This window comes from Hemiscyllium ocellatum, chromosome 11, assembly GCF_020745735.1.
Source record: "Hemiscyllium ocellatum isolate sHemOce1 chromosome 11, sHemOce1.pat.X.cur, whole genome shotgun sequence".
NCBI lineage: Eukaryota > Metazoa > Chordata > Chondrichthyes > Orectolobiformes > Hemiscylliidae > Hemiscyllium > Hemiscyllium ocellatum.
Genome location: NC_083411.1, coordinates 17,895,207 through 18,039,385, shown reverse-complemented (window position 1 = coordinate 18,039,385; position 144,179 = coordinate 17,895,207). Strand labels below are relative to the sequence as shown.

At 40.7% G+C, this 144,179-nt stretch overlaps 2 protein-coding genes across 4 annotated transcripts in view; one reads left to right on the top strand and one right to left on the bottom strand.

The window, feature by feature from the left end:
• The window catches only part of LOC132820373 (transcription factor Dp-1-like), a 58,146-nt gene extending 280 nt beyond the window's left edge, over positions 1-57,866 (top strand). Inside the window, exons 1-12 of one of the 3 annotated variants that reach the window (XM_060832438.1) lie at positions 1-265; positions 1,736-1,827; positions 13,227-13,293; positions 14,585-14,685; positions 18,628-18,749; positions 35,220-35,385; positions 42,390-42,533; positions 43,130-43,198; positions 43,619-43,770; positions 47,198-47,364; positions 53,930-54,014; positions 56,778-57,866. The exon at positions 1-265 is cut by the window's left edge and continues 279 nt beyond it. In XM_060832438.1, the coding sequence (XP_060688421.1) occupies positions 1,816-1,827; positions 13,227-13,293; positions 14,585-14,685; positions 18,628-18,749; positions 35,220-35,385; positions 42,390-42,533; positions 43,130-43,198; positions 43,619-43,770; positions 47,198-47,364; positions 53,930-54,014; positions 56,778-56,952 (1,260 nt within the window). In that variant the 5' untranslated portion in view covers positions 1-265; positions 1,736-1,815 and the 3' untranslated portion in view covers positions 56,953-57,866. Of the gene's footprint in view, positions 266-712; positions 810-1,735; positions 1,828-13,226; positions 13,294-14,584; positions 14,686-18,627; positions 18,750-35,219; positions 35,386-42,389; positions 42,534-43,129; positions 43,199-43,618; positions 43,771-47,197; positions 47,365-53,929; positions 54,015-56,777 lie in introns of those variants that run through there. The other 2 variants (XM_060832439.1, XM_060832440.1) reach the window with 2 other exon arrangements.
• Positions 57,867-73,546: 15,680 nt separating this feature from the next.
• Positions 73,547-138,912, bottom strand: LOC132820121 (protein ATP1B4-like). Its single transcript, XM_060832051.1, has 9 exons — positions 138,849-138,912; positions 138,591-138,658; positions 110,320-110,488; positions 102,392-102,520; positions 101,034-101,138; positions 94,073-94,269; positions 87,664-87,720; positions 82,079-82,171; positions 73,547-74,150 (listed from the first exon to the last, which is right to left on the bottom strand). The coding sequence occupies exons 2-9, from the start codon at positions 138,651-138,653 to the stop codon at positions 73,989-73,991; spliced, it is 975 nt and encodes a 324-aa protein (XP_060688034.1). The 5' UTR covers positions 138,654-138,658; positions 138,849-138,912; the 3' UTR covers positions 73,547-73,988.
• Between the last annotated feature and the right edge of the window lie 5,267 nt (positions 138,913-144,179).

The following is a 144,179-nucleotide window of genomic DNA, read 5'->3' as shown; positions in this document are numbered from 1 at the left end:
TGAGTTTTATTTTAATTTTAAATCCATTCCCCTGATGTGTCTGAGGTGCTGGGCGAGAAGCGGCGATTTGCTTCATTTCCCTCACTCACCCCCTTCCCCCTCCACCCCCTTCTTCACTTGATAAATCGCTGTTATATTTATTTTAAATTTCTCTTCATTCACCCCGGTCCCCCCCCCCCCTCCCCTCTCACCCTCCTGGAAAGACAGGAAAAAAATTTGAGAAAGCGCCGCCTGTGGAGTCGACAGATTGATATGTGTTGAAAAGGTATCATCGCTTCATATCGCTCTTGTTTTTTCCTTAAGAAAATAGGAAAAGGGATATGTGATCGGCCTGATTTTGGCCTCAAACTAAGCTTTTCTTAAGTTTTTGGTCTCGATTTTATCTCGGTGATCTTCCTGGAAATGAGTTAAAATGACTGAAATGTTTTTATTGTTGTTGCTTCATTTTCTTTTTGACACGAATTAAGGAAGGAGGCCTGGTCTGGTGGGGAGGGGGTGGTTGAGGGAAATGTGGTTTTTTTCCCCCCCCCCCCAGCTATAACCTTTCAGTACTGGTGTGAGTCCCATCTGCTGTTGGTTTGGCTTCAGGTTGTTTATAGTAAGAGAGCCCCTGGCTTCAAGGCCTACAGGCTCCAGATGAGGAGGAGGAGGAGGGGAGGGGAGAGTGCCGAGGTTGGAGGTGTCCCAAGTTGAAGGGGAGTGGGGGTAAGGGGAACTGTAAATGCAACCCGAATTGTTTAAAATGTATGAATTTCGCTAGGTTTTCAATTTTAAAAGGGAATTGAAGCGCCTCCAAATACAATACCAGAGTAAGTATGCAAGGCATCAGCACGAAAGACAAAAGCAATTGCAGGCTAATTTATCTAAAACTTTTTTTATCGTCCAAACTTCTTGACGTTGTAAATGTGCATAGGTTTTGTATCTGTATGTATAATCTTGAAGGAGCCACATCTTGGGAGCAATGAATATTCTGATGAAAGGGATAAGCTCTCTCAGAAGGTTTGTTTCGAGCATGCTTGTAAAGTAAAAAGTGTAATCTTTTAAATGTTCTGATCGTTAACAAGACGGCGAGTATAAGGTGTGGAAAGTACCGAATTAGTGCCGAATTAAAAAAAACAGCGATTATTAAATGTATTTGTTTTTCATATTCGTGTGTATGTGGTGGATAGGCCATGAGGCCTGGCGGGGCCTTAATGCTAACTGGTCTGCAGGAAACTGGTTGTTAACGTTTTGTCTTGATGTATTCTCGTATTATTTTAACATTTGACCTTAGTTCGTTAAAGTAATAACGTTGATCAGGTTTTGCTGTAGGTTTTTGACTAATGTAAACTGCAGATTGTGCAAACCTGATCTAACAATTTGCCTAGTTGCTTCTGGAAGACTAGGCCCCAACAATCATTTTCAGTAATTTCCAAATTAAGTTTTATTTGTATACAATTACCAAGTTTCTTCAGTTTTTCATTTCTATATTATTTTCACTTTGTAATATTTGTACAAACATTGAAAATGAACTAGAAAGTGCACAATATAATGAGCAATTGACTGCATAAATAAAGAAAATTGCAGTGTTTTGCTATGTAATGTAGCATTAAATGTAGCAAGCCAAATGAGCATTGAAGTTTTAAAAAGTTGAGTTAAATGAAGGCATAAGTTCACTGACTTTGTTATATTTTGTAACTTGTGAATAAAATAAGTTTACTGAAAAAATTGTTCAGTTTCAATCTTTTATTTTTAGGTGCTGTTACAGTGGAATCCTGCATGTTTTAATTTTGGCAACCGAGTTATCCAAAATTCAGCAATAAAAGAACCATTAACATGGCCAAAGATGTAAGTCTTATGTTTTTGCGAAAAAAAAACAGCCTTAATTGTGAACTTTTATCCAACAAAACTCAGTGACATTAGCTGACATTCGTGAATTAATCCAAAGGTATCCTTGGCCTTATTTGCTTTTATAGTATGGAAGAAAATTTTCACTTTCTATAGTATATCTCTTATTGCAATTCATTAGGATTTTGTTAAAATACTTTGCATCCAATTATTTGCATTTATGTCAGCAAACAAGGTGGCCAAGATCCGCAAAGATCATGAGGTGAACAATTGTTGGGTCTTATTGCAGTGTGAGGTGAATATGGTTTATTAGCCAGTATAAAAAGAAGGCTTCTTCAAATAGTGTCATTGTGTTTCAGTTGTTCTTCTTGTACATCTGTCTCAATCCAACAGCTGGCAGAAGCCATGGAATCTCAATATCCAATTGAACCGATAAATGGGTTAATGTCACATCAAAAAAACAGCAGTTCCAGTAATGCAATGCAAACTTCTATACAATATGTTGAAAGATCTGTCCACACTACGTGAGGGCATATCTGACTTGAGCTTAAGTGCAACATGCATACACTTATAAAATCAAATACATTGTAATTTTTAACCCTCAGTTTACTCTTTACTCTTGTGATCGTAAGCCTTGAAAATTCTATTTTGATGCAAACTCCTCTGTAATTCCTGCTGTTTTTGCAATCACAACATTTCTCTGTGTGGTTCATGGTCCTTCGCCATCTTTTAGCCTTTTAAGTCCTGTAGACTGATAGTTCTATGTCATTATATCCAAATGATTTGCTGTATCATTGTGTCAGAAATTATAATTGCTCAATAACCTTGAAGTTGTGTTGACCAATAAATATCAGTAGTTTACTTTATTAACCTTCCAAAGAGAGGTTGGGAGTGATAAATATCTTCTCTATACCCATAGGAGAAAAGTCCAACTAGTTTATTAGCTAGTTGCTGATTTTGTACTTCAATTATTTCATTAAATGAATTTTACCACGTAGCTAATTTTTTTCTCAAAAATGTTCTTACTCTTTCTTTTCAAAATGCAGCAGCTATCTGTTGGATTATTGCCCCATTAGCAACTGGGGTAAACCTGCAGTAAATCAACAGAGATTCACAAGTTAGGCCAACGTACATACGAATATACAAATTAGGGGCAGAAGCAGGCCATTCAAGCCTGCTCGCCCATTCAGTAAGATCATGGCTGATTTGTTTAGAATTCCACATTCCCATCTATCTCTCACTTTTGATTCCTTTCTTGACAAGCAAGTGACCTCTATTCTAAAAATATTCAATGACTCTGTCGCCTCAGCTTTCTGAGGCAGTTAGTTCCAAAGTCCCACAGTCCTCAGTAGAAACTTGCCCACAGCTCTGTCCTGAAAGGTGGGCCCCTAATTTTTAAAATAGTGTCCCCTAGTTCTGAATAGACCAGAAGAGGAAACATTTGTCCCATGTCCATCTTATCATAATTTTAAGAATATATAAATGAAATTGCCCATTACACTTTTAACCCCTGTGAAAGCAAGCCCAACCTGTCCTTGTGATAAACCACTCATGTTGACTATCAATTTATAAATCACTCCCGAACAGTCTCTAACATGCTTACATCCTTCCTCAAGTAGGGAGACCAAAACTGTACATCATGTTAGAGATGTGGTCTGACAAATACTGTAATTGTATCATAAAATCCTTAGTTTTATGTTCTGTTCCTCTTCTAACAATAGATAGCATTGCATTAGCTTTAATTATTTCCTTACTTGTATGCTAAGTTTTTGTAACTTATGAACTAGAATATGTAAATCACTCTAGTTCACAATTCTGCTTTTTCTATTCTTGCAAAAGTGAGCAGCTTCACATTTTCCCATATTGTACCCCATCTGACTTTTATCTTATTTGTTCGTGGAATATGAGCCCGTTCTGAATGCTCAACCACATTGCCGTGGGTCTGCAGTCATACGTAGGCCAAATCAGGTAAAGATGGCAGGATTTCTTTCCCAAAAGGACTTTAGTGAACCTGATTGCCATATAAAGCTCAATCAACAATTTTTTTTTATTGTATTCAAATCTCACCACCTGTCACATTGAATTGCAACCCATTTCCCATTGACATTAGCCTGGGGTTGTGGATTACTAATCCAGTAACACTTTGCCCACTCAATTAATCTCTATATCAGCCTGTGACATGAAGGCATCTTCCTACCCAGCTTCATGCCATCTGAAAATTTAACCACCATGCCTTCAATCCCCTCATCTAAGTAATTGATTTAAATTGTACAAAGTTGATATCCCATCCACAGACCCCTATAGAACCTCACTTATCATGGCCTACCAATCTGGAAAAGACCCATTTATGTGTACTCTCTTTTCTGCGAGTCAATCAATTTTCTATCCACACTAGTATGATACTCCCTAAACTGAGTTCTTGCTTTGCACAAATCTTTTATGTGGTACCCCATCAAATCTGGAATCCAAGTACAACACAAATGGACACCTCCTTTATCCACAGCATGTTACGACTTAAATTGTATTTAACCAGTTTATTTGAATTCTATCTTCCATAAAACCATGCTGACTCTTCCCAGTTATCTTGAATGTTTCCAAGTCCAAAGTTATAACCATCTTAATTGTTGATGCTAATTTCCCCACATCAGACATCAAGATCTGATTGCACAAATATAGGTAGGAAAATGTTCCAGAATTTCCTGTTTCCTGCTCCTCCTTCCCTTCTTGAGCACGGACTTGATTACACTGTAGGTACCAATCTCAGACTGTTTTCTAGGATCCGCAATCCCAAATTACATTTGTAGTTTTTCTTTGTTTCTGTCTACTTTGAATATAATATATACTGGGAACTTTACTGAGTAGTTGCATCACATCTATAAAGTACTAAATTATATACCTAAGAGTAGGTCATCATTGCATTTCAATAGGACAGATGGGATGTGTTGACTTCAAAGATATGTAAGCTTAGCATAGAATTCACAAAAATCATAGTGCAGGATGAACGCACATGGCTCATCTCTGCTGACTGCTTGTTTGAAAAATCTATCCAACACCCTGTTTTTCTCTCCCCTCCATATCTTTGTAAATTTAGAGTCATAGAGATGTATAGCATGGAAACTGACCCTTCGGTCCAACTCGTCCATACCAGCCAAATTTTCTAAATTTCAAAGTTTGGGAGAAGATTTCTAGTTCGGGTGCTCGTTGTTGTGGTTCTGTTCACCGAGCTGGGAATTTGTGTTGCAAACGTTTCGTCCCCTGTCTAGGTGACATCCTCAGTGCTTGGGAGCCTCCTGTCAAGCGCTTCGCAGGAGGCTCCCAAGCACTGAGGATGTCACCTAGACAGGGGACGAAATGTTTGCAACACAAATTCCCAGCTCGGCGAACAGAACCACAACATTTTCTAAATTTATCTATTCACATTTGCCAGTGTTAAACCTGTATCCCTCTATACCCTTCCTATTCATTCACCCATCCAGATGCCTTTTCAATGTTGTAATTATACCTGCCTCCTCCGCTTCCTCTGGCAGTTCATTCCATACACGCACCACGCTTTGTGTGAAAACGTTGCCCCTTAGGTCCCTTTTAAATCTTTCCCTTCTCATCTTAAACCTATGCCCTCTAGCTTTGGACTCCCCTATCCTGGGGAAGATACCTTGACTATTCACCCTATCCGTGCCTCTCATGGTTTTATAAACTTCTATAAGGTCACCTCTCAGCCTCCGATGCTCCCAGGAAAATAACCCAGCCTATTCGGCCTCTCCTGAGAGCTCAAGCCTTCCATCACTGGCATCTTTAATATTGAATTTGTCCTTTCCAACCTTTTGGGGTAGCCCATTTCATATCATAATAAGGCTATATTATTTTTAACAATGATTTAATTGTATTAAATTGCTATTTGCTTAACGTTTGAGACCTGTAGAAGTTGAGTTCTTGACTCTGATATGCTGTTGTGGTTCTATTATATTTGTATGCTATGTAATGACTATAAATTCTTGGTTTACCCTTATTTTACAAATGTGATTATTTGTATTTGTATAGTGACTCTAACATTACAACATGTACCATGATGGTTCACTCCAGGTTACAAGATATGCAGGGGAAGCAGGCAAATTTGCCCTCAAGCTCCAAAAACAAATCCTGAAAAACCAGTGAGAAAAATCACCAGGGTATGTGAGAAAGATTAAAATCCATGAGGAGCAGCTCCTCCAATCTCTCACTGGTCCTTTGTTTTAAAAAACAAGGATTTACACCCCCAATTGAGGTGATAATGAGTTTAACTATTTAGTTTAAAGAGACAGATTTTAAGTTTTATCCAAAAAGGAAAGTGATGTGAAGAGGATTAGAGTATGAATTCTAGAAAAGGCCTTGCTGCTGAAAGCAGAGTCACCAATGGTATCGTACTTGAAATCCACAGCGTCCTTAATGGGCTTTGCACATAAACTATTCAGTTGAAATTGGGTGGGCCGGTGGTTCAGTGGTTAGCACTGCTACATCACAGTGCCAGGGTTTTGGGTTCAATTCCAGCCTCCAGGTAACTGTCTGTGTGGAGTTTGCACATTCTCCCTGTGATTGCGTGGGTTTCCTCCGGGTGCTCTGGTTTCCTCCCACAGTCCAAAGATGTGCAGGTCAGGTGAATTGGCCATGCTAAATTGCCCATAGTGTTAGGTCCGTTAGTCAGAGGGAAATGGGTCTGGGTGGCTTACTCTTCGGAGGGTCGGTGTGGACTTGTTGGGCCGAAAGGTCTGTTGGGAATCTAATCTAAATTGCCCATAGTGTTCGGTACATTCGTCAGGGGTAAATATAGGGTTGGGGAATGGGTCTGGGTGGGTTACTCTTGGGGTCGGTGTGGACTTGTTGGCCTATTTCCATCTGGAAGCATGGGTGATTTTCTGGATGATGTAGGTTAATAGATTTTTTTTTAGAAAACAAAGGTTAAAAATGGCCAGAATTAGGAATGTAGATATATTTTTGTGGGGCTGCTAAAGATTAGAGATGAGAGAGGCAATGGACGGTTGTGAAAATGAGAAAAATTGAGGCAATGTTGGGCAGTAATAATGAGTAATTGATGTATGGGATTTGGAGCAATGAACATGGGCAGCAGAGCTTTGGATGACCCTAAGTTTATGCAAGTTGAGATGTGGGAGGTTGTCCAGGGGTCTGTTGAAATGTAGAAAGGTATGCTAAATGCAGTATCAGATACATCTAAAAATATGCTGTCGACCTTGTGAAGCCTTTTTTCCAACTTGCTCTTGGGATATGAGCATCACTGGCTGGTCAGTATTTATTGCCCATTCTTAGTTGTCCTTTGAGCAGGTGATGGTGAGCTATGTTCTTGAATTGAATTGAATTTATTGTCACGTACCGAGGCACAGTGAAAAGCTTTGTCTTGGGAGCAATGCAGGCAGGTCACATAGTTAACTAGCATAGATAAGAAAAAAAATAAATAATTTTTAAAATGTGGCAAAAATTAAAACACAGGTGCAGGCGAATGTTAAGAGTGTAACCCATTCAGTATTCTAACAGTAGGGTAGAAGCTGTTACAAAATTGGCTGGTGCGTGTGTTCAGGCTTCTGTACTTTCTTCCCAGTGGTAGAGGTTGTAGTAAAGCATTGCCAGGGTGAGATGGATCTTTGAGAATACTGGCAGTCTTTCCTTGACAGCGGGCCTGGTAGATGGAATCGAGAGATGGGAGGTTGGCCTTTGTGATCATCTGGGCCGAGTTCACCACTCTGTATCTGTCTCCGATTGTGAATGGTGCAGTTGCCAGATCAGGTAGTGATACATTCAGACAGAATTCTCTCAATGGCACACCTGTAAACGTTGGCAAGGGTATTCACCATCGTGCCAAATTTTGTCAGCTGCCTGAGCAAGAGGAGATGTTTTTGGCAGTTGTAACCAGTGTGTCCACGTGAAGAGTCCAAGGAATGTTGATAACCACTCCCAGGAGTTTGACACACTCAACTTGTTCCACCTCTGTGCTATTAATGTGTAGGGGGCATGAGTAAAATCCTGCTGAAAGTCAATAATGAGATCCTTGGTTTTGCTGGCATTGAGAGCTAGGTTGTTCTCAGTGCACCATTTTTCCAGGTCTTCCACCTCCTGTCTGTGGTCTGTTTCGTCGCCATCTGAGATTTGACTGACTATGGTGGTCTCATCAACGAACTTGTAAATGGTATTAGTCAGGTATTTAGCAACGCAGTCATGGGTATACAGTGAGTACAGTAGGGATCTGGGGTGGTGTTAGTGAGGATGAAATATTTTCCCCAATCTTCAGAGAATGTTGCTGTAGGTAGAACTACAATACCCTTGGGAAAGGTTTTCCAGAATTTTAACTCGGCAACATTGAGGGACTGGAGATCCATTTCCAAGTCCATATGGTGAGTCGCTTGGAGCAAAAACTACATATGATGGTGTTCTCATGTATCTCCTGCCGTTCTTCTAGATGGAAGTAGTTGTGGATTTGAAGGTGCTGTCTGATATTCTTCAGTGAATTTCTACGATATTTTGTAGATAGTACACACTGCTGCTGCTCCTGAAGTGGTGAAAGAACCTAGTGTATGTGGTTCCAATCAAATGTGCTGCTTTGTCCTGGATGGTATCCTGCTTCTTGCAAATTGTTGCAGCTGCACTCATCCAGGGAAGTGGGGAGCATTCCATCACATTCCTGACTTGTGCCTTGTAGATGATGAATAGGGTTTGGAGAGTCAAGAGGTACGTTCCTAGCCTCTGTTCTATTCATGTAGCCACCGAATGTGTATGGCAAGTGCAGTTGAGTTTCTGGTCAATGGTAACCTCCTAGGATGTTGTCAGTGGGGGATTCAGTGATGGTAACACCATTGAATATCAAGGGATGTTGGTTAGATTATCTCTTATTGGAGATGACCATTGCCTCGCAAATGTGTGGCACGCCTGTTACTTGCCTCCTGTCAACCCAAACCTGGATATTGTTCAGATCTTGTTGCATTTGAAAATAGACTCCCTCGTGGGTTTCCTCCGGGTGCTCCGGTTTCCTCCCACAGTCCAAAGATGTGCAGGTCAGATGAATTGAACATGCTAAATTGTCCGTAGTGTTAGGTAAAGGGATAAATGTAGGGGAATGAGTGGGTTGCGCTTCGGCGGGTCAGTGTGGACTTGTTGGGCCGAAGGGCTGTTTCCACACTGTAAGTAATCTAAATATCTGAAGAACTGAATGGCCTTGGTAGAATCCAAACTCTGCATAAGTGAACAGGTTGTTGCTGACCAGGTGCTGCTTTAGCTCTGTTGATGACACCATCCATCATTTTACTGATTATCAAGAGTAAATTGATGGGTGGGTTGGATTTGGGCATCTCTTTTGCATATAGGACATACCTGGGCAGTTTTTCCACATTGTCAAGTAGATGCTAATATTGCACCTTGGCTAAGGGAGTGAAACATTCTGGAGCCCAAGACTTTAATATTACTGGGCTGGAGATCAGAGCTGAAAATGTGTTGCTGGAAAAGTGCAGCAGGTCAGGCAGCATCCAAGGAGCAGGAGAATCCTTCAGGAATGAGGAAAGTGCGTCCAGCAGGCTAAGATAAGGCCACATCGGGCGCAGCGGATGCAGTAAATGATGTGTGTGGAGGTGCAGGTGAATTTGTGGCGGATATGGAAGGATCCCCTGGGGCCTTAGAGGGAAGTAAGGGGGCAGGTGTGGGCGCAAGTTTTGCATTGCTTGCGGTTGCAGGGGAAGGTGCCAGGAGTGGAGGTTGGTGGGGGGTGTGGACCTGATGAGGGAGTCACGGAGGGAGTGGTCTTTTTGGAACGCTGATAGGGGAGGGGAGGGAAATATATCTCCCCAGTTTGGAGGTGGCGGAAATGACGACGGATGATACGATGTATCTGGAGGTTGGTGGGGTGGTAGGTGAGGACCAGTGGGGTTCTGTCCTCTTGGCAATTGGAGAGGCGGGGCTCAAGGGTGGAGGAGCGGGAAATGGAGGAGATGCGGTGGAGGGCATCGTCGATCACATCTGGGGGGAAATTGCAGTCTTTGAAGAAGGAGGCCATCTGGGTTGTACGGTATTGGAACTGATCCTCCTGGGAGCAGATGCGGCGGAGACAAAGGAATTGGGAGTATGGGATGGCGTTTTTACAGGGGGCAGGGAGGGAGGAGGTGTAGTCTAGGTAGCTGTTGGAGTTGGTCAGTTTATAGTAAATGTCTGTGTTGATTCGGTTGCCTGAGATAAAAATGGAGAGCTCTAGGAAGGGGAGGGAGGAATCTGAGACGGTCCAGGTAAATTTGAGGTCAGTGGAAGGTATTGGTAAAGTGGATGAACTGTTCAACCTCCTTGTGGGAGCATGAGGCAGTGCCGATAGTCATCGATGTAGCGGAGGAAAAGGTAGGGGTTGGTGCCAGTGTAACTGCGGAAGATGGACTGTTCCACATATCCTACGAAGAGGCAGGCATAGCTGGGACCCATGCAGGTGCCCATGGCTACTCCTTTGGTTTGGAGGAAGTGGGAGGATTGGAAAGAGAAGTTGTTCAGGGTGAGGACCAGTTCAGTCAGTTGAAGGAGGGTGTCAATGGAAGGGTACTGGTTGGGGTACGGTGGGAAAGGAAGAAGCCGAGGGCTTTGAGTCCTTCGTGATGGGGGATGGAGGTGTACAGGGTCTGGATGTCCATGGTGAAGATAAGGCGTTGGGGACCGGGGAAGCGAAAATCATGGAGGAGGTGAAGGGCGTGGGTGGTGTCCCGAACATAGGTGGGGAGTTCTTGGGCTAAGGGGGACAGGACCGTGTCGACTTATACAGAGATGAGTTCGGTGGGGTAGGAGCAGGCTGAGACAATGGGTTGGCCGGGGCAGTCATGTTTGTGGATTTTGGGCAGGAGGTAGAAACGGGCGGTGCGGGGTTGTGGGACTGTGAGGTTGGAGGCAGTGGATGTGAAATCCCCTGAGGTGATGAGGTTATGGATGGTCTGGGAGATTGTTGTTAGAGCCCACAGCTTTTGCAGTATCCAGTGTCTACAGTGTTTTTGATATCATATTGAATGAATCAAATTGGCTGAAGACCGGCATCTGTGATGCTGGGACCACAGGAGGGAGGCCAAGATGGATCGTCCACTTGGCACTTCTGGCTTAAGTTTGTGTGAATGCTTCAGCTGCAAAAGGCAACTTGCAAGATAAACAGTGGAAGCAGCAAGCATTAGTTAGAGCTTAAAGAAGTTACATCAGTTGATCAGACCTGAAAGACTTGCTACATTGAATTGAGTGGTGGCAGATAACTGAACAGTGAAGAAGATGCAAAGACTCTCTAATATCCCCTTCCTTAGTGATTGGGGGAATCTAGCACATCAGTATGAAATCAATTAGTTTTCAACTATAAATGTTGGTTAATGATAATTTTGGTCTCCTGTTGAGGTCACAAATGCAACCTTCAACCAATTTCTATTTACGGTATATCAACATACAACTGAACGCACTGGATACTGTAAAGGCTATAAGCCTGACAGCATTCCAACATTTGTATTGAAGATGTGCCTCTGCAGTAGCTATAGGGTACATCCAAATTGTTCCAGTACAGCTACAATACTGGCATTTAGCCAAGAATATGAAAAATTACTAAGTATGTTGTGTCCTCAAAGCTGAGAAAGTCTGACATGGCCAATTGGCACCCTACTGGTCTCCTCTTGAGCCCCAGAAAAATGATGGAATATATTATAAACAAAATTATTAAGCAGCATGTATTCAGCACCAATCTGCTTATTGACACGCCATTCAGGTTCAGTCGTGCACACTCCGCTCATGATCTAATAACAATCCTGATCCAAGCATCAACAAAAGAACTGAACTCCAGAGATGAAGCCAAAATAATTGTCTTTTACATCAAGGTAACATTTGACAGAATATGACACCAAGGAGCCAGAGAAAAATTGGACTCAATGGAAATGGAGCGAGGGGTTGAGTGTGCTGTCCACTGGTGGAGTCATACTTCACAAATTAAGATGGTTGTTGTAGTTGTAGGTCAGTGAAGGACATAACTGTAATAGGTCCTCAGGATACAGTCCTAAGCCCAACCACTTTTTAGCTGTTTAATAACTGACTGCCTACTATCATAAAGTCAGACTGGGGGTATTTGCTGTGAGTTGCGTTGTTTTGTTCCATTCATGAATCCTCAGCTCCATACTGAAGCAGCCTGTGTTGACATTCAACCAGACCTTCAGGCTGAGGCTGAAAAGTAGCAACTAACATTTGTCTCCACTACTAAGCGATGACCATCTCTAATAAGCAAGAGTGTTAACTGTCTTCCCGTGGCAGTCAATAGAATTGCCACCGCTGAATCCACCATTATGAACATTCTGACCAGAAACTAAAGAGGCCAGCCATGTAAATACTGTAGCTATGAGAGCAGATCATTGGCTGGAATTACTGCAGTGTTATTTGTCTCCTTCTGCCACCAGTATCAAGGCATCAGTCAGGCATGTGATGGGATACTGTCCAGTTGCTTCAACAGCACTTCAACATCCAGGGCAAAGCAGCCAACTTAAATGGCATGCATTTTAGCATCTTCAAATTTACTATTTCCATCACTAGTGCAAGTTGGCAATCATGTATACCAGGTGCTAGATGCAACGACACTAACTTGCGTTCAATAGTGCTTTCCAAACCTGACATCCCTGCCACCTAAAAGGGTGAGGATAGCAGGTTCATACAAACCCAGAATCTATGTTAACCTCCAAGTTGCAAACCATCTTAACTTGGAACTTTTGCCTCTTTGTCACTGTCACTCAAATTCCTCGAACGCTTTCCTAATGGCATTTGTGAACCTATGCCATATAGAATGAAACTGCAAGAAGGCTCACTGTCACCCTCTGAGGTGCAGTTATGGATAAACAGTAAGGTTGTCATAGTCGGTGATATCTAAATCCTATGTCAGAATATACAAAAAAATCAATAAGGAAATGTTTATCTAAAATGCCACAAGCATAATTGTTGTTAAGATATCTATCTGCAGCTTGTTAGTGTGTTAGTCTCTGTTTCATATTCTCGTGGGCTTCATAGAAATATTTATTTCTTACATGATATCTAACAAACATACTGAGATTCTGGAGCAATTTCGTGGCATGACTTCAGTTTGCACTGACAGTTCCACATAAATTAACTTCTCCATTAATGCTACGTGACTAAGGAAAATAGTCTTCAAAACTGGAAGGGAAAAAAAATTACTAATGCCTGCCTTCAAAATAATAATATAGCACTGTAGTGTAGGCCTCTGAGCAAATTGTATATTTCCTGAGATTTTTTTTTTTGGAAATTGATACCTAAAGGAATGAAGGGAAATAACAAAATGTTGTAAAATAAATTGTTCAAACTTCACTAGTATTCGCTAAACCGTACTAAAGTAAAATTGCTATTTGTAATATTCATGTTCTTTTTCATAGATTGGGATCCTAGAAAGTAATGGCGAAATCAAAGTTTTCACAGATCAGAATGTTAGTCCAGCAAAAAGTAAGTATTGATGTGGTTTTCAATAACTTGACATTTAATATGTATTTCACTTGGTAAAATGAATCGGTTTGGGGGGAAGCACATTCCATTCCTTTCAGTTGGAAGGTTCAAATTTAATGAGTTCTGCAAGCTTAATTTGGCTTTGAAAAAATTGGTAGCTACAATGAGGTTCACTACCTAACTGGTTCTGCCTTTTTAATTAATGAAAGTCAGATGGTAGTATAAAGAAAATGAACTATTGACCAAACTGATATGCAAGGACTGGCTGCATTTTCTCCATTGCTCTTCAATGAATTGATAACCTGCACCCAGACCTCAGCTAATTGTGCTCCAAATCTAATTGAAAGATTATGTGCAAGAATGGCAGAGTGTGGTTCTCTTCCACCTCCACCACACGCATGCATACATACACATACAAACACTTCTCAATACATATTTTGTGCACATCCCAAGCAGAGGCATTGTAACTGTCCATCAAATTGTACAGTCATTTGGCACCATAATGCATCATTCTGCCTGAATTACTTAACACTGAACTGAATCCACTATTGACTTAGTATCCTGATGGTCTAATACAATAATTGCTGAAGACTGCTCAATGAATGAACGGAACAGATTGATTTTTCAGTCAGTCTTTTATCTAGACAGGCAGATGGATAGAGTTGTTTCTGATCTGTTATGGCTCTAGAGGATATCAGTGGTGTCCTCTACAGAGATAATTCACCCATTTTATGGTCTAATTCTGAGGAAAATGAAAATTAAGAAAAAGCATGACTATAATGCCACACCTAGTTATTTGGCTTGTTCACATTTTGTGGTAAATCTTCTGAAATTTGCCGTGTTTCCCAGGGATGATAGTCTCTGCTCTAAATGCTGAGTAGTATCTTTTGACTGGAGCATGAGATTTTGCATTAAAACTAAAAACGAGGTTAACCTGTGCAATATGTGTAGTACTTTTGTTGCATCCAACTATTGGTATCTGCCAATAAACCATGTGATCCAAGACTAAAATTTTGTAAGTAATTTATTAGTTGTTTTGGAAATTGTTGGCATCCATAGACTTCATTAATTAAAAGAAAACACATCTGCACAGCAAGTTATGTTTGTTGTTACAAAATTATGAACCTTGTTTGCCTCCATCTTGTAGTATCTCACAGGCTTCTTTTTTTATTTCTTGTAATTGACAAGTATACAGATGCTAGAGCATCTTGAACTACCAAATGTTTCCATTGGTAATGTGAATACCAGAAGATGATGCTGGTGCTTGCAACCTCTCTCTTTCTCTTTACAGTTGCATTAGTGACAGTAGCATCTTCGCATCTCACCACCCCAGGGAAACAAATTTTGCCAAAAACACTGGGGCTATCAAATGTTAGTAACGCTCCTCAGATGGTAAGGATGCTGCTTTCAAACGACAAATGTTGACTGTTGCAGTATGATGGCATATCTTTCCCATTATCTCACCTGTTCTGAAGGTTCAATGAGTGTTGGTAGCTCTCTTGATAACCTTACCAAGTAGGTAATCTTGATAGTGATGTGATTATACGACCAGTAATGATAAAAATATTGTAACTGAGCTCAAGCCCTCACTCTAATACGAAAGGGAGAGGAGATGATTAGATGCCCATCTGTCCTCCATGAAGCTTCTGCAGAAGATTACCTAGATTAGCAAATGTGGAACATTTGCAAGATGAGTAAGAATGCGAAAAGACATTCTATCTATTTTGACTTACCTGCTTTACAGCCACCTATCTCCTAATGCGCTTGCATATTTTTATTCTTCACTTCTATAGTTTGCAAGTCCATTCCAAAACGCACTACCTAACAAATCCTCGACTCTACTGTTGCTTTCAAGGCAGGAGATTGGTGTGTGTTTTTTTTTGAAGAGTGCAGGAGGACATGCCAAGAATAGCACTCAGCATGCCAAAAAAAGGTTGACAGCTTGATGAAGCTGGATACAGTATTGACTAGAATGCCAAAGATTAGAAACAGCATGCAGTGTATGGAGCTAAGTGATTCTACTGCCAGTGGATCAGATCTGTCTAAGGTCTGCAGTCCTTTCACGTCCAGCCATGAATGATGGTGGACAATCAATCATGGAATTCGAGGACGAAGTCTCACAAATGTCCCCATCCCCAATAACTGGTGAGCCCAGTATATCAGCAATAAGGATGAGGTGAAGTATTTACAACCTCTTCAGCGAGTAGCATCATGTAGTTAATCCACCTCTGAATTGTCCTAAAATCCCCAACATCACAAATTCCAGATTTCAACCAATCCACTTCAATTCTTATAATTTGAAAGTACTGAAGACACAGGTTGCTGCAAAGACTGTAGGCCATCACAACATTCTGTCAGCAGTACTGAACGTGTTCCAGAATTAATGTGCCCTTAGCCAAACTATTCCAGCACAATTACAACACTGGCAACTACTTATTTTCTTATCAACCTGTTCAGAGATGTGTGACCTACCTCTGGAGTAGGTGGAGCTAGAACCTGGTTCTCCTGGCCTAGAATTAGGGGCACAACCACAACACCAAAGGAACCCCAACACTGGCTTCTAGATATTTTTAGGATAACCTATTCAGATGTGTTATGTCACATCTCTGGAGTATGAGGGACTTGAACTGGAAATGCCTGACTCAGAGGTAGGGACGCAACCACTATACAACAAAAGGCCCACATTGGCATCGACCTGGTAATGTGAAAATTTGCCCAGTTGTCTTGTTTACTAAAATCAAGTTAATTGTTGTTGATTCAAGCAATAGCAACTCAATGGAAGGAGTCTGTAACGGAGCTAATATTTGGCATCTAAACAGCAATAATTTTCTCAGTGAAATTCAGTTTGCATTCCAGCAGGAGCAATTAGCTCTTGACCCCATTCACAGCCTTGGTCAAAATATAAGCCAAGGAACTGAACTCTAGAAATGATATGAGAAAATGGCACTTGATATCATGGAAGCATTAAACAGAGAATGGTATGAAGGACCTTCACTAAAATTAATGCCATAGAAAATCAGGAGGGAAATCTACACTGCTTGCATAATGTTCAGCACAAATTGAGGAGGTTGGGACTGTTAGAGATCAATCATCTCAGCACAAGACTTTATTGCAGGAATCCTTGAGTGTTGACGTGTCTAACCATCTTCAGCTGCTTTCTCAATGATCTTCCTTCTTCACAGAGATATTTGCTGAATATTGCACATTTCTTAGTACCATTCACAGATATTCCTACAAAAGCAGTTTGTCCACATGCAGCAAGACCTGGGCAATATTCGGAACTGGTTGATGGGTCAAGTGACATTGTCTGGCACTTGTGAGACAACTACCACCTTCAACATGCGAGAATCTCCCTTTGACAGTCAGTGGAAATAGCATTGCTAAAATCCAATATCAAGAGTCTTCAGGTTACTATTGACCAGAAACTGAGCTGGTAAAAACAATGACTGCAGATGCTGGAAACCAGATTCTGGATTAGTGGTGCTGGAAGAGCACAGCAGTTCAGACAGCATCCAAAGTGCAGCAAAATCGACGTTTCGGGCAAAAGCCCTATTCCTGATGAAGGGCTTTTGCCCAAAACGTCGATTTTGCTGCACTTTGGATGCTGCCTGAACTGCTGTGCTCTTCTAGCACCACTAATCCAGAAACTGAGCTGGACTAGCTATATAAATACTGTAGCTTTGAGAGCAGGTCATGGGCTGGATAATACTCTAGCAATACTTACTTGGCTCAGACTTCCAAAATCCTGTCTGTTAACCACAATGCAGTTAAGTTAGAAGTGCAATAGAGTATTCTCCACTTGTCTGGATGAGTGTAGCTCCATCTTCACTCAAAATAGCGTGAATCCCTCCAGGGTAAAAATGTCTGTCACGTAAAACACTCACTCACCCCACCAGCAAGGCCCAATTGTAGTAATGTGTATAATATAAAGGTTGCACTGTGGCTCCTTATTTTATCTCTTCCAACAGCACCTTCTAAATCTACCATTCAGAAGAACGAAGGCAGCAGATGTATGGAAACATCACCTGCAATGTTACTCATGAGTGGAATGTTTCTCATGATCTTAGTAAATAAAACAGGATGCAATACTGCGCTTGTGATCTTATCAAACCTGATAGTTTTCATTTTTAATATGGCATTCTTTAATGTGTTTACCATGTAATATTCTCCTACTTTATAAACAGGGGTCAGTGTTATGCTTGTTGCTGCATAGTGACTGGGCATGTTACACTATGACTCCCTGAGATTTTATTCAACATAACACTTCCTGAATGCATTAAGCTTGACTATCAGCTCTCTCCCCTATACACTATTTATCCACCATTTCTTATGCTGGCTCTCACATACACCTAGGTGGTTAGGCTACCAGCACTCATTATCTTCATTTATGTCTGTTGATGATTTTTGATATTAATGATATTTTATTTCTACAGGGAATGTTATAAGGGGTAAAAATATAATTGGGGATAGGGTTAAAATTGTTGGAAAAAGAGGATTGAAATTGCTTGGTTTAGTACTTTTTAATTTGAGCCAATTATCACACTTTTTTTATAAAAAACTTTTGAGCTATTAACTTCCGGGCTCCTTCCAGAGAGTTGCCTAAACTGTTTTTTTGTTCTTCCAGTAATTGGCTTCTGATCAGCTTTGACAAAGACCAGAAAAGAAGTCCCTTTTTGTTTTGTTCCTGGGGTTGTGTTTATTACAAGAAAACCTAGTTAAGGATAGCTCAGAAAAGGATAAGGCATAGCAATTTGCAAATAAAAGGATGTTGCTTGCTAAGTCAATTGAAGCAAATCCTAACTTTCCAACTATGGCCATTTTTTCCTCCCACAGTTCAAATATTTATCCAATTTTACCTTGCATTGAAACGATTTCTACCTTAAACATTCCATGCTCTAACATTCTTCTGTTCAACGAAGTTAGTCCTAATCGACCATTGATGGAGAAATCAAAGACCAGGCCTTTTCCTTTCTGTGTGAAACATCATGTGATGCTTTCAGTGTACCATACAATAATATATCTGTATACTCTCATACACTGTAAGACTAGGAGTTCATTTGAAAAAAAAAAGTTATACCATACATCTTCGCAAATTGTTCTGCACAAGAGAACCCCTCTACTCATTGCTCTTGAAATGCCATGCATCGCCATGTTGTTTTCTGGCTTTTCTACATAGAATATACAATTTACTATGTATTTAATCTTTAAGCTAATATGATCTCATTGAGAATCAATTTCAATTTGAGAAGTTCAAGATGGTGCTGTTATCTTTAAACTGTCTTGTTTGTTTAAACAATTTTTAATCCCTTTCTATTTCTTCCATTTCCTATTTAGATAATTAGTACACCTCAACGGACACCGACAACACCTACTGTTCTAGTGGGAAGCCCCCATGGTCCTAATATACACATGTTAACTCAGGGTGAGGCATCAGACTCTTCTCCATGGAGTACAGGGTAAAGAAAACAAACTTGTTCGTATTGCACTTTAAGGAATATAGATTTTTCTTTGCATCAAGTTTGTAAAATTGAACTATTTTCTAAGTCATGTGCTCATTGTTTTGTTGAAATTAATTTCTTTTTTGAGCTTGTGAAGCTCTGTCTGAGTGGAATAGTTTCTATGGACCACAAAGCTTTACAGCAATTGTACTGAAAGATTAATCCAATTTTTCGATAAAATGTTGGATTTTTATATTGTTCCAAATCCATTAGACTTTAATCCTTTTTTAACTGTTGAAGACAAAGCATTTAACCAGCAGGAAAAAGTTAATTGTTAAATAGATTAGCAATTCTTCACAAGATCTGACTAAATCTCATAAAGCATTATCACACAATGGGTTCCATCACTCAAAAACTGTCTGCTATTCTAAGATATCCAGGAAGACAGTGGTAATGGGGAGCTTCTCTTCACTGTCCCGCTTCTCTTAGAAGCCTTAACTCCAACAATAAATGCAGTGAGTTCATGGATTTTTCTTTTTGTATTACAAAAATCAAGACTGTTTGTTCTTCTGCTTTCCTCTCTTCCCACCCCCTCTCCTCCACCCTGTCTGCCACCAACCCACCACTTCCTCTAAGGTTTCCACTTGATTAACCATTAAATCAATTCTGCCTCCTTGTTCTCCTCTTCCAAACTCTCCTGTCCAAACTCTCCTTATCAGTGAGCCCACCTTCCTGCTCCCTACTCATTCCTAATAACTGCTGACTACACAGATTCTCCATCTTTGTGTATAAATGTCACATCGCTTTCCCTCCCACCAAAACCCAGGCGGCCTTCCTTTGAATCTGTTATCATGTTTCTCCTCAAGAACAAAACTCTTAAGCCCCTCTACCTTAGAAATGACTATACACATTAAACCTCTTTTACCTGTTAAGCCACCTTTCTTGGGATTCCATTGGCAGCATCTTCTGGTCCTGACTAATGACTAATTTAAGGGCATATTCCCATCAGACCTGCAATTAGCTTTGCCCCATGCAGGGAAAAATAGAGACCATGCATCCAACCAATCAGAGTGCTGGCAGGCTCTTGTTTGAGGAAAGGAAATCCCTCGATCTGCAGTAATTTGCTCATGAATAAGGAACTGGCCTTGGGGAAATGGGGTGCCAGCTTGAAATTGACCAATAGTCCAGTTTCATCAGTACTGCTGGTAACTTGCCATGGGACATGAAGGAATTAAGCTAGAACGCTCAAGGCAACTTGCTGAATTTCTTTGAAGCCTGCATTTGCAGTGTAATGAAAAGTATAATAATTTTCTGGAAATATTTAGATTTGGGGATAGTGGAAAGATGAGATGAATAATAAATAAAGTTGATTTCTTTAATCTACTCCATGAAGGAAGTATCATTTTTTCTCCAAGATGAGTTAAAAATTATTCAACACTGGGCAGTGTTGCTGAACAAAAAGATGTTGGAGTGTAGGTTCATAGTTCCTTGAAAGTGGAGTCTCAGGTAGACAGGATAATGAAGAGAGTGTTTGATATGCTTTCTGTTTATTGGTCAGAACATTGAGTATAGGAGTAGGGAGGTCATGTTGCATGTGTACAGGACATTGGTTTGGCCACTTCCAGAATATCATGTGCTATTCTGATCTCCCTCCTATAGGAACAATGTTTTAAAACTTGAAAGGGTTCAAAAGATTTACAAGGACTAGTGAGTTTTGAGAAGATTTGTAGCTCACGTTAAGGTTTTGGATGTAGGTTTACTTGCTGAGCTGGAAGGTTCATTTCCAGACGTTTCGTTACCCGCCTAGGTGTAATCTTCAGTGGGCCTCAGGTGAAGCAATGTTGAAAATTCCTGCTTTCTATTTGTGTGGGTACTGAAATACTGAAGATGTTACCTAGTAAGGTAACTAAACATCTGGAAATGAACCTTCCTTCCAGCTCAGCAAGCAAACCTACATCCAAAAAGTTACAAGAATGTTGCCAGAATTGAAGAGTTTGAGCCACAGGGAGAGGCTGAGTAGGCTGGGACTGTCTATCATACTGATATTGTAGCTTGCAAGTCATAGAGATATTTTAAGGAGTAAAGGGCAACGCAGTGCCTCTGTGGTTAGCACTGCTGCCTCACAGCACCATGGACCTGGGTTCAATTCCCGCCTTGGTCTGTGTGGAGTTTGAACATTCTCCCTGTGTCTGCATGGGTTTCCTCCAACAATCCAAAGATGTGCAGGTCAGGTGAATTGGTCATGCTAAATTGCCCATAGTGGTAGTTGCAGTAGTCAGAGGTAAAGATAGGGTAGGTGAATGGGTCTGGGTGGGTTCCTCTGGATAGTTGGTATGGGCATGTTGGGCCAAATGGCCTGTAGGGAAACTAATCTAAGTTTCTCATACTGAGTTAGCAAAATACACCTGTCATTAAGATCACAAGTTCAGAAATGGCAAGTTACTTGTGAATCATACATTGACCAAAAATTGTAGTACCTTCAACTCAGGCTTCCTGGCTGAGAAGTAGCACAAGAGCCCAACATTCCTCATAATAGATATTTTCTAATCAATTCAAAAATGTTATTGCTTAGCTCTGGAGCAGATGGGACTTGAAACAGGTCCTCCTGGCTCTGATATAGGGACATTGCCACTATGGTATAACTGCCAAGTTCCTCTTAATATCATCTTCAGTTCAACTGTCTTCAACTCTGACTGTCAATTATCTTTCCTCCGTCAGAAGTAGATGATGATGTCAAGGTTGGAGGATTTGAGCTATAAGGAGAGGCTGAATAGGCTGGGACTGTTTTCTGGAGGCAGTGGGGTGACCTTGAAATTTATAAAATCATGAGGGGCATGGATAGGATAAATAGATGGTCTTTTCCCTGAGGTGGGGGTGTGCAGAACTAGAGGGCATAGGTTTAGGGTGATAGGGGAAAGATATAAAAGAGACCTAAGGGGCAACCTTTTCACACAGAGGGTGGTAAATAAATGGAATGAGCTGCCAGATGAAATGGTGGAGACTGGTTCAATTACAGCATTTAAAAGGCATCTGGATGGGTATATGAATAGGAAGGGTTTGGAGGGAAATGGGCCAAGTACTGGCAAATGGGACTAGATTAGGTTAGGGTATCTCTGGCATGGACAAGTTGGACCAAACGGTCTGTTTCCATGCTGTACATTTGACTCTAAGTAGGGGAGTGCTTAATTCTAATCACTACTTCTTAGTTAATGAATTAATCCATGCCTGCATGCAGCTAATGTGATACTATCTGATAGTAATACTGGTCAAAGTGAAAACTGACTTGACCATAGGTTCTATTTTTGCTATTTTTTTTAGCTTGGTGAGCATTCACTGAATATATTTCCAAGAAATAACCAAGGTACTTTGGGGGAAAAAAAAGTAATCAAAGTTTATCACAAAAAAGAAAAGCAACAAACTATTGTTCTCTATGTACGAATTATTCAAAACCATCTAGCCACAGTTATCACAAGTAAAGATTCAACCCTTTTACCTTCAGCATAACCCTGCTTATACAAAGCCCCAGTGAGGGATCATCTTTCATTCACTTTAAATCAGCTTATTCAGTTGATACATTTGAAATTTGTTTCTGGAGTTCTCTTTCTTACTGAATTCTAGATACTTTCAGAGCAAATACTTGAATTTTCCATACCCTCAGCTTCTGGAGTTTTTGTTCTGTACTACTTGCTACTTTTTTTTTGTATTCTACTTTTTGCTCTGAATCAACTTGCACATACTGCCTGACCACCTGGATGATTCTGCCTTTGAGACTGTGGGCTGCTGGAGCTAGGCAATAGTGTTTTTTTAAATTTTCTCTTCTACTCTTGTTCCTAAGGGACTGAACTATTTGCCTTAAGGGTTTTAAAGATGCATATAATGCAAACTTCAGACAACGTGTCACCATGCTCAGAATATGAATGAAATTAAAATTACTTCCTTCACTCTTCAGCACAATAAAAATTACTAATCAAGTTTAAAGCAGTATGTTGTTCTGTGTATTTTAGGACCCAAGTTTCCTAATATATCATGTGCCTTCATCACACCAGCAAGGTCTGGACAACATTTGAGCTTGGGCAGAAAAGTATCATTTTATGCTGCACCAGTTGCAGACAGTTAATCCCGTTCTGAGGAAGGGTGACTTGATCTGAAACGTGAACTGATTTCTCTCCACAGATGCTGCCAGACCTACTGAGCTTTTCCAGCAATTTCTGTTTTTGTTTTTGACTTATAGTATCCGCAGTTCATTTATTTTTTTTAGAAATTAATCCAATTTGTGGGAATCTTAACCATCTCGCTGATATCCACTGGTCTTACCACTGCTGAAACCCTTATCATCTGATCCTAAGGGTTGCGATTGATCAAACTTTAAGTGGCCCAGCTGCATAAATAGAATGGCTACAAGAACACAGGGCAGAGTCTGAATTTTGCCTTGAGTAATTCCCTTCCAAACTTTATAAACTTTAACAACATTTAAACAACATATGTCAAGAATGTTTGAATATTCTGCACTTGCCTAGATGAGTAACAGTCAAAAAGATAGTCAATTCAATTACAATACAGTATCTTGTGCACCAAATTACACACTCTCAGCAGTGACAGCAGTGTCTATCATCAAGAGACAATGGCACAACTAGTCAAACCTTCTTTGACAGCATCTTGCAAACCTGTACTCTATCAGATAGAAGAACAAGACAGCAGAAACTTGAAAACACCACAACTTGCTAGTTTCATGCCATTCTCATTTAGATTAGGTTACCTACAGTATGGAAACAGGCCCTTCAGCCCAACGAGTCCACACCGACCCTCCAAAGAGTAACCCACCCAGTCCCATTTCCCTCTGACTAATGCACATAAGACTAAGGGCAATTTAGCATGGCCAATTTACCTAACCTGCACATCTTTGGATTGTGGGAGGAAACCGGAGCACCCAGAGGAAACCCACACAGACACTAGGAGAATGTGCAAACTCTACACAGTCGCCAAGGCTGGAATCTAACCTGGGACCCTGGTGTTGTGAGGCAGCAGTGCTAACCACTGTGCCACCTGAAAAAATTTAAAAAGCATAGTGTTACTTTCTCATTGTCACTGGGTTGAACTCCTTTTCTAACAGGACTTGTGGATAAACCTACATTCTATTTGCTTCAGAAATAGTCATCGAGTCATGTATCTTGGAAACAGACCCTTCGGTCCAACTAGTCCATACCGACCATGTTCTCAATAAACTAGTCCCACGTGTCTGCATTTAGCCCACATCTCTCCAAACCATTCCCATTTGTGTCTTTATCCAAATGTCTATTCAATTTTGTAACTGTACCTGCATCCACCATTTCCTGTGCCAGTTCATTCTGCCCATGAGCCATTCCCTGTGTGTTTTTTTTAAAAGAAAATGGTGCCCTTCATTTTTTATTAAATTTTTCTCCCCGCACTTTAAATATACGCCCCCAGTTTTGAATGCTCCCACCTTAGGCAAAAGACCTTTGCTATTCACCTTACCCATGCCCCTCATGACCCTATAAACCTCTAAGGTCACCCCTCAACCTCCTACACTCCAATTTTTTTAAAAGGTCCCAGCCTATTTTTATAACTTAAATCCTCCATTCCTGGCAACATCCTGGTAAATCTCTTCTGAACTCTTTCAAGTTTGATAATAGCTTTCTATAACAGGGCACCCAGAACTGGGTACACTACTCCAGAGAGGCCTAACCAATGTTCTCTACATCCTCAACATGATGTCCTAACTCCTGTACTCAAAGGCCTGAGCAATGAAGGCAAACATGCCAAATGCCTCCTTAACTACCTTCCATACCTGTGCTGCAAATTTCAAAGAATTGTTTCTGAACCTCAAGGACTCTGTCCAAGGTCAGAGTATGTTTTACTAAAATGCAATACATGAAGTGTACATAAGGCCCAGCCAGCTAACAATGGGCGGCACAGTGGCACATTGGTTAGCGCTGCTGTCTCACAGCGCCAGAGACCCGGGTTCAATTCCTGCCTCAGGCGACTCTGTGTGGAGTTTGCACGTTCTCCCCGTGTCTGCATGGGTTTCCTCCAGGTGCTCCGGTTTCCTCCCACAATCCAAAAATGTGCTGGTTAGGTGAATTGGCCATGCTAAATTACCCGTAGTGTTCAGTATAGGGGTAAATGTAGGGGAATGGGTCTGGCTGGGTTGCACTTCGGCGGGTCGGTGTGGACTTGTTGGGTCGAAGGGCCTGTTTCCACACTCTAAGTAATCTAATCTTAAAAAAAAAACAACTGGCCTTGGAGGAATATCAGGAGACTAGGACCAATCTTAAACAAGGAATTATGCAGGCTAAAAAGGGTCATGAACTAACTTTAGTGAGCAGAATTAAGGGGAATCCCAAGGCCTTTTATCCTTATAAGAAGCAAGAGGGTAATCAGAGAAAGAGTTGGTCCACTAAACGATAAGGAAGGAACGTTGTGTCGAATCTGAGAAAATGGGTGTGATTCTCAATGATTACTTTGCATCAATATTCACTGAGGAATGGGAGGTGATGAATGTTGAGATTAGAGATGGAAGTTTGTTCACTCTGGATCACATTGATATAAGGAGGGAAGATGTGTTGTGTAGGCTAGAGCATATTAAGATGGACAAATCCCCAGGACCATGCCCAACCCCATAAGACACCTGCCTGATATGAAATCTATCAAAACTTACCAGGTGAGCAGCCCAAACACCCCTGCAAAAAATGTGGCTGGAGCTGGAGCAACAAATCATCAGCAACTGAAACTAGGGACGAACTGGACAAATCTGAACACGAGCAGGAACTTCCCTCCTCCATTGGGTCCAAAGCAAAATCCCTCCGGTAAAAAAAACCACACAGGAAAATACCTGCTCCACTGGGTCCTCTGTAAAAATGCACCAAACTGCAACCTACTTCCTCCACAAATTCCGAGGAAGGATCATGTTACTGGAAGCAGTCAGAATCCACTCCACCAAATGACCAGACTACTCAAATGTAAGAAACCTGCAAGGAACCAGGGTAAGCGTGCCATCCTGCTAGTAAGACTGAGACTACGCAGTTTCAAGACCCTTTTTCCTAGCTTACTCCTAGCAAAGGTACGATCTCTTGAGAGCAAGATGGACAAACTCAGATCACTGCTCAGCTTCCAGTGTGAACTGCAGGACTGGTGCACACTCTGCTTCATAGAAATCTGGCTCAACCCATCCATTCCCATCCATGCACACTTCAGGCTGATGGTTTTTCTATCCATTGTATGGACTGCATAGCGTCCTCTGGTAAGACAAAGGGTGGAGGGGTTTACTTTTTAATCAACAACTTGTGGGGCACAGACTTTGCAACCCTGGGCAGCCATTACTCCCCGAACCTTGAACACCTCACCATCAAATACCACTCCTTTTATCTACCACGGGAATCTACCGCTGCTATATGAACTGCTGTGTACATCTCGCTACAAGCAAAGCTCGAAGCTCTGGATGTGCTCTACTCCACCACTAACACCCTGGAGACGGAACATCCCAAGACCCTGTTTATTGTAACTGGTGACTCCAATCAAGCCGAACTAAGGAAGGTGTTGCCCAACTACCACCAGAACATTACCCGCCCCACTAGGGGTCTGAACATTTTAGATCACTGCTACACTACTGTGAAAGATGCCTTCTACTCCACCCTCCGCCCTCATTTCAGGAACTCTGACCACAATGCCATGCTGCTTCTCCCTGCTTACAGGCAAAAGCTCATGCAGGAGACCACCTTGCGGATACAGGTCCAGTGCTAGTCATTGGAGGCAGAGGGTCAACTCCAGTGCTGTCTGGAATCGGCTGATTGAGCCATGTTCAAACAGTCCACCTTGGACGAGTATGTCATCACTGTCACAGACTTTATCAGCAACTGTGTGGTGGACAGCGTACTGAGGAAGTCGGTGTGTTCCACAACAGGAAACCTGTGATGAATCAGGACATACCAAACCTGCTAAAAACCAGATGTGAGGCCTTCAGATCAGGAGACACACTCAAATATAAGGAATCCAAGTATGACCTTCACAGAGCCATTAAGATAACCAAGGACCAATACCAGTCCAAACTAGAGCCCCAGACAGACACCTGGCGACTATGGCAAGGACTGAATGACATCACAAGATCTAAAAAGAGACTGAGATAGCAGACGATGACTGAACCCTCCCAGATCGTCTCAACACCTATGCTCACTTTGAGCAGAATTTCGGCGAAGAGGTAACACCTATTCCAACAAGTCCAGATGAACCCATCCTAACAGTTACTGCATCCGAGATCAGATCAGTTTTCTTTTGTATGAATCCCAGGAAAGCGATGGGACCAGATTGAGAACCAGGCAGCCCACTCAGAATGCGCAAATCAACTGGTAGAGGTCTTCTCGGACATCTTCAACCTCTCCCTGCAGCAGGCTACTGTCCCTGCCTGTTTCAAGAGGGCCAACGTCATCCCTGTGCCTAAGAAGGGTCAGGTAGTATGTCTCAATGACTACTGCCCAGTGGTCTTAACTTCAGTGGTCATGAAGTGCTTTGAAAGGCTGGTTATGGCATTAGTTAACTCCAGCCTCCCCACTACTCTTGACCCACTCCAATTTGCCTATTAGACCAACAGATCCACATCAGATGCCATATCGCTTGCCCTTCACTCCTCCCTAAAACATCTTGACACCAAGAACAGCTGCTTAAGAATCCTACTCATTGACTACAATTCAGTCATCAACACTATTATCCCCTCGACTGATCACTAAACTTAGTGATCTCGGACTAAGCCCCACTCTCTGCAACTGGATCCTCAGTTTTCTGACCCACGGGCCACAATCAGTGAAGACTGGGGACAATATTTCATCTTCACTAATACTCAACACGAGCCCCCCAGGGGTGTGTCCTCAGCCCCCTACTTACTCATTGTATACCTATGACTGCATCACCAAATACCAAACTAATACCACTTACAAGTTCGCTGATGACACCACTATAGTCAGTCGAATCTCAGATAGTGACAAAACAGACTACAGACGGGAGGTGGAAGAACTACCTAGCTCTCAATGCCAGCAAAACCAGGGAACTCATTATTGACTTTCGGTGGGATGTTACTCACTCATGCCCCCCTACACATTAACAGCACAGAGGTGGAACAAGTGGACAGTGTCAAGCTCCTGGGAGTGGTCAGCCCCAACAAGCTTTCTTGGACTCTTCATGCGGATGGACAGGTTGCAAAGGCCCAACAATGTCTGTTGTTCTTCAGGCAGCTGAGGAAATTTGGCATGACGGTGAATACCCTTGCCAATTCTTATAGATGCGCCGTTGAGAGCATTCTGTCTGGATGTATCACTACCCGGTATGGCAACTGTACCATTCAAGATTGGAGACGGTTACAGAGAGTGGTGAACTTGCCCTAGATAATCATGAAGACCAACCTCCCATTTCTCGAATCCATCTACCAGGCCTGCTGTCAAGGAAAGGCTGCCAACATCTCAAAGGTCCATCCCACCCTGGCAATGCTTTTCTTCAACCTCTACCATCTGGGAGAAGGTACAGAAGCCTGAACGTACGCACCAGCCGGTTTAACAACAGTTTCTATCCTATTGTTAGAATACTGAATTGAATCTCAAACACTTAACATTCGCCTGTACCTGTGTTTTTGATTTTTGCCGCTGTTTACCTATTATTTACTATTTATGTTACTTAACTATGTGATGTGCCTGCAAGACGAAGCTTTTCACTGTGCCTCGATACCCGTGACAATAAATTCAGTTCATTTCAACCCAATGGGATTTATCCCCGGTTGCTGAGGGAGGCGAGAGAGGAAATGACTGGGGCCCTGACAGATATCTTTGTAGTATCCTTAAATATAGGTGAGCTGCTGGAGGACTGGAGGGTTGCTTATGTTGTCCCCCTGTACAAGAAGGATAGGTAGGGATATTCCAGGTAACTACAGATCAGTGAGCCTGACATCAATGGTGAGAAAGTTGCTGGAGAAGGTACTGAGAGATGAAATCTATTTATATCTGAAAAGAATGGGCTTATCAGTAATGGGCAACATAGTTTTGTGTGGGGGAAATTGTGCCTTACCAACTTGAGTTCTTTGAGGAAGTGATCAAGTTGATAAATGAAGGAAGGGCTATAAATGTCATATACATGGACTTTTGTAAGGCATTTGGTCAGGTTCCCCATGGTAAACTAATGGAGAAAGTGAAGTCACATGGTGTGCAGGGTGTTGAAGGTGGGTGGATAAAGAACTGGTTGAGTAACAGGAGACAGTAGTAGTTGAAGAGAGTTTCTCGAAATGGAAAAAGGTGACCAGTGGTGTTCCACAGGGGTCAGTGTTGGGGCCACTGTTATTTGTGATATACGTAAATGATCTGGAGAAGGACATTGTTGGTTTAATCAGTAAGTTTGCAGATGACACGAAGATTGGTGGAGTAGCAGAAAGCATAGGGGACTGTCAAAAGAATACAGGAGAGCATAAATAGACTGGAGAGTTGGGCGGAGAAGTGGCAGGCGGCATTCAATCCAGGCAAATTGAGGTGATTTTGGCAATTCTAGAGCAAACTATACTGTAAACGGAAGAGCATTGGGAAAAGTTGATGAGCAGAGATAGCTGGGAGTTCGGGTCCATTGTACCCTGAAGGTAGCTGCACGGGTGGATAGAGTAGTCCAGAAGGCATATGGTATGTTTGCCTTCGTCGGATAGGGAATTGAGTATAAGAGCTGGCAGGTCATGTTAAAATTGTACAAGACATTGATCTGGCCATATTTAGAATACTGTGTACAGTTCTGGTCGCCACATAACCAAAAGGATGTGGACGCTTTGGAGAGGGTGCAGAGAAGGTTTACGAGGAAGTTGCCTGTTATGGAAGGTGCTAGCTATGAAGAGAGGTTGAGTAGGTTAGGATTGTTTTCATTAGGAAAAAGGAGATTGAGGGGGGACCTGATTGAAGTCTTAAAAAATCATAAAGGGTATAGACAGGGTAGATAGAGAGAAGCTTTTTTCCCCCAGAGTGAGGGATTCAATAACGAGAGGTCATGTCTTCAAGGTGAGAGGAGAAAAGTTTTTAAGGGGGATACACGTGGAAAGTACATGACAGAGGGTGGTAGGTGTCTGGAGCATGTTACCCGCAGATGTAGGCACGGTAGATTCGTTTCAGGAGCGTCTGGACAAATGCATGAGTAGGTGGTGAGCAGAGGGATACAGATTTGCTTAGGAATTGGGCGATAGGTTTAAACAGTGGATTTGGATCGACTCAGGCTTGGAGGACTGAAGAGCCTGTTCCTGGGCTGTAAATGTTTTGTTCTAATACCTCGTATTTATCTAAGTTAAATTTCATCTGTCACTCCTCAGCCCATTGACCAATTGATCAAGATCTCTTTGTAATCTTCGATAACTTTCTTCACTGTCCACTATACCACCAATTTTGATGACATCTGCAAACTTAGTAACCATGCCTCCTGTATTTTCATTCAAATTAGTCACACAAGTGACAAACAAAAGTAGACCCAGTACTGATCCCTGCAGATCACTGGTTACAGGCCTTCAGTCTGAAAAATAACTCTCCACTACCACCCTCTGTCTTCTATCATTAAAGCCAATTTTGTATTCAATTGGCAAGCTCACCCAAAATTTCATGTGATCTAACTTCACTAATTAGTTTACCTTGGGCTTTGTTCAAGTCCAAGTAAATAACAACTACTGCTCGGCCCTCATCAGTTTCTTATGGTTACTTCAAAAAAAACTCAAATCAAGTTTTTGAGACACTGTTTCCCTCATAGAAAACCATGCTGACTGTCCTTTAATTATTTAAGGCAACCGATTATCATTTCTCAAGGTCAGTTGGGAATGGACAATAAATAACTAGATTTGCCATTGATGTTCCCATCCTGAAAACAGATGTTTGAAAACAAGATGAATTTCATTCAGTGAAATTGCAACGATTCAACATCTGTTGATAGGGAGCTCCAATTTATGTCAGAGCTGTCGATCATTCCCATCGGCAGAATAGCAAATTCAATGGTGTTGCGCCAGTGAGAAGTCATCTAGTGGTAACTCCACTTAGCTGAATGTGTATAAACTTGTGAGACTACACTAACTAATTTGCAGAGTTAAGCCATGCAAGTACAAAATTAAGAAGTTTTGGACAAAGCATTGTTTGACATTGACACCTTTCTGTGAAAGGATGTTTAAAACCTGCAATATAGCTAAACCTGGTAAGAAGGCTGATTATGTTGATTTAAAGAGCAAGTGAAAGATTGAGTAACTGGAAACCTGTGGCATTAAGCAAACAGCAGATATCGCAAAGGGTTGAGAAATTCCACTATAGACTTTATCAATCTTTCTGGAATATGTGCTGAACATCTCAGCACAGTTTGTCAGGCTTGCATTCTGTCAGTCAAGGAAAATAATGTGAATAGCTCTCTATCCTGATGTTGAGGAAACCCTCTTGATTTGATTCAAGGTGGCCTCAGCAGCGAACATGCCCATCTCCAGTTCAGGAGAAAGTGAGGACTGCAGATGCTGGAGATCAGAGCTTAAAAATGTGTTGCTGGAAAAGCGCAGCAAGTCAAGCAACTCCAGTTCATCCAGCTGGAAAGGGGAGTAGTTATTGGCAAACTGGCTGGGCCACTAGGATAGCAGTAACAACATGGTGGACTGCATGGCACTTCTAAATACAGTGCATTAAATAGAAAAAAATCAGTGAACTTTTCCAATGCCTTTTACAAAATCAGACACATGCAAAAATTGGAAAAAGTTGAATAGACATTCTTGCATAAAGTGCATTTCTCTGCAACTCAAGGATTACAGGTAGGCCTCCTCAGCTATCTGAGTTGTCTGACCTACGTTAATGGGCGAATCCTGTAAGGATTCCTGAAGAAGGGCTCATGCCCGAAATATCGATTCTCCTGCTCTTTGGATGCTGCCTGACTTGCAGCGCTTTTCCAGCAACACCTTTTCAGCTCGAATCCCCTAGGTTCCACATGTCCGGATTTTACCACCTTCTGGCTTCGAACTCTGGTGCTGCCTGTATAATAGAATCTCTGCTGTGTGGAAGCAGGCCAGTCAACCCGTTGAGTCCACACCGATTTGTCTGAGGAGCATTCCATCCTGACCCATCTGCTATCCAATCCCTGTAACCCTGCGTTTCCCATGATGAATCCACCTAGCCTGCATATCCATAGACACAGCAATTTAGCATAGCCAATCCACCTCACCCGGACTGAGAGGAAACCAGATCACCTGGAGGAAATTCATATAAATGAGAGAGAACAGTCTTGTTTGTTCTCGTTGACTCTTATTTCATGTACAAATTACTTGTTTTGTAAATACTTGCCTTTGTCCCCATGTGGTATAAACTTGCTTACTTTCAACAGCATTTCTAATCTTAATCCTTGCGACTTTGCTAAGGACATTAAGACCTGAGCTTGTTACAAGTTAAGCTGCTACTGTACTATTTTTATTCTGCACTCCATGTTCTAACTAAATTGATGGCATAGACGTACCTACTGATGCGTACAGTTTACTTATTAGCTGTAGTGATCGTGACCTGGACAGTGGGTATCTGCTCAGACTCTGGCAGCCTCTTGGTATTACTTATGCCTAGGTGGATTAGTGATAGAACAGGGAAACGTTTTCCACAAAACAGGGAAAACCGTATCTAATCTAATGGTGTTGATGGTTCTGCTGCATCAAGTTTGTGTACTTGCCGTTTCTTTGGAATTTGCAAAGCAGAGCTATTTCAACCATTGATTAATCATTGCCTTTGTATCATATCCAATTAGAACTCTGTTCGCCCAGCTTGAATATTATCACTGTTGAAGCATATGACTGAAGGGAAGCTTGGTACTCTTTCAGAAGAGTAGTGAATGAAATGCATGATCAAGGCTTTTCTTCTAATTGACTTTAACTTTGTGGCTTTTAGTCCATTCCTCCTTTTGGCATGTTGCAGCCTATTGCCAAATTACAAAACTATCTGTCTTCCAACTACTCTTCAATTTTCTTTTTGCAGGTTAGACATAGAATTTAGCTGTTCAGCAGCCTACCAACAAGTTGACTGTTATATAAATTTCACTTCCTTGTGTTCTAAAACAATTAAGTTGGGAACAGGATCCTTTTTTCTCCTGTTGAGATACATACATGCATGTCATTAAAGTCATTTGGAACCATAGCTATAAATAAAAGATAAGTTGTGAACTCATCAAATAGGAAACTTCCATATGCAGAAGTGAAGGAGGTGTCCCTTGGTTGCTTTCTATTTTCAAGTTCTGTAAAAACTTTGAATGAATGCTTCAATATGCACATAATTTTGAACACAACTTCTCACTGTTTTCAGGGTCTTATTTCCCTTGAATTTTGGTTAATATTTTACAACAAAAGTGATCCAGGCCTGTTGCAGATTTGTGCAGAGAAACAATTAAGTGACAGTTATTATCATTTGTCATTTGTGACCATTCTTTGGAAACAACAATTTAATTTCAAGATGGGGGAAGCAGAGCTTTGTTAACCGTTGTAGAGCCCTATCTTTGAAATTTGTAAACTGGCTCATCGTTCTCACATTCAACATAGTTGGCCAAACCGTTCTCCTCTTAAATGACTAATATGCCAAATTGTTGGAAGGTCAAAGCTATTGTCTTCAGCCCTGAAAGAAACTTGGTTACTGAACCATTAATATCATCTGTCTGCATTATCACTGTCTGAAACTGAAACAGGATATTCATAACTTTGATAATTCTATTTGAGTCAAAGTGGAGCTTCCAACCTCATAATCTCTCCATCACCAAGTTGCCTACTTTCAAATCTGTTACTTCACCTGCTTTCAACTTTATTACTTTATTTTCTTCTTGTATCTATCCACGTCATTGTTATCTATTCCAAAGTTGACCAGGCCAGGCTTCCATCTTTATCCTCCATAAGTGTAAGCTTATCCGAAACAATAATTCCATTCGGTCGTCACTCCTGTACTTGCTGAGCAGTATTGGTAACTGTAATTGTAATTCCTCATTTTAGAGTTTTCATCCTTTTCTTTACATTATTGCCTCAGCACTGTAATCTGCAGCAATAAATAAGTTAAGTTACAATGAGGGATTTCAAGTTAAATAATATGAAAGCCTTGTTGTAATCGTACAAGGCTTTGACAAAATCACATCTGGAGTATTGAGTATAATTTGATCTGAGCTTAAGAAAGGATGTATGTTGGCTTTTGTGGATTTGTGACCATAACTACCTAATGCAGGTAGTCATCCTTTTGCAAGGAATTTTCAGATAGCTAACATGCAGCTTCTTAAGATGTTATACATTAGTTAACTAGACAAAAAGGTACACAACTCTTGCCAATTGATTATATTCACTAATACCAGAGGACGAACAGGAATGTTTTTGCAACTAATCTTATGTGAAGGCAGCAACCTTCTTTCTCGCCAAAGTGTCATGGTTCTCTCCCCTGGGTTGTCTTTTCATCTGAAGAAGACAGTTGTCTGGCAGGCACTGCTACCTGACAAGGTCACTCTCTCTGAGTACTTGTAGATATGCCCTATTTTGGGGGCTGGCAATCTATGCTGTGTAAATCACTTGTCTGAATCCTTTTTAGCAAATGAGCACGGGACACCTATTTACCATGTCTTAAGTCAGTTTTCGTTGTTCCTGGGAAAGTTTTCTAAACAATTTGAGGCACCAGGCGTCAGTGCCTGGTAGCTTTCATAACCTTTAATTTGCCTTTGTCTTAGTCAATTGTTTATGTTTGGGAAGGGAGGTAACTGGTGTAGCAGCAATTACATGATGTTGCGTGGTATGCTGAAAATACTAGGAAAAATTTGCTTTACTTCTAGAGAGACTCTTATTTCCGATATGTTTGCTTTGGAAGGAAGCACAGCAAAGCTCCATTAGATCGTCTTGTGAATGAAAGGATTGTGCTAGCGTTGACTATTTAGAGTAGGTCTATACGCTCGAGTTGCAAAAAGTGAAAGATCAAATCATTCAGAAAAATTATATATATTTGAGAGGGCTTGGATAGATGCATATAGACTATATGTTATAGGGCATAATCGTGTTTGTTTATAAATGTTTTTGTGTAACTTCCTCCAATCCTGATGAAGGGCTTATGTCCAAAACAACAACAATTCTCCTGCTTCTCGGATGCGGCCCTACCGGCTGTACTTTTCCAGCATCGCACTCTTCCACTCTGATCTCCAGCATCTGCGGTCCTTGCTTCCTCCAAGAATTGACCATCTTGTGCATTCTTCTTTCCACTTTCAGTCCCAAGACCTGGAATACCTTTAAACTGCTGTACATCTTTGTACCCTTTGAGACACTTCTTTTAATACCTGTTCTTTTGACCAGGTTTTCTGTTACCTGCCTTTTGTGGCTTGGTGTCAAGTTTGATTGATATTGCTGCTGTAAAGCTCCTTGACACCCTTTCCTATATTTAAAGTGCAATGTCAGTGTAAATTGATACCTAAATTTCATAACAATTTATTACAGTTTTTAAAACAAAATCCTTTACTTTTCAGTAAAAGGAATAAAAAGGGTGAAAAAAATGGCAAAGGACTACGACATTTCTCAATGAAGGTCTGTGAGAAGGTGCAGCAGAAAGGAACAACCACCTACAATGAAGTGGCAGATGAGCTTGTGGCAGAATTCAGTAACACCAATAACCAAGAATCTGGCTCTGATGAAGTAAGGCACTTCTAATAATTAGAATTTCAAAAGTGGCTGCGTTGATTTCTATTCATGTTGAAAACTGTAGAATTAGTATTTTAATAAATCTGAATGTATAGAATGTTAGTGATAATATATTTGTGTGTAACAGACATTCCACAATGAACAAAATTGTGAAATAAATAAGATCTAGAAATAAAATGCTCAGTGAAAATGTAAGCCTAATATAAGGAACATTCGAATATTGTTTCTCAATAATTCTTTTGTTGATTTAGATAGAGAAAGAGACTAGCAATGAAGGAGAAGTTGGATTTTATTCTTCCATTCCACAGACTTCAGACAAGTTGACTTGAGCCCATCAAATAATGTGGTTAAAGTTCGGCTAACTAAATAGAGAGAAGTGTGGACAACATTGCAATAGTGTGGGTAAAGTTAAACTGAATCATTACCTGTTGCTGAATTAGGTGTGTCATTGAAGGAAACCTAACTAAGGTGCTTATAAATAATAACCATCTTCTGAATTGATGAACAACTTGGTAGAGCACAAAGTTTAGATTCACAGATGCTGTCCAGTTGAGATTTTCTAGCACTTGTTTCTCTCTTTCTTTAGATTTACAGCATCTGCAATATTTTGTTTGTGTGCTATAGAGTTCATGTTGGTGATTGGCAAGCGATTCACTGACCTGTCTTAAAAATCAGAACTTAAAACGTTGCAAATGCTCAGACCAGGAGGATAGGAAAACTGTATTTATGACAGTGTCATCTGTTAGATCAGCGTAAGGAATTTAAGGGATTGATGATGGACTGCTGAAATTGGCTCTGCGGTAAAGAGTTGAAGGTGAGGAGCCTAGCATCATGTGTGATCAAGTGATATGTTCACATTGTGACAAAGGTAAACAAAATTGAATTAACTGATTGAATTGGAAGTTGATAGTAGAAGTAGAGTTAGCAGTAAAATGAATGGAAACACCTCAAAAGATTATAGAATTATTATAGAATTGTTTGAAGGTGGAATCAGTTTTCCACTTATCCAGTCTAATGAAAATATGTGATCTGGAAGACTGCAAGGAGAAAGTGCTTGTATTGGAATTATGAATTCAAACAAAGTTTTTAAAGTTTATGGCCATCTTATAAAGCATAGATAACTTCTTGTTGATATTTTGAACTACTGGGACTCTGCTGGAAAGTATAGTCAATATCTGTTCATCAGAAGCTCATTCAGAAGTGGCAATACTGTAAAATGAAGGCAGTAGGCACTGAATGTTTGTGCACTAACGAATTTATATGTAAATCCAAACGGAAACAAAAAATTGAGACAAATTGTTGTCCAGAGCGCATAAATCACTGACGAAGTTGTTTTTCTGTGACTTTGAGAGGAATGTCCATTTGGTGCTTAACTCCTAGGTTGGGATACCTGGTCAGCATGGGCGGGTTGACTGAAGGGTCTGTTTCAATGCTGTACATCTCTATGACTCTAAGAGTTCATATAGCTATGTGCAGAAGCATGTTGAATATGTGTGAATATGTTACAGAAGTAGCTATTTCACATGGCATTTGAGGTGAATGGAGTAATCAACATGGAAATAGTAAAGTGTGGCCTGGATAGTGAGGGGATGTAATGCAGCAATGATATTATAATATGCCTGTGTTCATAACTTTGGAGGGTAATACAGAATCCAGAATTATTATGACCTACAAGGAGACCTTTTGTCTATCATCAGTACCTGCTTGAATGCCTGAACTGAACCTGCCTTGACCACGTTTTCAGATAGTGAATTTCATACCCGAAAACTTGCTGGGTGGATAAGAAGTGTTTTCTCATATCCTTGTTTCATTTACATATCATTTTAAATCTGTGCCATCTCACTCTTGTTTCTTTTTACAAGCCAAAATAATATTGCCCTATCTAATGTGTCCAGCCTGCAATGGTTTTAAAGCCCTCAATATGATCTCCTCCTAAAGGCATAGAATCCCTACAGTGTGGAAGCAGACCATTTGGCCTGTTGATTCCACATAGATCCTCCAAAGGGCATCCCACCTAGAGCCCCCCACCCCATTCCTCAATTTAGCATATATAATCCACCTAGCCTGCACGTCCCTGGACACTCTGGGCAATTTGCCATGGCCAATCCGCATAACCTGCACATCATTGGATTTCTCTTCCTGATGAAGGGCTTATGCCCGAAACGTCGAATTTCCTGTTCCTTGGATGCTGCCTGACCTGCTACACTTTTCTAGCAACACATTTTCAGCTCCTCTCCAGATATGCCTTCTCTGGGGAGAGCAGTCTCATCTTGTTCAATCTATCCTCCCAGCTGAAGTTTCTCATGTTTGAGAGCCATTCTGATAAATTACTGCTGCACTCTCTCCATTCCATTCACATCTTTTGTATAAGGTGGTGCCTACAACTGTACACAATCCAATGATTCCAACCCCATCAGTCTACTCTTCAATAAAGTGATGTTAGTTATTGTCAGTAGTGCTGTCAAGCAACACCTCACCAATAACCTGCTCACTGTGGCATCCAGCTTGGATTGCGCCAGGGTCACTCTGCTTCTGACCTCATTGCAACCTTTGTTCAAACATGGACAAAAGAGTAGAATTTGAGGTGAAGTGATAGCCTTTGTTGTCAAGGGCTCATTTGACGGAGTGTAGCATCAGGGAGCCTTAGTAAAACTAGAGTCAATGGAATTCAGGGGGCAAACTCTCCAATGTTTGGAGTTATATCTGGCACATATGAAGATATTTGTGCTTTTTGGAGGTCAGTGATCTGAGCTTCTGGTCATCTCTGCAAGAGTTCCTTGGAATAAGTCCTATGTCCAATCAACTTCAGCTGTTTTATCAATAATCTTGCCTCTATCATAAGATCAGAAATGGGATGTGCAATCGTTTGCAAATATCCACCACATTTAAAAGACCTTTGGACAGGTAAATTGATGGAAAAGGTTTGCAGGGATATGGGCCAAATGCAGGCAAATGGGACTAATTCAGTTTGGGAAACCTGGTTGGCGTGGACAAGTTGATCAAAAGTGTCAGTTTCCATCCTTTATGACCCAATGACGAACTGCTCTGATACTAAAGCAGTCTATGTCCAGATGCAACAAGGCCTGGATAATATCCAGGCTTAGACTAAAAAGTAGCAAGTAACATTTGCTGCACACAAATGCCAGGCAATGACCATCTCCAATAAGAGACAGTATAATGGTGTTACCATCATTGAATCCCCCACTATCAGTATCCTGGGGGTTACTGAATTGGTCTTGCAATGCAATTACAGTGGTGACACAGGCAGTTCAAAGACTAGGAATACTGCAATGAGTAACTCACCACCTGACTCCCCAAACCCTGTCCACTATCTACAAGTCAGGATGTGTTGGAATGGTCCCCACTTGCCTGGATTAGTACAGCTCCATAAACACTCAAGCTTGACACCATGCAAAGCAACCCACTTGATTGCCACCATATCTACAAACATTCAGTCACTCCTTCACTGGCACTCAGCAGCAGCGTATACTATCTACAGGATGCACTTTGAAATTTACCAAAGGTCTTTTCGGCAGCACCTTCCAGACTCATGGCCACTTCCCTCCAGAAGAACATGGGTAGCAAGTAGATAGGAATACCACCACCTGCGAGTTCCCTTCCCAGCCACGCTCAATCCTGTCGTAGAAATATACCGCCATTTCTTCACTGTCACAGGTTCAAAATTCCGGAATTCCCTCCCGAATGGAACGACTGTGGCAATATCTTTTAAAACAGACGAGCAATCTGTGTAACATAAATAGTACTTAACTCTAAACCAAAACCTTCCCATTGTTGAATTGCCTCAGCTTTAATCAGTTATCTTTCAGGTGATTGGGAATTAAGGTACTCATCCTGATGATAAGAATAGGAAGAAAATGTTCCTTCTCAACCCACTCAATCTCGTCCTGCCCAGTAAGAAAACAAATTATTGGTAGCAATATTGCAATTTTGAAGCAATATTAAAGTTGGAAGAAAACCCTCTGCAAGGGAACACATTTAAGTGTATGCAGCTAAGAAAAAATTAGGAAGGTCTATTTAAGTGTAGAATGTTTTTCTCTTGATGGGCACCCTGGCCAGTATGGCTGATGTAAGATTAATATTTTTTAAAGTCTATTACTTTATTTTTAAAGCCACATTTAATTCCTTCCACTAGAGGGCTTGTATGACCTATGTAATAAAAGCTCTAGTGGTAAGAATGTGTACTCTTAATATATCCAAGCCTTTTTGTATCATTTGAATTTATGTTAATGTATTTTATGTCGATATGTAAGCCAACTATTTATGTCCTTGAACTTCATTTAGTGGTAACTTTGCTATAATATTAAACCAAGTTAAAGCAGTTGATAGAGTAATTTGTATTTCTCCAGTTTGTGTTTGAAGGAAGAGTACATATGGCAGATTTTCAATTCTTTACAGTTTAGTATTCAGTCTGTGTATAATATTCCCTTTTGATTTTCTTTTAGGGAGGGGCAGCTTGATTACTTAACTTCCAAAATTTAGTTCCATAACCACCTTCAAATTGTTTTGAGTAGTGAGCCACTCAACTCTCCAAGCCTGTGCTACCATTAATTGAGGTGGTGGCTATTTTGTGTCCTAATTCAACTGATATCATTGGCTTCCTATCCCTTGTCTCCTTTGGCTAGCAAAAATCAGTCAGTCTTTGAATTGAAATTCTAAATTGAGCTATTTGCTGCTTTTCAAGGAAAAAATTTCCAGACATCTACCACTTCTCCCCAGCTGGCCTAACTCTGTGTCGTGAACCTTGTCCTGGACTCCAACAGTGGCAAGATTTCTCTTTCAATATCACCATTCCAAAGACAATCTTAAACTAAATCAATCAAAACACTTTCTATCTTGCATGGACTGTTAAGTCCAGTATATGAAATCTATTGCTGTACTCATCAATTAACTCTTGGAGCCCTGGTTTCATTTTTTTGAATCTGAACTGTGCTCCTACCCTGCAGCTTGCAACATCAATAAAGGATCAGCATTGATAAGTTTGTAGTACCTTCACTTCATGAGGTTTTATGTTCAAATCCTATGCAGAACCTGAGCACTGAAATCAAGATGCAACTCCAGTGGATTGCTGAGGAAATGCTGCACTGATAGAAATGCTTTTCGGATAAAACATGAAACTAAGGCTCTGTTTTCCTTCTGGAATGGCTGTAACAGACCACTTTAGAGATTTTTTGAAGAACAGGGGAGTTATCCCAGGTATCCTAGCAATGTTTATATCTCAGCCAATATCTCAAAGAACATTATTACCTGGTCATTGCCCTTCAAACAACACCATGATAATGTTTGCCAAATATTTTCCCACTGTGATGCTATTTAGAGGCTTGAAAATTGTCACATTCTCTCTGCAAAAACTGAGAATGGGTTGGGGATGTGAAGACACACATATGAGAGTATGGGATGGACAACAGAAATAAGGAGGAGCTGTATAAGGGCCATTGTTGCCTATGATCTTGTGACATCAAAATTTCGAGTGGGACCCACTTGGGGGTCCTGACCTCAACTTTGAGAAACCCTGTTTTGGGAATTTTCTGTGCACACGTTGGCCGTTGTATCCCCTACAGCAGTGACTGGACACAAGTAAGTCATGGCTTTAAACCATGTAGAAATGCCTGGTGATCATGTAGGGTGCTAGACAAATGTGCATTTTCTTTAATATTTAAATTTTATATAATAATAGCCAAACTTTCTCGTTTTTATGTTTTTGCCCTCAAAAGCCTAAAGGCCAGCATTCTGTTAAAGTTTTTGACTTTTTGTTTGCACATTCCCAGATCTGAGTACAAAGTCTCTTTGGATGTCTGCTGTTCCCAAATGTTTGCATTTTAAAAGCAAATAATCTGTTTTACTTTGTGCCCAAAATGAGTGCCCCTCCTGCTACAATTTTGCTTACTCAAAGTATTGATCCATTTATAATTTTACTCACCTGTCACCATTACTTGCAATGCTGCCAATCTGGAATACGGCTGTCCATTGTGGTATCAAATTTATTATTAAATATAGTAAGCTGTTGATGCACCAGTATAAATTCTTGCATGCTGCTCATAACTTTGTACAAATTTTGCTAAATATTTTTATCCCTTTGCTTTATGCTTCACAAAGCACCTAACAAGTTTATGAAATAAATGAAGGAGTACATTTCTTTAATTTTTGCGGTTAAGAATGGATATAGTATCTATTGAGTCCTTTAGAATAATTACATAGTTTGTAATTTTAAATATTTAGACTTTTATTAATACATTTCTCATTAAAATTAACACAGAGGAACCTTGATTATCCAGCACTTGATTATCCGAACGAGATAGCAAGGTCCTGATGCATGGTTAAACTGTTATGCCATATTCGATTAACCAAATGAAATACTTCCCACCCGTGGCTTTCAGACAATCGAGGTTCCCCTGTATTGTATTATTTTTGTGGTGATCGCTCATTACAAAATATGTACAGCTTTCAGCTGTCCAAAATCTGACAGATGGTTTTTCCAGCAGTCGAGTAGTTTGTTGGTCGCCATTACTGAAAACTAGCTTTTGATTCCAAATTCATTTAATTGAATTTGAATTCCAGCCAGTGAGGTTTAAGGTCATGTCTCTCGAGTATCAGTGTAGACCCCTGGAGAACTAGTCTCTTAATTTGCCATTATGTTAATGATAGTTATTAAAAATTTACTTCTTCTGTTATCTTTGAGCTTGGATGAAGGGATGTTGCTAAAACAAATCAATGCAATACTTCAGAGACAAAGGATGGTTTCTGTTCCTCCTTTTGAGCACTCAGATTTGGACAACTGGATATTGTATGTGATTTTTGTAATTAGCCCCTCTCTGACTTTCTGTTGCGTAGGTAAGTGTGGCTAGGTTCCAATTTCCAACCTATTCAACTAAGAACCTGACCGTGTTCCTTTCATTCATTTAAACATTCTATTCTTTGGCTCTTCTCCGGTAGCTATTTTGTGTTTGATATAATATTGTACAATCTCTAATTTGCAACAGGGCTATGATCAAAAGAATATAAGACGTCGTGTATATGATGCTTTGAATGTGCTCATGGCAATGAATATCATCTCCAAAGAGAAGAAGGAAATCAAGTGGATAGGACTTCCTACAAACTCAGCTCAAGAATGCCAGAATCTAGAGGTAGGAGTACAGTGACTCTCTTCATGGATCATAGCACACATCCAATATGTGTAGACTCAACTATGTTGGTGTGCTAAGATTGATGCAATAGGCTGTTCCAATTGGAGCAAGTTCTGTAATTCTGGTCTAAACAGTTAACATCTGCAAATTATTTTGTACGGTTCATCAGCATTTTCATTTTTTTTTTCCCCTGTTGCCATTAAACTTTCACTTTTCCCTTCTGGATTTCCATGTCCAGTTTCTACCTGTGAGACCTGCTGTGTATATTTTAGGTGATTGAAGGCTCGTAGTTTTCAGCTAATATTCTTTGGTGCCCTTGGAAAACCCATTGGATTCCAATTTGTCTTGAGAAAAACAACCTGTATTTCCACACAACACCTAGGTCTCTCTTGCCTCTAAGTTACATCAGCTTCTGTAATTTTCTGTTGTTAAAAGACACCTCTCCTAGTATATACTTATGTAGCTCTGGTTCAAATGATTCTTGATAACACTCCAGTGATATTCCTTGAGACTTATATGACTTTGTTACAAGTGCTGTTTACTGTAGTCTGCAGTTGCAGCTAATGATAGACTTCTGTTAATTTTTATATGAATAGATGGAGAAAAGAAAGAAAATGGAAATGATTAAACAGAAACAATCGCAACTTAAGGAGTTGCTACTGCAGGTAAAATAAAATTTAAAGAAAGTGAAACATTTTGCAGTTTTTCATACATGCTATACCCATCCGCATGATGGATAAATGTATTTTTTCAAAAATCTTATCTAGCTTAATCTTTAATACTATTAAAAATATTACAGTAATGCTACGAGAGTTATATAGAAGATTTCACATTATGTCAAAGATTTTCTTCAGAAGTGTCTGCTTTCTTTCTGGGCCATTTCTTGCATTTTGAGTCAGATGGTACATGCAAAATATCATACAGAAGAAGAAAAGGGAACTCCCTTTGTGTCCTGATCAATAGTTATCCCTTTAAAATATTGGATGCTTTTGAGAGTGAAAGAAGCATATTAAATGCAAGTAAAATTATAATCACTTATTGAACACAAAACAGAGACTAAATTACAAGTTATTTGTGTTTTGCAGCAAATTGCCTTTAAGAACCTGGTTCAGCGAAATCGCCTTGTAGAACAACAGTCTGGGAGGGTTCCTCCTCCTAATACTGCCATTCAACTGCCATTCATTTTAGTCAACACCAGCAAAAAAACAATCATAGACTGCAGCATCTCTCCTGACAAGTAAGTATATCAAAGCTGACCATATTTTGTTTGATGATCAAACTTGTAATAGTGCTGAAAATGTGTTGCTGGTTAAAGTGCAGCAGGTCAGCGCCTGTAGACCCGGGTTCAATTCCTGACTCAGGCGACTGACTGTGTGGAGTTTGCACGTTCTCCCCGTGTCTGCGTGGGTTTCCTCCGGGTGCTCCGGTTTCCTCCCACAGTCCAAAGATGTGCGGGTCAGGTGAATTGGCCATGCTAAATTGCCTGTAGTGTTAGGTAAGGGGTAAATGTAGGGGTATGGGTGGGTTGCGCTTCGGCGGGTCGGTGTGGACTTGTTGGGCCGAAGGGCCTGTTTCCACACTGTAAGTCTAATCTAATCTAATCTAAAAGGTCAGGCAGCATCCAAGGAACAGGAAATTCGACGTTTCGGGCAAAAGCCCTTCATCAGGAATGAGGAAAATGTGTCCAGCAGGCTAAGATAAAAGGTAGGGAGGAGGGACTTGGGGAAGGGGCGATGGAGATGTGATAGGTGGAAGGAGGTCAAGGTGAGGGCGATAGGCCGGAGTGGGGTGTGGGCGGAGAGGTCAGGAAGAAAATTGCAGGTTAGGAGGGCGGTGCTGAGTTCGAGGGAATCGACTGAGACAAGGTGGGGGGAGGGAAATGAGGAAACTGGAGAAATCTGAGTTCATCCCTTGTGGTTGGAGGGTTCCCAGGCGGAAGATGAGGCGCTCTTCCTCCAACCGTCATGTTGTTATGTTCTGGCGATGGAGTCCAAGGACCTGCATGTCCTCGGTGGAGTGGGAGGGAGAGTTAAAGTGTTGAGCCACGGGGTGGTTGGGTTGGTTGGTCCGGGCGTCCCAAAGGTGTTCCCTGAAGCGTTCCGCAAGTAGGCGGCCCGTCTCCCCAATATAGAGGAGGCCACATTGGGTGCAGCGGATGCAATAGATGATGTGTGTGGAGGTGCAGGTGAATTTGTGGCGGATATGGAAGGATCCCTTGGGGCCTTGGAGAGAGGTAAGGGAGGAGGTGTGGGCACAAGTTTTGCATTTCCTGCGGTTGCAGGGGAAGGTGCCGGGAGTGGAGGTTGGGTTGGTGGGGGGTGTGGACCTGACGAGGGAGTCACGAAGGGAGTGGTCTTTGTGGAACGCTGGTAGGGGAGGGGAGGGAAATATATCCCTGGTGGTGGGGTCAGTTTGGAGGTGGCGGAAATGACGGCGGATGATACGCTGTATATGGAGGTTGGTGGGGTGGTAGGTGAGAACCAGTGGGGTTCTGTCCTGGTGGCGGTTGGGGGGACAGGGCTCAAGGGCGGAGGAGCGGGAAGTGGAGGAGATGCGGTGGAGGGCATCGTCGATCACGTCTGGGGGGAATCTGCGGTCTTTGAAGAAGGAGGCCATCTGGGTTGTTCGGTATTGGAACTAGTCCTCCTGGGAGCAGATGCGGTGGAGACGAAGGAATTGGGAATATGGGATGGCATTTTTACAGGGGGCAGGGTGGGAGGAGGTGTAGTCCAGGTAGCTGTGGGAGTTGGTCGGTTTATAGTAGATGTCTGTGTTGATTCGGTTGCCCGAGATAGAAATGGAAAGGTCTAAGAAGGGGAGGGAGGAGTCTGAGACAGTCCAGGTGAATTTGAGGTCGGGATGGAAGGTGTTGGTAAAGTTGATGAACTGTTCCACCTCCTCGTGGGAGCACGAGGCAGCGCCGATACAGTCATCGATGTAGCGGAGGAAAAGGTGGGGGGTAGTGCCAGTGTAGTTGCGGAAGATGGACTGTTCCACATCTCCTACGAAGAGACAGGCATAGCTAGGGCCCATGCAGGTGCCCATGGCAACTCCTTTAGTTTGGAGGAAGTGGGAGGATTGGAAAGAGAAGTAGTTCAGGGTGAGGACCAGTTCAGTCAGTACCAGTTCAAACTTGTAATACCAGCTATTAAGTTAGGTTACATAGAAAATTGTATCCTTGAAGTATTTACCCTCTCAAATTGTTATATAACCAATAAGGATAATAAAGTAAGTGATGTAGTCTGAGTATAGATTTAATACACAGGCTAACATTTTTTTGAAGTATTGTATTGTTTTATTTTGAATTGGAATTTTACTAGTACTCATTTTTTTTTGAGTAAAATATCAGGGGTATGTGTTGGTGAGAAATTTATATGGATTCACTTAATGTTAAAATCATTAATGACAGGATGTATATATCATGTGAAATATTGTCCCCTTCAAGATTAATAGGACTATTAAATGTAAGTAAGTTCATAATTTTAGAACAGACCTTTCCATTAACTCTTGCAATTAGAGTCATAAAGTTGTACACCATGGAAACAGACCCTTTGGTCCAACCCATCCATGCCGACCAGATTTCTTAAATTGATCTAGTCCCATTTGCCAGCATTTGGCTCATATACCTCGAAATCCATCCTATTCATGTACCCATCCACATTCCTTTTAAATGTTGTAATTGTACTAGCTGCTACCACTTCCTCTGGCAGCTCATTTCATACACACATCATCCTTTGTATGAAAAAGTGCCCCTTAGGTCCCTTTTTTAAATTTTCTCCTCACCTTAAACCTGTACCCTCTAGTTTTGTCCCTCCCCTGAGGAAAAGACTTGGTTATTCATCCTATCCTTGCCACTCATGGTTTTATAAACTTCTATGACATCATCCCTCAGCCTCCTCCGACACTCTGGGGAAAATAGCCCAGACTATTCAACCTCTCCCTCAAACCCTCCAATCCTGGCAACATCCTTGGAAATCTTTTCTGATCGCTTTCACATTTCCCACATTTTCCTCCCTGTTGCAGGGAGACCAGAATTGAATGCAATATTCCAAAAGTGGCCTAATCAATGTCCTGTCCAGCCGCAACTTGACCTAGCAACTCCTATACTTGATGCGTTGACCAATAAAGGCAAGCATACCAAACACCACGTTCACTACCTTGTCTACCTGTGACTCCACTTTCAAGAAACTTGTACTCCAAGCTCTCTGTTCAGCAACACTCCCTAGGACCCGACCCTTAAATGCATAAATCCTGCCCTGATTTCAAAATGCATTTATCTAAGTTAAACTCCATCTGCCAGCTATTGGCCCATCTGATCATCGTCCTATTATAATCTGAGGTAACCTCCTTTACTGTCCACTACACCACCAGTTTTGGTGTCATCTGCAAACTTACTAACCATACCATCTGTATTTACATCCAAATCCTTTAAATGAGAAAAAGCAGTGATTCAGCACTGATTCTTGTGGCACACCACTAGTCACAGGTCTCCAGTCTACTTGTCTTTTTAAAATATGGGCAAGATTCAGACGAGCAAAACAATTGTTTTAATCTTAAAATTTAAAGAATTTTGGGAGAGGTTATTTTAAAAGCTGATATGATTTTAGGATATTCCTTTAAACTTTGCAAAGTGAAAAATTCAACTTTATGACATTTCTTCACAGGTTTGAATATTTTTTTAATTTTGATAATACATTTGAAATCCATGATGACATTGAAATTCTTAAGAGAATGCGAATGGCTTTTGGATTGGAGTCTGGCGGCTGTTCTGCTGATGAATTGAAGATGGCTAAGAGTCTAGTACCCCACGTGCTGGAACCATATGTCATAGGTAAAATGGAAGGGGATATGCTTTATTCATGGTATCCATCACATACTTTACCAAAGCCAGAAAAGAGCTCAGCCTATCCGTAGAGAGGAAAGGAGGGCATTGGAACTTTACTGAGTAGTTACCTAATTTTGCAATCTGCTTATTTATTTGTCTCTCTCATGGCTTTTGAGTCTTAATGTCACAATAGCTCAGATGGCTAATGCTGCACATAGCAAGAATCAAAATGCAAGAGTTTTTTGCATATATCAGGATTAACTGTTTTGGAGCTTTTCTTGTGGATGGTTGGAGCTGGGAGTGAAATGTTACATTACTCACTGTGTGCCCTGTTTTAATTTCGAGCCTCCTAAGGCAGTTTGTGTAAGTAATCATATTTTATTTCATGATCCTCCTAGCCTCAAAAGCTACATAATATTCTTTTCATTGAAGCTTAGAACCCCTACAGTATGAAAGCAAGACCATTCGGCTCATTGAGCATACGCCAACCCTCCAAAGAGCATCCCACCCAGACCCACACTCCTACCTTATCTTTGTAACATTGCATTTCGTATGTCTAATCCATCTAGCTTGCACATTCCTGGACACTGTGGGCAATTTAGCATGGCCAATCCATCTAACCTGCACATCTTTGGACTGTGGGAAGAAACCGGAGCACCCGGATGAAACCTACGCTGGCATGGATAATGTGCAAACTTCACACAGACAGGTGCCCGAGAGTGGAATTGAACCTGGGTCCCTGGTGCTGTGAGGCAGCAGTGCTAACTACTGAGCCACTGTGCAGCAATCCCATGAATGCATAGAAAAAAGATAAAAGCTTAGAGTACTCCTCGCTGAAGCTGTTGGGGCATGATATATGGAAACAGAGGCTTTATCAATATGGGTATGGAATACACAAGAAACTAAGCTATGATGAAACTTTGCTCAATAATGTTTGATTTCTACTGGAGAAATATGGTTAGTTCGGAGCAATGGGATTTTGGAAAGATGTAAAGTATTTATGTTGTGGTTCCAGTGAATTTGGGACATTTGTTTTCATTATAGTGAATGGTTATAATCTGAAATGCCAGAGTGTGTTGAAGACAAATTTAATCATGGTTTTCCAAAGGAATTGGGCAATTAGTTGAAGAGAAAATTTGCAAAGGTATTGGGAAAGGTAGAGGAATGGGACTAGCTGAGTTTCTCTTTCAGTGATTTAGCTTAGGCCAAATGGTCTTTTTTATTGTGTTGAGTATTCTTTTGATTCTAAAATTAAACTCAATTTTTTAAAAAAAAGAATTTCAGTAAAACCATTTTAAATTTGAACTACTTGTTCTATAACTAGTTCCTAATATATATAAATTACTTTTTTTCAAAATTAATACTGTAGTCACCAGTCTTCCTTGATTGTGTTTCAGGACATTGCATTCAGTGCTAAATGGAGATGAATAGTCTTTACATGGCTTCAAATTTTCACTAGAATTTTAGTTTGGATTGAATTTCAATTCTTCTAGGATTTTTTTGCTGGAAAATAAGGGTGGAAGGGTTGAGTTTGATCAGGGCTGACTGATAGCTCTTCAAAATGTTTCTAGGTGGACATCTAGTGGTGGAGATGCTGAGGAAAGAAGCTGGGGTGGGGACAGTGTAGCTGACCCATCTTTATATATTAATGGGGTGTAGCAGCAAAAGCAGGAATGAGAAACTGCTTTGTATTAGAGGGTGTATTCACCCTTGTTTGATGTGAGAAGGAGGGTTGAAGCCAAGGAACCTTTTGAGGAGTAGTGAAAGAATCTTAAATCAACTCTGGAAACATGAAAGACTCACAGAACTTTACCATGACAAGGTGTAATGCAATACAATGCGATACATTTTAAGATTTCTACCTATTAGAGGTTGTAAAACAGATGTTCAACCAGGAAAATTTCCAAGCACTAAACAAATGCATTGTAGTTTTCATATTAGAAGGTGAAAGATCAGAGTCGAGAGAGAGAAATATTTTTGGAGGTAATGAACTTGTGTGAACTCAGTTGTGATGGAGAGAATTAATTTTAGAATGCTTTGACTTAGCTAAGTGTAACCTGAGGCCAGCCAGAAAAGTTATTCTAGTCAGTGTTGAAGTTGATTGATAGTAGTGCTGGTACTGATGGTAGTGAAGAATGTGGTGTGGGTGAAGTTTAAGCGTGTGCCAATTTTAATGTTGACAATTCGAGATTGTGGTATCACCTGGAAATGGAGGAAGCAGTGAGTAGAAGTGAATGACCAATCCATTGCATGCTCTTGGATGATGGGGCTTTGAAGGGTACTAAGTAATGAGAGAAGGCTAAAAATTGAACCTGAGGTGCAGCAATGGAGATTCCATGGGTTCAAAACAGGGAGACATGTGTAATTGCATTCCTGCAGCAGAGTTTCTAGGAGCTCTAGTATAGGTGTAAATCCACATGGCATGACTGTTGCATGTTTGATTTGATGCATGATACCATTCTAATATAGCTTTGGAGCCCTGACATCACTAAGCTAATAATCGAACCACTGAAAATTCTTTTTCTGCCTTCATGAATGGGTAAGGAAAGAACAAACCTTCTTTGCTAAAGAAGGGAAATTAAATTGGGAGTCTGTTTGAGCAACATTAGGGCTAACATTCAGCCAGATATCCCCACCTATCCTATTTTATTCTGGCCAAGCAAGTATAGAATGAAGTAAGGTCTGCACCTCTGGGAGCAGGCCTCAGATGGGTGAATAACAGTTTGAAGGCCTGCCTCCATTTATTGGACATCAGTTCAGTTGTAATCATGATCGTCAGGCCCAGAGATCTTCACCCACCCCTCTATACCCACTCATTTCCTGCGCCCTCACCATTCTCCCCATGTATTCTCTGTATCCACACTCCCAATATCACTGTGCAGAGTCAGAGCATTTAGTGAATCTCAAGTCCTTTAAAGTTCTCCTGAAACTAACGTTGTAGGAAAAGGGGGAAAAAACTACTCTGTTCATAACCTCAAAGTGATACATCAATTGCAGTTATTAATCCTATCAATGACTGAAAGCTATTATCTACTTCATCCCTCTTTGTGCAGCCATTCAAAAAACACAGTGAAGAAAGGTAATTTCTTGCAATTTAATAAATACGTTAAAAAAATGCTTTGCTTGCTGAGTGAAGTACGTAAATGGTCTTCGAGCTCAGCCAAGTATTCATAGTGACCATCTGGCAAATTCTACCGACACACTGGACAGTTGGACAGTCTTCTATACTTTCATTTGGCCTTTGCTGAGTTCGCCTCCTGCTCCTTTGCTGCCTGACCTGCTGCGCTTTTCCAGCAACACATTTTTAAGCTCTGATCTCCAGCATCTGCAATCCTCACTTTCTCCTAGTTGAGTTCACTGTCAGGACAGTGTTTCAATGGAAGTACAAACTTTAAATTGGCATTACATTGGCTTGTAATGAACGGAATTTTGAAGTGTTTTTCTTCTCCCCACACACACCCCATGCCTACATATTTATTTCCACATTTTAGTATTAAGGGGAGAATAGCTTTCTGTCATTGATGTTATGAATTGCCATGACAGACTGACAGTTTTGAGAATCTTTGGAGCATGTCTGCTCTTCCTGGTTATAACACAACGCGGAGTGAAGATGAGAAAGTACACAACAATGTTCAGCAATGCAGGATTCCATATTTTATCAGAAAAGTCTTAATGCAATTGAATATACTTGGGCTATATATATTTACTGTTCGATGATTTTTTTAAAAAAATTAGTTATCTATTCTGACCAAGTTAATTGTAGTCATATAGCATGGAAACAGACCCTTTGATCCAACTCATCAATGCTGGCCAGTTTCCCAAATGAAAATAGTCCTCTTTGCCAGCATTTGGCCCAGTCTTTTTAAAAGTTTGTAATTGTATCTGCATTTACCACTTAGTCTGGCAGTTCGTTCCATAGACAAACTACTTTCTGTGTGGAAAAAGTTGCCCCTCAGGTCCCTTTTAAATCTTGCTCCTCTCACCTTAAAATTATGCTTTCTAATTTTTGGACTCCCCCTGCCCCCTCCTCCCCCCCCCCCCCCCCCCCCCCCCCCCCCCTTGAGATTCACCATATCTATGCCCCTCATGAGTTTATAAACCTCCAAAGGTCACCCCTCAACCTCCCATGTTCCACTGGAACAAGTTCCCGGCTTATTCAGCCTCTCCTTATAACTGAACCCCTCAACTCCCATATTACTCGAGGATTTAACTGAACTTTTGATATACCTTCTGGTTGTCAAGAATTTTGTTTTATGATCACAATAGAGCAGAGGAACAGGGCTAGGCCATTCAGCCCCTTGAACCTGGTTTACCATTCAGTGTGATCATGACTGATTTGTAACTCATGTACTTGCCTTTGGCTCATATCCCTAAAACCTTTGCTTAACAAACTAATAACTGAAAAAGCGTTCCAACCCAAGCTCTACCACCTTTTGTGTGTGAAGTGCTTCTTAACATCTCTGGCCCACTTCTCAGACTGTCTCCTAGTGTAAAATCTTCAACCAGTGAAAATGATTTATCTTTGTCTATCTTGTCTTTTTCTGTTAATATCTAGAAAACTTTGATCAGATCAACCCTTGACCTTCTAAATTATAAAGAAAACAGGTCTAATTTGTAGAACCTCTCCTCGTTACCTAATCTCTGAAGTCCAGGGATCATTCTTATGAACCAACATTGTACTCCCTCCAAGACCAATATATCCTTCCTGAGGTGTGGTGCCCAGATTTGCTCTCGGTGCTGCAAGTGAGGTCTAACCACTGTTTTATACAGTATAATTTTTGCCATGATTTGGAGATGTCGATGTTGGACTGAGGTTTACAAAGTTAAAAATCACAGAACACCAGGTTATAGTCCAACAGGTTTAATTGGAAGCACACTAGCTTTCAGAGCGATGCTCCTTCATCGGGTGATTGTGGAGGGCTCGATCGTAACAGAATTTATAGCAAAAATTTGCAGTGTGATGTAACTGAAATTATACATTGAAAAATTGATTGTCTGTTAAATACAGTTTAAATACTGTTAAATAAATAATGTGTGGTGTCTTAAGTCTGCAAGGGGGTGCATGTGTGAGCGTGGGAGTGTGTGTGTCTATAAGTGTGTGCGGGCATCTGTGTGCACGTCTGTGTGTACCTGTGTCTGTGTGTATAGGAATATTTGTTGTGTGTATCACCTGTAATGTGACATGACCCCAAGGTCCCGGTTGAGGTCCTCCCTATGGGTACCGAACGTAGCTATCAGCCTCTGCTTGGCCACTTTCCTCTGCTGCCTGTCCCGAAGTCCACCTTGGAGGATGGTCACCATAAGGTTGAAGGCTGAATGTCCTGGACCACTGAAGTGTTCCCCAACTGGAAGGGAACCCTCCTGTCTGTTGATTATTGTGCAGTGCCCATTCATCCGTTGTCGTAGCCTTTGCTCGGTTTCCCCAATGTGCCATGCCTCCGGGCATCCTTGCCTGCAACGTATAAGATAGACAACGTTGGCTGAGTCACATGAGTACCTGCCATGTACAAGGTGGGAGGTGTTCCCACGCGTAATAGTGGTATCTGTGTCCACAATCTGACACGTCTTGCAGCGTCCACCGTGACAGGGTTGTATGGAGTTGGGTTCATGTCACGTTACAGGTGATCACCATTGCACTACACACATACAGATATTCCTACGTGCGCGCACACACACACACACACACACACACTCTCTCTCTCTCGCACTCACATTCTCGCGCGCGAGCGCGCGCACACACCCACAGACACACACACACATTCACAACCCCCACCCAGACAGACAAAGACCCACATGCACACATATATTTTGTGTGGTGAATTGCAGAGTTACATTGCACTTTGCTCAAAAACCGCATACATTTATGTAGAACTCTGAGCTCAATAATTGCAGGAATTTATGTAAAACATTGTTATCTCACTTATTAGATTAGAATCAATCTAAACATCAGGTCATAGACAGAGAACAGAGGGCTAACACCTTCAACATATTGTCTAGCTATCACCATTGTTAGCAGCTAACCCAAGAATGCAACTTTAAAAAGAAGGGTTTTGTGATTTACACATGAAAGAAGTGAAACTATCACTGTATTCTAACAGATGAACGGCTTAACAGACAATCAGTTTTTCAATGTATAATTTCAGTTACATCACACTGCAAATTTACGATCGAGCCCTCCACTATCACCTGATAAAGGAGTGTTGCTCCGAAAGCTAGTGTGCTTCCAATTAAACCTGTTGGACTATAACCTGGTGTTGTGATTTTTAACATAATTTTTGCGGACTTGTAATTCAGTCCTCCAGATATAATGAACAGCATTCGATTCCTTGTTTATTTAATACATTTGCTTATGGCATTTTAAAGATCTAAGCACTTGAACACCCAAGCCTTTTTGGACATACATTGTATTTAACCTCATGTCATCTAAAAAGCACCCTGATCCAACTGTTTTCCCTCAAATGGACAACTTTTCACTTGCTTATTCATACATTTGCCATAATTTTGCCCATTCACTTCACCAATATTCTTTTGTAATTTTTTAAAGTTCTAATTTTCCTTTGTTATTATTCAGAAATGGCTAAAGTAGTGCAAAATGTTAACTCAGGCCCAAGTTCAGTAGCAGCATCTACATCTTCAACAAGCTTCCAATCTAGCAGGTAAGTCTGTGGAAACTACTTGCATCTCCTAATGTTTTCAAAATTGATTTTGTACAACTGAGTGACTTCATAGTTGTGAGTATGTTCGTCAAGCTGGGAAGTTGATTTGCAGGCATTTCGTCCCCTGCCTCGGTGACATCTGTGAAGCGCTGTTGTACTGTGCCTTCTGGAATTTATTGGTTCCATTCCTGCTGATTCTGGTTGCCGCTTCCGGTTGTTTGTTGTAACGTCTGGTATATTGGATCGAGGTCAACGTGCTTGTTGATAAAGCCTGTAGATGAGTGCCATGCTTTGAGAATTTCTCTAGTTGTCCTCTGTTTGGCTTATCCTGTGATCATTGTTGTCCCCAGTCAAATTTGTGGTCCTTGTCATGTGTGTGTGGGTACTAGGGACAGCTGGGCATGGCATTTAGTGGCTAGTTGGTGTTTGTGGATGGGACTACTAGTTGTCTGCCTGTCCTCAGGTTGTGTCATGTCCCCATCATGTTGTTGGTCTGTTAGACATCTGTGGATGAATTTGCAGGAAGATCTCTTCTTAGCAAAGACTCTGTAGAGGTGTTCTTCTTCCCTTCATAGTTTGGGAGTGCTGCAGAGTATTGTAACCCTTTTGAACAGGGTCCTAATGCAGCGTCACTTGTGTGTGTTTGGGTGGTTGCTGTTGTAGTTCAGGACTTGGTTGGGGTGTGTGGCTTACCTGTACACTTTTGTGGTGCATTCACCGTTCTGTACTCTTTCTACGATCCCATTAGGAATGGGAGTTGACTGTTGGTTTCCTCCTCCTCTCGTAAATCTGATCCCTGTGAGCATCATGTAAACTACGCAAATTACTAGACCAGTGCTTGATGACACACTTCACATTTAACCAATAAATAAATGAACAGACCAATAAAACATCTATGGGCTCACCCATCTCTGGGCTCATAGCAGAAGCAGCGATGCAAAGACTGGAACAAACAGCCCTCTCTCAAATTCAACCCAAACTCTGGATCAGATACATGAATGATGCTTTTGTTATCGTTAAGAGAACTGAGATAGAGAGCACACTATTATTTACACCATGTTCACAGGGATCAGATTTACGAGAGAGGAGAAAACCAACATTCAACTCCCATTCCTAGATGTGATGGTAAAAAGAACACAGAATGATAAATGCACCACGAAAGTGTACAGGAAAACCTGAATGATAACAGTAACCACTGAACACACAAGAGAAGCTGCATTAGGACCATGTTCAAAAGGGCTACAACACTGCAGCACAAAGGGAAGAAGAAGAACACCTCTACAGAGTCTTCGCCAAGAACAGATACCCCGCAACTTAATTCACAGGTGCCTAACAAACAACACACTGAGGACATACCACAACCTAACTCACTAGCAATGCTACCGTACACAAAAAAAAATTCTGAACTGACAGCCAGACTTCTCCGACCACTGGGATCCATGACAGCCGATAAACAACAGCCGCGCTCAGACAACTCACCGGGACAAAGGCCCTATATCCATCATGTGAAGGCGTGATTTACAGGATTCCATGCAAAGACTGCACGCAACACTATATAGGACAAACAGGCAAACAACTAGCAATCCACATCCACAACAACTAGCCATAAATGCCACGGCCACCTGTCCCTAGTAGCCCCACACCCATAACAAGGAACGCATTCGACTGGGACAACACAACACAATGATCATAGGACAAGCCAAACAGGACAGCCAAACAATTTCTCTAAGTTTGGCACACATCCACGAATGCCATCAACAAGAACATAGACCTAGACCCAATATACCATCCATTACAATGAACCACCAGAAGCAGCAGGAATGGAACCAAATAAATTCCAGAAGAGAGAACACAGCAGCGCTTCACAGGAGGCTCTGAAGCACTGAAGATGCCCCCTAGACAGGGGGCAAAATGTCTGCAAAGCAATTTCCCAGCTCGGTGAACGTACTCCACTACAATAACCAGCATCCGAGCTATAAATCTTCATGCAAACCTTGAGTGATTTCACCTCCATGTTTGCTGAAGATGAAAGTACCTTTGAAAGAAAATTGTAGTGAAGGTTTAAAAAAGAATAATTTCCTTAACAATGCTTTTAAATTATTTTATAGCTCTGGTTCTTCATTTGGCCATCTCCACATACCATGCATATGTTTAACACGCTTAATGAAATTCCACTGTCTGACTTGTCTTTAGCATATTATTTTTATCTGAAATATGATTTCTGTATTCTTAAGTGGTATGTATACGGTGTTTATTTTTCACAATATTTTTGAACAAAAATGCTTTTGATAATTTTGAAATCAACATACTGAGCTGACATTATAGTTTACTCTATCAAATATACTGGTCAGAGGTGCTATCTATTGAAATCTAATATTGCCTTGTTCCTCTGACTGAAAGATGATTTCTTTTCAATACCATTTGGTTTGAAATTAGTTTTCCAGATTATATGAAAAGAAGTAATTTACTTGACTTTCAATGGGCTAGTTGTAACAGCTCAAAAAAGAATTAGTTGCTTTGAAATAACAGCCCAATATTAATAAAGGCAGTTGAATTAAGCTGTACTCAACGGATTCTTAACCCTACCTGCTTACTCTTTTTTATTTAACTACTTTTTCAATGGTTTTGTATTTCGATCCCTTGTCCACCTCTTCCCTGTTTCTCCCCGCCCACTCCCTCCACGCCTTTTAAATCATTTAGTTTCATTTTGTGTTCCCCATTTCTGTTTTAAAAATCCATTTTAATAAATGATTTTACTTTCAGAGCATTTGGTGCCAGTGATGAAATAGCCTTACCAACTGATACCGAAGTGGCCTTAGTGACCAGTCAAGCACAAGGAAGTTTCAATGGTACACATTGTTCCGATCCCAGAATGGAGACTCCTACGTCTTATATTGAAGATGATGATGATGATGATGATGAAGAGGAATATGAATGAATTAATAATCATTCTGCATTTCTTCCGGTTTTCTGTTGCTTAAAATGGCATCTCTGAAAAGAACTGTCTCATGAGACAGAGACTTTAAAAGAATTGTTATTTTGACTTGTGAGGGGTTTAACTTAATTCTATTCTCTTCTAATTTAAACATCAAAAACTTTGAATACAGAACTGTAGAGAGAACTTTTTTGAATTTATGAGCAACTGTTGAAATTTTAAAGAAGTTTTCGCTTCTCTGTTGAGGATCTACAATGTGTTTTCTAATTGCACCAAGTGCAGCTATAAAAAGCTACTGTTTGTTCAATTATATCTTAAGGCACTATCACAGTAACATCTCTGGCTTCACTGCCTGGTACTGATGTTTACATGTTGTGATCTTGCTATTCTCAGCTGAGCTGGTGTAGCACTTTACAGATATGTCCCATTTCAGGGGTGAAAGAAATGGAGTTGTAATCTCCTCCTGCTACAAGTTCATGTGTGCTGTTGATCACCAAAAGGCATTGAAAATGGTCACAGATGGGTCAGTGATTTGATGTATCTCATCAGCTGAGAGATGATGTTTTGAATAAATAGTTGAGCTAACTAATAAAGAAGAGTTTAAAAATTTGCTAGTGCAGAAGGAGAAACTGTTTGAAGTGTTACATGTAATTTTAAAGCTTTTTGCTGCTGCCAGAAAACTTTGTAAAAGGCAATCTGTGATTGGTGTAATAGAATTTCTGGTACTAGGTCAAATACACAGTGCACCATATAGTTCTATTTAGTATGCTTCTGAAACAGCAGTAATGTATGAAGTACTTCTTAAAGTTTAACTTCACATTTTCAAACACAAATATAGTGGTGTATTCACTGATCAGATGCAGATCTTTTTACCCATCTTATCTTTGTAACCACCTACAAATAAACGCTGAACAAAGCCTGTTGTGGAATCAACAGTTTTTATTAAACACATTTTTAATTTAAAGAACTCTTGCTGACCCTTGGGATTTTAAAACTTTTTGCAGCGTGTATAAAAATGCTTAGTTTTCTGCGGCTAAGCTAAAAGCTTAATATTTTACACTGTGGTATTTCTCTGCCTACTACCTGTACAGGTTTATTTTGGAGTGAAATTGCTTTCATAGTATAGCAACATCTAGCTTTCTGATCCTCCACTCAAGTTGAGTATTTGCGTCACTTTTCCTCAGTATGGCTAATTCCGCTACATGCTGTTGGAGGATTGGGGTTAGGGTGGGCTGTGCAACAGTATCAAAGGAAAGCATGTAAAACACTTGTATAGCTGCACTTAATAGGCTACAAGCAGAAAGGGAACAGGCTTTGCTCCTTCAATTGGACATAGGTATGAGATGCAAGTCTGACTTTTCATCTAATGCAGGTCTGACTTCAGTGACTAAAGGTACAGCTGACTTCCTAAACTGCTAGAGACAGTGGACATTCATGCCCAGTATGTGCTACATAGTTGATTTATTTTAATTGCTGAAGTTTGCTGAATTGTTTCCCAGAACTGAAGAAATCATTGTGGAAAGCTGGCATTTCCTATCTCTCTGGTGGAAGCGTGTTTCCTGGTGATTATTTGAATATTGAACATGGGAAGTCTGCAACTTGGATCGTTGTATTTCTGAGTTATATGGGTGCCTTCAGAAAGCCAGTTGGAAAGATAAAAGGGGCAAAAAGGTTTTCCATCAAGCATGATATTTCTTAGATTTATTTAAATGCATTTAGAGTAAAGAAAATAGAATCAAGTTGTGAAGAATCCCTCAGAAGTTTGCTTTTGCCCTGTTGACTACAAGCAAAAGCGTTTTCATGTATAGTTTTGTTATTCAAAACACTTTCTTGTCCATGACACTTTTCATCCCCTGAAAATGTATGGGATGCAGCAACTTTGTATCCTTTTCATCGTGTCTCTCCTTTTCATGTTTATTTCGTTCACTTTTTGGAGCAATACAAAATTGACTTCACTACTTGCTGTTTGTTAATCTAACAATAGGGTGAAACTTGTCATCCTCATAAGCAGTGCATTTTTAAAAAAATTATCAGTAAGATCAAATAGCTGAAGATTCAGACTTGAAGCAAAACTTAAGCTCGTGTGCGTGTGTGTGTGTGTGTGCGTCTCTCTCTCTCCCAGGTTTGTGATTGAGCATTTGGTTTGAATAAAGCATAGGAACTGTGGCCCCATGGTAATCTAATGAATTAAGTATGTATCTTGATTCTTAAATTGATTTTAGGGATTTTTTCCTGAAGCATCTTTTTGAGAAGCTTTGTAAATTTTCAGAAACTTGTTCGCAGAATTTTCTATAAACACTAGGTCAATTTGTAGACCCATCTTGAATATAAAGAGAAGGCAATAACTGGAATAGAAATTATTTAAGACTGACAAGTCTCTAAAAACACACTTAGAACAAAGCAATTTGCAATATTAAAAAAAAGCGTATTTAAAAAAAATTTATGAAATCCCAAAGGTGTATATTTTGTTGGCAATAGTGTGCTTCAATGATGCAACATCTTTCTTCCACATTACGAGCAATGTAGTTACAGATTAATCTTTTCCTATCCTAAATACATTTTTTGGTTGCAAAATGAGAGTTGGGGGAAGAGAATGTAAATGTTGAGACAACCTGATTTCTCAATGCTGCAGTTTAATATCTGTAATTCAAATATATAATTCTGTCTACATTGTTACATACAAGGATGTTGTTTTTAGTTTCACGACTCATTAAAATTTATAAGCTTGAAATAAAACTGTAATCTTATATTTGACTTTGGTTGAAAAATGCTATTCCTTTAATTCAAGGTTTTCAGTACTTGTGTATAATTTGCTATTATGTTTGGTTATTTTGAATAATTGCTAGTCTGTAATTTTTATAGTAATTGGTCACATTTTGGTACTGTTCAAATTGTCTCAAGTTTAACACAGATGGTAGTAATTGTCAGTATTGGATGTGTTTTTAATCTTGCAAATTTATTCTGTATTTTTGTTTGTTGCTGAGGGAAGAAAAATTGGATCAGGAAGAAAGAGACAAAAGTCCATCTTATTTATAGTTCCATTCAATTTTGGTTCAGATAAACTAGCTAATACTTGGTATTGGACTTGTTCTCTCATCTGTTGCAAGAAGTTATTTGCTATTCAATCTGAGGAAATTACAGGATTTTTTTGTTTTCTGATATCTTCTGAACCCTGTGTCAATGCTGTGCTTTACAAAGGTTTATTCTTGTTGTGAACTCGACTCTGAACAATCCTTAACATAAATCCCTTGTGTCTCTCCGTGAATTTATTATCTTTTTAAATTTTGCTCGCTATTAACTATATTTCCTAGGTTTTTTTCTTTGCAACTTAAATCTCTACCTTGATTCTGATATGTTTAGCAATATAATGGCACTTAGTAAAATTTCACCCCAGTTTTCAATTTCGACTGATGTTAAATGTTGGATGAAAATTCAGCACATTGTGTTGGCTAAATCTGTTAGTTGTATTTTAACTCTTTTTGATTTCTGTATGAACACACCATTGAAGGAGAGGTTGATTGGATGGTTTTTGGTATCCACGATCTTTCAAAACAAAAATCTTATTAGTATTTGTTACCAAGAAGACAATTCACAAGTGTAACTGGAAGCCCATTTAGGTTCCACGTTCCAACCACACAGTATCAAAAGCCTCAGATCTGACTTGTTCTTGCTGCAGAAACAGTTGAGATAAGATTTTGCCACCTTGGTGTCTTGGAAAACTGGTTGCTGCTCAATGCAATCGATCCATTGATCAGTACAGATGATTGGACATTGGGGTAAAGGATCGTTAACATCTAGCTAAGGAAAATTTTCTGTTACAAAAGTAGTGAAAGAGTTTGTAAATTGTTGTATGTGCTTTTGGTAATTGACCACCAAAATGAACTGCAATCTGAATAATTGTTTTATCACACCAGATATCAATGTACAATGATGCTCAGGGGCACCTAAACTCTGGTAATGTCTAACAGTTTGACATCCATAATTGTAAGTCCGTTCATAAAATTCGGCAAAAAGCATCAGCTAACAAATGTTATTCCCCATGTGAACTGATTGTTTAGTGGGATGTGTAAAGTTCTAGTGAGCACATAATGCTTTTAAAGGAACATGATCCTACTATTGCAAAACAAATCCACATCAAGGTAACCTGGACTTGAAAGCAAATGAAGGTATCGGAAATTTGTAACTATGCTCTAGTATTCATGAAATAAAATCGATATGGGATAATTATGAAAATTTCGTTGGAAGGTCACTGAACTAAAAGATTAACTGTTTTGATCTTCACAAATGCTTGACTGCATTTTCTGTTTCCGGCATGAAAGTGTCACGGAATAAGAGAACAGTAAGTTAAAAAGATAAAAGATTCTGTTTTTCTTGGACCCTGATAACCAGCTGAGTGTTCAATTGTCCTCGTCTCTTCAGATATCCCTCTTAGCAGTAAGCTTGCTTACAGGTGTCCTTGCAACAGAGCTATCGCCATTCAGCAGATTGTAACAGTGGCCAGTTCACTCTATAGAACACCTTTGGGAATATGGACATTGCTAGAAATCTAAAAGTCAAAATGTTAAAAGTCTGGTGATCTTTCCTCAAAATTGGTCACCCGACTAGAAACATAACTTTGATTTCAGATGCTGCCAGACCTCCTGAACTTTTCCAATGACTTCTGTTTTTATTTCTGATTTTCTGCATCTGCAGTTCTTATGGTTTTTTTAGTCCAAGCCAAGAACATTGTTTAGAACGTTTTTGTTGTCTTTTTAAAAATAAAATACAGCAAGGTTAGTGATGATCATGCTGATGCATAGTGGGTATGTAAAGAGTTGATGAAGGCTTGTTTGAGTTGAAACTTACCCCATTTGCCACATTTCTCTTTCTGACAAACTTCACTAAATTCTGTTGTGTTTCTGATTAGATGTCTGAGGGGGTGGTAAAATCAAAGATAATTTAATTGAAAGGTTTAATTATAATACTTAAATTACTTAGTTCATATTGATAGTAGTCCTACGCAGGATTTTCAATACTTGCACGTCACAAGGCTTCGTAATTAACAATAATGAGTCTCAATCTGCCCTTGGACATTGCTGCAGTAATCGCTCGAGGTAGTGACCTAGGTCCAGCTATCTTGAGCTGCTTCATAAATCACCTGCCTTCCATTTCTATTTCTGACTTGACTGCATTTAACAAAATCACTGTATAGTCCTAGTCACAACTCACTAGGTTCTGAAGGCTGTGTTGATTTGACATCATAAAAGATGTTATTTGCCACTGGACAATTCCATGTCTTTGCATCTGTGTGCTGTCAACCAAGACCAAAAATAAAATGTGTTTTATCCTTGAATATCAAGGGCACTACATTGCTGTATCTCTAGCCATCAACAACTTGGAGGTTTATTGTTTACTCATGGACGAACTCTATACATACTGTGTCTACGTGACTAGAGGTTCGGAATTCTGTGGGATTACTCGCGTCCTGACTTCTCAAACTATGTTGACTGTTTACGCAGCAGAAGTCGGGTGGGAGGGAATCCAGTAAAGCATATTCTAACTTTTTTGATGGGATGAGAATGGTTTTATTTTATCCTAGCTGGATACAAAGATCCACGAAGGAGAACAGAACAGAACATTAGGTATTTTTACAAAAGAGATGTTTCGCAGTAAAGAGTTGATGCATTCCAACAAGGTCATGGAAGTTTGGAGACAGAATTTGATAAAACAATAAAAGTATGCTTATATGTCAGGTTAATTCTAATGAAAACTAGGTTCATTACAATAAGGTGAGAGGGAAACCAAATGGGCAATGAAAGAATGAGAATGAAATGGCAGTCAACGTAAAAGGGAACCCAAAAATCATTTACCAGCTTGCAATATCACTAGACCTGTACTTCAGAGTCCTAAAGTAGTATTTTGGGGACATTGGTTCAAATCCCACCATGTCAGATTCAATTTTGAATTCAACTTTGAAATATTTGAGATTAAATGCTGTAATCGTTGTTGAATGTCATGCAAACAAATCTGGTATACCCTTTAGAGAAGAAAATCTGCCACTCCATTGGTCTAGCCAAATGACTAAACCTACAGCAATGTGCTTGACCCTTAACTGGCCTCTGCCACTCTATTCAAGGGAAATAAAGGATGGGCGGTGAATGCTAGTACAGTCAATGATGCCCAAATCTCATGAACAAAGGAGGCTAGTCTGAGCAGCAGAAACAGAGCAAAGGAAAGTGAACCGCAGTGGCAGGATAGATAGCTGAGGAACAGGGTTAGTCAGGAGTGAACATGAAGCTGAAACTAGAGCAGAGCTCTGGAGGTGATGTCACAACTCCAAGCAGGCTTGGCTGTTGGGGAACCAGGTTTGCAGACTGAAGTGTGTGAGATAAAGTACTTTTTGTAGTTTAGTCTACTAGGAATGGAGAGCAGGAGTGAGAGATCGAAGTTTGATGTGTGGGTATGGTTGTGTAAGTTTGGAGAAGATTCTTAGGATTTACTCACATTTGGAAAAATATGAACTCTTGATGGGCAACATGGCTTTGTGTACTGAGTATTTTGTCTCAAACTTGATTCAGTGTTTTGAGAAAGTGACGAGCTGATAGAGGGTAGGGCAGTAGATTTTGTCAATGTAGACTTTGGCTAGCCCTTTAACAATGTCTCTCTTTTGGCAGGCTGATTCAGAAGGTCAATCACAGTGAGCTGGTTGGATGGATACAGAACTGGCTTAATTATAGAAGACAGAAGCGTAGAGGTATTTCTCTGAATGGAAGAAGATCTGTGAGCAGTGCTGTTCTGCAGAGATCAGTGCTAGGACCCCTACTGTTTGTGGTATATAAATGATTTGGAGGAGAATATACATGGCCTGGTTAGTAAAGTTAGTAACAACGGTTGGAGGAGTTGCTATTCTGAGGAGGATTGCCAGAGGATACAGCAGGATATAGATAGGCTTGAAAGTTGGGCGGAGAAATGGTAGATGGAGTTTAATCCAAACAAATACATAGTGAGGTGTATGGGAAATCTAATGCCAGAGGGAAGTGTACACTAAATGGCAGAACCCTTATTAGTATCAACATGAAGAAGAATCTAGGCATGCAGGTCTAGAGTTCCCTGAAAGTGGCACGCAAGTGGATAAGTTTGTCAAAAAGGCAGAAAGCATGCTTGCCTCCACTGGTCATGGCATAGAATATAAAACTAGCAAGTTATATTGCAACTGAATAGAACTCTACAGCCATTTGAATGTAGAACTGGCTCAAAAGTAGAAGACCGAGTAAGTGGCAGTGGCGAGTTGCTTTTCGGACTGGAGGTCTGTGGCCAGTTGTGTGCCACAAGGATCAGTGCTGGGTCAACAGCTTTTCATCATTTTATATAAATGTTTTGGATGTGAACATAAGAGGTACAGTGGACAGCAAAGACCGTGGCCTCCGACTACACTGGATCTTGATAGATGGGCTGAGGAGTGGCAGATGGAGTTTAATTTAGATAAATGTGAGGTGCTGCATTTTGGAAAAACAATTCAGGGCAAAACTTATACACTTAATTCTAAGATTCTGTGGACTGTTGCTGAACAAGGAGACCTTGGATTGGGGTTCATTGCTTGTTGAAAATTGAGTTGTAGTTAGATAGAATAGTGAAGAAGACATTTGGTACGCTTGCCCTTATTAATCAGTGCATCGAGTAAAGAAGTTGAGAGATCCTGTGGCCATCTTAGGAGGACACTGGTTAGGCCACTTTTAGAATACTGCCTGCAATTCTGGCCTCCCTGCTATAGGAAGGATGTTTTGAAACTTGAAAGAGTTCAGAAAAAGATGTACAAGAATGTTGCTAGGATTGGAGGGAGAGGGAGAGCTACAGGGAGAGTGTGAGTAGGCTATGGCTATTTTCCATAAGACCATAAGACATAGGAGTGGAAGTAAGGCCATTTGGCCCATTGAGTCTACTCTGCCATTCAATCATGCCTGATGGGCATTTCAACTCCACTTACCCGCATTCTCCCCGTAACCCTTAATTCCTCAAGACAACAAGAATCTATCAATCTCTGCCTTGAAGACATTTAACGTCCCAGCCTCCACTGCACTCTGCGGCAATGAATTCCACAGGCCCACCACACTCTGGCTCAAGAAATGTCTCCACATTTCTGTTCTGAATTGACCCCCTCTAATTTTAAGGCTGTGTCCACAGGTCCTAGTCTCCTCGCCTAACGGAAACAATTTCCTAGCGTCCACCCTTTCCAAGCCATGTATTAACTTGTATGTCTCTATTAAATCTCCCCTTAATCTTCTAAACTCCAATGAATACAATCCCAGGATCCTCAGCCGTTCCTCATATGTTAGACCAACCATTCCAGGGATCATCCGTGTGAATCTCCGCTGGACACGTTCCAGTGCCAGTATGTCCTTCCTGAGGTGTGGGGACCAAAACTGGACACAGTACTCCAAATGGGGCCTAACCAGAGCTTTCCCTGGAGCACCAGAGGCTGAGGGGTGATGTCATAGTTTATAAAACATGAGGGGCATTGGATAGGATAAATAGACAAGGTCCTTTCCTTGGAGTGGGGAGTCAAAACTAGGGGGTATAGGTTTAAGGTGAGAAGGGAAAGATTTAAAAGGATCCTAAGTGGGGGCTGGGATGAGCTTCCAGAGGAAGTAGTGGAGGCTGGTACAATTATGACCTTTAAAAGGCATATAGATGGCTATATGAATAGGAAGGATTTAGAGAGAGATGGACCAAATGCTGGCAAATGGAACTAGATTTATCTGGGATATCTGGCCAGCATGGATGAGTTGGACTGAAGATTCTATTTCCATGCTGTATATCTGTGACTCTATAATTTCAGTAAGGCATACAGTTCTGGTCACCACACTACCAGAAGAAAGTGGGAGCTTTGGAGAGGGTACAGAAATGGTTTACCAGAATGTTGTCTGGTTTAGAGTATATTAGACCTGAGGAGAGATTGAACAAACTTGGTTTGTTTTGAATGTCAACAGATGAGGGATAACCTGATGGAAGTTTTTATAAAATTGAGGGACATGAGTAGTCAAAGCCTTTTTCCCCAGGGTAGAAATGCCAGTTACTAGCAGACATAGATTTAAGATAAAAAGGGGATAAGTTTAAAGGTGAGGTGAGAGGTAAGTTTTTTTTTACAATGTGATAAGTGCCTAAAATGTGCTGCCGGAGGAGGGGGATACAATTGCAGTGCTGTAACGGGCACTTTGACAGATGCATGGACAGGGTTATGCTAGCTTGAAGCAACAGGTTTTTAGTTTAGAAAAGCATCATGTGTCAGTGCAGTCTTGGGCTGAAGGGCCTCTTCCCGTGCTGTTATTCGTTTAACACAAGAGTGTTAGGTGACAGGTGCAATGGATCCAATTAAGATCCAATTGGATAATGTTAGAGGTGCAAGGCAAGGTTGGATTTCATAATGAGTGATTTGAATCTGAGGAAGACGAGTCTGATGGAATTGAATCAAAGGTTATAACCTGGTGTTGAGACACTTCTGACTGAATCAAAGTTAGCAAAAAAAATGAATACTGCCCAAATTGATGTGCAGAACTAGAATGCTGGCAGTGTTTGAAATGGATAGGTCAACTAATCCAAGTGATTGACATCCTGGATTGTTAAGGATATTGAGATATAAAGCTACCCGTAATTCTCCATGTTTCTTCCATGTGCCAGAGGTTTGGAGAGAGTGGCAAATGTGGCACCTTCCTTCAAAGAAGGACAGTTTGGTGTTGAAATCAGAGTGGCAACTGAAGTAGTTATGTATCTCAGCAATGCCCTGAATGTCACCTCCTTCAGTAACTGCTCGCAAGTATCTCTTCCAGATTAGCTCATGGTTAGAAATGTGCACCATGACAGCTGCAGACATGATACAGCTGTTTGTGGAGGTGGAACTGAGGAACTTAGCACGACATATATCGGCTGGAAGTAGAAGTTGATTACTTGCTGACTTCTTTACAAAGATTCAGTGCTGTCAACACCTTGTTTGTGGCGCAGTTGGTTAGTGTGGGTACATTTAAAAGGCATTTGGACAAATACATGGATAGGAAACGTTTAGAAAGATATGGGCCAAGTGCAGGAAAATGAAGTTAGCATGGATGGATATCTTGGTTAGAATGGATCAGTTTGGGTCAAAGGGCCTGTCTCCATGCTGTAGGACTCTATGACTCTAATTCAAGAGTACATAGTTGTCCATGGGTGAAGGACTTAATCATGAAGCATGCTGAAAGTGTGAGGGACATTGAAGACATGAAGGTCCACAAGACTATTTATCAGCTGTCTTGTACACTTTGCAATTTCATTCATTACATAAACAAAACTTCTTGACCATTTAGCTTTAAAAGTGCACAATATTGCATTTGAAACTAAAATGATGGCATTTTACAGCTGGCATACTAAGAACTTAAGCATCCATTCTTCAAGGCAGAGGCTATTGTAACTGTTACAATAAGTACATGTACATAGCCCTCTGTTCTCTCATCTCCATCTAAGCCATCTGTATCAAAAAACCAATTGGGAAGCTGTTCTTGGTTTTTTTGGTGAGAACAAATCTGCCTATTACCATGGCACTCTTGCAAAAGAGTGGTCATCACTCTTGCAAAAGATTTTTCTAAAAGTCTGAAGCTGCCCGGTGACCTTTTAGTACTTCACTCATTATTTCATATAAAACAGAACAAAAACAGGGAAAGTTTGGAGAAATTTAGTAGCTCTGGCTGCATCTATGGAGAGAGAAAGTTCAATTCTGAAGAGTCATCATCTTGGACTCAAAATATTGACTCTTTTTCTCTCCTCACAGATGCTGCCAGACAGCTGAGTTTCTCCATCACCATTTTTATTTCAGATCTACAGTACTTTGCTAAATCTCTCTGAGGTAAAGCAATGGGAGATTTTTCTAAGAAAGATTTGGATAAAGGCAAGTTTCTTCTGACTGAATATTATAGCAACCTCTGAAAGTGATCACAGACATTTTGGCTTTCTAGCTACTTTTCATCAGAACTGGGAAAAGTTGAGATTCACCATCTGGATTTTATAGAATCCCCACAGTGTGGAAACAAGCCCTTTGGCCCAACAAGTCCACACCAACCCCCCACCCAATCATTCCCCATTACTCTACATTTATCCCTAATGCACTTAACCCACACATCCCTGAACACTATGGGCAATTTAGCATGGTCAATCCACCTAACCTGCACATCTTTGGATTGTGGGAGGAAAGCAGAGCACCAGGAGGAAACCCGCACAGACACTGGGCGAATGTGCAAACTCCACACAGACAGTCAGCCGAGGCTGGAATCGAACCTGGGTCCCTCTCACTGAGACAACTGAATCTTTGTTTGAAAATCCACATGAAATTCAATATGACTTTATCACACGATAAACACTCAAAAACTGGTTTGGAATTGTGAATTTTCAAAATCTTTCCTGGAAATTATAGTAGTTCCATGTACTCATGGGTATCTTTAGATTAGATTAGATTTACAGTGTGGAAACAGGCCCTTCGGCCCAACAAGTCCACACCGACCCGCCGAAGCGCAACCCACCCATACCCCTACATTTACCACTTACCTAACACTACGGGCAATTTAGCTTGGCCAATTCACCTGACCCGCACATCTTTGTGACTGTGGGAGGAAACCGGAGCACCCGGAGGAAACCCACGCAGACACGGGGAGAACGTGCAAACTCCACACAGTCAGTCGCCTGAGTCGGGAATTGAACCCGGGTCTACAGGCGCTGTGAGACAGCAGTGCTAACCACTGTGCCACCGTGCCACCCACTAAAGCCTAAGGTCATCCAATTTGAAGAAGAAATATCTGTGAAGGAGCCAACCATTTTGTGCATCTCTAACAGACTCAGCTGAAGAATAAGTGTGAACAGTGGAACGAGTGTGTAAAATTCTGAGCACCCCACCACAATCCTCTTCAAACACCCCTGCCTTACCGATAGCAGGGTAGGAAGACGAGCATAGGCTTATCACTTCAAAGACCACAATTCAGCAATGGAATAAAGTGATCTTTGATCCTAAAGGATTATCTAAGAAGAAAAATTTTGTCCAGGTTAGCCATTGTATTGGAACAGCCTTCATGGAAGCGGCTAATCAAAACAAGTCTACAGCGTGTTGTACTTGTGTAGGTTATTAGAATGAAAATCTAATTTCTTAACAAAATTTATCAAGACAACTTTTTGAAATGGAATTGTCTGGCATCTAAACTGAATCTTTGGAGTCTACATTTTAGCAAAGATTTGATGAATCTCATACTGACTATATCCACCAGCAAGGTCCGGTATAGACGCATGTCTCAGTAATGAGATGTCAATGGGAACTTATTCAGACTGAATGCATCAGTGTTTGTGAATACATCTATTGTTCCTTGCTGCAACTTCTTGATGACTGAATCAGATATTGATTCTGCAATAATCACTCTAGCCTGAACAGCAACCTTTGTCAAAAACAAAGATATTTGTGCCTTAATTTACATCCAGTTTTGTAAGTGGTTTGCTGATTTTGGCTGTATCAAGTATCTCTGGCTTCCAAAACATGCCAAGAGCCTTCAAATAGGTGAACCTGCTAGCCATTCAGCTTGTGAACCATTGGTGCTTTTAAAGTGTACGCACTTCTTTAATGTAGGAAGTACACTCACATGGAAATTGAAGAATTGTAGTGTGGACTTTCTTCTGCTATATATAAAAATTAGGAAAGCAAAGATAAGATGTGAGAAAGCACTGTCAGGTAACATTAAGGAAAAGCCAAAGACTTTTTATTAGAGTCAAGAAGTACTGTGTACAAGTATATAAGTATATTTATATATCAGAAATATATAAGCATAGTGTCTCAGTAATCAGCACTGCTGCCCAATTCTAGCCTTGGGCAACCGTCTATGTGGGGTTTGCTCATTCTCTTCATGTCTGCACTGGTTACCTCTGGGTGCTCTACTTTCTTCCCACAGTCCAAGATGTGCAGGGTGAATGGATTAGCCATGGGAAATACACGGTTACAGCGATTGGGTAGTGGGTCTAGATCTGGGTGGGATGCTCTTTGGAGGGTCAGTACAGAGTTGATTGGCCAAATGGTCTTTTTATGCAATGTAGGGATGGCCTGATTCTCAGAGATTAACCAGGGAAAGAGTAGACCCTATTATGGACCAAAGTAACAATCTGTGTCTGGAGCAGGAAGATATACTGAGGCTTTAAAGGAGTACTTTGTATCTGTATTCACAATAGAGAAGGATGCTGTAGGTCTAGAAACCATGGAAGCAGACCGTGATATACTTGAACAAATTAGCATTGAGGGGAGGAGTTATTAGTAGTTTTAGTAGGCTTATGATGACCCTTTTTAAAAGCATTGATCCAACTAGAGTATTGGATCCTAAGTTCGAATCACAAGACTTTAGAAAGGATGTGAAGGCATAAGAGATTGCTGAAAATGTGGATTTGATTGGCAGACAAACAGAAGAAATAAAGCTGTCCTCCATTGATAGAATTCAGAGGAGTTATGGGAGAAGTTCTGAAACTCATGAGGGGTCCAAACATAGTAGGTGAGGAGAAACTTCCCATTGATAGAAAGATTAAGAACCAAAGGAATTTCAGCTTATTGACAAAAAAAGAGCAATGATGAAGTTTTTTCACCAGTTACAACCTGGAACGTACTGCCCTGAGAGTGTGATGGAAGCAGATTCAGTTGTGCCCTTCAAAGTAAAATTGGATAATTATCTTGAGGAAAGCTCTGCTGGGCTAAAGGGAAACATAATCGACACAAAGTGAACTGCTCTGGCCAGAGTCAGCACCCGCATGATGGATCAAATTACCTCCACCAACTTAGTAAAATAAAGCAAGGTTTTGTGAGATGGCTTAAATACATCTGACGTCAGTTGAAGACCAATTTCTCCTAAATATTTTGAATGTTTGATATCTAATTGTAAATGCTTACTTCCATTGTCAATAAGTAGGTCAGGTTTTCAGGGTCAACAGGACCAGCAGAAAATGGTTGGCTTTTACATACAACTTGCCTCAGCAAAAAAGCATGGTGAAAGTCAAGCCCGTCTGTTTCTGGAGCCATCGTGAAAGATAAAGATTTTATGAAAGTTCCCAAATTTCACGATCTTTAAGATCCTGGTTAACAGAAAGCACAGACCAAGTTTCTGTACTTAACAGTAATTTCACATTCGTAGGTTCTAGCTATGGAGTTTCCTGCTTTATGAATATCCAACGTATGAATGCTTGTACTTGCCATCATGATCCCATACATGCTACTAATCTTTAAAGATCTGACGTACAAATACTTCTCGCACTTATGACTGACTGTTTTTCATTGTCCTGCATTGTATTCCAACTGGTAAACAAATCAGCTTATGGACAGACCCAGAGCACATTTGCAAATCCAGGGACCACCTGTACAGGTAAACAATTATGAAGCATTAACACTACTATTTAATACCCAAACCCTCCTCATACAATTCCTCCCTCACAAACACACAGGCAGACATAAATAGATAAAAAGAAAGTGTGGGTGTTGTGAGCAATAGGAAAGATGGGAAAAGCTATTCAATAATTCCTGTTCACTGAGATGATCCTTTTAGTCTGTCAGGACCTACTGCTCTGCAATCCACCTTTTCCAGCTATTTCCACTTGCTTATAGGAGGCACATGCTTACTGATTCACCTTAGTCACAATAAGTCTCTGGCTTATTGGTAAAAAGCCACAGCTTACACAAAATGATGGGAAGAAGTAAACAGACTTTCCTCCTCTTTTTAGTTTTTTTCTACTGCAGAGGAAAGGACCACACCATCCCTTCCAGAATTCTGTTGGCTTCTCATCATGATGCAGAGGTGCTGTTGTTGGACTGGGGTGGACAAAGGTAAAAATCACACAACACCAGGTTATGGTCCAACAGGTTTATTTAGAAGCACTAGCTTTCGGGGTGCTGCTTCTTCATCAGGTAGTTGTGGAATAGGACTATAAGACACAGAATTTATTGTTGCTATGAGTTCTGTGTCTTATTGTCCTGCTGATGATACATCCATCTGATGAAGGAGCAGCATTCCGAAAGCTAGTGCTTCCAAATAAACCTGTTGTACTATAACGTGGTGTTGTATGGTTTTTAACTTTAGCTTCTGATCAAGCATCCATATCCACAAGCAGTTTAGCTGCCTCTGAGCCAGTTTCATAGTTATTGGCAGGCATAAAGCCTTTGGCTTCTACTGGTCACCAAGCTCAATCAGCTGCTTCTTGCTGGCGAACCTCCCATCATACACATCCCCCACTTTCAGTTCATCTGCAGTAAACATCTTGCTACGGTTTGAGCAAACAGCAGTGTAAACCGAACTTATAATGAGTATTGATGACCTGTTTCTAATGAAGAGCAGTAGTCCTTTCCACAGTCCTTGGTTTTTAAAACAGTCCTTTTCTCATTTGTATCCACAATCAAACAAAACAAATTTTAAAATATAGTCTTTGCAATATATTTTTTCTTTTAAAATTGTTCAATAAGTATAATTTCTGTTGCATGAGCCTGTGAGAAAGCTGCAACAGCTGAAATAATACATCAGACCACAAGAGGGCAGGCTGTAATTCATCCATGTACAGTAGTAGAAGGGAATAGAATAGTAATCTATTATCACCTGTATTTTTTACAAATAAAACAGTGAAAAGTGTTTAAGTAGCCATACTCCAGCACCTTTATTAATGACAGAAACCATATATAGAAAAAGACAAAGAACACCTCTGTTCAATTCATGGCTCAAGGATTCCCAAGGTCAAGAAAAAGACAAAGACCACATTCTCCACTGCTGCAGAAAACCATTAAATCTCAGGTCATTGGAATCCTGAACAGGACCACCATACCACCAGAGATGCTGCAGAAACCACTTCAAGGAATCCTGGGCCGTTGGAATCTGGGCCAAACACACCTCTTCACCGAAGATGCTGCCGATTCCGGCCATTTGAATCTCAGGCCAAACCTACAACGCCACTGAAGACAATGAAGCAGACCACCATTCTACAGGACCTGGGGTGTGGAACACTTTGCAAAGTATGCTGCAAACCTTTTGCAAATACAATCTCTTTATAACATTTTCATTTTTAGAAGTTTTGGTCTTATGTTTAGCAAAAGTTATTTTTCAGCATTGACTGATCAAAGGTAAAGGAGGAGAAAGTGAAGACTGCAAATGCTGGAGATCAGAGCTGAAAAATGTGTTCCCAGAAAAGCACAGCAGGTCAGGCAGCATCCAAGGAGCGGGAGAATCGACGTTTCGGGCATAAGCCTGAAACGTCGATTCTCCTGCTCCTTGGATGTTGCCTGACCTGCCGTGTTTTTCCAGCAACACATTTTTCTGATCAAAGGTAAATTCAAACATTTCTAAATTTAACAAAAAATTCCAGGAAATGACGTCCAAAAAGCAAGAATCCCTTAATGAATCAACATTGCTTTCAGTCATTTGTGATGTTTTATGAGACTTACAGTTTTGCCTGGAAGGACCCCAAAGTAATTTACCCAACCTTGGTATTCTTGAACAGTGTTTGATCTTGAGATCTTTGATATTGAGTCTAATGGGACACTGATATCTTTTATTCAGTTCACAGTAGGCATGCCCAGAGAAAAAAAAACTCATAAAACCACACATCAATATAAAACTTTTATTTCCCTCTCTGTGCAGAAAATAGACATTTCTGGCAAAATTAAGACATTGGATAATTAATGTCCGAAAGATCTCTGCAAAGTAAGACCATAATAATTACATCCAAGTGTAAATAACTACATAGCTTAACCTTTTATCATTTGACAATTGTTTGGTTTTGTTGTAATGATTTGACATCATGGAAACTTTACAGAAATATGTTCCATCAGTGACCTCTCCCAAAACCAAAGTCAAACAAAGTCTGAATTTATCTTCAGACGAATCTCTTGGCTATTCAGTAACTTAAGAAGGGAGGGATTAAGCTGCTAAATTTGTGAACCTTACTGATAGAATAGTCATGCTAGTTAATACAAGTCTTTCCTAGCAGAGAAATCGAATCATTAGATATTGCACCATTGTCTTTTGCAAAGGAACTTTCACTTTACATTATTCTTGAATATTAAGCGTGAAAACAATCCTGCCAGAAAATCGATCTTCAAAGATGTCATTTTGGATGCCAGGTCCATTTACTTTGCATTGAATGCTCACAGCGCTGTTTTTCTTCATATTCTCATACTGCATGGCCACTATAGGAATCGAATAATTTACCTAGAAATATAACAATCAAGAAGTGAAACATCAAAGTTTCTTAAAAACCCAAGGTCTATCTTTTACTCCAGACATCCCCATTGCCACTAAAATGGAAATACATAAAATTAATAAGAAAATTAGAAAATACATTTAAATGTTTTTAATCAAAGGTGGTGAATGTAGAATAATTACTCTAAGATAAGATCCTGTACAGTATGGAAACAGGCCCTTCGACCCAGCTAGTCCACACCACCTCTCTGAAGAGTAACCCACCCAGACCCATTCGCCGACACTACATTTACCTCTAACTAATGCACCTAACACTAAGGCCAATTCACCTGACCTGCACATCTTTGGATCGTGGGAGGAAACACACGCAGACACAGAGAGAATGTGCAAACTCCACACATAAAGTTGCCTAAGGCAGGAATTGAACCCAGGTTGCTGGTGCTGTGAGGCAGCAGTGCTAATCACTGAGCCACCATGCAACCCCTTAAGGCCTGATTCTGTTACTAACTTTACAAATATAAATGTGACCTTGCACTTTCTTTTCTTGTTCATTCATTAGATGTGAGTGTTGCTTGCAAGGCCAATGTTTATTGCCCATCCCTAATTGCCCTTCAGAATATAACAATGAGTTACCTTCTTGCACAACTACAGTCCATGTGCAGTAGGTGCACCCATAGTACTATTAAAAGTTAAAAGGTAAAAGGTTCCAGGATTGTGACCCAGTAATCATTCCAGATCAGCATCGTATCAGATTCAGAGGGAACTTGCATGGCAGATGGACATCATTAGCAATGTAGTATTCACTACCCATTCTGAATTACCCTTGAACTGAGTTTATTTTTATTTATTCATTTTTATGGGATGTGGGTGTCGCTGGCTGGCCAGCGCTTATTGCCCATCCCTAGGTGCCCATGAGAAGGTGGTGGTAAGCTGCCTTCTTGAACCACTACAGTCCACCAAAGCCATTAATGAGCGAATTCCAGGATTTTGATCCAGTGAAAGTGAAGGAACAGCAATATATTTCCAATTCAGGATGGCGAGAGGTTTTGAGGGGAATTTGAAGGTGGTGATATTCCCATGTATCTGCTGCCCTTGTCCTTCTAAATGAAAGTGGTCATGTATTTGGAAGATGCTGTCTGAGGATCTTTGGTGAATTTCTGCAGTGCATCTTGTAGATAGTGCACACTGCTGCTACTGAGTGTCCAAAGTGGAGGGAATGGATCCTTGTAGATGTAGTGTTAATTAAGCATGCTGCATTGTCCTGGAGAGTGTTAAGAAGCTGCACTCTTCCAGGCAAGTGGGCATCACACTCCTGGCTTGTTATTTGTAGATGGTGGACAGCCTTTGGGGAGTCAGGAGGTATGTTACTCACCACAGTATTCCTAGCCTCTGACCTGCTCTTGTAGCCATTGTATTTATGTAGTGAGTCCTCTGATCAATGAGAACTTCCAAGATGGTGATAGTGGGGTTACCAGTGATGGCAACACCATTGAATGTCAAGAGATGGTGGTTAAATTGTCTCTCATTAGTGATGGCCTGGCATTTGTGTGGCACAAATTGAGCTCGGACTTTTTTCATTGGAGAAAAGGAGGAGGAGAGGGGACCTAATTGAGGTATACAAGATAATGCGAGGCATAGATAGAGTCGATAGCCAGAGACTATTTCCCAGGGCAGAAATGGCTCACACGAGAGGTCATAGTTTTAAGCTGGTTGGAGGAAAGTATAGAGGGAATGTCAGAGGTGGGTTCTTCACACAGAGGGTTGTGAGAGCATGGACTGCGTTGCCAGCAGCAGTTGTGGAAGCAAGGTCATTGGGGACATTTAAGAGACTGCTGGGCATGCATATGGTCACAGAAATTTGACGGTGCATAATGAGGATCAATGGTCAGCACAACATCGTGGGCTGAAGGGCCTGTTCTGTGCTGTGCTGTTCTATGTTCTATGTTCTATAAATGTTATTTGCCACTTGTCAGCCTAGGACTGGAGATTGTCCAGATCTTGTTGCATTTGGATACAGACTGCTTCAGTGTCTGAGGAGTCACAAATGATGCTCAACATTGTGCAATCATTGTCAAACATTCCCACTTCTGACTTACTGATGGAGGAAGGTCATTGATGAAGCAGCTGAAGATGTTTGGACCTAGGACACTACCCTGATGAATGCCTGCAGAGATGTCCTGGAACTCAGATGACTGACCTCCAATAACCACAACCATCTTCCTACATGTCAGGTTTGCCCCAGTTTGCCCCATCATACCTTTTGATTCCAGTTTAGCTCCAGCTCTTTGATGCCCCCCTCGGTTGAATGCAGCCTTGATGTCAAAGGCTGTCACTCTCCCCACCCCTCTGGAATTCATCTCTTTTGTATGTTTGAACCAAGATTGTAAGGAGCCAGGAGCTGAGTGGCTCTGGCAGAACCCAACCTGGGTGTCACTGAGCAGGTTGTTGCTGAGCAGGTGCTGCTTGATAGCACTGTTGATGAAACCTTCTATCTCTTTACTGATGCTCGCGAGTAGACGGATGGGGTGGTAATTGGCTGGGTTGGATTTGTCCTGCTTTTTATGTACGGGACATACTTGGGGGCAATTTTCCACATTGTTGGGTAGATGCTAATGTTGTAACTATTCTAGAACAGCTTGGCTAGGCGAGTGACAAGTTCTGGAGCACAAGTCTTCAGTACTATTGCCAGAATATTGTCAGGGCCCATTGCTTTGCAGTATCCAGTGCCTCCAACCGTTTCTTGTTATCACATGGAGTGAGTTGAAATGGATGAAGACTGTCCTCTGTGATACTGGGGACCACTGGAAGGGATGTAGGACCATTTGGCGCAGTCACTTTGGTGCGAACAATTCAGCGCAGCTGGTTTGGCGTGATCCATTTCAGCGCGAGCGATTCAGCGCAGCTCTTACTTATTCCTTTTTGGGCTTACTTACAAGCATTAATGAAAGCAATAAAAGGAAAAATAATGTATATCCCCTTCAATAAAAATGTTAAAAAGAAAATAAAAATGTAAGAAATAAAGCAAATACAAAATTGTTAATGGCAGTTTAATGGGTTTTATTTTAATAATTTGTATATTAACATGTTTTATTTTAATAATTTTAATAATAGTAGTTTAATAACTACTACTGAATAACTACAAAACAGTTCTGCGCCGAAATGGGTCTGTGCCGAAATGGGTCCCGCCAAACCGGCCACGCCGAATGGTCCCACTCTGCACTGGAAGAGGCCAAGATGGATCATTCACTCTGCACTTCTGGTCGAAGAAGGCTGGAAATGCTTCAGCCTTATCTTTTGCCCTGATGTGCTGGGCTCTTCCATCATTGAGGATGGGGGCATTTATGGAGCCTCCTCCTCCAGTGAGTTGTTTAATTGTCCAACACTATTCACGACTGGAAGTGGCAGGACTGCAGAGCTTAGATCTGATCCATTGGCTGTGGATTCACTTAGCTCTGTCTATCACTTGCTGCTTATGCTGTTTGGCATGCAAGTAGTCCTGTTTGGTGGCTTCATATTCAGGTCTGCCTGGTGCCACTCCTGGCATGCCCTCCTGCATTTTCCATTAAACCAGGGTTGACCCTGTGGCTTGATGGTAACGGTTGAATGGGGAATATGCTGGGCCATGAGGTTACAGATTGATTTGCTAACGCCATTGTAGAGGACAGGTCAGTCACATTGATGTGCGTCTGGAATCACACATCAGCCAGAAGGTAAATTGCCTTCTCTGAAGAACACTAGTTAACCAGATGAGAGTTTACAACAATTAGATTTATTAATTGAATTTAAATTCTACCAGCTACCAATGGTGGGCTTTGAGTTTGGGCTGGAGCAATAGCCTAGGTTTCTGGATTACTAATCTGTGACATTACCACTGTCTCGGCCTACTCCATGTATTTGTTGTCCTTTATCACTTCAGGTGGTAGAGGCTGTGTGTATGGGAGTGCCCTCAAAAGAGTCTTGCTGAGTTAATGCAGAGTATCTTGTACACACTACAGTCATGTTGTGTTATTGGAGCATAGAATAAATGGATGGAGTGCCAATCAAGTGGGGTTGCTCTGACATGTCTAGCATTGAGCTTTCTGAGTGTTGGTAAAACTTCACTCACTCAGGAAAATTACATATTCGTAGAACACATAGTGTGGTAAAAGACCATTTGGCCCAACAAATCCACACCGATCCGCCAAAGAGTAACCCACACAGTCCCATTTTCCTGCACTATTACTCTACATTTACCCCTGACTAAGGCCCCTGATCTTAAACATCCCTGAACACTATGGGCAATTTAGCATGGCCAATTCACCGAGCCTGCACATCTTTTGGATAATGGGAGGAAACCGAGCAAACCCCCATAAATACAGGGTGAGTATGCAAACTCCACACAAACAGTCACTCAAGGCTGCAAACGAACCCAGGTCCCTGGCGGTGTGAGGCAGCAGCGCTAATCACTGAGCCAGCATGCCATCCTCCAACACATCCCTGACTGTGCCTTCTAGATGGTGAACAGATTTTGTTGAGACAAGTTCTGAGTTACTTCCACCAGAATTGCCAACCTTTGACCTGCTCTTGGATTAATGTATTAACTTAATTGGTCCAGTAAAGCCATTCAAGTAGTGTGGAATATTAGGAATATAGTGGTACCAGGGGACTGCACTGTTATGTGGCTAGGTCTAGTTCTTTACATTCTAGCATGAGAACCCAGAGGCTGTGTTGCCCCATGTCAGGACTGGAGAGGAACTTGCAATGGAAAAGGCAGCATCAAGCTATCATGGTGCGTGCAGCTATGAACAGCATAGGTAAGACTACTAATGAGGTTTTGCTTTGGCAATTTGAGGAGCTAGGCACTAATTTGTACAGCAGAACCTCCCTGTTAATAATCTCTATTAATCTCTGTAATAATCACTGGTGTGGGAGAAGTGGATTTGTGGAACATTGGCAGCAGTATTGGAATAGACTTCATCCGAAACATGCTGAGCTGGTGTTCTGGTGAGGTAGAGAGGGTTTTAATCTAAATAGAGAGGGAACCAGGTTTGTGATAAATGAGCAGCTTGGTTGAGCAAGCAGGGAAGAAGAAAGGAAGAACAATAATAATAGGGGGAAATCCTATTAGGGAAACAGACAGGTTTTTCTGTGGCCAAAGACATGGCTCAAGGAAGGCTTGTCTTCCTGCTCTCAAAACCAAGGGTGCCACAGAGTGGCTGCAGGACATTCTCCTAGGAGATCATGAATAGCCAGAAGTCGTTGTTTCACACCAGTATGGTACTGGTTCTCTACAATTGCAACTCAGTTCATTCAGCTCCTCTGCCTTTTCCCCTTGGCCCTGCAAAAATCTTTTTACTTCAGATAATTATCCTATTCCTTTTCAAAAGCTAGTACCAAAACTGCCCCCATCATACGATAAGGCACTACATTCCAGATCCTAAACACTTGCTGCATCCAAAGATTTCCTTCATATTCTCTAGGTCTTCCAATCACTTCAAATCAGTGTCTTCTAGTTCTTGACTCTTCCACCAATGGAAATTATTTCTCCCTATTTGCTCCTATTAACATTAACTGTTTGCAAAGTGTTTTGAATCATGGGTACAGTAAGAGTTCTGAAGTAGATTCATATTAGACTCAAAGCTTTACATTATTTCTTTCAGATGCTGCCAGACCTGCAGAACTTCTCTCAAACATTCTGTTTTAATTCTTAGCTCCCCAATACCTGCAGTATTTTGCTTTCATACTGAGGCAATTTGCATTACAACATGAGAAGACAGTGACACAGTGATAATGCCACTGCACTCATCATCCAGGTTATTGTTCTGGGGGGCATGGGTTTCAATCCCACCATAGCAGCTGATGGAATTAGAGTTTAATTTTTTTTAAATCTGCAATGAAATAAGAAAAGGTAGTCTAATTGTGACCATAAGCAATTGTTGAATTTGGTTCACTATTGTCTTTTATGCAAGGAAATCTGCCGTTCTTACCCAGTCTGACTTACATGTGACTCCAGTCCTAAAGCAATGCAGTTGATTCAGTTTTCTGGGCAATTAGGAATGGGCAATAACTGCTGGCTCAGCCACTTACACCCACATTCCATGAAAAATTGAAAAAGGAAGAAGTCTTGTCATTCCTCTTTAGAAGGTGATATTAAAATATGATGGTTATTTCCATAATGACCACTTGTAATAATAGCTGCTATTCTTCCTGTGAATGAGTCAATAAAAGGAGCTCTGTGCAATCTCTTTCACTTTTATTGTATCATTGGGTAACCAGGAGAAAGTGAGGACTGCAGATGTTGGAGATCAGAGTTCAGAGTCGAGAGAGTGGTGCTGGAAAAGCACAGCCGGTCAGGCAGCATCTGAAGAGCAGGAGAATCGATGTTTCAGGCATAAACCCTTCATCATCCCGACTCATTGGGTAATCCCATGATCATGTAATCATATGGCTAACTCTGGCTGTATCTATTATATTTTGCTCTTATTCTTGTTTAGGTTACTTGGGGTCAGCACAATGCTAGTTGATCACCTTTCTCCATCTTTTCTTATCAGTATCTAAATTAATAAAAGCTAATGCAAAGGCAATAGAAGCAAACTATTTAACCCCTTCAAGCCTTTGAATAGAACAAACTTCTATTTCAACTTTCCACATTAACTGCATATCCCTCGATTGCCTGAGTATCCAAAACCCTGTCTTGCACACACTGAATGTCTAAGCATCCATAACTTTCTAGGCTGTGAATTCCAAAGATGCATGACCATTTAATGAAGGGATGTCACCTCATGTTAGTCCTAAAGAGCTCACAGCTTATTCTGAGACTGTCACCTGTGGTTTCAGAATCTTCAACCTGGGGAAACAGCCTCTCAACAGCTATTCTGCCTGGATGGTGGCATAGCAGTAATGTGGCTATAATCCAGGAGGCATGGGTTCAAATCTGATCACAGCAATTGATGGTAATTAAGTTCAATTAATAAAATCTAGGATGAAAAGAAAGGTAGTCTCTATGACGATGATTACAATATTTATCACTAATTATCATGAAAAATAATTTTGTTCACTAACACCTTTAGGGAAGAAGATCTGCCAATCTTTCTCAGGTCTGGTGTAAATCTGGTCTGTTCAGGTGGACAGCGATAAGTTTAGGGTTAACTCTTACATGCCTCTAAGCAAGCAGTCTAGGTATGGGCAACCAATGCTGGCTATTTCAATGATGTACAAATTAATTAAAAGAGTGAACAAAAGACTCTCTAAGTATCTTACTTGTTTCAATTAGATCACCTTCCCTACTTGTAAACTTCAACAAAAATATAGGCCCATTTATTCAATCTCTCCTCATAGGATAAGTCCCTCATTCCAGGCATTAATTTATTGAACCTCTGGTGAACTGAATGTAATTCTAATAAATCTTCCCTTCGGTAAACTGACCCCAAACTGTATAAAATACTCCATGTATGGATTCACCATGGCCCTGCATAACTCTTGATTAGTAAGGGAATCAAAGGTTACAGGGAGCAGCCAGGAGAATGGGATTGAGAAACATATCAGCCGGGATTGAATGACAGAACAGACTCGATGGGCCCAATGGCCTAATTCAGCTCCTATATCTTTGGTCCTATAATTTCATTAAGACTTATTTTCATACCTCAAGTTCTATGTAATATAGGCCAATAAACTATAACAGATTTTTGCACAGTAAAAGGAATTAAGTGGAGCTGAGTTTATGAATAGGTCAGGCATGATCTTATGGAGTGGCAGGGTTAGCTCAAGAGGCCAGACGGCCTACTCCTGATCCTATTTCTTATGTTCTTATCATCCTTTGTCAAAACCTAGAATGTTAACATTGGGTTAAAGAAGGAATGTCAAAAAGCAGTAAATATTATGATCAATCATTCATTTCAAGAGGAAGAAAATAACATTGAATATCAGCTTCTGAATTCAGAAGATTTTAACCCACTTACGTGTGTCAGTTTTCCATAATAAGGAAAGTATGTGAGATCAAAGGTTCCATTATTTGGATAGAAGTGAATTGTGGCACTGTTCTTCTTTTCTTTCTGAAAGGAATCAGAGCATACAGTCATTTCTGCCATAACGCGGTAATTCCATTCTCGTGCAATCCCGTGTTCAAAGAAAATTGCATTATATCAGCACCATTTAAACTAATGGGGCCAGAATCCAATTATAGCCAATACATGCTTCAAAGCTTCGTTATTTAGAAACGGTGTCCCCAATTCATCGATCATGTTATAGCAAATTCGTGCTAACAAAACGCACGTTATAGCAGAACAACCAGTACTTATAGCGACATTTCCAAAGAGGTGTGAAGATTTTCTTTCACAAATGTACATCAAAATAGAGGAGTTACCTTAAATAAAGAAATGCCTTAGACTGGGAGCATCATGTTCTCAAATAGCTAGGCAGACTGGAATCTTTGAAGGGTTCCCGACTGGAATTTTTATTAATTTGCTCAATTGAAGTTTAAACTACGTGACAATACAGTTCAGGCATGATCAAATAGAATAGGGTTTGTGAGGCTGAAAGTTCCCCTTCCAATGCTCCATCCAGTACTTAAACAGTTAGGTTCCTCCAGCTCGTACCATTTTGTTACATAGATGGACAGTAGCCATTTCTGGATAGAACATATAAGCCATTTCTACTGTACATAGAAATTATACATTCCACACCATGTAAAAGACTGGGTAGAACTCTCATATGTTTAAGCATTTGCCTTGTAATATTGAGACATTTTGATTTCATTTTTGTTTGAAATGGTCTGCAATTGAGGTTGATAAATGATGACTTTTTCTTTACTGTAACCATCCATAAGGACAATCTTTTTCCAAATATTCATCTTTGAGTGCTGGGTTTTAAATTAATTAACATAGAAAAAAAAGCATTAACAGCTACTCACCATTCTGAGTCATACATTTGTACAGCATGGAAACAGATCCTTCGGTTCAACTCATCCATACCGACTATACATCCTAATCTAATCTAGTCCCATTTGCCACTTTAGGTTAGATTAGATTACTCTATTAGATTAGATTACTTACAGTGTCGAAACAGGCCCTTTGGCCCAACAAGTCCACACCAACCAGGCGAAACGCAACCCACTCAGACCCATTCCCCTACATTTACCCCTTCACCTAAACACTACGGGCAATTTAGCACGGCCAATTCACCTAACCTGCACATTTTTGGATTGTGGAAGGAAACCGGAGCAAACCCACGCAGACACGGGGAGAATGTGCAAACTCCACACAGATAGTCATATTCCCTACATCATGGAATCAGGCCCTTCGGCCCAACAAGTCCACACTGATCCTCTGAAGAGTAACCCGCCCAGACCCATTTCCCTCTGACTAATGCACCTTACACTATGGACAATTTAGCATGGCCAATTAACCTGACCTGCACATCTTTGGATTGTGGGAGGAAACTGGAGCACCCGGAGGAAACCCATACAGACACGGGGAGAATGTGCAAACTCCACACAGACAGTCACCCAAGGCTGGAACCGAACCTGGGACCCTGGTGCTGTGGGGTAGCAGTGCTAACCAGTAAGACACCGTGCTGCCACTTGGTCCATATCCCTCTAAACCTTCCTATTCAAATACCCATCCAAATGCCTTTTAAATGTGCAATTGTACCACCCTCTACCACTTCCTCTGGCAGCTCATTCCATACATGCACCACCATCTCTGTGTGAAAAAGTTGCTCCTTAGGTCCTTTTTATACATTTCCCCTCTCACCCTAAACCTATGCTCTCTAGTTTTGGACTCCCCTCACCCCAGGGAAAAGACTTTGTCTATTTATCTTATCCATGTCCCTCATGATTTTATAAACCTCTATACGGTCACCCCTCAGCCGCTGACGCTCCAGGGACAACAGCCCGGCCTATTCACCTTCTCCCTATAGCTGAAATCCTCCAACCCTGGCAACATCCTTGTAAATCTTTTCTGAACCTTTCAAATTTCACAAAATCCTTCCAATAGGAAGACCAGAATCGCATGCAATATTCTAAAAGTGGCCTAACCAATGTCCTGTAACATTACCTCCCAACTCCGATACCCAATGCTCTAACCAGCAAAGGAAAGCACACCAAATACTGCCTTCACTATCCTATCAACCTGCCACTCTACTTTCAAAGAACTATGAACCTGCACTCCAAGGTATCTTTATTTGAGCAACAGTCCCCAGGAATTTACCATCCAAAAATGTACAGGTTAGGTGAATTGGCTGTGCTAAATTGCCCATAGTGCTCAGGGATGTATAGGTTAGGTGCATTAGTCAGGGTAAATATATAGGGTGAATATAGGATAATAGGGTAGGGGAATGGGTCTGGGTGGGTTACTCTTTGGAGGGTCGGTATGGACTTGTTGAGCCTAAGGGCCTATTTCCACACTGTAGAGACTCTTTGATTCTATGATTAATCGTCTACATCCTGCTTTCCCAAAATGCAGCACCTCGCATTAATCTAAATTAAACTCCATCTGCCACTCCTCAGCCCACTGGTCCATCTGATTAAGAGCCTGTTGTACTCTGAGGTAACCTTCTTCACTGTCCACTATACCTCCAATTTTGGTGTCATCTGCAAACTTACTAACTATACCTCCTATGATCACATCCAAATCATTTATATAAATAACAAATTGAAGAATGGAATTATTTTTAAGTATTTAAATTAACTTTGTCTGTCTGAATAATAGACAAATAAATAGTCTAGCATTGGAGATAATGGTCCTGATATTCAGATGCTTTTCCACGTCATTTCAGCAGAGGCTAATACACAGCTGTTTCCACCTTTCTTCCAGGCAGAGATACACCAAGATACCAAGTGAACTACTCATAGAATTGACAGGCCAATAGAGGCACAAAAACATGCATATTTTGAATATTGATCATTTGCTCATATTTCAGATTGTCACACCTAAGAGAGTAGCTTATTCCTGAAGACCATTGACTAGAATTAACCAACTCATGCAGAGGCTCCTAAAGCTTAGGTAGCTATGATGTACTAATATAGTAGAAGGAAGCTTATTGTGAGCTTTTTCAGGTTGTAAGTTTGCATGCTTTTCTATTTTGGGCACTTACTACTACCACTACCTACCACCATGTGTTTCCAATCAGGAATGCAGGAGCTAAGTTGGGAGAAAATCTTACCTTTATTCTTCATTAGCTCTGTACCTTAAGCCCACCATTACATCACATAGTGCACAGTCAGAATTTTTCCAAATCCTGTGCAGCCTCCCCAGTTTCCCTTCCTAGTTAGCTGACTGTTTATCATTCATTTTGAACAGTTTTGTGTTGTAAGACCATGCCAACTTGGCATCAACTTGAGACTGTCCAAGCTAAAAGCTCCCAAAACAACATCAAGATGCAAAGGGTGAGGAGATTTTCATCCAATTAGTTTGCACTACATTCAAACTCAGCTTCCAGAATTTAAAGGCAGTGTGCTAACTTATTGCATCAGCTCATCTCTCTGGACAAATGAACCAACAATAAAATACCAAAGCAACAATAAAAAGAACGAAGCACAATGTAGAGGATTTCTGAACCTCTCAACAGGCTCAAACCCAGCTAAAGCATGTCAATGAGCCATACATCAGCGTATTGCTTGCAATTTGGCACAGTTGGGGCAGCTTTAAAAAAAAGTGTTCCTCAGAACAATAAATCCACGTAAAAATAGCAACATGTTGTATTTTCGGCTTCAGCTACCTGCCAACGCATGGAACCCAGAACTCTTTCACAAGCATTGCATTTTAAAACCAGAGGTTATTGGTTATTTTAGAAAAACAGATAAAAATGCAATATTTAAACAAGACCAAGAGGTTGTTAGTTTTAAAATGCTCTTTGTAGAAAATGTTAACTTTTCTTTCAGATACTAAAACTTTGGGAAAGTTGGTCACTTGCTCCTCCTGCTTAAGAAGCGATTTTATGTTGGGAAAACAAACAAACTTGCAGCTGCCAGTATATTTCTTTTGGTGTGTTGATCATTTTAAATGTTTATCATTTTATAAAAATGTATTGATCATTTTATATGAACTCAATAGACAGAATGGCGTTGTTCTGTGCCAGAATGGCTCTCTGCCTGTCTTCAATAATGGGCACAATAGTAATAGTTAAAGAGATTGTTTCAGTTATTGAGAAATAAATTCAAAGGTTTATGCTGTATTTCTACAAACCTTTATTACTTGAAGCACAGCATGAAATACATGTGCTATATTTACATTCACTGTAATATGATAAATCTATATTCATAATACTTTCTAAGTTATTAAAACTAATAGATATGGAACGGTAATGATTGTCGCAGTGGCTTGGTTCATTGTCTCTTGGGACCTTGATTCAATCAGATCTAAAGTGTTGAGCTAAAAATCCCTGATCTCCTTGCTGGCTACAAGGATCTAAATTGGAATGAGTTTTCCCAGTTTCCATCTATTTCTTCAAAGCATTTTTACAACATTAATTGACAGCATTATTTGAATAGCTTACCAGATTAAGACGTCACCATGTAATATCTTTGAACATTGTTGAACTATTTTTATTCATTCATGAGACATTTGTATCATTCACTGGGCCAGCATTTATTGTACTTGAGAAAGCAAAGTTGTGCTACCTTCTTGAACTACTGCAGTTTTTCTTTAGGTGAAGCTATACCCACAGTGCTGTAAGAAAGGAGTTCTAAAATACTGACCCAGCAGAAGTACAGGTACAGCAATATTGACAGGGTTGGGTTTGTCGGTATCCTTTCCAATGCCGAGGTCAATGATGAGCAGTCTATGCAGCTTCAGTCCTTTGCTTTGACTTTGAACCATGTATTAACCAGCATCTATGTCACTATGGAATTCAAAGCTAACAACTGTACTTTAACTCAAGGTGAGGTATTTCAGCACATGGTTTTGTCACAAAGCTAGTCCTTTTTTTTGACTATATGCTGTTCCTTGGCTCAAGGAGGCTCTGTCCTTGATTTTTTTCAGAGGGGCTATAAACCGGGGTTGGGCTCCAATCAGACTGGTTTGGAACAGAGATGAAAACGATTTTGAGAGGCCTTTTGTTGATATGTAAATGGATGAGGCCAAAGTGCTCATGTTTTAATGTGACCTGTATAATGAAGGGGGAGCGGTCAGCTGAGCTGAGCAGTTTAATTCAGCCCAGAACTGGTCAGGAGTTCAACAGTGAGTTGTGTGGAAATTCTCTCTTCTGTCCCTCTAACTTCAACCTGTCAGCATCTGACCATTATTGTACTGTGTTTTAAAGGAGGTTTGCTTACTGGGACTGTTGTGTATATTCGGAACAGCATACTTAAGTCTAGTTTGGATAGACTGAGGTCCAAAGGGGTTCTTTATTCTGTTCTTTGTGTTTCATTGTATAATTTTGTTTGTTTTAAATCTGGTAGTCAACCTCACTAACTTAACCCAGGTAATTTTCACTGTACACTTACCGAAACAAATTGCAAAGTTATGGACTGGCTGCCTGCTTAAGGATGTTTTGAATGGTCTGGCTGAGTCCATAACAATTTACTTTAGACATTGATGTCACTTACCAGGAATTCGCAGGTTACATATGGTGTTGTACCTTTACCAGGCAGATAGCCAATTATCTATAAAAAAGCAGATATTGCCATATGGCTCATGAATATTAATTTCATATGCTGAAGTGAATAAGAATGACAGTTTCTTCTGTAGGTTACATCTTCCTTAGTGCAAACTCAAAGTCTCATTAAAAACTTTGATACAAGTTTAGAAGGTTCTTCATGCCAATTACTATAAAATTAATTAAAAGAAATAATTTAGCCCGAGTTAGTCTCTGGACCTAATCAGTACTGATATGCAGATTTATCACGTTGTGATCTGATCCCAAGGTAGGCACTAGCTGTAGTGATTGGAAAGAGATCAGCCAGATGGACGTCATCAAATATGAGCTCCCCGATTGGGGAAGTTAATCTGGTCCGATCAGGGACCCCAGGCTGGCAAATAAAAAGGGACCATATCAGAGATACTGACACGTTGGCAACTGAATCTGAATGAGGCAGTACCAAAGTCTAAGACTGTTCACAGCTAAATAAAGGGTGACCTGGTGATGGGATACCAGCCTCTGTGGACTTACTTCCTCAAGCAAAGGCATTTCCTTAGATGGATGCAGAAAAAAAGTCACTAAAGACTTTGATAAAATAACCTGAATTTTAATGGCCAATTTTAGTGCGGTAGTGGCAACTACAGTAACAAGTCATCACAATCTCCTGAATAATGGTAGATGTACTGAAAGTAGAAGGGAGGCACAGTGGCTCAGTGGTTAGCACTGCTGCCTCACAGCACCAGGGTGCCAGGTTCGATTCCAGCCTCAGGCGACTGTCTGTGTGGAGTTTGCACATTCTCCCCGTGTCTGCATGGGTTACTCTTTGGAGGGTCGGTGTGGACTTGTTGGGCCAAAGGGCCAATTTCCACGCTGTAGGGAATCTAATCTTAATAAATAAAATAATGCAATTGTATTACAGAACATATTGCAATGATGTACAGTATTTATTATCTAGTTCCAGATGGAACTGATAAACAGTGTCATAATGTAGAGATGACGTAATAGTCATAGAGTCATAGAGATGTACAGCACAGAAACAGACCCAACTCGTTCATGCCAACTAGATATCCCAAACCAATCTAGTTCCACCTCCCAGCACCCGGCCCATATCCCTCCAAACTCTTCCTATTCAAACACCTATTCCATAAGACCATAAGACATAAGAGTGGAAGTAAGGCCATTCGGCCCATCGAGTCTACTCCGCCATTCAATCATGGCTGATGGGCATTTCAACTCCACTTACCCACATTTCCCCCGTACCCCTTAATTCCTCGAGACAACAAGAATCTATCGATCTCTGCCTTGAAGACATTTTTCATCCCAGCCTCCACTGCACTCTGCGGCAATGAATTCCATAGGCCCACCACTCTCTGGCTCAAGAAATATCTCCGCATTTCTGTTCTGAATTTACCCCCTCTAATTTTAAGGCTGTGTCCATGGGTCCTAGTCTCCTCGCCTAACGGAAACAACTTCCTAGCATCCACTCTTTCCAAGCCATGTATTATCCTGTATGTCTCTATTAAGTCTCCCCTTAATCTTCTAAACTCCAATGAATACAATCCCAGGATCCTCAGCCGTTCCTCATATGTTAGACCAACCATTCCAGGGATCATCCATGTGAATCTCCGCTGGACACGTTCCAGTGCCAGTATGTCCTTCCTGAGGTGTGGGGACCAAAACTGGACACAGTACTCCAAATGGGGCCTAACCAGAGCTTTATAAAGTCTCAGTAGCACAACGGTGCTTTTATATTCCAACCCTCTTGAGATAAGTGACTACATTGCATTCGCTTTCTTGATCACAGACTTAACCTGCATGTTTACCTTTAGAGAATCCTCGACTAGCACTCCCAGACCCCTTTGTACTTTGGCTTTACAAATTTTCTCATCGTTTAGAAAGTAGTCTATGCTTTTTTTTTGCCAAAGTGCAAGACCTCGCATTTGCTCACGTTGAATTCCATCAGCCATTTCCTGGACCACTCTCCCAAACTGTCTAGATCCTTCTGTAGCCTTCCCACTTCCTCAGTGCTAACTGCCTGTCCACCTAACTTCGTAGCATCTGCAAACTTTGCTAGAATGCCCCCAGTCCCATCATCCAGATCAATAATATATAATGCGAACAGCTGTGGCCCCAACACTGAACCCTGCGGGACCCCGCTCGTCACCGGCTGCCATTCCGAAAAAGAACCTTTTATCCCAACTCTCTGTCTTCTGTCAGACAGCCAATCCTCAATCCATCCCAGTAGCTCACCTTGAACACCATGAGCCCTCACCTTGCTCAGCAGCCTCCCGTGTGGCACCTTATCAAAGGCCTTTTGGAAGTCTAGATAAACCACATCCACTGGGTTTCCCTGGTCTAACCTACTTGTCACCTCTTCAAAGAATTATTCCGTTGCCTTATAAATGTTGCAATGTATCAGCCTCCACCACTTCCTCTGGCAGCTCATTCCATACACATACCACCCTCTGTGTGAAAAGTTTGCCCCTTCGGTCTGTTTTATATCTTTCCCCTCTCACCCTAAACCTATGCCCTCTAGTTCTGGACTCCCCCACCCCAGGGGAAACACCTTGTCTATTTATCTTATCTCATGATTTCATAAACCTCTACAAGGTCACCCCTCAGCCTGTGACACTCCACGGAAAACAACCCCAGCCTGTTCAGCCTCTCCCAATAGCTCAAATCCTCCAACCCTGGCTACTGAATCTTCTAAATCTTTCTAAATCTTTTCTGAACTCTTTCAAGCTTCACAACATCCTTGCAATAGCAAGGAGACCAGAACTGCACACAATATTCCAAAACTGGCCTAACCAATGACCTCCCAACTTCTATACTCAATACTCTGAACAATAAAGGTAAGCATACCAAATGCATCCTTCACTATCCTGTCGACCTGCCATCTACTTTCAAGGAACTATGAATCGCACTCCAAGGTCTCTTTGTTCAGCAACACTCCCTAGGACCTTACCTTTAAGTGTATAAGTCCTGCTAAGATTTGCTTTCCCAAAATGCAGCATCTCTCATTTATCTAAATCAAACTCCATCTGCCACTTCTCAGCCCACTGGCCCATCTGGTCAAGATCCCATTGTAATCTGAGGTAACCTTCTTCACTGTCCACAACACCTCCAATTTTGGTGTCCTGGCAAACTTACTAACTATACTTCTTATGCTCACATCCAAATCATTTATATAAATGATGAAAAGTAGAGGACCCAGCACCGATCCTTGTGGCACTCCACCGGTCACAGGCCTCCAGTATGAAAAGCAATTCTCCACCACCACCCTCTTTCTTCTACCTTTGAGTCAGTTCTGTATCCAAATGGCTAGTTCTCCCTGTAGTCCATGAGATCTAACCTTGCTAATCAGTCTCCCATGGGGAACCTTGTTGAACGCCTTACTGAAGTCCATTTAGATCACATCTACTGCTCTGCCCTCAGCAATCCTCTTTGTTACTCCTTCAAAAAACTCAATCAAGTTTATGAGACATGATTTCCCATGCACAAAGCCATGTTGACTATCCCTAATCAGTCCTTGCCTTTCCAAATGCTTGCACATCCTGTCCCTCAGGATTCCCTCCAACAACTCCCACCACTGACGTCAAACTCATTGGTTTATAGTTCCCTGAAATGTCCTTACCACCCTCCTTAAACAGTGGCACCACATTAGCCAACCTCCAGTCTTCTGGCACCTCAGTTGTGACTATCAAAGATACAAATATCTCAGCAAGGGGCCCAGCAATCACTTCCCTAAGCTTCCCACAGAGTTCTAGCGTACACCTGATCAGGTCCTGAGGATTTATCCACTTTTATGTGTTTCAAGACATCCAGCACCTCCTCCTCTGTAATATGGACATTTTTCAAAATGTCACCATCAATTTATTTGTATTTAGGGTAGAGACACTGAATAAATTCTGAGAATGAGTTGATAATTGTTTAAGTGTAATTTTGATCTCTGGTAACACTGACTCTGAGTAAGAGACAATGAGTTCAAAGCCCCAGTCCAAAGAACTATACATAATCTGGACAAATGCTTCACTGAATTATGCGATTGCTATATTCCTGGAGACATTAAACCCAGTGTCTACAGTGGTAAGTAGAAATTATCAAATGTGTCCTTTCCAAGAAAAGTGGAAACATTCTCTCTATGTTCTGACTAATATTTATCCCACAAGATCAGCAAATCACCAAGATTTCGTACATTTGAAAAATTCATGAAGATACCTCCACCAACAAATTCCCTTCTAAATCTGACATCATCCTGATTTGGAGAGATAATACTTTTATCATCACTTAAACAAAGTCGTGGCATTCCCTATCTAACCACATTTGGACTGCACTGACTTAGTAAGGTTCACTTTTAATATTTTTATTTGAACTAGTGGCTTATGGGTTTTCTGTTTCTATTGAGTTTAATGATTAGATTTTAAATATATAGCCATAGTGATGTCTTTTTAAAAATAGTGTGACCTCAATAGTTTTGGAGGCTATAGGGAGATATTATGAGCAAACAAAGTAAATGGTGTAGTGCATTACATTTTCAAATAGAAGATTCTAGATCTTGTTGTGACCTTTAGGGAAACACCAATAGCTTGGAAAACAACCTTTTGGTTTTAGTTTGTGAAGTTCTGCTGAGTTGTTAGTGAGGCCAGTTGTGTAAGAAAGGAAGATAAGTCTACAGTTGTTAAAAATAAATTCCTCAGTGTAAGGAGTTGAGTTTAAAAGTTCCAGACCAGAAATGTTTGGTTAGAATGCTGGAGAGGTTATTTGAAGTTCTTTCAAACACATGAGATTAGAGTAATTTTGGTTTACCCTATTCTATCTTCATTGCTTTTGTTAAAAAAAAAGAATCTACAGCATTGCATGTTTGTGTTTCAGTGCAAAACCATCTCAATAGAATTTTTTAAAAAACAAAATATGGTCTATCAAGCCGCATTTCAGTTTGGTATCTAACTTGTCCTATAGTAATATCAGCTGGGACCACAGCAATAATGAATGTCAGCCTTGTGAGTGTTTTCCATGTCCTCAGAAACATTTTGTTATTAAAAACCAGCAAGATCAAAACAGGTTAACTGGTCACTTATTCAAGCCACTGTTTATGTGATTTTGCCATGGCCAGTTTAGCTGCAGTGCCTGCCTGTACAATGTGTACTTCCTGTAAATCATTGATTGGAGGCACCTTGAGATGTCCTCAGGACAGGAAAGGCCATATGAAAACATATATTCTTTCTTAATTTAATCAACAGATTGTGTGTGCCAAAGAATAGTCATATATTTGATACCAGTTAATTTCTGCGAAGATCAAAATTCCAAGATTTATTGACATGTGGAAACAAATATCAATAAATCTTCTGTGAACATAAAACTGACCCAAACTCTGACTACTAGAAATAGGCTAGAATCTTTACAACAATTTATTGAACTTATACAGTACCTTTAATGTTGACACAGAAAATAAGGATGATCAGGTTCCTAGCCATATAGGGAAACATTAGGAGATGTTGTAAAAAGTCAAAAGATATGTCTTAAAGCAGACATAGAAGTGAAAAAAACAGAGCTTTTTAGTGAAGGAATGCCTGAGTGTTGGACCATGGTGATTGAATGCACGGCCAACAATACAGTGGTGAAGGTGAGCAAGGGTGCACGAGAAAGGAGAATTCGAGAGGAGGAACTGTAAGGCAATAGGAGGTTACAAACAAAGGAAAGGGGCAAGTTCATGATTTAAATGCATGTAAGAATTTTAAATCATAGCGTCTGGGAGCCAACAATGTCTCAGAAAGGACATGAGTGATGGGCAAGTAAAACTCGAAAAAGACAGCAGAATTTCAATGAGCTATGTTTGAGGAGGATGGAGTGGAGGGGTGGGGGGGTGGAAATGTGGCGGTGGAGGGCGAGTGACCCACCAAAGACAGAACAGGAGTAATAGAGTCTGGAAATAATAAGGAAACATATGAAAGTTGCGGTGGCAAATGGACTGCAAGAAGGCCAGAGACAGTTGACATTACGGAAAATAAAAGTGGACAAACTTTGTGCCAGACAACATATGACATCAGAAGCTCAATTTAATGTCAAACTGAATGCTTAGGATCTGCATATGGGATGGTGAGTGAACATTCTGTGTGACAACAGCATTAGCTTTCCCATTGGATCTCATCTGTTGATGTCTTATATACGTTGAAGGTAGTCTAGCATAATTACCCCTTCCTTCCATAAGATACAGCCTAAAGAACTAAATGTAACAATTTGAACTAATTTTCACAATTGATGCAAAATGGATGGTGGATGTGCAGCGAGCATTCCCATCACTCGTCGCTCATCCCCGCACCACTGCTGTTGTAATAAATGACAGGGAACGTGGAGACAGATTCATTCATCCAACATACTCTATTCATCTTCAGAAAAATACAGGGTTTTCCTGCAGAGTATCCAAAAGTAGGATCTTCAATTCCAGAGCAGTTTTTCAGCATGGTCCGATTAAACTGACAAGCTAACCGCTCTGCACTTTCATCTTTCTTTTGAATGAAGTATTGCCCAGGAGAACATGGAATGTTCTTAACTGCCTGGATACTGTCATTGTAGGCTGTAAGACACAAAAAGAAAGTTTCAAAAAACACAAGCCAACAGAAGTAACAGCTTGGTTCAGATAACAGATAAAAGGAATTGATAGATTGGTTACAAAAATGTCATTGTATGCAGGGTAATTGTTACATGGAATTATCTATTTGCAATGTATTGAAGTATTACCTCCTTGTTCTCAAAAGGGAATAAGACACCTCATTACTAAAAGAAGAAAAGAGACTGCAGAACAAGTAGGTAACTGGGTGAGATTAGGTGATCTATGTGAATAAAAAGCACTGGCATACATTATTTTTAAAATTCATTCACGGGATGAGGGTGTTGCTGGCTGGGTAAACATTACTGTCCATAGGTGCCTCAAAGTTGCCACCCAAGTTAGTAGGATTGTTAAGAAGCATATGGTGTGTTGGCTTTCATTAGCAGGGGGATTGAGTTTAAGAGCTGTGAGGTTATGCTGCAGTTCTATGAAACCCTGGTTAGATCACACTTGAAATAATGCGATCAGTTCTGGTCACTTCATTATAGGAAGGATGTAGATGCTTTAGGGAAGGTGCAGAGGAGATTTACCAGGATGCTGCCTGGACTGAAGGGCATACCTTATGAAGAAAGGTTGAGGGAGCTAGGGTTTTTCTCATTGAAGCGAAGAAGGATGAGAAATGACTTGATTGAGGTGAACAAGATGATGAGAGGCATAGGTAGAGTGGATAGCCAGAGACCTTTTCCCAGGGTGGAAATGGCTATCATGAGGGGACATAATTTTACGGTGATTGGAGGAAGGTTTCCATGAGATGTCAGAGGTCAGTTCTTTACACAGAATGGTTGGTGCATAGAATGCACTGCTGGCAGTGGTAGTAGAGTCAGATACATTGGTTACATTTAAGTGACTCTTGGATAGGCACATGGATGATAGTTAAATAAAGGGTATGTAGGTTATTTTGATTTTACAGTAGGATAAAAGGTCAGCACAACATTGGGGGCCAAAGGGCCTATACTGTTCCATGTTCTATTGCCCATTGGGCAGATAAGAGTCAACAACATTACTTTGGGCCTGGAGTCACATGCAGGCCAATCCAGGTAAGGACATCAGTTTCCTTCCATAAAAGGACATTAGTGAACCAGATAGGAGTTTCCCCTAGCAATTAATTCATGGTCATCATTAGACTCTTAACTCCAGATATTTCTTAAATTCAAATCCCTCCATTTACTATGGCAGGATTCAAACCTGAATCTCCAGAATATTACCAGAGTCTCCGGATCGACAGTCAAGTGATAACTCCTAGAGGTCATTGCCTCCCCTGCATTCAGATAGCTGGACTGCAATACAAAGTAACACCAACAGTGTGGGATTCAGTTCCCATACCACCTGAGGTTACCATGAAGGATTCTCCTTCTCAACTTCTACCCTCACTTGAGGCATGGTAACTCTCTGGTTAAACCACCGTTAGTCATCTTTCTTGAATGAGAAAGCAGCTCTACGGTCTGATGGGACTATGGAAACCTTATCCTTACTTTTAGTGGCCAGTTTTTCTCAGCAGAGAAAATACTTTCCATGACTGCAAAATATTTTCAAAAACTGTTCTCCATTTCTGAGAAGAAGATAACAGGTTCTTGACGAGATGGGCCAATGGGCTGAGAAATGGCAGGTGGAGTTTAATTCAGATAAATGTAAGGTACTGCATTTTGGGAAAGCAAATCTTAGCAGGACTTATACACTAAATGGTAAGGTCCTAGGGAGTGTTGTTGAACAAAGAGATCTTGGAGTGCAGGTTTATAGCTCCTTGAAAGTGGACTCGCAGGTAGATAGGATAGTGAAGAAGGCATTTAGTATGCTTTCCTTTATTGGTCAGAGTATTGATACAGGAGTTGGGAGGAAATGTTGTGGCTGTACAGGACATTGGTTTGGCCACTGTTGGAATATTGCACGCAATTCTGGTCTTATTCCTATCAGAAAGACGTTGTGAAAATTGAAAGAGTTCAGTAAATATTTCCAAGGAGGTTGCCAGGGTTGGAGGATTTGAGCTACAGGGAGAGACTGAACAGGCTGGGGCTGTTTTCCCTGGAGCGTCAGAGGCTGAGGGGTGACCTTATAGAGGTTTACAAAATTATGAGGGACATGGGCAGGGTAAATAGGCAAAGTCTTTTCCCTGGGATCGGGAGTCCAGAACTAGAGGGCATAGGTTTAGGGTGAAAGGGGAAAGATATAAAAGAGACCTACGGGGCAACTTTTTCACACAGAGGCTGGTATGTGTATGAAATGAGCTGCCAGAGGAAGTGGTGGAGGCTAGTACAATTGCAATATTTAAAAGGGATTTGGATGGGTATATGAATAGGAACAGTTTGGAGGGATATGAAACAGGTGCTGACAGGTGGAACTAGATTGGGTTGGGATATCTGGTCGGCATGGACGGGTTGGACCGAAGGGTCTGTTTCCATGCTGTACATCTCTATGACTATGACTATGACTATGACTATGACTATGACTATGACTAAGTCACATTGCAATAGCTCACAAAAAAGATGTGGGATTCCTTACCAAGTACAGGTACAGGAGCAATTTCTGATGTGATGTTATTGTAATCGCTGGCATGTTCAAACAGTAAATTCAATTTAAAATGATGTCAGTAGTTCCTGCAAACTGCAACAGTAAGCAAAATCAACTGAGTTCCTGCAGTGTATCAGTGTACATTGATACTGCATTGAATATTCGATGGCCACTCAGTTTTCCAATAAAATGAACTGAATGGGTGGTATTGGAGGATATAGGTTGGTCGGGAATTTGTTAGGATTAGACAGGAAGGACAAATCATAAGAAGAGTGATGCAATGGGAGAAAGTGAGAGGGAGCAGGGAAATGATTCAAACAATAAGATGTTTGATTAGGAATAGTCAACATGACTTTATGTGTTGGAAATCATGTCTTACAAACTTGATTTCTTTGAAGAAGTAACAAAGAGGATTGATGAGGGCAGAGTGGTAGACGTGATCTATATTGACTTCAGTAAGGTATTCAACAAGGTTCCCCCTGTGAGACGGGTTAGCAAGGTTAGATCTCATGGAATACAGGGAGAACTAGCCATTTGGATACAGAACTGACTCGAAAGTGGAAGGTGATCATGGAAGGTTGTTTTTCAGACTGGAGACCTGTGACCAGTGAAGTACCACAAGGATTGGTGCTGGGTGCACTACTTTTCGTCATTTATATAAATTATTTGGATGTGAACATAGGAGGTACAGTTCGTAAGTTTGCAGATGACACCAAAATTGGAGGTGGTACAGCAAAGAAGGTTACCCATGAGGGGTAATATTTTTATACAGAGTGGTTCATGTGTGAAATGCACTTGGGTACAGTTACAATGTTTAAAAGACATTTAGATAAGGACATGAATAGGGAGTGTTTGGAGGGATATGGACCAAGAAATTTGGTTTAGTTTGGGATTATGGTTGGCATACTCTGGTTGGACCAAACGCTCTGTTTCCATGTTGTATGACTAACTCTGACTCAGATTACAATGGTATCATGATCAGATAGGCCAATGGGCTGAGGAGTGGCACATGAGCTTTAATTCAGATAAATGTGAGGTGCTGCATTTTGGGAAAGCAAATCTTAGCAGGACTTATACACTTAATGGTAAGGTCCTAGGAAGTGTTGCTGAACAAAGAGATCTTGGAGTGCAGATTCATAGCTCCTTGAAAGTGGAATCACGGGTCGATAGGATAGTGAAGAAGGTGATTGATACACTTTCCTTTATTGGTCAGAATATTAAGTACAGGAGTTGGGAGGTCATGTTGCAGCTGTACAGGATAGGGCTTGTGCCCGAAACGTCGAATTTCCTGTTCCTTGGATGCTGCCTGACCTGCTGTGCTTTAACCAGCAACACATTTTCAGCTCTGATCTCCAGCATCTGCAGACCTCACTTTTTACTCCAGGATGTTGGTTAGGCCACTTTTGGAATACTGTGTGCAATTCTGGTCTCCTTCCTATCGGAAAGATGTTGTGAAACTTGAAAGGGTTCAGTAAAGATTTACAAGTTTGTTGTCAGGTTGGAGGATTTGATCAATAGGGAAAGGTTGAATATACACTAGATTAGATTAGATTACCTACAGTGTGGAAACAGGCCCTTTGGCCTAACCTGATGGGGCTGTTTTCTCTACAGCGTCAGAGGCTGAGGGGGGTGACCTTATAGAGGTTTATAAAATGGATAGGGTAGGTAAACAAGGTCTTTTCAAAGTTTGTGCGGAGATTTGTAGCTCGGGTGCTCATTGTTGTGGTTCTGTTCACCGAGCTGGGAATTTGTGTTGCAGACGTTTCATCCCCTGTCTAGGTGACATCCTCTGTGCTTGGGAGCCTCCTGTGAAGCGCTTCTGTGATGTTTCCTCCGGCATTTATAGTGATTTGTATCTGCCGCTTCCGGTTGTCAGTTCCAGCTGTCCGTTGCAGTGGTCGGTATATTGGGTCCAGGTCGATGTGCTTATTGATTGAATCTGTGGATGAGTGCCATGCCTCTAGGAATTCCCTGGCTGTTCTCTGTTTGGCTTGTCCTATAATAGTAGTGTTGTCCCAGTTAAATTCATGTTGCTTGTCATCTGTGTGTGTGGCTACTAAGGATAGCTGGTCATGTCGTAGTTGGTGTTCATGGATGCAAAAATCCAATGCAAGGACTGCACAAAACACTACATAGGACAAACAGGAAGACAGCTAACGATCTGCATCCATGAACACCAACTAGCCACGAAACGACATGACCAGCTATCCTTAGTAGCCACACACACAGATGACAAGCAACATGAGTTTGACTGGGACAACACTACTATTACAGGACAAGCCAAACAGAGAACAGCCAGGGAATTCCTAGAGGCATGGCACTCATCTACAGATTCAATCAATAAGCACATCGACCTGGACCCAATATACCAGCCACTGCAACGGACAGCTGGAACTGACAACTGGAAGCGGCAGATTCAAACCAGTACAAATGCCGGAGGAAAGATCACAGAAGCGCTTCACAGGAGGCTCCCAAGCACTGAGGATGTCACCTAGACTGGGGACGAAACATCTGCAACACAAATTCCCAGCTCGGCGAACAGAACCACAACAACAAGGTCATTTCCTAGGCGTATGGGAGTCCAGACTAGAGGGCATCAGTTTGGGGTGTGAGAGGAAAGATATAAAAGGGACCTAAGGAGCAAATGTTTCATGCAGAAGCTGGTGCATTCATGGAATGAGCTGCCAGAGGAAATGGTGGAGGCTGTACAATTGCAACATTTAAAAGGCATCTGGATGGGTATATGAATAGGAAGAGTTTGGAGGGATATGGGCCGCGTGCTAACAGATGGGACTAGAAATGGTTGGGATATCTGGTCGGCATGGACAAGTTGACCAAAGAGTCGTTCCGTGCTGTACATCTCTATGACTTTATGACTCGATGTCACATCAATGGTCAATATTTTCAGATACAGTGCGTAGAAAGCTGACTGCAATGAATATCACCTCAATCAAGAGTATTTATGTTCAACCTAAGTATTCTACAAAATTGGCAATTTTCCTTTCATTTCCCTAAATACTCACATTTTCATGCCTCCACCCAGATCGAAGGTGGAATCATGAATGTGGAACTGATTCATGGATTCCTGCCTCCAGACCCAGAATGTGGGATTTTTATGACCCAGTGATAAGGATGTGCTTGAGGAGCCACCTTCAGCAATTCCAACCTCAGCAAACTCCATTGAGGGGTTGGACATTTTCTGACTCCTGCTATTTTCCTGCAGTTGGGTCTGTTTAATTAGGAGACTTGGAGCTGGACATTTGCAATGTCAGGAAGACTCCACGGACCTTGTCGAGTTGGGAAATGTTAAGCAGACAAATTTTAGAAGATCCTGCCAACTTCAGCTCTCAGAATTAAATGCAGTATGGAAAGTTAAATATGGCTTTATAGCCATGATTGATCAAATTGCTCTAACCTAAAATAGTAAATGACCATTAAATTGACCAACATTTTATGAATGTTCACAATTATCAAAGTACTCTATTCAGTGAATAAATGGCTCTTACAATATCAATATTACTGAGAATCTGACTTTAATATCTCATCTGGATGCTGTGCTTTTGTCTTCAGATTGACTTAAAGTCCAAAGACCAATGGAGACCTTGAAACATTCTTCTAGCATCTCCCAGGGCCAGAACCCACAAGCTCTATGACAAAATTGCTTTGAAATACATGGCAAATCAGCATCTATTCAATTAATAAATATCAGTTCAGCTGCTTCAAGAGAGTTCAATGTCAAATGTGAGAGCCCTTTGGCAAAGCTGTGGTTTCTGGAAGAGTGGGTATGGAGGATGCATGGGAGGTTTAAAAAAAGCCATGGGTGGCATGATGGGGCATGGCAACAACATGGAAGATGTGAATGAGCAAGGTGGTCATTAGGCGGAGTGAAGCAAACCTGGCAACCATGTTGAACACAGGACCGATGTTCCAGAGGATGCAGGCATCCTTCTACCTTGCCCTTGCAGCACTAACCTGCCTCTATTGCCACCTTGCACCTGCTTCTGAAGGCATTGAATCCTTCTTCAGATCATCCTCACCTCCTCAAGTTGCACATATGGGGGATGGGTATTACTAGGACAGAGGTGGAATAATTGAGTAAAGAAAATTATTGACCTCTGATTCCAGCCTCGGACATGAAAATCCAGCCCCTGTTACTTGTTTGGCAATTTTAAATTTAGATGATTGCTTATTGGTTTTGCTACTAAAGAAGAGATGCAGAAACTTACATTCAAGAAATTGATGTAGGCTTTTCACATAATGTGACCACGTGCTTTCCTCTGAGGAGTTGAATGCAATAGTAAATCCACCAATATATGGTCTTATCATCACACCTGGAAAAATGGAAAGATTATTGGCAGTCCAGAATTTCACCCAGCAGCTAGTATCAAGACAAAACCTAACAGATATCTGTCATTAATCTTGACTGTTCCATATAATAGTGTATTTACACTTCAACTAATTGAGGGTTTCATTTCTTTAGGAGTCGATCTGTATACAAAAACTAAAATTTCAATACATTGATGAAAATAATTGAGCATTGCATCTGCAAATGACTTAAAGATGATCTGTCAATGGTTGGACATTCTGGCGATGATGAAACGCAATCTCTCATCTTCCACCCGCGTTGTAATCTCTTTTGTGCCTTACAATTTGGTACTCAGTAATTAAATTTGGGCTTGATTGTTTACTCAGGGTAAATTGCCCATACCCCAATATAAATGTCAAGAGGTGAGCCCTTCTCTGTTTAGTGCCTCAATGTTTCTCAGCTGATGCATCTTTACTAAGGAGGTGAGATTTTCTCTCCACTTCAGCAGGAAGTCACCAGAAGCATTGATTACAACCACTGTACTCCTCACTCTGTTCAATCACCCTATGATCTTTGTGTCTTTGTACATTATTATCTGCTGTATCGCTCTCAAAACAAAACTTTTCACAGCACTTAGTTTAATTGACATTATTGAATCAAATCAAACATGTGCACTCAGGACATTAAGGAGGTGATCAGCAATGAACCCATGCCCAGAAGTAAAATGAAACTGCATGGGGCAACAGACAAGCCATAACATGGGGACCCTGGTCAAATGTATAGGCAGATTCTGGTGAGGAATGTGGCAGTCTCTGTGTGATTTCAGTCACTAGTTTTCAAGTGTTTGTTGAGGCCTTCAATGAATAATAAAGCAGTGACCACAGCATGATCCCTCTGCACATGACATTGTGGTCAATTGTGCTGATTCACAGAGTTATGCATTCATATTGCACTGTGTGTTGAACAAAGGTCCAGTAATATTTTTAATATATTATCTCAAAGTCTTAAGAGCTAACTATATCGTGGCATCTAAAAACAGCTGAGAGACACTGGGTTCTGATAACCTCAGTAAGGGAACAAGTGAAAGGTTAATCATCAGGAGACAGCTTCCTCTGAGCCAATGATTGGCCTTCTTCCCACTGGAGAGCAAATAATTGGCTATCTGACATTTAATTGGATGTGCAGAGAAAGTGGCGGCAAGAGCAAGCGGCATCTTCAGTTTTCGCTGGACCTCCCTCACCCTCCAAGAAATGTAAGGTTCAGCCCATGTTTAAGTACCTGGATTGTTGACTCGGTCGCGATATCTTGGTGTATACGGACTGATTGTGGTAAGCATGCCATATAGGCACAGAGAAAACATTCCAGCCAGACAAGAATATAAACAAAGGTAGAAAAATAAAATAAGTGCTGCAAGGTAAAGAGAAGAGGTATTTGTGTCAGTACCATATATATGCACTAATTCATCACTTTCAAATCTAAAACATTACTGTCCAATTTCTCCAACAGTTTGTAACTCCTTTCAGTCCCAATTTGAATTATGCACTTTTTGTGGTGTTGGTATCCCCATTCCTCTTCCTCTGTTGTTTTCTCTTTGTGAAGTGCACACATAAAGAGCCCAATGACAACACTTTACACTTCCCATGGCAAAATTCCCTAGGCTCCAATCACTACATGACCATAGCGACATTGCAGGTTTTAATGGGAGAATGGAGTGAGAATTCAAGAATTCCAGTGGAGTACCACATGGATCTGTACTGGGTCCACTACTTTTCGTCATTTATATAAATGATTAGACGATGAGCATAAAGAGCTATAGTTAGTAAGTTTGCACATGACACCAAAATTGGAGGTGTAATGGACAGCAAAGAAGGTTATCTCAGATTACAACAGGATCTGGACCAGATGGGCCAATGGGCTGAGAAGTGTCCGATGGAGTTTAATTCAGATAAATGCGAGGTGCTGCATTTTGGGAAAGCAAATCTTAGCAGGACTTATACACTTAATGTTAAGGTCCTAGGGAGTGTTGCTGAACAAAGAGACCTTGGAGTGCAGGTTCACAGCTCTTTGAAAGTAGAGTCGCAGGTAGATAGGATAGTGTAGGAGGCGTTTTGGTATGTTTTCCTTTATCAGTTAGAGTATTCAGTACAGGAGTTGGGAGGTCATGTTGCAGCTGTGCAGGACATTGATTAGGCCAATTTTAGAATATTGTGTGCAATTCTGGTCTCCTTCCTATAGGAAAGATGTTGTGAAACTTGAAAGGGTTCCCTGTGGAACACTACTGGGCATCAAGCTCCAGGCTCTTCTGCAAATTATATTAATTTTCGCTGACTGATTTTGTTTGTTTAGTTCTTTTCAGACTGTGACTCTTAAAACATCAGTGTAACAAGCAACACGTGTAAACTGAAACACAATTGTTTCTCCAAGGTCTCCTCAGATCTCCAGTCACACTTACAGTAGACAATCATTAGCAGCCCTGATCCCAATCTGTTTATATATAAGTGTACAATTAAAAGTATATATCCCTGAACAGATAATCTTAATAAGTGTATTTGTCATGCAGTATTCCTAATATTTGAAATGATAGCTGGGGCACTAGTTCCTTCTGATTTAGAGATTATTGTGACGGTTAAATAAAGATAGATTGTATCTTCACTGCCCAGTTCTCACCAGACCTTCAAGGAAAATTGAAAATTTTGACCATGTAAGGATGTCAATGGGAATACCTAAACAAATACCATGTCTCTGTGAAAGTGACATGAAGCTACCAGATTGTCAAACCCAACTGATCCGCAAGGATCAGTTCTGGGACTTCGGCTATTTGTAATTTTTATAAACAACTTGGATAAGGAAGTGAAAGGGTGGTTCAGTAAGTTTGCCAATGACACCAAGGTTGGTGGAGCTGTAGATAGTGTGCAGGGCTGCTGTAGGTTGCAACGGGACATTGACAGGATGCAGCACTGGGCTGATAAATGGCAGATGAAGTTCAACCTGCAAAAGTGTGAAGTCTTTCACTTTGGAAAGTCGAATTTGAATGCAGAATGCAGGGTTAAAGGTAGGATTCTTGGCAGTCTGGAGGAACAGAGGGATCTTAGGGTCCATGTCCATAGATCCCTCAAAGTTGCCACCCCAAGTTGAGAGGGTTGTTAAGAAGTCATATGATATGTTGGCTTTCATTAGCAGGGACATTGAGTTTAAGACCCATGAGGTTATGCTGCAGCTCTACAGAGCAAACTTAGAATATTGTGCTCAGTTCTGGTTGCCTCATTATAGAAAAGATGTGGAAGCTTTCGAGAGGGTGTGAAGGAGTTGTACCAGGACTGGAGGGCATATCTTATGAAGTAAGGTTGAGGCAGGTAGGGTTTTTCTCATTTGAGCAAAGAAGGATGAGACGTGACTTGGTAGAGGTGTACAAGATGATGAGAGGCATAGATAGAGTGGATAGCTAGAGACTTTTTCCCCATTGTGGAAATGTCTATCATGAGGAGTCATAATTTTAAGGTGATTGCAGGGAGGTTTAGGGGAGATATCAGAGATAGATTCTTTACATAGAGAGTGGTGGATGCATGGAATGCACTGCCAGCGGTGGTAATAGAGTCAGATACATTGCTTACATTTAAGTGACTCTTGGATAGGCACATGGATGATAGTACAATGAAGAGTATGTAGGTTGTTGTGATCTTAGGGTAGCACAAAAGGCCAAGTTAACATTGAGAGCCAAAGGGCCTGTGCTGAACTATTCTATGTTCAATGTTAAGAGGCAAAATGGTATTCATCCCTAACAGGCACCACTTCAAAGGGGAAGAGCAAATCAGCATTGTAACTTTTTATTTCACATTCATAGATTTTGCTGGCCTTAAGGAATAATTTCACTTCAGCAAGAGAGTAGTCTTCTGCATTGGATGGTACCTTACACAACCTATAATATGACTTACCAAAGGCAATATCATGGGATATTTATGAGTAATGTGAAAATATGATGGACAGGAAATAGCATATGGCTATTGCAACATCCTCATTCGTACAAAGTGATACAGTGAGGAACTAAGTAGTTGGAAAGGTTAGAACTTGACAGCACAGCTTAAGAATTAGAGCAGACTTTACAGAGCTGTATTTAAGAAACCTTATCACAAAAGTTGAACAAAACCTTGGAACTTATTACTGTAAATTAGAGTCATGGAATCCCTGTAGTAAGGAAGGAGGCTATTTAGCCCATCAAACCCAGACCGATCCTCCAAGGAGCATCCCACCCAGACCCAACTCCGATTCTACCCCTATAACCCTGCATTTCCCATGGCTAACTTACCTAACCCACACATCCCTGGGCACTATGAACAATTTAGCATGTGTGTAGACCTAACCTGCACATCTTTGGACTATGGGAGGAAACCAAAGCACCTGGAGGAAACCCATGCAGACACTGGGAGAATGTACAAACTCCACAAAGACAATCGCCCAAGGCTGGGATTATTACCGGGTCCCTGCCTTATATGAGGGAGCAGCACTAACCACTGAGCCACCATGCCACCCTGCAGTTGATGTTAGGGCAATGGGTACACAGAACAGTAGGTGAAAGAATTGTGCCTTTTTCATTGAAAAATGGTTATGGAGACTGCTAAATCTTACTGCATTCCCTATGGTAACACCCTGACCAATTAGAGTCCACCTGCCTGGTCTGACTTTAATCTGCTAGCTGAAATTAACAACTACCAGATCTTGCTGCATTTCCATGCAAGCACGGTTCAACCAATCACCAACCTTTTTAAATTCATGCTTTTCTGCAAAATTTGTTTTTTTTTGCATCCCAGTCTTTACAAGATGAAAAACTTAGATTTTGTGCCTCCTTTCAGGAATGTTTAAGTTCTGTGTGACTGAGCAATTGTCATCTAACATACATGCAAAATAATGTTAAGCTCAGAGATATTTCAGCAGTTGAAATAGTAAATTAGTGATCATGATAAACAATATATTGCCTTGATTTGGAGATGCCAGTGTTGGACTGGGGTGTACAAAGTTAAAAATCACACAACACCAGGTTATAGCCCCACAGGTTTAATTGGAAGCACACTAGCTTTCGGAGCGACAATCACCTGATTAAATATATTGCCTCACAGTCATGCTGCTGAATAACATAGGAAAAAAAGAATGGACATATAAAAATCACAACATCAGGGCTGTGCAGATTCAGAGGTACAAATTCTATTCAACATTACTTTTAGCATGACACCAAACACAGTCATACAACATTCTTATGTGATCTATTTTAACTAGCTTGACTAATAAGGGCACTAATAAATTATGAGAGAGCGCAATAATCGATATAGCAAAGTAGTGCTACAAATGGAATTTCAATCTCTTTAATTTAATTTTAATTCATAGAGGTTTACCTTTAAAGGAAATTAAGTACTCTCACTTCACTGGCATTAGTTCACCAGAAGTACAGTGGAAGCCTTGTATCTTGTGCATCAAAAGAATCTCAGCCAAACTTCTCCTAATTTGCAACTTGTAGAGTGGGAACAGCTCCATTGAATGTCCCGGCCATAATTAATTGAGTGATGAAAATCTCATGCAAATCTCCACAAAAGTTCATTAAAGTTAAAATATCATATGGAGGCAATTCCTCTTAGTGTAAGGCAAGGGAATGCTTGCTTTAGGAATGTATTGAAGTTATAGCTGACATCTACCCTCCACATCAGCTAAAAAAGTCTAAATTACATTTAATGAACTATTTAATAACAAAATTGCATTTCAGAGCCAAATAGGTTTTGGGACCAACAGATTTAGACCACTTTTGAATAAATTATTGTTAGTTATCCTAAAGTGACTGCATCCACACCCTAAGTCAAGGAAATAAATACACCAAATCATTACGCAATTCACTCCAGTGATTCCTTCAGTGAAAGGCAGCAAGCATTTGCCAATTCCAATTGCCTGACTGTTGATTAAGACTGTGGTTGTTGGCTAATTTCTCAACTAGAGCTACAGCTGGTTCCAACTCATCGACAGACAAGGACATTACTGAAGCCTTTATTAGACATTTCAAAGTTGCACAGGTTTTGCTATTAATGAGTTTATTGCACTACATGAGACTTTCTAGTGAAATTGATAATAATGTGGAGTTTTCAATTTCCCGATTTGATCATTTCCAGTCCATTCTGTGTACAGATGACTGCAATTTTGTATTTTAGTCAATTTAAAGGGAGCCATTGTGACTCAAGCAATTCAGAAAATGTAATCCAAAAGCAAAATACTATAGACGCTGATGATCAGAAATAAAAACATCTGTGGAGAGAGAAATGGAGTTAACATTTCAGTTTGTGACCATTCTTCAGAAAAAAAATCTAATTACTGGAGCTGGTTCAGAGTCTTAGCAGAACTTAGTTAAATTGTTTCAGCTCTTCAGGTGGGGCCATGTACTACATTTATTAGCAGAATCTGGAAAGTTCAGAGATAAATAGCTCAAGAGCAAACACATCCTTTGTTTTCAAAGGGATTTGCAAATCAACACACAAATGAATTTTCAAATGTAGTTCCATGACCAAATTCGACAAGATGCACCCACAAGTTTCAGGGGTGAAGTGAAAACGCAAATATATGAAGCAAAGAACAATTAATAGAAAAGACAAGGCTGCTAACCTAAAAGGAAATCTGAAAGTCTTGTCGGAAACACAGCAATAGTAAAAGGTGGTGAAAGGAAAATTGACCCAGTTTCTTAGGGATCAAAAAGGGGATTTACACTTGAAGACAAAAACCATGGTGGGAGTGTTAAATGAATAGTTTGCATCTGTCTTTCCCTACACACCAAGACAATTCCCCTCTATCCACAACAGTATTTTCTTTTTTCTGTCTGTCTCTGTGTCCGTGTTGTGGGGGAGGGAAGGTTGGAATGGACTTAGAGTTTTAACTAGTAAAGTTACTTGTCGACAGTTCATAGTTGTTTAGCTGTGGTTAGAATATATTTGTAATGAATAGCAGGCCTTGTTAAGTAAAAATAGCCTGGTCTGTGTTTTCTGTTAACTGCTTACCCTTTTGCCTATTAGACAGGTAATTTGAGGACTTTGCATAATTTGATGAAAATGTTTAACTTCTGTGGGAACTCCAGCCGGACTCGATTTCCAGTGTGCCACCCCAGCGAGGTGTAACAAGGTTCATCTTTTTTCTTTTTGGGAGATTTATGCAGAGTTTCATGTGTTACTCCATCTTTTATGTTCCATCTATTACACAAGGGAATAAAACAAAGAACAGCAAATGCTAGAGTTCTGAAACAAAAACAGGCAGTGTTGGGAAAACTAGCAGGTGTGGAAGAATCTGTGGGGAGAAAGTAGATTTAATCTGGTGACTCTTCATCAGAACTGATAGTAAGAAAATTGTGGAAGGCATTAGAGAGACTACATCTGGAGCACTGTACACAGCTCTGGCCTCCTGCCTTAACAAAAGATATAATTCAGAAGCAGTTCACTTGAGTGATTCCAGGAATGAAAGGGTTATATTAGGACGTTTGGAGTTTAGAAATGCAAGAGGTGATCTTTTTATCTTATTCCATCACAGAATATTCTCCACAGATTTCAGTTTCCCCAGCATCCACAGTTCTTTGTTTTATTTGAAGGAGATTGGTGAGGGATGGGAACCTAAGAGGAGATTCAGAATGGAATGAAGCAAAACTGATAATGGGAATTAGGAAGCAGCAAGAAAAATTAGAAAAGAGATAAGACAAAAGCAAACATCAAATAGGATCACAGTAGGAATAATATTTAAAAGGCTGAATTAAAGACATCTGAAGTCACTTACAATTGACAGAAGGAACAAATTGCAATAAATGGATCCAATCTAATTGCCATTAAAGAAATATGGCTACAGGGTGACCAAGATTGGAACCTGAATATCCAAGGATATTCATAATTTAAGTAGAATAGGCAGATGGGAAAGTGAGGTGAAATAGCGCTCTTAATAAAGGAAGTGATTAAAACATTAGTAAGAGGGGATCTTAGGTCCAACAGTCATGATTTGACATCTATTGGGTGGAGCTAAGTTATAGCCAGATCAGCTAACATACATGGGAGATTTGTTTATGCCACTAAACAGTAATGCTAATGTTGGGCATGGTACAAATGAAGAAATTAGAGATATTTTTGATATGGGTATCTTAGGGACCAAGAATGTGATTGTGAGAAATATTATGATAGACTCTAAAAACTTCTTCAGTTATGAGAAAGGAAAATAATAGCTTGGATAAATGTGGGCCCATTACAGGTGCAGGTGGGATATTTACAACAAAGAAACTAAAGTATTACTTTGCATTTTGTCTTCACAGAAGAAAATACTGAAAATCTCTCAGAAATACCAAGCAACCAAAGGCCTTGTGAAAATAAGAAGCTGTGAGAAATTAGTATTAGTAAAGAGATAATAATTAAAAAGTTAACTGGATTGTAGGTTGGTAAATCCCTGGACCGGATGAGCCTCAATCCAGAGTATTGAAGGAGATGGTTGTGAGAGGATGGGCGCAGTGGTGGTAATCTTCCAAAATTCTGTAGATTCTGGCAAGGGTGCTGTGAACTCAGAAATAGCAAATGTAATCAAGGAATATGGGGAAGGACAGTAAAGTGGCACTGAGATGATCAGCCATGACATAATCAGATGGCAAAGCAGTCTCAAAGAAGTGAATGATCGTCTTCTATTCTTATTAATCTGCAGTCCTTTGAGGCCATAGTCAGATCAGTGATGATTTATTGAATTGTGGAACAAGCTGAAGAGGCTGATTGGCTTACTCTTGCTCCTAATTCGTGAATTCTTGTGTACACACACACACGTGCCAGTGGCATCACAATGATCTATTCCTATTAGTTTACTGTTGGATTAATTCATCTGTATTACTTAATGGGCAGTGTAGTTTACAAAATGTTATCTTATGTATTAAATCATAATTGAATGCTGATTAAACATTGTATTCCCAGAGTATTTTTGACGTGAAAACTATTTAAATCCTGCACTCTTCTCCTAGTTTATTCTTTAACGTGTATTATGCTTTCTAATTAATCACAGTGACTTGGTCTTCAATATGAAAACTCACCTTACCCATACTTTAAAGTAGCATAAAAGCCATTCACTATGGATGTCTGATGTGATTCTGAAATTACCTTTTCAGCAGCCTCACTCTTTGTGGCCATCTGCAACCACAACCCAGCACCAAATGGGCAGTTAGTTTTACTCACACCAACTCCTGGATGTTCTTCCCAAGAATTCTCTCTTTTCCGGATTCCACAGAAACATTTTAAAATTTTGTATTTTTTCATCCCAGGATTTGCCATTTTTGGTTGCCTTCACTTCGGTTCCAGTAATCACTTGATCTTTATCTTCCCCTTTCGCCCCAGTCAGGTCTTCCTGAATCAGTGAGAGGTGGGATACCAATGGCAAGTTTAGTTTGAGTTCAGAGCGTTGTTACATTACCACAATGTGCACAAAGCACTGGATGTTCAGCAATGCCTTACAGTATGTTATTTCCTGTTGGAACTCCTCGACGTTGTCAGAGCAGTTATTTAACAGCTGTACAGAAAACCTCCTCATTACTGAGAGAAAGGGACAGCTCAGCATATGTAATTATTAATAAAATGATACAAGACATTAAAGCAGCAAAGACTAGCACTTGAAGATAGTACATTTTAGAGTATAACTCACTTAATTGAAAAGCATTCCTTTGCAAACAGAAGGAAGTTTTGTTTCATAGGTTTAAAGCTGATCATGTTTGTGCTGATTTCATACAACAAATCCTGCTTTAAAAAAAAGAAATGAGACTTTGCTTCCTATTTTAATTTATTTATCTCAATACCAGCTTGATAGCAGCATGAGATGTTTCTAAACTGCTAATGGTTCTATTTGCAAAAACATCTTACCAGGGACGGTATACATTCATAGAGAAATGAACTGAACAGCTCAAATGTTTGTTGTGTGTGGGGCCATGTTGTTATACATTAGTGTTTATCCCATGTCCCTGTTTAGGGTTACACAAAGGGCACACTGGATCAGAAATTTATCTGCAGAGTGCAGACCTACCTCAAACCCTTTGGGGAAATGGCACCATAGGCTGCTAGGTAACTTGGCATCCTTCAAGTCTAACATTGCCACTATGCAAATTTCACCCCGAGGTTGTTTCTGTGTTGTAACAGTTTGAAGGCAGTTGCATTGCCCTCTGTGGTGCAAACAAGAATGAAGAGCAATTCGATACGATGTGGGTGAAAGAGTCATAGAGACGTACAGCACGGAGACAGACCCTTCGATCCAACTTGTCCATGGCGACCAGATATTCCAAACCAATCTAGTCCCACCAGCTAGCACCTGGCCCATATCCCTCCAAACCCTTCCTATTCATATACTCATCCAAATGCCTCTTAAATGTTGCAATTGTACTAGCCTCCAACACTTCTTCTGGCAGCTCATTCCATACAAGTACCAGCCTCTGCATGAAAATGTTGCCCCTTAAGTCTCTTTTATATCTCTCCCCTCTCACCATAAACCTATGCCCGCTAGTTCTGGACTCCCCCACACCAGGGAAAAGACTTTGTCTATTTATCCTATACATGCCCTTCATCATTTTATAAACCTTTATAAGGTCACCCCTCAGCCTCCAACGTTCCAGGGAAAACAGCCCCAGCCTATTCAACCTCTCCATATATCTCAAATCCTCTAACCCTGGCAACATCCTTGTAAATCTTTTCTGAACCCTTTCAAGTTTCACAACATCTTTCTGATAGGAAGGAGACCAGAATTGCACGCAATAATCCAACAGTGGCCTAACCAATGTCCTGTACAGCCGCAACATGACCTCCCAACTCCTGTACTCAACACTCTGACCAATAAAGGAAAACATACCAAACGCCTTTTCACTATCCTATCCACTTGCAATTCCACTTTCAAGGAGCTATGAACCTGCACTCCAAGGTCATTTTGTTCAGCAACACTCCCTAGGACCTTACCATTAAGTGTATAAGTCCTGCTAAGATTTGGTTTCCAAAAATGCAGTACCTTGCATTTATCTGAATTAAACTCCATCTGCCACCTCTTAGCCCATTGGCCCATCTGGTCCAGATTCTGTTGTAATCTGAGGTAACTTTCTTCGCTGTCCACTGCACCTCCAATTTTGGTGTCATGTGCAAACTTACTAATTATACCTCTTGTGCTCACATCCAAATCATTTATATGAATGATGAAAAGTAAAAATGATGAAAAATAGTGAATCCAGCACCGATCTTTGTGGCACTTCACTGGTCAAAGACCTCCAGTCTGAAAAACAAACTTCCAGCACCACCTCTGTCTTCAACCTTTGAGCCACTTTTGTATCCAAAAGGCTAGTTCTCTCTGTATCCCATGAGATCTAACCTTGTTAACCAGTCTCCCATGGGGAACCTTGTTGAATGCCTTACTCCTGGCTAGTCTATTGAAAATTTGGATAAAACCAAACGTTTAACTCTTTTAGATCAAATATAATTTTCCATTGACAGTCATGTTTGTTTGCAGCACATCTCTCTCAGAGTGACAAATTTAAACCCCATTCAAGAGCTTTAAGCCCAAAATCCAGGCTGACATCCAGCACAGAAACAAAATGTTTCACCATTACAGGTGTTGTCTTTTTCGATGCAACATTAAACCAAGACTCCATCTGCCATCTCAGATGGATATAAACAGGCTCACTGCACTATTTCAAAAAAGAGTTATGAGTTGGCAACCTGATTAATACTGATTTTTTAATTAAATATCATTGAAACAGTTTATCTAGTCATTAATATGTTATTGTTTGTGGGAGTGTATGAATTGGCTTCCAAATTACCTACAACAGTTACTGTACATCAAACCTCATTAATCGAAAAGCACTTTGGCACAACCTAAGTTATGAAACAGACTTTATGAAGGCAAATCTTTTTTCCATTATTTAATTTAACTTTTAAAAACTTGGAGGCCGTAAGTTGGGCTCCTGATTCACTGCTGTCTGCATTACATTATTATCAGGAATAAATTCACACTCATTTTTGGGATTCATATGTGAACAAATAATATAGATAGTAACAGATTATGCTTCCATTGGTGCTGTGATGAAAGGGATATAAAGTCACTTTTAGAAAGTGGAATTTCAAACTAGTGGCATATGGATATTGGTTACTTTTATGAAAGGATTTTTTAAAATATAAGATCTCAGTGAGACAGTCCTTCTAAAATAATGACCTAACCCAATACAGCAGAGAGCAGATAATTGCAAACCCCTGGCGTTTTCCTGGGAAAATTATTTGTACTATGGTGGTTTAAGATAAGTGGAGTAAACATTGAAGACAATTAGCTAGTTTTCAGTTCAGAATAATAAAGGATTGATTTAAGCTTTGAAAACACAGAGATTAAAATTTTCTAGGACAATTCAGAGGAGGCCTGAAAAGTAGAAAAGTTTAATTTGGGAAACTTCCAAGCAAGTTGTGTTTGGTAGAAATCTGCAGGTATTAGCAGATGAGAAGGTTTAAGCTCTCTGTTTTGTGAGTAATCACGTAAGTCAAAAGCCAGAATTAGAGGAGAATCAGTTGAGTGGAAATTAATATGGGGGACTCTTTGTTTGGATTTGAGTCATTGTAACAACTGGAGTTTGAAGGCAGGTTGAAACTTTATTTTGCTGTGTGTTTTAAATATTTTTCCTAACTGTTCTATATTTAAATAGCTTGATTTATAATTTTTTTTCATTTAATAAACTTCTATCCTGTTGTTAAAGAAACTCTGCAGTCTTGCTTCACAATGTTTTGGTGAATCACGACCACATTAACTAAAACAAAAACAGTCAAGACAGATTTCATTCTGGGATCTAGTTTATCCAGTAGAAGTTTTAGATGGTCCCATACTGTACTACATTCTTTGATATTCTCTGTGCTAAAGAGTATCCCGTTTGTGTGTTCATAGTCTGGTCATCCTCACCATCTGACCTGGCTAGATAACAAACGATGGGCGCATGGTTGTAATGACTAAAATGGGCACATGACTAAGCTCAACTGCAGATAACAAGTGTTGATATATCAAGGGCAAACTAGTAGGTTTGAGAACAGCAACTGTGGGAACAGGACCAGCAGTTAATGCAACATTAAACTTGTCTTAAAACTAGAGATTACAACATCCTTAAGTCCTGAGCCTTTTCAGTTCAAGTATAGCAGTGCAGAAAAAATGTTTTTGCTGTGAAGACTACATATAAATAACTTGATGGTGTACAGAACTTCCAGATCTTTGAAGAAATCCTGTAAAGATCCTTATAAATGACCCAGACAACTGAATCTACTGAGACTATCCACCAAAGTTGATAAAATCATGAGGGGTTTAGATAAGATTAATGGTAGGCATCTTTTCCCTAGTATGGGGATTTCAAGACTAGGGGGTGCATTTTTAAGGTGAGAGGAGAGAGATTTAAGAAAGACTTGAGGAGCAAATGTTTGACTCAGAGGGTGATTCACATGTGGAATGAACTTAAAAGTCATGGAGATATATAGCATGGAAACAGACCCTTCGGTCCAACCCATCCAAGCCAACCAGATATTCCAACCCAATCTAGTCTCACCTGCCAGCACCTGGCCCATATCCCGCCAAACCCTTCCTATTCATGAAACTATCCAAATGCCTCTTAAATATTGCTTCCTGAGGAAGTGGTGGATGTTTTTACAATTACAATATTTCAAAGACATTTGGATAGGTACATTAATAGGAAAGGTTTGGAGGGATGTGGGCCAGGAGCGGTTGGGTGGGACTAGTTTAGTTTAGGATTATGTTTGGCATGGATTGGTTGGACCAAAGGGTCTGTTTCCATGCTGGATGACTCTGTGATTCTATATCACTTTTGTATGGGTCTTTGGTTATCTTTATGAAGGGTTTAAAAAAACACCAGGTCTGGGAGACCTTCCATAACTGTGCCTAATCCAGTATGTGTCAAAGAGCAGGTAACTGTAAGCCACCTGGAATGTTAATGGAAGATTGTTTATACTGCAGGGTTTACATTTGGAATCAAACATTGAAAGGCATTAGTTTGTTTCTCTTGTTTCGAATAATCAAGAATTAATTTTAGTTTAGAAAACACAACTTGAAAACTTTTGCAGAAATTGCTGAAGAAACTGTAGAGAGAAAGCAGAGTTAATGTTTCACTGGGTCGCTGGACTCTCTACAGGTGCTCCCCAACACCTGTTGAGTTCTCCCCAACAATTTCTGTTTTAGTTTCAGATCTTCAGCACCCACAGTTCTTTGTTTTATTTTATTGAGAACTTTTAGGACAGTTTCAGAGGAGACTTGACTGTGATCAGAACCAAATATAGCTTCTCTCCTTGAAAGCATTGTAGGATGGTTTAGGGGAAGCTTGGTTGTCTTGTTAAAAAATCTTTAACTTTTGAAACTTTCAATCCATGAGAAATCAGCAGATTATTAAAGACTGAGAAAATCTCAGAGCTTTTAGTTTTGTGAGTATTCATTTAGGAAGACTTCACAGTTCAGAGGACAGAACCGAGAGATAGCAGTTCAGTCAAATCTAAAGATTTGACACAGAAGGGTAATTTCGCTGGATTTGGATTGTTGTAAAGTAATAGGATTGGGGAATGAATGAGAATGAATAAATTGCTTTGCTGTGTGCATTAAGATCTTTCAAACTGTGTTCTATATTTAGATAGGAGAAAGTGAGGACTGCAGATGCTGGGGATCAGAGCTGAAAATGTGTTGCTGGAAAAACGCAGCAGGTTAGGCAGCATGCAAAGAGCAGGAGAATCGACGTTTCGTGCATGAGCCCTTCTTCAGGAATGATTCCTGAAGGAGGGCTCATGCCCGAAACGTCGATTCTCCTGCTCTTTGGATCCTGCCTGACCTGCTGCGCTTTTCCAGCAACACATTTTCAGCTCTATATTTAGATAACTTGGTAGGTTTCATTTTACTTCTTTATTTTACGTCATAAACTTTTCTTCCATTGTTGAAGAAAATCTGCAGCCTTGTCTCCTATGTTTCAGTGAATGACCACCATGTTAAATAGTTTTAAAATCTATCAAGGGTAGTGAAGAAAGCGTTTGGTATGCTTTCCTTTATTGGTCAGAGTATTGAGTACAGGAGTTGGGAGGTCATGTTGCGGCTGTACAGGACATTGGTTAGGCCACTGTGGGAATATTGTGTGCAATTCTGGTCTCCTTCCTATTGGAAAGATGTTGTGAAACTTGAAAGGGTTCAGAAAAGATTTACAAGGATGTTGCCAGGGTTGGAGGATCTGAGCTCCAGGGAGAGGCTGAACAGGCTGGGGCTGGTTTCCCTGGAACGTTGGAGGCGGAGGGGTGACCTTTTAGAGGTTTACAAAATTATGAGGAGATAGATAGGATAAATAGACAAAGTCTTTTCCCTGGGGTCGGGAGTCCAGAACTAGAGGGCATAGGTTTAGGGTGAGAGGGTAAAGATATAAAAGAGACCAAAGGGGCAACTTTTTCGCATAGATGGTGGTACGTGTATGAAATCAGCTGCCAGAGGATGTGGTGGAGGCTGGTATAATTGCAACATTTAAGAGGCATTTGGATGGGTATATGAATAGGAAAGGTTTGGAAGGATATGGGCTGGGTGCTGGCAGGTGGGACTAGATTGGGTTGGGATATCTGGTTGGCATGGACGGGTTAGACCAAAGGGTCTGTTTCCATGCTGTACATCTCTATGACTCTATAAGCTAGACTTCATCCTGAAATCTGACTTCTCCAGTTGTAACATCATCTGAGATCCTAAAAATATGCTATGCCCAACAAAAACACAAATCACATGACTTAGAACTTTTGTTTGTGATTTGTAGAAGGGCACTAACCTCTTTATTTGTACTTTTCAAGAGTATGTGTGAGTGATGTAACTTTAGATTTCGGGGTGAACATAAGAATACATAATCTTTCTTGTTTTGTTAATCCAGAATGTGGAGATATTTTAATCATTTAATGTAGGGCAGATGAAAATAGATTTATGATTACTTAAGGAGAAAATGAGGTCTGCAGATGCTGGAGATCAGAGCTGAAAATGTGTTGCTGGAAAAGCGCAGCAGGTCAGGCAGCATTCGAGGAACAGGAAATTCGACATTTCAGGCATAAGCCCTTCTTCAGATTCCTGAAGAAGGGCTTATGCCCGAAACGTCGAATTTCATGTTCCTTTGATGCTGCCTGACCTGCTGCGCTTTTCCAGCAACACATTTTCAGCTTATGATTACTTAATATTGTTGTGCATTGGAAGAAGGGAGAATCATCTGAGAATATAGCACAATCATTTATTGGTAATGATGTTAAATATTCCACTCAAATCTTAACATTATCTTCTAGTCATTTGGTGAGATCAAGCAGATAGTATTTGAAAACGCTGGTAAAAGATATCATAGAAACATGAGTTTGTGGAGCTTAGAGGATCATTGCTCCTGATGACACTTCAAGAACCATACAGCCTGGTTAGCCAGTGCACCCTCTTGCCACTGAGATGCCCAAAGAATACCTTATTAACAGGCAACATGGCTATCATGGATTACATGATGACCAGTTGCCAGAACGAATAAAGGCATCCGCTATTTTCTAAATGTGGAAAAGTGTCAGAAATCTGAAGCACAAAGGGACTTTGGAGTCCTTGTTCAGGATTCTCTTAAGGTTAGCATGCAGGTTCAGTTGCCAGTTTGGCAGGCAAATGTATTGTTTTCATTCAATTCAAGAGGTCTAGAATACAAGTACATAGATGTACTGCTGAAGCTGTATTAGGCTCTGGTCAGACTGCATTTGGAATATAGTGAGCAGTTTTGGGCCCTGTACCTAAGGAAGGATATGCTGGCATTGAAGGAGGTTCACAAGAATGATCCCAGGGTATAAAGGGCTTGTCGTATGAGGAGCAGTTGATGAATCTGGATCTGTACTCGATGGAGCCAAGAAGGATCAGGGAGGATCTGATTGAAACTTACAGAAAACTGAGAGGACTGGGTAGAGTGGATATGGAGAAGATGTGTCCACCAGTAGGAGAGACTAGGACACAAGGGACAGCCTCAGAGTGAAAGGATGACCCATTAGAACAGAGATGAGGAGGAATTTCTTCAGCCAGAGAATGGTGAATCTGTGGAACTCATTGCAGCAGAGGGCAGTGGAGGCCAAGTCATTGAGCGTATTTACGACAGAGATAGATAGGTTCTTGATTGGTAAGGGGATCAAGGGTTAAGGGGAGAAGGCAAGAGAATGGGATTGAGAACCATATTAGCCATGATTGAAAGGCAGAACAGACTTGATGAGCTTAATGGCCTAAATTTGCTCTTATGTCTTATGTCAATTTCTGGAAAGTTCTGCTCAACATTAAGCAGGGAATAATAACTTACATTGTCTTCCTGGAATGTCACACTTCTTATTCCAGTAAAACAATGCAAAAGAAGAGTTGATGATGTGTCTATCTCACCCATTTCGAAACAAAGGAGACCATCAAAGCCCACTAATGCTTGATTTAGTGTTAATGGTTCCACAGCTATCTGCCACAAAACACAATTGGTCTAGTTGGCTGAATGGCTAATCCAGAAGCCTCAGTCACATGATCAAAACTGCAAGTTTGTTTGAATCACTTTTAATTATAATGTTTTTCACATCTTTCCTCAGTCTGCCTATAAAACCAGAAAGAAAGCAGCTCCAGCTTTACCCACTGATCTCAATACCCCTCAAAAGTTTGATTTCCAGAAGTAATTCTGTATTTCAGCTGTACAATGCACTAATACCCAATTTACAACTATAGCATCTTCAAATATAATTCCATTGTATTGGAGCTCTTGGGAACAGGACGTCTGTACATAGCCAACCTCAAAGATCTTCCACTGGACACTGTTTTACTGAACTCTCTTAATTCGTGTGAAAATGAATTCTAACATCTTTGATTTTTGAATAATTTGTAACTTCTTCTCTATCTTTTCTTTTATCTTTCTTTGATGCATGTGTGTACGCGTGTGTGTGTGCGTGTGTGTGTATAAACATTCCACCCCATTCCCCCAGTTTTGAATGCAGCTTTGTTTTAACTCTAAGAATTTGCTGTGGGTCATTTTAAATAGGGCAACACAAGCAGAGTTGAGAGTTACACCATCACCTACTTTAAAATGGAAGAAGAAAATATGAAAATAAAATTAAATACCCCTTCCATTACTCACTCCTCCCCCTTGCCAATGATATCACTAATTAGCCAATTCACTCATATTTTCCATTGGATTACACTCCAAACACTGTCAGGTCAGGTCCCCATTTGACCTCAACACAAGGACCTCAACCCAAAATCCTGAATTGATCTTCTAAATAATCTGACAGAGATTGGTCATTTAGAATATTATTATTTGCTGTGCATTAGGATTATGTTTGTACAATCTGGTGGTAGATAATTTAGAAACATGGAAATATGATTATAATCATTCTGAAATGAAACTACAATCAGGCAATCAATTAAACAGACATTAATCAGAGACATGGGAGATAATTTTAATCTCCTTAAAGTATCTGTGTTGAAAACAGCACATGACTTACCTTACCCCGTCCCTTAAACGTCCAAACCTACCAAAAATACCTGTCCCTTGTTGATAATGGAGCCATACTTTCTGGTTAAAACATCCAAAAAAACAACCTTTACATTGTGGAAATATAAAATGGCGATGAAGATGTATCTTTCTAATCAAGTCTATCTATATGCCATTGAAAGCAACTAATGCTGGAGATCACAGCGGGTCAGAGAGAGTTAAAAATCACACGATACCAGGTTGTAATCCAACAGGTTTATTTGGAAGCACTAGCTTTCGGAACACCGCTCCTTCATCAGGTGGCTGTTAAGAGACTAAGCTAACGTTTCGAGTCTTGATAACTCTTCATCAGAGCTGAAGTGTGGAAGGATCAGCATTTATACAATAATTGGGGTGGAGTGGCTGGAGGTACTGGATAGAGGGTGCCAATGAAGAAAAGCAACCAGCACTATACACCCACCACACCCGACACCTCACTCCCCCCCAAACTATCGCATAAACATGTCTCCTCTACATTTTACTTTAGTTCTGATGAAGAGTCATCTAGTCTTGCGACGTTAGCTTGCTCTCTCTCCGGGGAGGCTGCCTGACCACTGTGATCACCTGCATTTGTTGTTTTCAGTACAGATTCCAGCATCTGCAATAATTTGTTCCTATGTCTCTATATTTCATTGCTGCTCTGTAAAAAAAAACTTTTCAAACATAGTGGATTATGAATGCATGTGAATTTTTATATGAAATCTGAACGTTCATATTTGCAAAGTAGTTGCATATATTCCAACACAGTTTAAGTCATAGTTTCCTTTACATATTAGAATACAATTCTATATCTGCTAATGACCTATTTACAATGATAGATAGTTCCCAGTGTACTGGATATTAAATTAATTGCAGTGCTACGTAAGGAACATAAGTCAGGAGACACACAAAATGATTTGTCTGCTAAGTAAATGCATTCTGCTGACCTTAACTATTTGTTAATCAAACCAGTCTATTTCTGGAATGTAGCAAATTAATTGATTGCATTTTCTGGCAGTCAAAAAAGACTGGGGATTTTACTTGTGTCAACCACAAAAAGAATTAATTCTCAGCTTTTGGTCAACATTTTATGTAACTTAGGGTAAAATTATTACTCAGCTTCAAACATCAGAAGTCAACTGACATATAGAAAGTAAAAATGTTTTAGTTAATAAATATTTCTGGAAGCGCTTCATTATTGATATTACTGCATAACTGAAGATTGATGACAGACTTTAATCATTTTTAATATTACAGAAGGGGTAAGTATTCATTTAACAGCTAAATTAGAACAACTAACTCACAATAAGATGGAAAATCAATCATCATTTTGCTCAAATGTGATTTTCCCTGACTAATATTTCTGGACTTCTGACTATATGGTGGTGGCAGGGAAATTTTCTGCAGCCAATAGATATTCATTTTTCAATTAGATCAGATTACTTACAGTGTGGAAACAGGCCCTTCGGTCCAACAAGTCCACACCAACCCTCCGAGGCAACAGCTTTCAGGTGATCCATGTGTTTGTTCAGGACCACCTAATCGACCTAAACTTTGGAAATCACGGGACCTGACCTCACATTAACCTCACGTCATACCCATACAGGGCTATTTCCCTGGTTCCAGCACCAAACTTCATCCCCTGAAACAAATGTCTGTCTCACTTAGAGGATGTATGTGGCCATCAATGGCATTCCTGCTGCCATTCCCTCCCCCTACTCCCAAGTCTGGGAATATCAGGTTTAAGCTGGTGCAACTCTGCTGGAGCTATCCCTGTCATTGTGTAATTGAACAGGAACCAGGACAGTTTGGTATCAGTGACACTGTAGCTTGCTTCATTCAGTCTGCCCTTTCCGCTGGACCATTCAACTATGGAGCTGTCCTTATGTGCCAATTGCCATTTAACTTTAGGAAATATTCAAATTCCCTGCTGATAAATGACATCTCATTGTCCATGACCAATATTTCCGGGAATCCATATCTCGTGAACAATGCTCACAGAACCTCAATCGTCATCCCTGAGTTTGCTGAACAAACTTTATGCACATCCAACCACCTAGGATGGGACTCCACACCAATGACCAGAAGCATTGAGCCCATGAAAGGACTGGCATAGTCAACATGCAACTGAGCCCAGGGTTTGCCCAGCCATTCTCACAAATGTGGGACTTTGCTGGTGGCAATTTTTGTCCTTGTTGGCACTCTGGGCACTGCCCCACAAAAGCAGCCATGTTGGCATCCGAGTAAAAAGTGAGGTCTGCAGATGCTGGAGATCAGAACTGAAAATGTGTTGCTGGTTAAAGCACAGCAGGTTAGGCAGCATCCAAGGAACAGGAAATTCGACGTTTTGGGCCAGAGCCCTTCATCAGGAATTATTTCTGATGAAGGGCTCTGGCCCGAAACGTCGAATTTCCTGTTCCTTGGATGCTGCCTAACCTGCTGTGCTTTAACCAGCAACACATTTTCAGCATGTTGGCATCCGTCCCTGGCCACCAGACATAGCTTCTTGCTCACATCTGCATCTTGGAAATGTCTGGATGACCCTGGTGGAATTCTGCCAGTATCTGGTGGCAACCTTTACTCGAGACAATCATCCATGCTCCCCACAGCAATATGCTGTCTTCTACGGTAGTTTGGTCTCGCCGGGTCCAGAAAAGTTTCAATCCTGGTTGTGATGGGTCTTCTGTTTTTCCCATTACACCAGCTGTTTTAGTTTTGTTCGGACAGGATATGATTGTGCCTACAGTCAGACGTTGTCAGTGATGACAAGAAGGGTGACCAGAAAGTTTAAAACCAAGATGGACTGTTCCAAAGGAGGCACCACTGATGCAGTAACTAGCAGTGGGAGGCATGTCAAGGCATCCGCATTAGCCACTTATCTTCCCGGACATAACTGTACTATGTCCAGTACTGTACTGTTCTAACTGTACATGTACTCCCTGAGAATAAGGGCCCAATGCTGAATTCTACCAGAAGCTATGGGCAGCACCGCCTGGTCCTCCTTCAGCCGAGCAGCAGTTTATGATTTGTTACTATGACAAATAAAAGGTACTGGTAGATCTTTCCTCACACCAAAGATGACTGGCACACTTTCTTTTCTATCTGGGCACATTTGCATTCGACTTCAGCCAAACTCCGGGAAGCATATGCTATTCGGCGAAGCTCTCCATTGGGCCACTGGTGAGTCAACACTATCCCAATACCATCAGGGGAGGCATTACATGTCAGCACCAGCTCTCACTTCAGATCGTAGTGGGCCAACAGCTTAGATGACACTAGCTGCTTTTTTCACTTCTCTACAGGCTACTTCCTGGCTACACGACCATTTCCAAGACTGACCCTTTTTCAGTGGCAGGTGTAAGGGTGCCAAGATGCGGGTCAGGTCACGTATGAACTTTCCGTAATAATCCACTGACCCAAGAAAAGCCCTAAGCTCCAGTACAGAGGTGGGAGCCGGGGCTCCTTGGATTGCCCTCAATTTATTGTCCAATTGGTGTAAACTGGTTTGGTCAACTCTGTAATCCAAACTGGTGACTTGGGTGCCTGGAACTCACATTTTCTTGCTTCTAAGGCATAAGCCCGTCTGGAAGAAATGTTAAAGCATTATGTCCAAGTTCTCCAAGTGCTTTTTATTTGCTCTTCCCTGTTATTAGTATATCATCCAGATAAATAGCAAGCTGGGGTAGACCCTGTAAAACATTCTCCATGGTCCACTGGAAAAGACCACAGGCTGATGATACTCCAAATGGCAGTCTTGTGTCTTGATATAAACCCTTCTGGGTACCTGGAGCGTCGGATGCTGAGGGGTGACCTTATAGAGGTTTATAAAACCATGAGGGGCATGGATAGGATAAATAGATAAAGTCTTTTCCCTGGGATGGGGGAGTCCAGAACTAGAGGGCATAGGTTTAGAATGAGAGGGGAAAGATATAAAAGAGACCTAAGGGGCAACATTTTCGCGCAGAGGGTGGTACATGAATGGAATGAGCTGCCAGAGGAAGTGGTGGAGGCTGGTACAATTGCAACATTTAAAAGGCATCTGGATGAGTATATGAATAGGAAGGGTTTTGAGGGATATGGCGGGGTGCTGGCAGTGGGACTGGATTGGTTTTGAATATCTGGTCACCATGGACGGGTTGGACTGAAGGGTCTGTTTCCATGCTATACCTCTCTATGATTCTATGGCTCTAATTGTAGGATATTTCTGGGACTCCTTATCCAGTTGCAATTGCAGGTAGGCATGGCTCATGTCCAACTTCGTAAAGGTCAGTCCCCCCACCAACTTTGCATCCAACTCCTCTATGCAAGGGAGCAGGTATTCATCCAGTTCCAAGAAGCAGTTTATCGTTTGCTTAAAATTTCCACAAGGGCGAACAGGGCTGTCAGCTTTCACAATTGGTACAACCACTGCTGCCCATTCTGCAAACTGCACTGGTTTGATGATTCCTTTGCTCTCTCGCCTCCTCATTTCCATCTCTACTTTTGCCCACAAAACAAATGGCACTGGATGAGTCTTGCAAAATCTCAGAATTGCTTCCTGGTCAACATGTAAAGTGGCTTTGGCCCCTTTGATAGTCCCAAGCCCTTTTGAAATACTCCTGGGTATTTCATTAGGACTGCACTGAGGCAGCCATTTTTTAAATCGAAAATGTTAAGCCAATTAAAATGAATCTTTCTCAATTAATTCCACCCCAATTGGCTTCTGCCCAAGCTTTTTTCTACCGTCAGTAGTAATTGCACCAACTGCTTCTCCTCGGATACCAGAACTGAAGTTGTCCCCTTAATCCGCAACAGTTCCCCAGTGGATGTTCTCAGTCTGGCCGAGGTCTTGCACAAACTTAAAGGGTTGAGTCCCGAACGAATCTTGCAGCCACAGATACAGCTGTGTTGGTATCGACCTCCATGGGAATAAGGTGACCATTTAACTAAACATTAATGTTAATTGGTTCTGATTAGGATATTACGAAGCAATTTAATTGTTCCAACCTACATGTAGGGGACTTTCCAGTGTGTGCCCTCTACTGGGTACCAGCCTATGAATTTTCTTACTCAAATCAGGCCTGGTAGTGCTCCTTTACTGTCTCAAGTCCACATACTGGCAGCAACTACAGTGGCTCACTGGCCCAAATCCTGAAGAACATTTTCACCACTTAGCTGAGGCTTAGCTTTGTCATGGGGTTCAGCTGTGGGTTGGCCTAGGGTCCTTACACTGCGTGAGGCTCTGCAATAGCCTACACTCACATGCTGTTCCCCAAACACAGTTGGACAGGTGAGGGTGTCCACTTCCATTGGGATGCCCTGTAGCTCCAAAGCTCCACTTGCCACATTTTCTAATGACAAAGCCAGTTGTAGCGCCTGTTTGAAGTCCAGTTGGGCTTCAGCTAGTAGGCGCTCCTGCATGATTACATCATTAATCCCACATAACTACATATACAATTACTACATATACTATACACATTTAAATGTTATTTTCATTCTTGTATGGGATGAGAATGTCACTGGCAAGGATGGCATTTGTTGCCCAACTCTAGTTACCCTTGAATGGATTGGCTCTTTGGGCCATTTCAGAGGACAGTTAAGAGTCAACCACACATATGTGGATCTTCAGTCAGATATAGACCAGACCAGGTAGGAATAGAACATAGAACATAGAACATGGCAGCTTCTTTCTCTAAATGACGTCAGTGAACCAGATGGGTTTTTACAAAAATCAGCAATGGCTATACAGTCACCATTAGGTTAGCTTTTGGTCCAGATTTTTAAAAATGAATTCAAATTTCTTGATGAATTCAAACTCATGTCCCTAGAACATTAGCTCTGGATTACCAGTTAGTGACATAACTGCTATGTCACAGCTATATGATATAGTCTTGGGTCAGAGCATTTAAGCATCTGTGATTTCATAGTACTTAAAGTTATAAGTATTAAGAATCCTAAATAACTATAATTGTTCAAAGCAGGCTTCCACAACAGCAACTTGTATTTTTGAAGCATTTCTATCCTAATAAAACATTTCAAAAGTACTTTAAAGAAACTTTATGAAACAAAAGATAATACTGAACCAAGCACAGTTTTAAGGGCAAAACACTAAAATCTTAATCAAAAAGGTAGGTTTTAGGGAGTATCTCAAAGGAGGAATGCAAGGCTCGATTTAGGGATGGAATTCCAGAGCTAATCTATCTAGGCTGATGCCAGGCATGAAAGGACTGTCTTATGAAGAGAGTTTGAGTAGATTGGTCCTGTACTTTTTGGAATATAGAAAAATGAGAGACAACTTTATTGAAACACACACGATTCTTACAGAACCTGACAGGGTAGATGCAGAGAAGTTGTTTCCCCTTGTGGGAGAGTCTAGGTCGCGAGGGCACAATCTCACAACAAGGGTCACCCATTTGAGGCAGAGATTAGCAGGAATTTCTTCTCTCAGAGGATTGTGCCTCTGTGTAATTTTTTACCAGAGTGGATGGGTGAGGCTGGGCCATTAAGTATATTCAAGACTGAGATAGGTAGATTTTTATGGGAATAAAGCAGGAAAGTAGAATTGAGGTATATCAGATCTCTGGAAAGTTCAAAATCACCACTCTGTTTTAGTGAATAAATAAATCAGGTTCCATTTTTAGTTCAAGCATTTTCCAGAATTTCACTTCAGTCTCAGGGATTTTACACTAAAATTCTTTTCATAATAGTGTGATTTGGTTTCATGTTTACTGAGTAAATCAAGCTGTTTTGATTCTGTACACAATACTCCAGTTTTGGTCTCATCAATGCCCTATAGAGCTCAAGCACAACATTGGTACTTTTGCTTTCATGTCCCCTTGCAAAACATTATGTTTTGTCAGCATTCCTAATGACCGAACTTGATGGGCTGAATGGCCTACTTCTGCTCCTATGGTCTAAGCACCCAGGTAGCTGAAGGCACAACAGCCAATGGAGGAGTGATTTAAAATCAAGGATAAATGAGAAGCCATGATTGGTGGAGTAGAGATCCCAGCTGGTTGTGAGGCATGAGAAGTACAATTAGAAAAAGTGACACCAGGGAAGAGCTTGAAAAGAAGAATGAGAATTTAAAAATTGTAGTGTTGCTTGTCTGGGAATCAATGTTGGTTAATTGATACAGGGGCAAGACGAGAAAAAATGTAGTCACTATATTTATTACCAGTTAACACCAGGAGTGCTGTGACTAATGGAGAACATCCCAACTGTTTGGATCCAGGCCTCACCTCCTTAGCCTGACCTGAGATGCATGGCCAAATGCAATAGGCTAGATTGTGTTCGAATATCTGGTCGGCATTGATGGGTTGGACCGAAGGGTCTGTTTCCATGCTGTACATCTCTATGGCTCTAATCAAACCAACATCAAGCAGTTCCATTACTCACTGAGCCATCAGTATGAGCTATCCTAAATAGATGTCAATGCAAGGTGTTATGTTGTTGCAAGTCTGGTCAGAAGCAGACTACCCGCACACCAACCCAATATAAAACAGTAAATGAAGAAAAGTCACCTTTATAGGAAACATCAAAATCACCACTGTTGCAGAGACTAAATAAATCAGATTCCATTTTTAGTGCATGGATTTCTTTAGAATTCCACTTCAATTTCAGGGATTGTACACTGCAACTCTTTCCATTCATAATAATGCTCTATGCCTTCATGTTTATTGAACAAATCAAGTTGTTATTACTATACACAATACTGTACACAGAATTCCAGTCGTGGCCTCATCATTGCCCTATATAACTCAAGTGTAACCTTGCTATTTTTACATTCATATTCCCTTGCAATATGTGATAATGATCTGTTTGCTTTCCTGATTGTTTGCTGTGCCTGCACACTAACATTTTACAGGGCACCCAGATCACTCTGTCTCTCAGACCTCTATAATTTCTAACTATATTCTTATTTGTCAATAACAAGGGGGCATAATTTTAAAGTGAAAGGCAGGAGTTTTAGAGAGAATTTGTGGAAAATCTTTTCACCCAGTAGGTGGTAGTATTAGAATGCACTGTCTGCGAGAGTGGTAGAGGCAGGAAACCTCACAACCTTTAAAAAGGATGAGCATTTGAATTGTCATAGTATTCAAGGCCATGGACCTAGTGCAGGACAGTAGGACTAGTGCCAGTAGCAGTATATTTTGGTGATAGCTGAAGAGTCTCTTCTGTACAGTATGATTCTATGAATATAGTGGTCTTTCATTAAATATAAGCATGCAATAATTTGATATTAACAATAAAACATAAGTTTATTGCACAAAATGAATGAATATGAAGTAGAACAAAGCAAGCAATGTATATATATCATAATCTGAAAGACTTCAAATGTCAATATAAAATCCCATCTGTTCTGAATATCATCAATTTACATTACTCTATCCCATCAATAAATTTTTCCTATTTATTTCACTTCTCAGTCTGTGGGAGATAGATAGCTTTTTTTCTTGATTATTCACACAACTGAACTTAAATTGTCTTAGCTGCAAATAATCAATACACAATAGACAATTGGTGCAGGAGTAGGTCATTCTGCCCTTCGAACCTGCACCACCATTCAATATGATCATGGCTGATCATCCTTAATCAGTATTCTGTTCCCGCCTTATCTCCATAACCCTTGAGAGCTCTATCCAACTCTTTCTTAAATGAATCCAGAGACTGGGCCTCCACTGCCCTCTGGGGCAGAGCATTCCACACAGCCACCACTCTCTGGATGAAGAAGTTTCTCCTCATCTCTGTCCTAAATGGTCTACCCCGTATTTTTAAGCTGTGTCCTCTGGTTCGGCACTCACCCATCAGCGGAAACATGTTTCCTGCCTCCAGAGTGTCCAATCCTCTAATAATCTTATCGTCTGATTATATACAGAAATCCTTCAGTTTTCTAACCAAACTTCTGGAATTTTCAAGCCAAAACCATTACTATGTCCTGATATTCTTAGCTAACTTCTTTCTCCATGAGAAACTGGTCATACACTTAACCCCAACCAGACCTTCCATGAACAGAAGCCAAAACATTTCTGAAAGCTTGCCAATTATATAATGAAAGGATGGTGTTGAGGTTCTTGTTAAAGCAAGCAAAGGTAGTTAGTTATAGGACACTACCCTCAGAAACACCTGCAGCAACGCCTTTGGACTGAGACAATTGTACTTCAACTCCCAGAATCATTTTGCTATGTGTTAGCCATGACTCTAACTGACAGAGTTTTGCCCTTGACTCCCATTAACTACAGTCGAGAGTGTGGCACTGAAAAACACTGTAGGTCAGGCAGCATCCAAGGAGCAGGAGAATCGATAGTTTGGTCATAAGCCCCTCATCAGGAATGAGCTCATTCCTAATGAAGGGCTTATGTCCGAAACATCGATTCTCCTGCTCCTCGGATACCGCTTGACTTGCTGTGCTTTTCCAGCACCACACTCTTGACTCTGACCTCCAGCATCTGCAGTCCTCACTTCCTCCCTACAGTTGACTACAGTTTTGCTGGGGCTCCTTGCGACCATACCCTATCAAATGCAGCCTTGATGTCATCAGCTGTTGTTCTCATCTCACCTCTGGAATTCAGCTCTTTTGTCAATATTTGAACCAACACTGCAATAATGAGCTCAGGGGCTGAGTGGCCCTGACAGTATCTAAACTTAACACCAGCGAGTAGGTTAACATTGTGAAAATGTTCCATTCTGTCAGTTTTCTGAAGATTGAGAATAGACCATAAAGAATTTTTTGTTTTCATTTATATTTGATTTTGAATAAAGTGGGGCAAGGACCATTTTAAAGCTAAAGACTGTACAAGGACTTTTTTTTTAAATCATTCGCATGATGTGGATATCACAGACAACACCAGTATTTATTGTCTATCCTTAATTGCCCAGGGTGCAGTTGAGAGTCAACCACATTTCTGTCCATCTAGAATCACGTGTAGACCAGACCAAGTAAGGACAGCAGTTTCCTTCCTACTATCTGCAAGAATCAAACTCAAGTCCCCAAGACATTACCTGGGTCTCTAGATTAATAACAAAAACAGAAATTGCTGAAAACATTCAGCAGGTCTTGCAGCATCTGTGCAGAGAAAGCAGAGTTAACGTTTCGGGTCCAGTTGACCCATTGTACCCTGAAGGTGGCTGCATAGGTGGATAGAATGGTCAAGAAGGCACATAATAGCGTGCCTTCATCGGACGGGGTATTGAATACAAAAGCCGGCAGGTCATGTTAAAATTGTACAAGACATTGGTTCAGCCACATTTAGAATACTATGTACAATTCTGGCCGCCATGATCAAAAGAATGTGGACGTTTTGGAAAGGGTGCAGAGAAGGTTTATGAGGATGTTGCCTGGTACGGAAGGTGTGAACAGAAGTTGAGTAAGTTAGGATTATTTTCATTAGAAAAAGGAGATTGAAGGGAGAACCTGATTGAGGTCTACAAAGTCATGAAAGGTATAGATAGGGTGGATAGACATAAGTGTTTTCCCAGGGTGAGGGATTCAATAATGAGAGGTCACACGTTCAAGGTGACAGGAGAAAAGTTTAAGAGAAATACAATGTACTTTACACAGAGGGTGGTAGGTGCCTGGAACAGGTTGCCAGCAGAGGTAGTAGAGGCAGGCACGGTAGATTCATTTAAGATGCATCTAGACAGATATAGGAGTATGTAGGAAGCAGAGAGATACAGATCCTTAGGAATTGGGTGGTAGGTTTAGACAGTGGATTTGGATCGATTCAGGCTTGGAGGGTCAAAGGGCCTGCTTATGGGTTGTAAATTTTCTTTGCTCTTCTTTGTTCTTTGTTCTTCAGAACTGGACCCAATAATGTTGACTCTGCTTTCCCTTCACAGATGCTGCAAGACCTGCTGAATATTTCTAACAATTTCTGTTTTTGTTTCTGATCTCCAGCATCCTCAGTTCTTTGGGTGTTTTCTCTCTTAGACTAATATTATAGCGATAATCCTACTCGGTTACTGCCTCCCTATGTTGCACCTTTAAAAGGAAATTACTGGATTTCATTGGGAGTTGCTTTACTTCAAGACCACACTTGAACTTGACTCTAATTATTTATTATTGATATGGGGTTTAATATTGCCACCAACATCCTAACTCACATTAATTCTCTGGAGATATTTGGGCTTTTTATCGTTCACAATTTAAGTCAATCCATGATCTGCACCCAAATCTACAGCTGCCAAGGTCCCAAACTCTGGAACCTCCTCTCCTAATCTCTCCTCCTTTCTACATTTCCTCTTCCTTCGAGGTGCTCCTTAAAGTTTACCTCTTTGATAAAGCTTGGCCATCTGCCCTAATGTCTTTTTACATGGTCCTGTTTCAAATGTTGTAAAATGGTCAGATGAAGCGGGCTGTTTCACTACACTGAAAGCACTGCGTTCATATAAATCATTGTTATTCCCATAGGGAAAATGGGCATTCATGATCTCCAGATTGGTTGAGTATGTAAACACACCACAATTGAGGACTATAGGAACAGAGAGCTGTATACCATTCAACTAGATCAAAGCCGATCTGTTTTTTTTTATTCATTCACAGGATGAGGGTGTCTCTGGTCAGGCCAGCATTTATTACCCAGGGGGCACTTAAGAGTCAACTGCATTGCTGTGGGTCTGGAGTCGCATGTAGGCCAGACTGCGTAAGGATGGCAGCTTCCTTCCCTGAAGGACATTAATGATTCAGATGGGTTTTTCCAACAATCGACAATGGATTCATTAGACTCTTAATTCCATATTTTGTTATTGAAATCAAATTCCGCTGTCTGCCATGGCAGGATTCGAACCTGTGACCCCAGGACATTATCTGGGTCTCTGGATTAACATTCCAGCGATAACACCACGAGGCCATTGCCTCCCCGTACATTACCTCTATCTGCTTAGTTAGGATCTATGGCAGTCACCTTCTTGCCTGACAAGAAATCCAGGAATCTCAATTTTAAAACGTGTTATGGCTCCCAGTCTCAATAGCATTTTGGAAGAATAGTTCCAAAATTCCATTATCTTTGTGTCCACATGTGCTCTTTGTTACCACCTTTGAGTAACCTAACTCCTATTTTAAGTATATTGCCTTTTTTTCCAGACTCACCCACCAAAGAAAATAGTTTATTTCTATCCTCCCTATCACCAAAGTAATGATTTTTACTCTTCTATACAGGATGATGCGCAAGTCCAGTATGTGAAACCTATACTGGTATAATGTAACCCTTTAAGCATTGGTCAATCCTTATCGCAGACCCTCCAAAGTTAAGATATTGTTCCTTTAGTGTATTTTCTTCATTAAGTTACAGAAATGGATGTCGCTTTCAAGTCCAGCACCGCCTGGCTGTGAGCATTGCTCCCCACATGGTGTCCAGTTGAATAACTATAACATAACTTCCCTCCTTGTGTGAAAAGTACCTGTTAAATTTTATTTGATACTTCTCCACTACCTTTTAGAGATTTCTACACATGGATGTCTAAACCCTTCCCAAGTATCTGTTTTCTAAATGACAAGATGAGGTGTTTTAAATAACTCCCGGCAACCCAATACCAAGTCAGCTTTTATTTACACATGAGCAGTCCTTTTCTTTAGTACTGCCTCTTCAGGGTTAGCAGTCAAAGTGCCAGAATCTCTGACACTCCTCTTTTTCTCTGTCAGTCAGGGCTCCCTAATTGGACCGGATTAACAGCCCCAGTCAGGGAACTCATATTCTATGAGGTCCAGCTGACTGATCTCATTACAGTTACTATACCCTCCCACCCTGAGTCCATGGACATAGACCACTCCTTTTCTTAGGAGAGCTTCCTAGGGTATTTTAGCACCAGGTCAGGTTGGTCCAACTCAATGTCCAATATGGGGGTGGTATATAATCTACGGGAGCTTGCCCCTTGAGCCAGGAGTGCCTCGGTAGAATTTCACTCTCCAGGTGGCAAAGGCATCGAGACGGCTACATCTATTATATCTATTTCTGATTCAGAAGACTCATAACACTTGATGGAGAGGGTGAATGCACGGGTTTCAGCAGCTTTGCCATCTGTTCCGAGGAGCTAGGCACTGTTTTGCTCCCGTACTGCTTGCAAATTTGTGATTCTTATATGGTCCATGTGCTTGTTCAGGACTTAATCAAACTTCGTCCCCTGAATCAAACTGTCCCTGTCACTTGGTGAAATCTTCTGTCCAACACTGGCATTCCAAGTGCCATTTCAGTGTTAATAACAAGATGTTTATTAACAGAACACAGCAGCCTGCTTGATCAGGAGCACATCTGCCACCTTAAACATTCAATTCCTCCACCACAGTGACAGCCCTGTCTACCAGCTTGCACGGCAGCAGCTCACCAAAATTCCTTTAACAACATTTTGCAAACTCACAAAAGTCACAATCTAGATGGTCAACTGAAGCAGGCACATGGGAACACTGCCACCAGCAAGCTCCCCTTCTAGTCACACACTATCCTGATTTGGAACTCCATCACTGCTTCTTCATTGTCACTGGGTCAACACACTGGAACTTCGTAGCCATTGAGCATGTACCAACACCACTTGCTTTGCAGGGGTTTGAGAAGGTCGCCAACACCTTCTTGGGTAAAAAGGAGTGGGCAATAAATGCTGCCATAGCCAGTGAGGCCCATAATCCATGAACAGACAAAATAAATATTAATCCATACAGTTAAGGAAGGTCCCAAGCACAGCCAGACATGGGAAGGTACATCAGGGCTCAATGGGTTGAGGCTGGGGGCAGGCATGGGGGCCCAGGCCAGGAACAGCACAGTGCCTGATGATTCCTGTCCCTCTCCCGGTCCCATTTCTAGCCTCTGCTAATTTCCTGTAAAATGTTCCCACAAAGGAGCAACTGAAGTGCTCCAAATAACCTCAGCATCTTCTGGCTTGATGTTTAGGAGGAATACAATGAAGGTTCTTTCTTATGTTTGGTATACAGGAATTCCTGCTAGAATGTGATAATAGGCGAATAACAGTAGGATCGAGTTCAGCTCCATCACACTGACAAAGTTGGGAAAAGAATAAATTAACTATGTTGGAAGTTGTATCTTCAGTGACTTCATAGACAGAAGATAGATTATTATTTTTGGGATAAGCCAGATGAAACAGCAAGCCTTCCACCGATTATATCCTGTCATGGTCTGCCCTCCACTTAATTAAATCTGCTGATAACAGTTCTTCAAACTTTCGCCCAAGAGTATAAAATCCAAAAAGGTATAAATGACAACTTCATTGTCATGCTGCTTACTTTCCACATTTCCCTGGTCAAAACAGGACAGGGGCTCTTGTGCTTTATGGGATATCTGATTACATTTGCTCATCATTGGCACCGGTTGATGGGGGGAGGAAGTGATTTGTTGGTGAACAATTTTCAATATTTTATACCGTAACCATGAATGAATAAAAACATAGAACATAGGACATAGAATATAAACATTATAGCGCAGTACAGGCTCTTCAGTCTTCGGTGTTGCGCCAACCTGTGCAAACAATCTGAAGCCCATCTAACCTACACTATTCCATTATCATTCATATGATTTTCCAATGGCCATTTAAATGCCCTTAAAGTTGGTGAGTCTACTACTGTTTCAGGCAGTGCACTCCACGCCCCTACTACTCTCTGAGCAAAGAAACTACCTCTGACATCTGTCCTGTATCTATCACCCCTCAATTTAAAGCTATGCCCCCTCATGCTAGCCATCATCATGTGAGGAAAAAGGCTCTCACTGTCCATCCTATCTAATTTTCTGATCATCTTGTATGTCTCTATTAAGTCACCTCTCAACCTTCTTCTCTCTAACAAAAATAGCCTCAAGTCCCTCAGCCTTTCCTCATAAGACCTTCCCTCCATACCAAGCAACATGCAGGTATATCTCCTCTGCACCATTTTCCAAAGCTTCCACATCCTTCCTGGTTGTGGTTCTGTTCGCCGAGCTGGAAGTTTTTGTTGCAAACGTTTCGTCCCCTGGCTAGGCGACATCATCAGTGCTTTGGAGCCTCCTGCTTCGCAAAGTGAATCACCTCACATTTTTCTGCATTAAACTCCATTTGCCACCTCTCAGCCCAGATCTGCAGCTTATCTAATGCCCTCATATAGGTCATTTATAAAAATGACAAACAGCAGTGGCCCCAAAACATATCCTTGCAGTTCACCACTAGTATAAAAACAAATTGCAATTTTGAAACATCTTCCCTCAGCGATGCTGTCAATCACAATTTTGTCATCTGCATAATGTCTCCAATTTATCCATGTATCTGAAATCCATCAACCTGCAACCATTCTTGTCATGCTTTCATCCTTCTTAAAGATAAATGCCCAGAATTGGATACAATTCCTCAACTGAGGACAAATCTATATTTTATAAAGGTTCATCATACCATCCTTGCTTTTTATCAAGCCCAGAATGCCATTTGCCTTTTTAAGCGCTTTCTTCAACAATTATCTCTCATGGTGCCACTTCACCAGGACAGGAAAACACAGCAACCTGAATTTGAAACTGAAGATCCATTCTGCCAGTATTTCTAAAAAGAAGAGTGACACCATGATTCTGTCAGCAGTTGCAGATCTCAAATCAACAATTCATGTAGGGGAACTGCATTGCAGGATTCACAGAAATGTTAGAAATCATTAGCATCCCTCAGGCTCCCCTCAACTCCATGAAACTTCTCCACACATGAATATGATCATCAGAGTTTGGGACAAAATTCACAATTTGTTTCCTTAACCTGTACGTGAAAGAGGAAGGAGAACATCTTTCCAGCTCACCCTGTCTGTTGTCCATAAAATATTGCCATCATTTGATTTACTTTCAAAATACCAATATGCTCTTTTAGTGTATGTTTACAATGTATTTCTATATATCAAATAACTTCTAACTTTCTCCCTTACATAAAACCTTTAATAAGATGCTGCAAAATACAAGATATTTATATGAGACCACTATTACAAAAGGTTATATTTAAGAGAAGTCTTAACTATTGCTGTTAGTTCACAAGAACAAAGAATAAAACAGCACAGGAATAGGTCCTTCTGCTGACATGTTGCCCTTCCCTATTAAAACTTCTTCCCTTAAAGGATCCGTATCCTTCTATTCCCCTCCTATTCCTGTATTCATCCAGGTGCTTCTTGAATGCTGCTACTGTGTCTGCTTCCACTACCCCCTCTGGCAGCACATTCCAGGCACTCACCACCCTTTGTACGAAAAACATGCCTCACACATTTCTTTTAAACTTCCCTTCTTGCACATTGAACCTGTATTCCCTAAAACTGTAATTGACCCCTCCATCCTGGGAAAAGGTTTCATACTTTCCACTCTATCCATGCCATTCACAAACTTATAAACTTCTATTAGATTGCCCTTTAACCTGCATCCCTTTGAAAACAAACCCAATCCATCTGACCTTTCTTCATAGCTAAAATCCCCAGGCAGCATCCTGGTAACCCTTTTCTGTCCCCTCTCCAAAACATCCACATCCTTCTGGTAGTGTGGTGGGCAGAACTGCACACAATATTCAAGTGTGGCCAAACTAAACTTCTACAAAGCTGCAGCATAACTTTCCTATCTTTATATTCAAATGAATTGAATTGAGTTGAACTGAATTTATTGTCATGTGTGCCATGGCACACTGAAAAGCTTTGTCATGTGAGCAATACAGGCAGATCACAGAGTTAAATAGCATAAATAAGTAAATAATAGATAAACAGTGGCAAAAACAAAAACACAGGTACAGGAAAATGCTAAAAGTAGCATGCCATAGGCATTTTTTGACTGCCACCTTCAGTGATCTGTGGACCTGCACACCAGGTCCCTCTGCATATCAATACACCTCAGGGTTCTGCCATTCACTGTATAATTTCCACCTGTACTTGACCTTCCAAAAAGCATCACGCCCCGTCTGTCCAGATTAAACTCAATCTGCCATTTTTCTGCTCATGTCTCCAACTGGCCTATATCCTGCTGTACCGTTTGACAATCATCCTCACTATTTGCAAGTCCACGAATCTTTGCATCATCTGCAAACTAACTAATTAAACCAGTTACGTTTTTCTCAATAACATAATGGCTCTGATTCTCACATTCACCTTCAGCTTAAACTTTGTCTCCATTACTAAATGTTTTTAGTTCCTTTCTTGCGGAGAGTCCAAAAGCTGAACAGTTCTGAAAATTGATATACTGGGTCTGCAAGCTTTCTACCTGGTGCCAAAGTCAATGCCTGGGCCCATCTTGAGGCTAGTTCAATGCAGACATTAGTTCAGTCCAGGTGTGAATGAGAGTGCACCTGGAGTATTGCATACCATTTTAATCCTCTTACTTGAGGAGGAATGTATTCTACTGGAGGCAGTACAGAGGAGATTTATTAGATCAATTCCAGAGATGAGGGGTTTATCTTATGAAGAGAGATTGAGCAGTATAGGCCTGCACTCTCTCAAGTTTAGAATAAAAAGAGATCTAATTGACATATATAAGATGTTAAAGGAGATTGAGAAAGTAGACATAGAGAGGATATTTCCTCATGTGGGCAGACTAGTACAAGAGGTAAACGTTTCAAGATGGGGGAGGCAGATTTAAAACAAGATGGGATGAAATTAATCATCTTGAGGGAAGATGATTCTGTGAAATTCACTACTCCAGACACCGATGGATGCTGGGATATTGAGTAAAATTGAGATAGACCGATTTAAATTTAGTAATGGGTGGAAGGGCTATGGAGAACAGATGAGAAAGTGTAGATGCAGGTGAGATAAGATCAGTCATGATCGTATCATGTGGCTCAAGGGGCTGAATTGCCTGCTCCTGCTCCGAGTTCTAATGTAAAACCAGGCAGTTTTTTCAGGATGACCACAATTCAGGTTGTTTGACCATGTGCATCCACCCCTGATACGGGGCTATTGCTGTTAAAAGTATTGTCCATTCGATTGGGCACGCATTGATTGCAGCAAACAAAGAGATTCACTCTACATGTGTGAAGTTGGATCAAAATATGGCTCACTGAATATAGAATCAGAATCATAGAATCCTTACAATGCAAAAGCAGGCCATTCAGCCCAAGTCCAGACAGACCCTACAAAGAGAATCACGCATCCAGACCCATCCCCCTACCCTGCATTTCCCTAGGCTGCACATCCCTGAACACTATGGGCAATTTAGCACATGGCCAATCCACTGAACCTGCATATCTTTGGACTTTCAAAACTGGAGCATCCGGAGGAAACTCATGCAGACAATGGGAGAATGTGTAAACTCCACACCGACAGTCACCCAAGGCTGGAAGCAAATCCAAGTGCTTGACGCTGTGAGGCACCAGTGCTAGCCACTGAGCCACTGTGCTACCTGACATGTGACATCATGTTAGTGCCACACATGGAGACATCAGAAGATGCAACTGGTCATTATGTAATTCCATACAGTAATTCTACAACTATGCAGGAGAAACAAAACACTGGCAAGAGACAAGGTCATTTTAAGGGAACAATGAGCCACCAAGGGTATCTAAGAGGAACTTGAAATTAAAACAGTTAATGTTGTTATTTGAAAGAGTGGTAAAGCATAGATCTCTAAATGAACCAAAACCAAATTACATAAGTTATGGTAAGAAGTCTTGGAAGTGAACAGTGGTGTTTGAGAGCGCTCTCTGACAGATGAGATTGAAGGATGCCCCAGAATCTCTCCAACTCCAATATTTATATCCAAAATACTGTTCAAAACAGTCCATTGCACAAAGAAAGTCACAGCTGCCTATTTCAAAAACGACACGCGTAAACTTTTACCGAATTGTCCTTCCCTTTCATTATCAATAGAACAGATTCCTCGAAAGGCAGCGCCAATGTTTTCAAGGAAGTTTGAAATCTTCATATGCTTTGTCTTTAAAAAAAACTTTCAATCCGTTAATGATTAGAAAGTCGATGTCCTGAACCATTACTGCCGACGAAGGGGAAAGTTTGTATTAAAAGGATGCATTAAGTCCGAAACTTAGGCATAGGAGACTCACCGGCGTCTTAATGTCGTTCCTATAATGTTGCTCGGTGGCACTGAGTGCGGAATTCATCGCCATTGTTCCTTAAATAAGGTAGAAAAGAGCAGAATTCAGATCATGCAGAGAACTCTCCCTATCAAGCGTTAAAAACACGTTGACAGACAGAAAAGATAATGAACAATAATGTTGACTAAAGCCCCTGCAGTCGAATGGTTATAATGCATTGGGCTAAAGCAGGGCTTCTGATATTATATCCCATTGATAATGAAATACCTCGCTTTTCCTCAGGGCAATGACAAGGCGGCTGTATGTAGTGTAGGTATGACCTTGCGAGGAGGAACTGGACTAAAGGGGCAAAAAATAACTTGCTTTCAACAGAATTGGCAGACTCTCAGGTTAAGATGGAGTCTCCTTATCCTTTGACATTTTTTTTCCAGTGTGGAACTGCACAAAAATGCTCAATAACTTATGGCCACCCCTTTCTCCCATTGAGAAGTAGTATGTGAATATAAACTTTTCTGGCAGTACTTTTTAAAAGACTAAACTTGTCTCTTTCTCGTTATTGAATTAAGTTTCCCCGTAGCCAATGTGTTGCTGTCAATCAGGATTCTCTAGTGCATTGGTAAAATATAACTGGCCTGAGGATCTATATATAAACCTCTCTGCTGTGGAGACTGCAGCAAATAAGCCAGTTGAAGTTCACTAAAACTTGCCCCTAACCGCAAAGCATCTCAGTCCACTGCCACTAAACAGAGAAAGCAAGGGCCGCCCCCACCTTCTGCCATATCACACCTGCTCTTGACTAAAACAAAAAGCCCTAACGTGAGAAAACAACAGCTAAATAAATAATAAGAGACCGGATGGTTAATAAAGATAACTGTAAATAGGATAACTGTAAATTCGATTAATTCAATCTGTTCTTTGTAATGTTAAGGCATGCCATGTATATATCTATGAACGACATGACAAATTGTACAGGTACCAAAGATTTATTTCTATGAATAAAGTATATTTTGAAATTTTTAAAAACTCCTTCATTCAAAGGTGGAAGTCTCGCGGAAACTTAGCTGTGTCTCAGTCACATTCAATTTTGGACGTGGTTTGCACCGTTTTAGGATTGTTACTCATGTTCAGTGTTTTTTTCTGAGAGGCACATTATTTGTATTGCTTTTATGATGTGACAGATCTCCTGCGAAAATTTCGTAAATCTGGAAGGTGCTGGAAATGCGCTCCGCTTACACTTCCCTGAAATGAGCCCCCACTGACTTCCAGTGTTTATCTGCCATGAACCTTCCGACGAAATCTGTGAAACAATGATGTAAGCAGTGACACATAACCTTGGTGTAGAGTATTGTCATTATCCATTGCCATTATTAGTGAGACTGTTACCCCAGAAAGGAACATTGACATTATTAGTGATGTAGACGAAAGTGAGTACTGCAGATGCTGGAGGTCAGAGTCAAGAATAGAGTGGTGCTGGAAAAGCACAGCAGGACAGGCATAATCTGAGGAGCAGAAGAATCGACGTTTCGGGCAAAAGCCCTTAATCATTCTGGATTTTCCTGCTCCTCGGATGCTGCCTGACCTGCTATGCTTTTCCAGCACCACTCAATTAGTGACTGGATCCTACTATAGAACATTGACATTATTAATGAGACTGCACCACATATAGAACATTGTCATTATTAGTGACACCGTAGCCCAGTATAGAGCATTGTCAAAAATCACACATCACCACGTTATAGTCCAAAAGGTTTAATTGGAACCACTAGCTTTCAGAGCACTGCTTCTTGATCAGGTGTTGTGGAGTATAAGACTGTAAGACACAGAATCTATAACAAAAGTTTACAGTGTGATGTAACTGAAATTATATATTGATAAAAGACCTGGATTATTTGTTAAGTCTCTCATCTGTTAGAATGACCACGTTAGTTTCAGTTATTTCATATGTAAATCGCAAAACTCTTTTTAAAAGTTACATTCTCAAGTGAACTTTAACAATTGGTGTCATGTTGGCCCAGCTAGTGTATTGAAGGTGTGAGCTTCCCTGTATGAGACTGTTTATGCCACAATGATCAGACTGATTCTAATCTAAAGAATGGATTTACAGAATCTTATGTGGATTCATGCAGTTTTTGAGCAAAGTAAAATGTAATTCTGCAAATAAAATTCACCTCACAAGCTTATATGTGTATGAGTGCATGTGTGTGTGCGCGGGGGTGGGGTGTGTGTGTGTGTGTGTGTGTCTGTGTGTGTGTGTGTGTGTGTGTGAGATGATGTGAGATGGTACCCCATTTGAACATTGTCATTATTAGTGAGACTGTATGCCAGGATAGAACATTGCCATCATTAATGAGACTGTACACCAGTATAGAACATTGATATTATTAGTGAGACTGTACCCTAGTATAGAACATTGGTATTATTAGAGAGACGATGGCCCAGTATAGAAGATTGACATTGTTAGTGGCACTGTACCCCAGTAAGAAACATTGTCATTATTAGTAAGACTATACCACAGTATGGAACATTGACATTGTTAATTACACTGTACCCCGGTAAGAAACATAGCCATTATTAGTGTGTACCTCTGTATAGAACATTGTCATTATTAGTGAGACTGTATGCCAGGATAGAACATTGCCAACATTAATGAGACTGTACACCAGTATAGAACATTTACATTATTAATGAGACTGTACCTCAGTATGGGACAAAGCCATTATTAGTGAGACTGTACCCTAGTATAGAACATTGGCATTATTAGAGAGACAATAACCCAATAGAGAACATTGACATTATTAGTGAGACTGTACCCCAGTAAGAAACATTGTCATTATTAGTGAGACTGTGCCATAGTATGGAACACTTATATTATTAATGACACCCTATCCCAGTAAGAAACATAGCCATTATTAGTGTGACTGTACCTCTGTATGGAACATTGTCATTATTGGTGAGACTCTATATCAGGATAGAACATTGCCATCGTTAGTGAGACTGTATGCCAGTATAGAACATTGACATTATTAGTGAGACTGTACCTCAGTATGTGGCAATGTCATTACTAGTGAGACTGTACCCTAGTATAGAACATTGGCATTATTCGAGAGATGATACCCCAGTATAGAACATTGACATTATTAGTGACACTGTACCCCAGTATAGAACATTGATATTATTAGTGACACTGTACCCCAGTGAGAAACATTGTCATTATTAATCAGATTGCACCACAGTATGGAACATTGACATTATTAATGACACTGTATCCCAAAAAGAAACATAGTCATTATTAGTGTAACTGTCCCTCTGGATGGAACATTGTCATTATTAGTGAGACTGTACTCTAGTACAGAACATTGACATTATTAGTGAGACTGGACTTCATTATGGAACATTGACATGATTAGTGAGATTGTACCTCTGCATGAACATTGACATTATGAATGAAATTGTACCTCAATATGGAACATTGACATTATTAGTGACACTGTACTCAGTAAGAAACATTGTCACTATTAGTGAGATTGTATCTCTGGATGGAATATTGCCATCATTAGTGACACTCTACCCCAGTATAGAACATTGACAGTATTAGTGAGACTGTACCACAGTATGGATAAAAGGCTTATGACCGAAACGTCGATTCTCCTGCTCCTTAGTGAGACTGTACCCCAGTATGGTTAATTGTCATCATTAGTGAGACTGTACCCCAGTATGGAACATTGTCATCATTAGTGAGACTGGACCCCAATATAGAACATTGACATTATTAGTGAGACTGTACCCCAATATAGAACATTGCCACTATTAGTGAGACTGTACCCCAGTATAGAACATTATCATTATTAGTGAGACTGTACCTTAGTATGAACATGTCATTATTAGTGACACTGTACCCAGTAAGAAACATTGTCATTATTGTTGTGGTTCTGCTCGCCGAGCTGGAAGTTTTTGCTGCAAACGTTTCGTTCCCTGGCTAGGGAACATCATCAGTGCTGTTGGAGCCTCGTGTGAAGCGCTGCTTTGATGTTTCTTCCGGTATTTATATTGGTTTGTTCTTGCCGCTTCCGGGTGTCAGTTTCAGCTGCAGTGATTTGTATGTGGGGTCCAGGTCGATGTGTCTGTTGATGGATGTTCTTGCCGTTTCCGGGTGTCAGTTTCAGCTGTAGTGGTTTGTATATGGTGTCCAGGTCAATGTGTCTGTTGATGGAGTTTGGGGATGAATGCCATGCTTCTAGGAATTCTCTGGCTGTTCTCTGTCTGGCTTGTCCTATGATAGTGGTGTTTTCCCAGTCAAATTCATGTTGCTGGTTGTCTGAGTGTATGGCTACTAGAGATAGCTGGTCGTGTCGTTTTGTGGCTAGCTGATGTTCATGGATGCGGATTGTTAGCTGTCTTCCTGTTTGTCCTATATAGTGTTTTGTGCAGTCCTTGCATGGTATTTTGTAAACTACGTTAGTTTGGCTCATGCTGGGTATTGGGTCCTTTGTTCTAGTGAGTTGTTGTCTGAGCGTGGATGTTGGCTTGTGTGCTGTTATGAGTCCTAAGGGTCGCAGTAGTCTGGCTGTCAGTTCTGAGACGCTCCTGACATATGGTAGAGTGGCTAGTCCTTTTGGTTGTGGCATGTCCTCGTTCCTCGGTCCATCTCTTGGGCATCTGGTGATAAAGTTGCGTGGGTATCCGTTTTTGGCGAATACCTTGTATAGATGTTCCTCTTCCTCTTTTCGCAGTTCTGGTGTAGAGAGAACACCCAACGGAGAATTCACCACAAGGGTACACAGGAAACCAACACACACAGACCAAGTCTTAAACTATGAAAGTAACCATCCCAACACACACAAACGAAGCTGCATCAGGACACTTTTCAAAAGGGCCACAACACACTGCAGTACACCAGAACTGCGAAAAGAGGAAGAGGAACATCTATACAAGGTATTCGCCAAAAATGGATACCCACGCAACTTTATCACCAGATGCCTAAGAGATAGACCGAGGAACGAGGACATGCCACAACCAAAAGGACTAGCCACTCTACCATATGTCAGGAGCGTCTCAGAACTGACAGCCAGACTACTGCGACCCTTAGGACTCATAACAGCACACAAACCAACATCCACGCTCAGACAACAACTCACTAGAACAAAGGACCCAATACCCAGCATGAGCCAAACTAACGTAGTTTACAAAATACCATGCAAGGACTGCACAAAACACTATATAGGACAAACAGGAAGACAGCTAACAATCTGCATCCATGAACATCAGCTAGCCACAAAATGACACGACCAGCTATCTCTAGTAGCCATACACTCAGACAACCAGCAACATGAATTTGACTGGGAAAACACCACTATCATAGGACAAGCCAGACAGAGAACAGCCAGAGAATTCCTAGAAGCATGGCATTCATCCCCAAACTCCATCAACAGACACATTGACCTGGACACCATATACAAACCACTACAGCTGAAACTGACACCCAGAAACGGCAAGAACATCCATCAACAGACACATCGACCTGGACCCCACATACAAATCACTGCAGCTGAAACTGACACCCGGAAGCGGCAAGAACAAACCAATATAAATACCGGAAGA

Bases quoted from the DNA above. Each gene is read 5' to 3' on its own strand.
- LOC132820121 (XM_060832051.1), bottom strand. From the start codon at position 138,653: ATGGCGATGAATTCCGCACTCAGTGCCACCGAGCAACATTATAGGAAC. The intron at 94,270-101,033 runs GTAAGTTTCTGC...TGTGTCTTACAG, and splicing joins CCTACATCAATTTCTTGAAT to CCTACAATGACAGTATCCAG. The intron at 82,172-87,663 runs GTAAGTGACATC...GATTCCTTTCAG, and splicing joins ATGTAACCTGCGAATTCCTG to AAAGAAAAGAAGAACAGTGC.